This window comes from Cervus canadensis, chromosome 23 (assembly GCF_019320065.1).
Source record: "Cervus canadensis isolate Bull #8, Minnesota chromosome 23, ASM1932006v1, whole genome shotgun sequence".
NCBI lineage: Eukaryota > Metazoa > Chordata > Mammalia > Artiodactyla > Cervidae > Cervus > Cervus canadensis.
This window is the reverse complement of record NC_057408.1, coordinates 3231908-3353803: the sequence shown is the minus strand read 5'-3', so window position 1 is coordinate 3353803 and position 121896 is coordinate 3231908. Positions and strand designations below refer to the sequence as shown.

Below are 121896 nucleotides of genomic sequence, written 5' to 3'. Positions count from 1 at the left end.
AGGAGGTGGGGAGAGGTAGCGGCCCGCGCCTCTCAGAGCCCACAGCTCGCGCCCTGGCCCTAACCCGGGCGCTCGGGCCTAACCCCTTCCCTTTCTTCGCTCCCCAGGTCTCCCGCGCGCGCGCGCGCGCGCCCAAGGCCGCGCGCTCGGCCAACGTGCCTCGCGCCCCTAACGGGCGTCCGGGGGCACCAATCAGCGGGCGGCAGGGTGCCGGCCCCCCGGGGCTGCGCCGGCGAATCGGCGGGGCTCGCGGCCCGGTGGTGGGAGGCGGGGCTACCGCGCGGCCGCGGCGGCGGCGGCGGCGGCGGCGGAGGAGCAGCTCCCAGCCACCAGCCAGCGAGCGCCGAGCGAGCCGCCCGGAGGTGGGTGCGCCGCGCCGCTGCGGCCGGCGGCGGAGGGCGCAGGGCGGAAGCGGAGGTGGGGCCGGCGGGCGCGGCGGGGGAGGACGGCTCGGCCGTCGGGGGCCGCCCGGGGTGGGGGCGAGACGGGCGGGCGCGCGCCCGAGGGGAGGAGGGGCGGCGGCGGCGTCCCCACCCCCTCCTCCCCGCGGGCGGCGGCCGGGCCCGCGCCGCCCCCTCTCCCGTCCCCTCCCCGCGCGCCGGGGCCGCCGGCCGGGCTCCGGCTGGGGGGGCGGGGCGGCCGCCAGAGTGTTTTCAGTTCCGCCTCCAGTCGGCCCATTCCCCTCTCTCCTCCCGGTCCCTCCATCCCCTTCGGAAGAGGAAGGAACAAAGGTCCCGGACCCCCCCGGGTTCTTGACGGGGCGGGACCCGGAGCCCCGGTCCAGGTAACGCCACGGCGCCCGGCGGGGCCTCGGGGCCGGGGTGTGTCTCTGTGGGGCTCGGGGTCGGTGAGGCGGGCCGGCCGTGTCACCTGGCCCGGCCGGGGGCCCGGGGGGCCGGGGTGTGGCGAGGCGCCGGGCCTCTTGGTGGGTGCCGGAGCGCGGGGCGGGGCGGCCGGGGGGACGGGGTCGGCGCTGGGAGCCACCCGCCCGCGCGCGCGGCCCGGGGCGGGGGCCGGCTGTGTGGCCCGGCCCGTCCCCTCCTCCTCCGTGGCGGACACCCTCGGTAGTTTGTGGTGGTGATTTTCAAATCCCGCAGGGACAGAGCTTTGGTTTCGGGGACTTGTTGGGAAGCCCGAGTTAGGAGCATGCGAGACTTTGCTTCTACTTTTTTTTTTTCTCCTCCCTCCCCTGGTGCTGTAACCTTTGTTAACTATTCTCGTTTCGGGGTTCAGAATCGCGAGCGTGTGCTCTCACACAAACACGCACACGGCTGGTAGTCCGTCCACATAACTTCTCCACTCGCTTGTGAAAGTTGCTCGTGAGCGGAGCCTATTAGTTTTTTTTTTTTTTTTTTAATCACACGCCTTTAGAGAGCACGCTAATTGATTTCACGTATTTCAAACTTGGTTTTCAAATCCTGCAGCTTTAATTGTTTTCTTCTCTCTTGGGGAATACTGCCCTTGGATTGAGTACTTTTGTCTTCTACTTACTTAATCTTTTCGTGGTTAATGGTTTCCTTTTGATCCTGAACAAAAGAAAAAACAGTAGTTAGGTTGGTTTTGTTATTCCTTCCTCTGGACCCTTGAAAAAGCTAAATACTACCGGTTTGTTGTCAACTAACCCTTTATTTAAAAAGAAACATTTCCAGGTAAAACGAAAATCAGGTAGCATTTTTCCATCAATCTTGTCGTGTTTGTTACAGTTTGGGGTATCCTAAATTGTGGTGTTTTAAAGTTTCAACACGACACAGCTAAATTTGTTGTGAATAAATAAGTGATCTCGCAAACTTGTTTGGAGTAATTCCATCTTTTCAAAAATTCCATCTTCTGATTTCATATGAATTGAACCTTCACCACTGATTGTTAAGGGTGCCTTCTTGAGACTAATAGATAATACACTTTCTATTATTTTCATATAGATTAGCTGTTCTAGTTTTGATCCCTTAAAAAAGTTAGGGTTAGGGGATGTCTAAGCTGAATAGTTAAATTTGGGAAGTTGTGAGCAAGTAAATGAAGCAAATATTCACAGAGATAAAAGAAGTAATGTAAAATGGGCTTCATAAATGTGTCATAGTTTGAAGATGTTTTTCATTTGCCTGAAAAAAAAAAAAAAAACAACATACAGGATATTGAGAGAATTTTCTCTACCAAAAGTTCATTTAGCAAACATTTATATCAAAGTCAGAGACCAACACTGATTTTATTTTTTTAAAGTTTATGTTTTTTTATGCTGTAAAATTAGTTGCTGTAGTAAAGAAGAATAGTTCAAATCTATGGGCATTTTCTAAGATGAGTGCACACTTAAGCCCTTAATGTTAAAATTGAGTTTGAAGTAGTTCATTGGTCTATTTTAATTAAGGTGTTTGGAAACATCCATTCTGGGCTTTTTTTTTTTTTTTTTTAAGTATGAAATTGCTGTTAGAACTTGGTTTTTATAGTTTGTAGCTATACCTTCTAAAGTGATTTCACATTGTAAGTGTTCAGCAAAGTTTGGCTTTTTAAAGTTGTAACTAACCTGTACCTAGTAATAAATGGTCAAATCTCTACCCACACATCTGTAAGGTTCATGAAATAATAGTTTGTAAGAAACTGTGCAGAGTAATTTCCTGTTGTTTGTGGCTTGTCAGGCTTGGTATGTGCTTTAACTCTTTAAGTAGGAATTTGGGGATAGTTTTGTATATTTCAGCAGAAATTCTCTTTAGTAAGAACAAAGGTTGTTTCTACTTCAAGATGGCAAACTGTCCCCTTTTCATTTTCATACTTTAAATACTTCAAACGTGTTGCTGAAATCTTGTTACTTCACATTGAGGGAAAATCTGAGTGACAGAATAGTTCAGCTGCATGACCTACTGATCAAAGACCTATTGAATAGTTATATTGCAGATATTTTCAACTTCGGGTTTTTTAAAAGGTCCGAAAGCACTTCTTACTCTTGTTTGGTTTTGTACTTTAGGACTTCTAAGGCCTCGTTTTTTGTAGCAGCTTTTTTATACAGGTGTTTCTGTAATGCATATAAAATCTGTATTTAGTGCAGTCTGGCAGATGGAGCCTTATTCATATTCTTGGGACAAGAGTCATTTTTAGAGGCTGGAGAGGGGCATGTCTTTTGATGGGAGTAGAGGAGCCATTTTTATCTGTAGGAGGAAAGATGTTTTCCACTAAGTATCACAAAGGTATGCCAGAAAATGTGAAATAAAAAGATTTCAAAACCAGCCCAGGCAGGGTTATGCATTTATTCAACAAGTAACTTGTATTTAATGAAAAGGTAACATTTACTCATTTATTAAACAGTAAAATGTTTTGTTGTGTGTCAAGCCCTGAGCTAGGCAGTAAAGTAACAGGGAACAAGTATACGCTGTTCCTTTATGGAATTGGAAAAGTGGGAAGTCTTCCTGTCTCCTTGCCCTGTCCTCCAGTGTTTAGAAAATCATGTTAATGTATTGATACAAATTGAGGGAGATGGTAGCACGGGACTGAGCCACTTCCTGAAGTATGCTTGTGCCGCTTTTCAGCACAGCACTGGGGAAGGGGTCACGTGTTCAGTATCGTCGTCTCTGGGAACAGGTCATGTATTTTTTTTGGAAAGAGGGAACTTGTCACCAGTTTTGCACAGTCTCTACAAATTGAAGGTATGACCAGTCTTTCAGTAATTAGTATTTGTTGCTGAGCAGGTGAACACTTGAAGAGCTAAGCCTAAGTTGGCCTTGGTTTGATTATGCACTGCCTTTTATATCTTCCCTGATAGCACAGTTGGTAAAGAATCCACCTGCAATGCTGGAGACCTCAGTTTGATTCCTGCTTCGGGAAGATCTCCTGGAGAAGGAAAGGCTTCCCACTCCAACGTTCTGACCGGGAGAATTCCATGGACTGTATAGTCCGTGGGGTATCAAAGAGTCGGACACAACTGAGCGACTTTGGCTTCACTTGATAGAAAATGGTTAGGGAAAGAAAGCAAACCTGAACTGGTCAGGTTCGCGTGAAAGAACCAGAAATAAAGTATAAAAACAATTAGCTAAACCAAGAATGAGGACTGGGCTGTAACCTTGTGTAGTGGAAAGGCCCTGGGTTTTGGGGTCAGAGAGACCAAAGTTTACAGTCAGTTTCTGTTTTTTTGGACAAATTAGTTTAACTCCTGAGCCTTGGTTTTCTGACTGAAAATGGAGCTGATAGCACCTACTTCTTAAGGTTATTAGAAAGAGTAAATGATTGTGATGAGGGTATGAAGGTATCTAAAACAGTGCCTGAGAAGACATAAGGGTCTTCTCAGATATCTCCTTTGTTCTCTTCTGGTTGTAGTTTTCACTTGTTTTCTTTCTAATTCAGACGACTCTCCTACGTTCTTCTCCTTGACCTATTATAACATACATATGAGAAACAGACATTAAGCAGAAAGGCCAAGGGTAGCCAAATTGTCCCAAGTCCAAACCTTATAGCCCTAGTCATGGGAGAGTCATTGCTACCCTTAATTAGATCCTGTTGGCATTTATTTCCTATGTTTTTAACAAGTGAAGTTATCTTACTTCTAACCCACAGTAGATTAGAGACAAATAGATTGTGGGTAATGTGGGAGTCTGAGGCCAGTCTAGTGGGGAGTGAGTGGACTAGGAGGATGGGGAACTGTTAGCCTACTGTCCATTGTAAGGTGAAACAGATAGCAGCTTGGTGAGGATAATGGAGATAATCTACAAGACACAGAAACAAATACTCGGAGCCTAACTAGCCTGTCTGGAACCATTCAGTGCAGGACCAGACCTGAAAGCACAGCAATGAATGTTCATCAATTAGCTTAAATCATATTTGGGAAAATCTATTTAAAGAGCGTGGTAATCGACATAATACACTTTAGATCGTCATTCAGGATGATTAACACATGTTCTTAAAGGAGCAGAACGTGATTCTAATGATTTATTTCATGAAAGATCCACAGTACCTACTGTGACCAAGCTGCTTTTCTTTTGTTTTGCCATCCTGGGGGCCTTCATTCCAGACTGAAAAAATCTTTCATGCTAGGCCAGTAGTAAAGAAGGGTGATCTGAATGGTATAGCACCCACACCTGTTCTTCAGAGGAAGTCATTCTGTCAGTCTGCAGGGATGTCATGTACAATTGCTCACTTGGGTTTTAAGATTAAGTATGCTAGTGATTTCTAGAACCAGTGTGGACAGTTGGCTAGTCTGTCTATTGAGGTCTTCATGCCTCTTATAAGTGATTTCTGTTCAATATTAGCCTTGATGACTTTTTTGGATCTTCCTCGTTCCTATCTCTGAGTTATACTTTCTAAACCATCTATTCCATCGAATGTTAATATTAATTGGTGACCTTGTAATTATAGCCTTAGCTATTTGGAAAAAAAAAAAAAAAAAAGAGGACTTTTAAAAAAACTAGTAGTACAAGAGTAAACCAGTCCTTTTTGTTTAAAAATGCACAGTTTGAGGCTTATTGCTTTTATCTCTGATTTAATTTTGATCATTTCTTCAGATTGGTATAATTGTGATCTGTTCAATTAGGACATACTTCAATACTGATTATAGGTAGACATCTCAAGGATAGCTCTGAGTTTCAATTTCAGTAGTTTCACGTAGGAAGAATGTAATTTTGCCAAGGCAGATGGGTTTGGACCCTGCTTTTGGTTTGGCTAGTTAGCCAGAAATATTAAGGTAGTTGAGGTCATTGTGGCTTACACACTTGCCATACATTCTAGAGTGTATGGGTTTCTTTTGGATATTAAGTGAGCCACACTGATAGAGAACAGATACCTGGTCATTTAGATCTGTCTTTAGGTTTGTGCTTTTAAGAAAACAAATCCTAAAGTGATTCATTCTCATTAAAATTTTACTAAGAAATTGTCAGTAACTCTTTTAGGTAGTTCTGTAATTTTTCAAAATCTTGGGATTGTAATTTTTCAAAATCTTTGGAACAGTGAAATGTAAATGCAGACTTTAGTTTTGATCTTTTCAGTACCCATGTCCAGTTTGCATCTGAAAACCTGCATTTCCTTAACCAATCTGTAGTGCCTTTCCCACCACCTCCCTTCTCTTGGAGGGCGTAGGCATAGCTTCAGGTTTAAAGTATTCAGCTAGTAAGGAAGAATAACTGGGAGGAGCCACTGCAAGTTCATCAAATTTACTACCTTGAGTCTTTTAATTCAAAAACTGTGAGGATACACTGTAGTAAATCTGTGATCTTGTAGTTTGCCTGTTTAAGATAAAGTACATTTGCATATGTTACTTCAACTTTTTCCAAAATTTCTGTAAAGAGATAATGGTTAAGGATTTGTAAATATTAAAGAAATGCTCTGTTTTAATCACACCCTTCATTACAAAATGTGTGGTGGTGAATCGGGTGTTCAGAGTTCACAGAATAAACTCCTGATAAATGGTGCAGTGGAAGCTGGGCATATGGGCTTTCTCCCTTGATTTGAATGAACTATGGAAACTTTTTTGTTGACTAGAGATTCTCTATCTATGGCAGTGAATGCAAATCTTCCTTGTTTAGACCATGTTTTTTTAATTTATAGACAGGTGGTTAGGCTGTAGTTCAGGTAAGCTGGCCAATTAAACTTTTTGTGTAATGTTTTAAGTATCAGGAGGGTCCTGCTTTGGCCTGAGGTTTGTGCATTGGTCATTTTTGCTCTAAACAGTTTTTAAACGTCACACAGACCTGTGCACACAACAGCAACCAGAAGGAAGGCTCCTGCCAGCAACAGCAACATTATACAGAGTCTCAGAATATAAGCAAAGTGGCAGTTACTAAAGTCCCGCCTGTACAGTTTTCCTGTCATTCTTTTACCCCCAGGAAGCCTTTGAGGCTCTAGAGGAATAATACATTGTAGAGAAGAATCTTTGCTGTAGACCCACACCATTCAGTGTAGTAGACACCAGCTACATGTGACTATTTAGCACTTAAAATATGGCTACTGTAACTGAGGAAATGAATATTGAATTTAATTTTAGTTAATTTTAAAGAAAATTCTGTTGGATATTCTCTAGTCTTTGTTTTAATTGGACTTTTACACCTGAGGACTTGCACCCAGTTGATGTGGGCGTTAAGTTGTTGCTTCAGCAGAAGGTCAATACAGACTCTGGGAATTTGAAGAGAAGTTGGAGTAATGAATATTTGTGCTGATTTGAGTCTGGGCTTGTGTAGTCTCTTAATAATTGCATCCTTTTTTACAATTTGGGGATGATAAAGGAGTATGTAATTTTATGTTTATAAGCTGAATATAGACCTGTGGATTCCACACAGCTCATTAAAAGTGAAAGGAATGTAGCTGAACTGAAGAACAGACAGACTCTGCACAGCAGTCCTCCTTTAATGTGGACTTTCTCTGAACTAATGACCTGCTTTTTAGGGTTAAATTCAAGCTCTGACATTAGGTCTTAACAGTCCATAAAATTGAACACATGCATGTTTCTCTTTGCTTTTGTTTAAAAGGCACATTACCCATTGCTTTCCATGGGGCCAACTTGGGTTTCCGGTTGGCAGTGCCTTTCCTTACTAATGTATAACTTTGGGAATAAGACAGTTACAGTGAGGATTGAGAAATATGTTTTTTTAAACTGGTTTTTATGTGTGTGTGTGTGTTCATTAATGCTTTCTATTGTCCTGGTTTCTTTGACTAAAACAGTTGTAGAAATCCAGGTCATTAATATATCTTGCTTTTTTCCCATCTTGTGTGATACATGTTTGAATGTGGATTGTCAAAAATCTAATAGCAATTTTATATTATTTCAGCAGGAACTTAGGTGTTCTTTTTGAGGCAGCACCATCACTTTTCACGTATTTTATGTTGAAATGTCTAACTTGATTTTCTTTTGAAATAAATATATGGATATTTGGGAAATGTTTCATACTTTTAATTTGAAGATGTTTGACATCTACGTTTACTTTCAACACTGAATGACTTTCTTTGTTCTAGGCTTGAACTTCGTGTTTTTTGTCACCCATTTCCATATTTGCCTTCCTGCTGCCCTTAGAAAAGTCATCACTGAATTCTGAACTGCCAAGTTTAGCAGTCTTTATCCATTATCATACTACGTCAGTGTTTGCCATCATTGTACTTCCTTTATCTAGATTTCTTAAAATCATACAAAGAGACATTAGATAAGGCCCTTTTCTCCTCCTTCAAATATTAAATAATATGCACAGCTTTATACACACACACACACACATTATATATATATATATATATATAGCTGATTTAGAGTGGGAGGCAAGGGAGAAAAAAGTCTCCAGGTATCAGAAGCTTAGAAAATCAATTAGTATCAAGGAAAAACCTTGGGGAATTTATTAGATAAATAATCCAGTAGCTGGGGCTGGGATGTTATGGCCATTTGGGAAAAGGAGATAAAATTCTGTATACTAAAATGTATACTAAAATGCACACATATATGTATGTATCTGTTCCGTTATCATTGAAACTTCTGTGGACTCTGAGAAAAACAAGCTTGTCTATGGAAAAAGTAGAAAAACACTAATCTTTGTAGATGGGCTTAAGTATCCCATGAATGCCAAGCATGGTAAATAAAAAGCAGACACTAGTTAGATGTAGAATAGTCGGTTTTTTGTTTTTGTCTTTTGAATAGTGGGTTTTTAAAGTAGGTAATACATTATTGTATTCAAACTTGAAATTCAAAAGATACATTGAAGTCTTTTTGCTATGCCTGTCCTTTGCCACTCAGTTGCCTTTCCAAAGGCAAGTAGCATTAGGAGGTTTTCTTGTACTGTTCTGAAAGCATTATGCATATATGAGCAACTTTGTGCATGTGTTACCTTTTATTGCAAAAAGTGGTCCTGTATTTGGCTTAATAATGCAGCCTGTAGGTTATTCCTTGTCAGTATATAATTACTTTTTAGCTTTCTTTTGGTTGCACAGTATTTTTTTGTATGTGTGTCTATAATATATTTCATCAGTCCTCTGTTGATGGACGTTTATTTCCAGTCTTCTGTTAAAAATAGTGCTGCAACAAATAACTTTGTTTCTGCATCATTATATACATCCATAGAAGAGATTTCTAGAAGTAGGTCAGAGGATATCTACATTTATAATATATTTTAGGAAATGCACTTTATTCATTTTTTGAATAATAAGAGCACATGATGCCAGATTCGAAAGGAACAAAATAGTAAATGATGAAAAGTAACTCTCCCTCAGATCTCTTACCTCCTGCTATCCAGTTCTGTATCCTTCTAGAGCTGCTCTGTTCAGTAGATAGCCACCAGCTGTATGTGGCCCTTGAGCACCTGAAATGTAGCTAGTCTAGACTGAGATGGGCTGCATGTGTAAAACACACTGGATTTGTAAAACTTAAGGTAAAAAAAAAAAACACTGTAAATAAAGTATTTTGATCTTTAATACTGATTACACAGTGAAATAGTATTTTAGATGTTTGTGTGTGTGCTGAGTCGTGTCCAGCTGTTTGTGACCCGGTGGATTGCAGCCCGCCTGGCCCCTCTGTCCATGGAATTCTCCAGGCAAGCATATTGGAGTGGGTTGCCACTTCCTACTACAAGGGATCTTCCCAACCCAGGGATGGAACCCTTGTCTCTGTTTCCGGCATTGGCAGGTGGGTTCTTTACCACTGAACCGCCTGGGAAAACCCTTTTTAGATATGGTAGGATAAGTTCATACGTGCTGCAGTCTATGGGGTCGCAAAGAGTCGGACACAACTGAGTGACTGGACTGAACTGATTGCATTATTAAAATGATTCATTTCAGTTCAGTCACTCAGTCATGGCTGACTGTTGGCGGATTACTTTTAACTGATTACTTTCAACTATTTTTACTTTTTTTTTTTAAATGTAGCTAGTAGAAAGTTTACAATTAACATGTGTGGTTTGCATCCTATTTTTGTTGAATGGCACTGGGTCTAAAATTCCATATGTATATAAACTTGTCTGAACATATGAGAATTCCTCTTAACAGGCAGGTTTTTTTCCTTTGCATTCTAATCTATAGGATCAGAAATCTGGATGTTGGTTAACGCAGACCAGGTGGTTATTTATTGTCACATTCATTCTCAACATTTAGTGGGTCTCATCAGTGACAGTCATGCTTCCATTGACTTTCACGATGTTTGTCCACTTTGGAGAGAAGCCCGGTATCATTCTTGGTGCATGTTGTTTGAACCCGTTCCCATCTGCACTGGTTTCTGACACTTGTACACAGCAGTCGTCCTGGGGTCCCCCTCCACCCTCATGGGGTTCCTTAGCCTTTCTCCTTTGTTAGATCTCTTATTCTTTTGCTTTCCCTTCTTTTCATAAAACATATCCTTCCCTTCAGGACTTTCCTTAAGAGAGAGTGTATGTGGAAAATATTTGGAGATATTGTATGTCTGAAAATAGCCTTATTCAATCCTGGGTGGCTAATAGAATTCTTGGTTGAAAATAATTGTGTTTCAGAATTATGAGAGCATTGCTCTGTTGGCTTCACTTAGTGTTACTGTTCCAAAAATCAAATCCATTCTGATTCTTTTCTATATGACCTTTTAAAAAATTTATATCTGGGAACTTTTGGCTCTTCCTTTGTCTCCTCAGCATTCAGAAGTTTTACAGCCACCAGCCTTTATGTGGGCATGTTTGATCCATTGGCCTGGGGTCTTGATGGACCTTTTCGATCAGGAAGCTACCATCTTTCAGTTCAGGGGATATTTCTTGATTTCTTTGATAATTCCCCCTCCCTCCATTGTCATCTCTGATGTTTGGACATTGGGCAATCCAAGAGCTCTTCTTTTAGTGTTTGAATGGTTCCCTTTGTAAAGGTTGTTTCCTCTGTAAAACATGCTACTCTTGGTCAGAGTTGCTATATTTTCTCTCGTTTCTCTGGGTGTAGTGATGATTTTGACAGTGTTTTCTTTCTCTATATAAACTTCTTAAAGCTGTTTTTCTGTTTTTGCTTCATTTTTCCTCAGATAATCCAAGTAATTCTTAATTAAGAAAGTAGGGGTCTAAAAAGCTGATTGGAAACTCAACATATGGGTGAGGCATGTCTCCTTTCAGTTTCATTGAAGAATAATCTGAGTGGACTGTTTGTTGGTAAAGTCTTGATTTCAGTGTCTGTCTGTTTTTCCTCCTAGGTTGGTCAGGTACCCCAGAGAGGAGTCTTGTTCTGGCTAAATGAGTAAAGGTCTGGCTTCTAGTATTTTGGGAACCAGAACTCAATGAAGGAAAGGGCTGGGGAGTGTCTGCATTTAGCATGGAGTCCATTTACTCCATCTCTTCTCCTAACAGGACCCAGACCGTTCCCCAGTCCAGGTAGACTGATTTCCTCTCTGCCAAGAATAAACGTTTAGTCTTCTGCAGAGGGAAAGGGGCAGTTACCCATTGGGGGAGCAGATCTAAGTAGGTGATTGCTTCTCAGATATCTCCCACTCAATCCTGTCTCTCTTATCGCCTTCCCCCTCCAGTCTTCAGCTCCTGTTATGCCTGCTGGTGTCCACGACTTAACCTTTTGAGAATTCTGCTGTGTAAACAGAATGGTTCTCTACAGGTAGCTTAGAGTTAGTAGTAGTTTCTGAAATCTGTTCACAGTTACTATTCATCCGTCCATTTTCCAGTTATCAGAATTTTGCCTTCTTACTCTTCACCCTATCCTCATGAGATTGTCTTTTCTTTTTAAATTCCTTTATTTGTGTGTGATTTTGGTTTTTTGCTGTCTTCACCTACAACCACTGATTAAAGTTTTACATTAAAAATTTCAGGAGTGCCTCCTGAAAGAATTGGAATATAATGTGTAACTCCAAATCAGTGGGGATGAAGGGGTTGAAATGATGAATATGTGATCATTCAAGCAGAAGCCAGGAAAGGAGAAAAAAGAATTGAAGAAATTGCTTAGGAAGTAGAAAACAAAATAAGATGATAGAAAGTTAGCTTTGATATCTCCATAAACCAGTACATAATTTCAGATTAAGTTTACTGGTTAAAGGAGAATGAAAATTTAAAAAAAATTTAATTAAATGCCTCTTATTAGTAGATACACTTAAAACTAGGATGACGTAGTTTTAAAGTAAAGAAATGCAAAAAGTTGTGTTAGGCATAATCCCCATTCGGGCTACTGTAATGAATTCTGTAGACTGGGTACGTTATTAAACAGTGAAAATCTATTTCTTACAATTCTGGAGGCTGGGAATTCCAAGTTCAAGGTGCCATCAGATTTGGTGTCTGGTATGGGCCCGCTTCTTAGTTGATAGACAGCTGTCTTTTTGCTGTAACCTCATACAGCAGAAGGGGGCAAGGGAATTCCCTGGGGTCTCTCTTAAAAGGGCATTAATCCCATTCAGGAGGCCTCCACTCATGATCCTAATCACTTCCCAAAGGCCCCATCCCCAGATAACATCACATTGGGAATTAGATTTCTGCATAAGAATTTGGGTGCAGGGCAAGGTGGGTGTGATAGGGACAGTCTGTAGCGATCTATACAGTAACACTGGCAGAATTACAAGGATAAATCAACAAATGTGTAATAATTGTACTAGGAGATTCTAATATATGTCACAATAATTTAAGAAAAGATAGATAAAAAATAAGGTTATACAGGATTGGAAATGTGCAGTTAGCAAGCATGCAACAATTACAGATGATATATTCTTTTCAGATGCCTATGGAATTTTATAAAACTTGGTTATGTATCAAACCTCAAAGCAAATGTTGACAAATTCTTAAGAATTTGTACCCTGCAAGTCATGTTCTGGGACCCTAGTGCAGTTAAGTTAGAAATGTAACAGGAGGATAGCATCAGCTCCCGAATCCATAGTGGTATGCTGGAAAACATCTCTAAATTTAAGAACGAATCGTAAACATGAGAAATGTTTAGGATGATGAAAATGCTGCTTATCAAAACTGGGATACAACAAAAACTCATTTGCCTGCCTGGGAAATTTAGAACTTTAAATGTTTATTAAAGAATTAAGAATGAAAAAAAAAAAGAATTAAGAATGTTTAGTAAAGAAAAATAAATGCATTAACTATACAATATAATGAGTTAGAAAAAGGAAGGAAATAAAGTTGAGAAATATTAATTGGGGAAAAATATAATTGAAGTGACTGGACCTAAGGCGCTAAGTTGAAAAGACTTAAGTTAGCCAAGATTGATAGAGGAGAAAAAGAAGGCACAAATATATTAGAAATGAAAAAGGGATAGGACTGTGGACAAGCTGAAATTTCAAAACTGAGAACACTGAACAGCTTTTTGCCTTTAGATTGGAAAACAGGTTAAATGGAAATCTCTGGCAAAATAAATGACCAAAAGTGGCTTAAGGATGTGAAACTTGATTAGATTATAATTTTAAAATCTTAATTCATGGTTAGAAAATACAAAGAAATGAAATTAAATAAAAATTTCAAAAAATCGAAACCCCAAGTGAAAATCCCAGATGCGCAAGTCCTGTAAAACTTAGGAAGAACCAGTAATTCCAGTGTCACGTAAAATGTTACGTGGTCTGGGTCCTGTTAGAAGAGATGCAGTGAATGAACGTATGAGAAAAAATCATTTTGCTGGGCTACTGTAATCTTAGTACCACCAGCTGTCAGGACAGATGTAGTATCGGAAGGGAAACACACAGGCTACACCTCACTAATAAGCGCAGCAATGAAATTTTGGATAAAATGTTAGTATTTGCTCATAACAGAAAAGCCACTGTGATTAATTAGGGTTTGTCTCAAAACGTAAAAATGGTTAAACATTAGAAAACCTGTAAATGAAATTCATCACAGTAACACGTCAAAAGAGGAAGCTCTATGATAATCTCAATGGGTGAAGGAAAACATATGATAAAATTCAGTACTTATTCTTGACAGAACTTCTTAGAAAATTAGGAATATAAGGGAACTTGGTTAATTTGAGTAAATGGTCTTTGTTAAAAAAAAAAGAAGTGTACCTGTGGCATGATTACAACTTTGTGAATTTCTGTAACAGGTAAAAATTACTTTGATATAAATCAGGAATATGAAGGGTATATTGACTCAGAAGGGATCCAAGGAAACTTTCTGAGACAGAATATTCTGTATCTTGACAAGGATGGTGGTTATATGCAGGTATGTATTTATCAGGACTCACTGAATTACATTTTTAACATCTCATGCATTTTATTGTATGTGAGCTATGCCTCAATAAAGTTGATTTTTTTAAAAGTTAATATGGTTGACACTTGAACTGTGCCTGTCCACTTCTGTGTGTGTGTGTGTTTCAGTAACTATGTACTACCCCATTCATGATTGAATCTTCAAATGTAGAACTGTGATACAGAAGGCTAACTGTAAAGTTATATGCGAATTTTCAAATGCATGGAGGGTCAGCATCTCTAATCTTCTCGTTCAAGGCTCAATTGTATATAAAAACCAATGCATTACTATATGCCAACAACAAGCAAAATCTGAATTTAAAAAAGACACCCTTTAAAATGGCAACACAAACTACAAAATACCTAGGAAAAAATAAAAACATGTGGGACCTTAATGGAAAAAATTATAAGACCCATATAATATTCAATTATAAGAAGATATACTTGTGTTTATGAATAGAAGACGCAGTATCATACATATCAGTTTTCCTCTACTTATTTATAAAGTCAGTATCATTCCAAGTAAAATTGCAGAAAGGTGAAAGAGAATTCATTTTGTCCGATACCAAGACATAATTCTGTAGCTTTAATGGTTAAGATGTGATGGTATTTGTTTCAGATATAGGCTAATGGAAGGAAAGGAAAAAAAAGCCTAGAAACACAAGTAGCATTTGTAATCACTAGGGAAATGATTCAATATATGGTACTGGTGTACTTGATTGTTTCTGTTGGGGAGGAGAAGCTACCTACCCTACATCACACACCAAAGTAGATTGCAACGGTGAACAGCAAAACTTTGCAATTTGACTTTTAAAAGGTGACATCATATGGAAGGACACATAATTTAAAATATGTATACATATTTTAAAATACTGATAAATTTGAGCTCTTTAAAGTGAAATACTTTATTTAAAAAAGGCCATTAAAAGTCACTTGCTAGGTGAAGATATATGTGGCTTGTGTAATTAACAAAAGATGATTATATAAAGAATTCCCAGGTAGCTCAGCTGATCAAGAATTCGCCTGCAATGCAGGAGACCCGGATTCAACTCCTGGGTTAGGAAGTTCCCCTGGAGAAGGAAATGACAACCCACTCTAGGATTCTTGCCTGGAGAACTCCATGGACAGAGGAGCCTGGTGGGCTACAGTCCACGGGGTTGCAGAGGGTCGGACACGATGAGGGACTAAGCACGGACAAGGAAAAGATGGTGAATGTGAACAAACGATTCAAAGGAACAGGATCCTGAAGAATCAGTAAACATGAAAATGTTCTCAAATTTCTTAGTAATTGGGGAAATGCTAAGTGTTGACAGCCCTCCTCTCTGTTGCAGTCATGCTTTTGACGAAAGTTTGAGAGACCAAGTAATGTGTTGATGATCGTGGGTAAAATAGGAACTCACTTTTCCCTGGTAAGAATGACAATTAGTGTAATCATGTTGTTAGTACTTGGTAAAGATGTACATGTGCATGTCCTGCCAGGCAGCGTTTCCACTTTTCAGTATGTTGTCCTAAGGCATTGTTTTTCATACGTTTTTTACAGACCCGTGGTGGGTAGTATATTGATACTATATGAGACAGAGGCCGAATTAAAATTTTTGAAATTGAGTGTGATCTGTTTTCTACTGTATTCCGTTTTTGTTTTTTTCTTTTTTGTTCTTTTAAAAAAGATACTGCTCAGGATCAACTAAGTTGATTTCATAGTCATCAGTAGTTCACAACCCTCAATTTAAGAGAGATGGCAGAGGATAACATATAATAAAATGCCTGTTTTAAGTGTCTTTGTGAGGCTGCAGTGAAAAATCGTTTTTCCTGCTGTGGGGTTTCTTTTTTGATCAAGAAGTTGAGAAGTTTCTGCCCTTAAAGAGCTCTCATATATGAATGAGAAGTTGTATACCAAACTACAGATGGGAGCTTGTAAGAGTGGGTAATTGGAAACAACCTACTCTTTAGAAGGAGACTAGACACTGAACTGTGTTGGAGTCATACAGTGGAATGCTGTATGACAGCTAAAGTGAATGCCCTAGAGCTGCAGATTATTTGTATGTATTGGCATGAATAGTTCTAATAGTGAAAAGAATGAAGCGACATGAGCAGTGAAGTGTGCAAAACTTTATTGTTACGGATACCATGTGTATCAAAACCTTTTAATGACCATTGGGGAAAGTAAAAATCATGGCTATCTCTTGAGAAGCAAGAGGAAGGACAGTGGGATAATAAAGGAGTTCTTAGGGGACTTTTAGCTAAATCTGTCTGTCATGTCTTGTATCTAATCATATACTGCAAAATGCTGAGTTGACAGAGCTGGATGGGAGATCCAAGGGTATTTCAATATATGTTTTTGTATGACTGAAATACTTATTTTTTAAAAAAATAAACAGTAACCACAATAAAATTCACGATAACTGGAGGAAAAAGTAAATTTAATGAGATATGTAACACCTTTATGCAGAAAATTAGACCACTTACTGATGGGTTATAAGTCCAAAATAAATGGAAATATCTCATTTTCATAAATAAGAATACATAGTGTCATAAATTAATACAAATTCATTGCCCTTCCAAAGTTCCATAGGGTTTTGGTGGAATTTGACAACATCAAATTAAAAGTCATTGTTTAGTCACTAAAGTGAAATTGAAAGTCGCTCAGTCGTGTCCGACTCTTTGCGACCCCATGGACTATATACAGTCCGTGGAATTCTCCAGGCCAGAATACGGAGTGGGTAGCTGTTCCCTACTCCAGGGGATCCTCCCAACCCAGGGATCAAACCCAGGTCTCCCACATTACAGGCAGATTCTTTACCAGCTGAGCCACTAGGGAAGCCCAGTCACTGAGTTGCATCCAACTCTTTTGCACCCTCATGGGTGTAGCCTGCTAGGCTCCTCTGGATTTCCCAGGGAAGAACACTGCAGCAGGTAGTCATTTTCTTCTCCAGATCTTCCCAACCCAGGGATTGAACCCGAGTGTCCTTCATTGGCAGGCCAATTCTTCACCACTGAGCCACCAGGGAGGTCCATCAAATTAAAAGTAACATCCAAATTAAAAAAAAAAGTGAGGGAGGACTCACTTTTCAAATGTCAAAACTTGCTCGAAATCAGTAGTAGTAAATAAGCACACCAATGAGCAGAATATGAAGTCCCCAATGAGACACTTATTTACAGGGATTTGATATGTGACAGGAGTGGCATTTTGAATTAGTAAAGAGAAGATAAACTATTTAATAAATGGTGCTTATAAAATAGGCTTCCCAGGTGGCTCAGTGGTGATGAATCCGCCTGCAGTACAGGAGATGCAGTTTCCATCCCTGGGTCAGTAAGATCCCCTGGAGGAGGAAATGGCAACCCACTCCAGTACTCTTACCTGGGAAATCCCTTGGACAGAGGAACCTGGTGGGCTAACGGTCCATGGGGTCGAAAAGAGCTGGACACGACTGAGAGGCTGAGGATGCACACGCACATGCTGGTAAAATAGGCATCCTTAAAGGAGACACTTAGACTGCCATCTCACCCCTTAAATGGAAAGTCCTGGTAAGTTAAAAAGCAAATGTGAAAAGCATATGTAGACTTCTACAAGAATGTCAGAGCAATATCTTTATAAAATCAAGGTATCTGTGTCTCAGATTCCTCATTTGTAAATAATAGTACCCACCCCACTGAATTCTTAAGAGAATCAAATGAGTTAATGCTTAGCTGACTGTTAGACTAATGTGTCATTGAGTAAACACTTAGTACATGTTTGCTATTATATTTGAATGCAGAAAGATTTCTTTAAGAAATTAACAAAATTGTATCATAAAATACTTTGATTAAAGTATAAATTTGTATGCTAGAAAGACAGTGTAAGAAAATGAAAAAACATTCTGAGGATTTGGAGAGTTTTTTTGTAGTACACATTCAGTTGATAGGGCTTTTTATCAGAATAAAAAGCAGTATATGAAGAATAGCAAATTGAAGACTGAAGAAGTGAAATGTAGGGAATGCCATTTGGAAAACTGTTTTACAGTTATTAATAACTTGAGGGCTTTATTTGCCAGTTTGGGATAATCAGACCTCTTACTTAACTGAAACTTTCCAGTGAGTAATCTTGGAATCCCAATTTTACTAAAATATCACTTGATAAGCTTTCTTCTTTGTGAAGTTTTCCTGTTCTGTTGAAATTTGCACTATGTAAGTATCACAGCTGGAATTAGGAGCAGGGTTAGTATATGAACTTTTCAGTTCTTGCAGATGTTGAGAAAAACATTTCTGACTTTAGTACAGAGCTTGCTACCACACTACTGAAGGAAATCTGTATTATGTAAAAGATTCATTCATATTTTGATAACTTGATCATAAATCTAATTTTCTTACTTTCTTACTCTGTTTTGTCCTCAAGTTGGAACATGCAGAAATTGATACCTTATAAAAACCTAAACTCAGTCTGTTTACATTTCAGAACTTTTGGCTGCATATATGATACTGTAGCTGTTTAAAATGCTCAACTAATTAAAGTGTATTAGCATTACTGAAAAAATTGTTTTATTGCATAATTGAAAAAGTCTCCAGAGATAATTAGCCAGGAGTTAACCAGCCATGATTACTAAGACATGACAAGTTAAGACTGGTAACTTTAAGTGATCACATAGTTCCAAAGTGATCATAACTGCTCTTTTCAAGACATGGGACCCTGATATCGAGGCAGTAGCAGGTCATGAGGCCATTCAGATGACCCAGAATAGGCTTAAACTTTGCATGTTTTCATTTCCATGAAGAAAAAAGTTTTTATAGAAGATTTTATAGAAAGTTTTCAGATCCCTAAGAATACATCTTAACTCACAAGAAACATTTTTCCTAAAAAAAGTGAAACAGAGACCCTGTTTATTCAGGTTCTTCCAGACACTGGGAATCCCTTTCATTTTGCTGGTAATATAAAAGTTTAATTTTTATTCATTTTCTTAGCTGTAATTCTCATGGCTGAATTAATTGAACTAAAGGTATAGAGGCACTTTTAGATAGCATCTTGTTGTATTTGCTTGTTCTGGCAGTTTTTCGCAAGGAACAGGGCTCTTTCCTCTAACTTAGGAACAAGAGTTTTATTCTAAGGATAAAATGGGTGTGGAGCTTAGGCGGTGCCTGGCGCGTCCTCTGACCCGAGCCTTCTCCACAGGACTGCTGGCTCTGCCCTCCTCGGGTGCGCGCGCTCCTCCGCTGCCTACCCGCTGCGGCCGTCCCCTGGTCACGTGATGAACACGAGTAAAGCCATGTATTAATACTGACCCTGTAACCTTAGTTTTCAGATTGGCTTCTGTTTCTGTGTCCTGAATAGTGATTAATGCACCATTCCGTGCTGCTTAGTTACCCTGGTTAGTAACCATTATCTTCAAACCCTCCTTTTCCCTAAACTGTCAATATCCAGTTGGCCAGTAACACATGTGAATTGTTTTCTGCAGTCACTAAAGTAATGCTCTTAATATTAGCGGTAACTTCTGTCTTCGGTTTTTTAAACTGGACTGGCCTCGCTCTTCCCTCTCTTCTCCCTCTTCTCCCTTGTTGCTTCCTTGTATTCGGTTCTAGCAATACCTGCATTTTTTTTTTTTTTCTTTTTTTGTAACTTCTAAACCGTTTCCTGTCTCTCAGACATACTGAACTTTCTGCCTGCTGTTCATTTTCTCTCTCTCTCTCGTCACACTTCTGCTCTGTCGTTGCTTTTGTGATGCGTCTCCCTTCCAGAAGCTGAGTTAAGGAGCCGGTTCTGGGCGCTCGGATGAGACTGTCACGTGGTCCTGAGGCTCAGGCAGCTGGCTGCGCCAGAGCGTGCCCGTGGCGCACAGTAGGGGCTCAGCAGAGTTTAAACGTGGCCAAATGCACTTTTTGCTGCCTGTTAGTTGCAAATGTCTGCTTTGGTTTGCAAACATCTACATGTGTTCGGTGAAGTTTTATGTGTCTGCTTTGTTTTGTCAGGTTGTAGTTTTATATGCTATAGTATTTTTCAATTATAACATTTACTCTAGTATACTATAATATACAGCACTTTTATGTATGCTTATTTATGTGCATTTTTACAGCATCTCCCACTCTAGACAGCTTAATGGTGCTATCTACTGTCCAGTTCTCATTGTTCTTTACTTACCTCACAGTGGGAAAACTTTAAAGGAAGTCACATAATCTAATTTTTTGACTCCTTTCAGATTTTTAGCATCTAAATCACAGTTGGGCTATCAAGGATGTCAGGGCAGTGTTGCTATGTGGAATTCCAGAGGTGTTCCCATAAAATAGTTACTATGGCCAAGTAAATTTATGAAATTTGGGACCCTTGGGACAGTCTCCTGAATTAGGTTGGGGACCTGTTAATTGTTTTTTCCTTTTGAGGGGCGTGAATATGATAATGATTATTGATAATTAGGTTGTGACCATTATTTTCTAGCAAACTATACCAAGGCCTCAGTATCTTTAGCTGGAAGATCACTTTTGAGAATGACCTTTTGAGAATTCAGAGTCCTTTTCTGAGAGTTATACTTAATTATTTTTTAAACAGTAAACATATTCCCCCTGTACTGCAGCCTTGCCATCACTGCCCCAATTAAGTCTGTGATTGGATGTCATTTGGGCTCTCGGTTTTTGTTCTTAATAACTCCCTCCCCCCACCACACCTGTCCCTGCTCCCCAGCACACACCTAGATGTACCTGTAGAGGCCCACCTCCAGGTTGTGGCAGACACGTGGAGGCTTACTTACGTTGTTGGTCAGCTGCTGCCTCCTCCCTTCTGCAACTTACAGTATGAGTTGGCATATTGAAGGTTTGATAAGTTTTTTAGTTAAGAAATCCTTTTAACTTTGCTTATTTGGAACTTCTTAGTGTATTTGTTTAGGTGCTTTTTAATTTTTCTGAGTTGTGATTTACATGTGATAAACGCCCAAACCTTAAATTTTCAGTTCTATGAGTTTTGCTAATTGTTTACTCACATGTAATTATTTCTCAAAGGAATATAGAAAATAGTTTTATCACCCCAGAAAGGTACTTGTGCCTCTGGCCAAGCATTCCTCTGTGTGTTCCTCCCTTTTCCTGAGACAGTTTATTTTGACTTTTGTCACTACATTAGTTTCCCCACTTGTTAGAAGTCATAAGTGGAATCAGTGTATATTTTGTTCTTAAATAATAACTTTATTATTTTTTTCCCAGCATGAGAGTTTTGAGATTCATCTGTGTTGTGAAGTGTATACGTAGTTCACTCATTTTTGTCCCTGAACAGTATTCCATTGTGCGAATATACGGCAATTTAGTTTTTTTTTTTTTCCCAGTTTTCTTGATATTTGGGCCATTTCCAGTTTAGGGCATTGTGAATATGGCTGCTGTGAACATTTCTTGTACAAGTCTCTTTTTGTGAACCTGAGTTTCCATTTTTCTTGAATATAGGTCTAGGAGTGGAATTATTTTGATATAGGGTAGATGTATGTTGAACTTTTTAGGAGCTTGCCAGTCTTCCAAAGGCCCAGAACCATTTTACACTCACATCAATAGGGTGTGAGCATTCCGGTTGCTACACGTGTCAGGCCGAGTAATGGTCCCCAAAGACACCCAGGTTCTAATCCCCAGAACCAGTGAATATTATGTAATACAGCAAAAGGGACTTGCCAGGTGTAGTTCAGGATCTTGAGATGTGGAGGTTTTTGTGAAATATCTGGATGAGCCCTAAATGTAATCACAAGTGTCCTTACAGGAGGGTAGAAGGAGGTTTGATTACAGAAAGAGAAGGCAGTATGACCGTGGAAGCAGAGACTGAAGTGATGTGCTTTGAAGATGGAGGAACGGGGCAAAGCCAAGGGATACAGGAGGCCAACAGACGCTGAGAAGGGAAGGAAGCAAAGTCTCCTCTTAGACTCTTCGGAAGGAACCAATCCTGACGATACTTTGACTTCCTTTTATTTGTTAAAACTCATTTTGGTAAATCTGTATTGTTTTAAGGCACTGAGTTTGTGATAATTTGCTACAGCAGCAATAGCAAACTAATACATTCTACGTCTTCACCAGCATTTGGTGGTGTCAGAATATTTTTAAACCATTTTAGATGTGTAATGCATTGTGAGTTTAACTTGCATTTTTCTGAAGGTGGTTGATATTCAGTTCAGTTCAGTCGCTCAGTCGTGTCCGACTCTTTGCGACCCCAGGAACCACAGCATGCCAGGCCTCCCTGTCCATCACCAACTCCAGGAGTCCACCCAAACCCATGTCCATTGAGTCGGTGATGCCATCTATGCATCTCATCCTCTGTCATTCCCTTCTCCTCCTGCCCTCAATCTTTCCCAGCATCAGGGTTTTTTCCCAGTGAGTCAGCTCTTTGCATCAGGTGGCCAAAGTATTGGAGTTTCAGCTTCAAAATCAGTCCTACCAATCAACACCCAGGACTGATCTCCTTTAGGATGGACTGGTTGGATTAAACATTTCCTAATGTGCTTATTGCACTCCTGTATCTTCTTCATGAAATAGCTGTAATTTGTCTTTTGCCTATTTTTTTTAAAAAACAGAGTTCATGTTTTTATTTGACTTGCAGTTCTTTACATATTCTGAATAGTAGTCCTTTGCCATATATAACATTTTTTCTCTAATCTGTGACTTGTTTTTTTAAAGGTGTCTTTAGGTAAGCAAGCATTGTAAGTTTTGATGAGGTTTGTGTTACTTATACTTCTTATTATGGTTAGTGCTCTTTATATCTTAAGGACATAAAAGTATTTTTTGTTTCCCTCTAGAGATAAGATTTTCCTTTCCCATTGAGGATGGTATGAGATAGTGATTGAGGCTTACTATTTTCCATGTTGTTGAAAAAATGTTGAAAATAGATTGACTTGGTGCCTTGGTAACCTTGATAGCAAGGGCTTCCCTGATAGCTCAGTTGGTAAAGAATCCGCCTGCAATTCAGGAGACCCTGGTTCGATTCCTAGGTGGGGAAGAACTGCTGGAGAAGGGATTGGCTACCCACTCCAGTATTGGGCTTCCCTTGTGGCTCAGCTGGTGAAGAATCTGCCTGCAATGCTGAAGACATGGGTTCAATCCCTGAGTTGGGAAGATCCCCTGGAGAAGGGAAAGGTTACCCACTGCAGTATTCTGGCCTGGAGAATTCCACAGACTGTACAGTCCATGGGGTTGCAAAGAGTCAGACACGACTGAGCGGCTTTCACTTCACTTGGGTTGCAAATGAGTTGACTGTATATGTGTGTGTCTATTTCTGAACTCTTGTATTTCACTCTTTTTATTTTTCTTATGCATACTCTATGATCTTGATTACGAAGTCTTGAAATAAGTTGGTATAAGTCCTCCAAAATCATCCTTTTTTCAGGATTGGTTTTACTGTTCTAGATCTCCTGTTTCCATGGGAATTTTAGCATATCAATTTCTTTAAAAAAAATCCTGCTGAAATTTCAACAGGGCTTGCATTTATATGTCAAACTGGGAAGAATAAACATTTACACAATATTGAGTCTTCCAGTCTGTAAACATGGTCTGTATTCATTTCAGTCTTCTTTCATTTACCTTAGTAATATTTTGCATTTCTTAGTATAAAGGCCCTGAGTATCTTTATTTAGATTGACCTATAGGTTTTTTGTTGTTGCAGTTATGCATTTAAATTTCCTTTTCTGTTCTTGTATGTAGAGATATAGTTAGTTTTAAATGTTGACCTTCTATCTTAAAACCTTACTGGTTCACTTACTAATTGTACTAGTGTTTTTATAGATTTTTATGCAGTTTCCAATAGAGACAGTCATATCACCAGAGAATATACTTCTTTCTTGCCAGTCTCTGTGTGTTTTACTTCTTTCTTGCCTTATTGCAGTGGCTGGAACACCCAGTGCATTACTCAATAGAAATGGTGACAGTGGGCATCCTTGTCTTATCCTCAGTCATAACGGAAAGGGACTTAATGTTTTTGATCATTAGATATGTTGCCAGCTGTAGTTTTTCAGTTATCCTTTCTTCCTTGTTTCAGTTTCTAATTCTCTTTAGAGTTTTTAATCGTGAATAGATATTAAATTGCTTCTGTGGTAGCTCAGCGGTAAAGAACCGGCCTGCCAATGCGGCAGATTCAAGTTTGATCCCTGAATCAGGAAGATTGCTGAGAAGGAAATGGCAACCCACTCCAGTATTCTCTCCTGGGAAATCCCATGGATAGAGGAGCCCGGTGGGCTATAATCCATGGGTTCACAAAAGAGTCACACATGACTTAGTAAACAACAATAGATGTTAAATTAGCATTTTCATATGCTTTTCTTTTCCTGCATCCGTTAAGAGAATCATACGGATTTTTCTTGTATACTGTAAATGAAGTGCTTGTTTTTTTGTTTTTTTTTTTTAAACTGGTAAGCCAGTTTTGCTCCTTGGGATAAACCTCACTTGGTGATGATGTATCACATTTTCTATATATGGTACTGGGAATGATTTGCTAATATTTTGTTAAGGATTTTTCCTTCTAGTAGTAGCAGACCCTTGCTTTGTATTAGTGCAGAATTTGGCCAAAGGCAATTGCTTGCTTCTGGCCCATTTTCAGATTATTGTATTGTCCATCACTAAGTCCTGTCTGGCTTTTGTGACCCCGTAGACTGCAGCATGCTAGGCTTCCAGAGTTTGCTTAAACTCCTATCCATTGAGTAGTGATGTTGTCTAGGCATCTCTTCCTCTGCCACCCCCTTCTCCTGCCCTCAGTCTTTCCAGCATCAGGGTCTTTTCCAGTGAGTCTATTCTTCACATCACGTGGTCAGAGTATTGGAGCTTTAGCTTCAGCATTAGTCCTTTCAGTGAATATTCAGCGTTGATTTCCTTTAGTAATGACTGGTTTGATCTCCTTGGAGTCCAAAGGACTCTCAAGAGTCTTCTGCAGCACCACAATTCAAAAGCATCAATTCTTTCGCCGCTCAGCCTTCTTTATGGTTCAGTTCTCACATCCATACATGACTGCTGGAAAAACCATAGCTTTGACTATCCAGACCTTTGTCAGCAAAGTGATGTCTCTGCTTTTTAATACGCTGTCTAGGTTTGTCATAGCTTTCCTTCCAGGGACCAAGCGTCTTTTAAGTTTATGGCTACAGTCACCATCTCTAGTGATTTTGGAGCAAAGAAAATAAAATCTGCCACTGTTTCCACTTTTTCCCCATTTATTCACCATGAAGTGATGGGACCGGATCTCATGATCTTAGTTTTCTGAATGTTGAGTTTTAAGCCAGCTTTTCCACTCTCTTCTTTCACCTTCATCAAGAGGCTCTTTAGTTCCTCTTCACTTTATGCCATTAGAGTGGTATCACCTACATATCTGAGGTTGTTGGTATTTCTCCCAGCAGTCTTGATTCCAGCTTGTGATTCTTCCAGCCCAGCATTTCACATAATGTACTCTGCATAGAACTTAAATAAGCAGGGTGACAATAGACAGCCTTGTCAAACTCCTTTTCGAATTTTGACCAGTCTGTTCCTTGTCCAGTTCTAACCGTTGCTACTTGACATGTATTTAGGTTTCTCAGGAGACAGGTAAGGTGGTCTGGTATTCCCATCTCTTTAAGAATTTTCCACAGTTTGTTGTGATCCACACAATCAAAGGCTTTAGTGTCAGTGAAGCAGAAGTAGATGTTTTCCTGAAATTCCCTTGATTTCACTATGTTCTAGTGTATGTTGGCAATTTGATCTCTGACTTCTCATCCTTTTCTAAATCCAGCTTGTACATCTCGAAGTCCTCGGTTCACATACTGTTGAAGCCTAGCTATGAAGGATTTTGAGCATAACCTTGCTAGCATGTGAAATGAGCACAACTGTATGGTAGTTTGAACATTGTTTGGCATTGCCCTTCTTTGGGATTGGAATGAAAACTGACCTTTTCCAGTCCTGTGACCACTGCTGAGTTTTCCAAATTTGCTGACATGAGTGCGGCACTCTAACAGCATCGTCTTTTAAGATTTTAAATAGCTCAGCTGGAATTCCATCACTTCCACTAGCTTTGTTTGTAGTAATGCTTCCTAATGCCCAGTGATTTTACCCTCCAGGATGTCTGGCTCTAGGTGAGTGACCACAGCATCATTCGGGTATGAGCGGCATCAGATCCCTTATGGTTATACAGTGGAGGTGACAAATAGGTACAAGGAATTAGATCTGGTAAACAGTGACTGAAGAACTACAGTGTTACGGAGGTTTGTAACATTGTACAGGACGTGATGACCAGAGCCATTCCAAAGGAAAAGAACTGCAAGAAGGCAAAGTGGTTGTCTGAAGTTGTTGTTTGGTCGCTCAGTTGTGTCCGACTCTCTACAACCCCATGGACTGCAGCACGCCTGGCTTCCCTGTTCTCACCATCTCCCAGAGCTTGCTCAGACTCATGTCCATTGAGTCGGTGATGCCATTCAACCATCTCATCCTCTTTCATCCCCTTCTCCTCCTACCTTCAGTCTTTACCAGCATCAGGGTCTTTTCTAATGAGTAGACTCTTTACATCAGCTGGTCCAAAGTATTGGAGCTTCAACTTCAGCATCAGTCCTTCAGTGAATATTCAGGGTTGATTTCCTTTAGGATTGACTGGTTCGATCTCCTTGCAGTCCAAGTAACTCTCAGGAGTCTTCTCCAACACTACAGTTCAAAAGCATCAGTTCTTTGGTGTTCAGCGGCCTTTATGGTCCTAGTCTCACATCCATACACGACTACTGGAAAAACCACAACTTTGATTATCTGGACCTTTGTTGGCAAAGTGACGTCTCTGCTTTTTAATATGCTGTCTAGGTTTTTCATAGCTTTTCTTCCAAGGAGCAAGTGTCTTAATTTCATGGCTGCAGTCACCATCTGCAGTGATTTTGGAGCCCAAGAAAGTGAAGTCTGTCACTATTTCCTTTGTTTTCCCATCTATTTGCCATGAAGTGATGTCTGAGGAGGCTTTCTAAATAGCTTAGGAAAGAAGAGAAGCAAAAGGCAAGGGAGAAAGGGAAAGATATACTAATTGAATGTAGAGTTCAGAGAATAGTAAGGAGAGATAAGAAAGCCTTAGTGAACAGTGCGAAGAAATACAGGAAAGCAATAGAATGGGAAGCACTAGAAATCTCTTAAAGAAAATTGGAGATATCAAGGGAACATTTCATGCAAGAATGGGCGTGATAAAGGATAGAAATGTTAAGAACCTAGCAGAAGAGGTGGCAAGGATACACAGAAAAACTATATTAAAAAAGTCTTAATGACCTGGATAACTACGACGGTGTGGTCACTCACCTAGAGCCAGGCATGCTGAGTGTGAAGTCAGATAGCTTTTCTTCATACTCATTCCTCAGCCTCAGGGCACGTTTGCTGCTGGGGGTGGTGCTATTTCCTGCCTTCCTCTAAGAGTGGACCAACGTGATGTTACACGTGAATGGCTTGTCACGTGGCAGGTGCACAAGTCGGTTTTGCTCCCCCCACCCTCCCAGATCGGTCTCTGCTCCTCCCTCTGAGGCAGGGGGATCTTCCTTTGGGCCTGGGGTGTGGGAGGCTTTCTGCATCTCCTCTCCTGGCTGAAGGCTTTGTTTCATGTGAGATGCCACTTAATGGGGAGGAGCTCTCCATTATCTTTACTTTTATCTTTAATATTCAGTAGGTTGAAATATTCAGCAGATTGACTGTTAGCTGTTTCCTTTGCATCTGTGGGTTGATGTCTGATATCATTTTTGCAGTGTTCTTGGCCATTATCTCTTCTTATGCTTTTTCTGCCCCATTTGTTTCCTGGGACCCCAGTTATACTCCCCTTAAACCCAAGTTCACATTTGATGTTGGATGTTCTGGGATTTCTTTCCACACTTCTTTTTTCTCTTCGTGTTTAAATCTGAGCACTTTAATTTGGCCTGTCTTCAAATTCACTGCTTATTTCTGTCTGTTTCTAAATCCATCTAAAGAGATCTTTAATTTCTGATATTGTATTTTTCATTTCTCACATTTCCCTGTGATCTTTTTTTATAGCTTCAGTGTCTGTGATGAAAATCTCTGTTTTGTTATTCATGCTCTCTCTCCCATCAGTGTTCATCATAGTTAAAAGTATGTCTGATAATCTCCAAATCTAGGCCCTCTGATCTGATTATATTAATACTGTCCTCTTTTGACTATGGTTTGCTACTCTCTCTGTCTTGTAGTTTTTGATTGAATGCTGAAAGTTTCTGTAAAATCAATGCAATGGCCCATCATTTCTTGTGAGGCTAAGTGATAAGATGTGTGTGTGGTTGACCTAGTTCTCGGCTTGTTTGCAACTTCAGCTTGATTAGCTCAAGTGTTTTGAGAGTAGGCTTAAGACTTCACATTCTACAAGATTTGTTGTCTTATTGTAATTTTAGTTCTCTCCCTATGCTTTATATCTGAGCCATCAGCTTTCTGAACTCTGGGTGATTTCTCTGCTTTTCTCTGGGTTCTTGTGATTTTGGAGTGCTACCCCAGGCTCTTGTATCTTCCAGTGCTTTCTGTCAGCAATCCTTTCCTACCCTAGCCTTGGTAGTTCAATTTACAGAGTATCTCTGTAGAAGTTCTTGTCTCAGCTGTCCTGTCCCACATCAGCCTAGGCAGCTCAGTGTCTGGAGTCTCTTGGATTAATTTCTCTTACCTCTCCTCTGCAGGGCATTTGAGGAAGACCTTTAGCTTCTTGGGTTATCTCAGCTTTCAAGCCTTGTCCTCTACCCTTTGGCACATTTTGGCCAACACTTGGCGCAGGTCTGTGGGATTGAGTGGTTGAGTAGTGCAGACTTGTTCTGTGGAATCCTTGGAATTCTAATATATCTTGTCAGCTTACATGTTGCTGTTAAAATGTATTAAAATTTAGGTTGATTTCTCCTTATTCTCACTGTGGTGGGATTATTCCTCCATAGCCACTCCACCAGGAAAGAGACCATCTGTGGGTTCCTTTTTCTATCAAGACTCAACACTTTTTGAAATTTAGTTCCACTCAGGTTACTTTGAATCTTAAACTTCCTGATGGGTTCAGAAAAACCATGATTTTATATCTTTCCTGTCTTGTATTGATTGTTAGGGTGAAAGTGATGATCTATTGTGATCTTTTACATCCTGATTAGAAGTGGAACTCCTTTGTGGAATACTTTGTGGTATATAATCTAGCAAATACCTGATCAAGTTTGTTATTTCACTTTGCTGTAGTTGGATTTTCTACTGAATTTCTCAGAGCTAGATTTTGAAATATTTTCCATTCTTCTCAAATCTGAACTCTCCAGTTCTGTCCTCAAGTGGCAAATTATCTTATCTCTTACTTTGAGATTACAGCCATTGACATTAAATTGTAATGGAGGGGCTTGTGGAGAGTGTGGGAAGAATTTGCAGTGGCTGCTGAGGAAACTGGGCGGATGAGAAACTGACATAGCTGCAGGGAGAGAGTTGTACAGAAAGGAGCACAGGATTGTATAATAGTTTACTACTAATGTCATCAGGTAGAAAACTGCAGTTGGGAGATAGTTATTTTTAAAGTTGGAGGAAAGCAAGTGGCTGTGGTGTAAATCCTGATTTTCCTGTAGAAAAGTCGATAAGTATATCTAAACTTGATGGTTTCAAGGGCTATCATTACTGAGGTATAAATAGCAAGAATAAATTTAAAAGATTTTAAGGAATTTGTACCTTGGTGTAAGATTTGTACCTTGGTGTAAGAAGAGCTGTATTTGACTTTATTCCCTATACATGTTGTTACTTAGATAAAAATGAACATTTTTTAAAAAGAAGCTTAATTAACAGACTTCTCAGGGGATGGTAAAAGTGAACCAAGTCTTTTCTTTACAGACTCTTTTTACTTTTATTTTTTCCTCCTTGTTTACTTCACACTTGATGCCTTTTCCTTTGTTACAACTTTAGATTTTCCTTTATGATACTTAGCTATGAAAGTTGAAAAAACTCTGGGGTGGTTTGGCTTGTAAATTAAAAAGTATCTTTTGTTAACATGTTTTGAGAATAGATTGAAATGCCAAAAAGTGAGGAAAACTTTCTTTTGGTGAAAATACTTTATTGATACTATTAAAAATTAAAAATAAAGTAGTATGGGTAATGAGAAACTTGTCCAGTGTTGATAAAGATGAGATTTTACTTGCAAAAGTATTATATTTATCCACTTATAACATTGTCTTGTTTTTAGAAGAATTTGTTTTTTTCACAGTTCATTTAAATTGGTAAAGATATTTTCAAGAGTGAAAAAGATAACTCTGAACGTCTTTTGTGAAAGTAATAATTTGAATTTGTTTCATCTTGTAATTGGCTTTTGGTACTGTGCTAAAACTAGTGGTTGATCGTAAAGTTAGGCTCTAAACTATTCTTTTGGTGTCTCTTCTAGGTTAGATTAAAGAGGATATTTTCTTAGAGTGGACCACCGCTTTCGGTAAGACCATGTCGTCCATCTTGCCATTCACTCCACCAGTTGTGAAGAGACTGTTGGGATGGAAGAAGTCAGCTGGTGGATCTGGAGGAGCGGGTGGAGGAGAGCAGAATGGACAGGAAGAAAAGTGGTGTGAGAAAGCAGTTAAAAGTTTGGTGAAGAAGCTGAAGAAAACAGGACGATTAGATGAGCTTGAGAAAGCCATCACCACTCAGAATTGTAATACTAAATGTGTTACCATACCAAGGTAAGTGTTGTTAGGTAAGAAATTTGAGGGCCTTACTGTTGAAAGTTGCTTGAAGGAATCTAAGGGAACGTTACTGAAATTTTGTTACTTTCAAGTCACCCATCAGTAGTGATTATTAAAATAAGATAGCTGTTCTTAAACCTGTCACATTAATTTTGTTTGACTCATTAAGACTTATTTTAGAAATCATTTTCTTGAACAGTGAGAAGGTTAATCAAGCCAAATAAAATACTTAGATTTTATTTTTATCTCCACTGTCTTCATTTACCTTCATTGCCTAAATGCTTCATTGTATGCTTTTGTAATTTCTGTGATCAAATTTGAATAAAGAGTCAAAAGATTTTCTATCACTAGCGCAGTAGTGACTGACTGTTTTCTCCTCCTTTGGTCAAAACTTCAGTAAGGAGTTAACAGAGGCAGCTCACATTGTGATGAATTTTGTATAGTTTTTATTTGAGTTACAACATTACTTTTAACAAAGAACCGTACATAAGACAGCTTCCTGTGTGTCATAGTTGGTCAGAACCTGTCTTGAAGACCTGCCTCTTGTATTAGAAGGATGTGTTACCTGAGAGGTTGAAGTTTTATTAGTGTAAGTTTAATCATTTTCAGAGTAGTACCACTCTCAGAAATAGTGTTTTTTGAAATAAAGTAGCAAGTGGTTTTAATTTGTACTGCTGTAATTGTGCACATTATAGAGTTTGAGGGAGTGTCAGTTTTTGCATTTTGTAAAATGATTGTTTGCAGTGTCATACACATAGGCTAGCATATGGCATGTGAAACCATTCTACTTGACATGTTTCTAATGAGTTTTGGGAAATACACTGTGGATGCTTGTTGATAATAGAGCCTAGTAACACCAGCCTATCTACTTGCAAATACTAACAGAATGTTTCCTGCCTTGTTTGGTAGATTAATTATCCATTTCTTTTACCTTGCTTGTTTCATGTATTTCTTAAGTAAGAGTCGCTTTTCTTGGTTTACTCTTTCATTTTAGAAATGTTTATAGATGCCTGACATTTCAGTTCACTGAACAGTTGTTAATATCAACATATAGTCTTTGCTGTTGAGTTGTTTACTTCCTAGTAAGGGAGGTAAACTTGAAAAAATAAGAAAGATAGTTTTATAACATACAATAGGCATTCTGAAAGACGTATACTCAGGGAGTAGTGTCCAAAGTGGGAAGCCTTCCCTATCCGCAGCTTGTGAAAATTTTCCTCCTGAAGAAAGATTGGTGGCCGAGTTAGGTGGATGTCAAGGAGGAATTTAGTTAGGAGAAGCTTGATTCACCCAGAGTGACGCTGTAGTATGGACAGTGGCGGTGGGGAGGCTGGTGACCGGGGTCCTGGGGTGTAGGGGAGGAGACGGGAGCTGGCAGGCCTCAGGCTGCGTGGTAGTGAGGAAGCCCTGCATCCCGTGCTGGGGCTTCACACTGGACCTGAGCGTGAGTGGGTGAGGGGGGAGACATCAGAGAGTCTTAGGTAAAGAAGTGAGGAAAAGGGCCATGAGACTGTCAAGGGTGGAGCTGGAGACTGGTCAGTATGTTTCCTCCTCATCCAAGGGAGCGGCGCGGTCCAGGAAGACATGGGGCCGTGGTTTGGCACAGCTCCATTTAAGGCCCTGCTGCCCGTGCGGTGACGTGTTGGCGGAGCGGAGCTGTCAGGAGAGTCGTGCAGTCTGTCTCTTAAGGAGATTCAGTAGGTAGCAGCCTCTTGATTAAAATGTATAGACTTTGTATTTAAACTATGGAAGTCCCCTTAGTCAGATTTCTTTTCCTTCTTGTCCATTTTTCATTTTACGCTCTGGTTTCAGAGGTTTTTTTTTTTTTTTCTTCTTCATTTAAAGATTTTTTTTTTCTGCAACACTTTCACCTGATTAATGAAAGTGAAGTGTTGCTTGTCCAGTATCTTGTTTTTCACTCTTTAATAAAAGTTCCTTGAAGCTTAGAAACTTGCTTGTCTAATTTGGTGGGTTTTTTTTTTTTAATACCACAAGAAATGTAGATTTAATATTGGCTGTTGTCTATTGAAAAATGTAAGTTTCTTATACTGTTTGGAACCATATATTTTTTGAAGTTTGCTTTCTTGTTCATAGTTGAAAATTGTATCAGATTATTAGTCATTTCTTAACTACTAATATCCTTAAACATTTGGTCAACTCGTCATGGTGTCAACTGTAAAACAGGGAGAGTGGGTGCAGAAAGGGCCTGTTGTGGAGGAATCCAAACCTCAGCTTAAGCAAAATTATTTAAGATGTAATGCAAAATGGATTTACTTTATGTCTGTTAGCTTAAAATTGCAAGTGAGTTGTTAATAAAATACCTTTAGGTATTGATGTCTTGATGTTTTCATCATGTATTGATGAACATGAAGCATAAATTACTTAAATTTTTAAAACGGCAAATATTCTTAAATGGTCAGTGTCTCATTGACTCTCAACAGTTTCTTTCCCTCCACCTCCGTCTGCTGATGTTAGAGTGGGACTAAACTGTGGGTAGAAACATAGGCCTGACTTTATATCCCTCCCACCCCCCTCACATAATTAGCTCTGCCTTCGTCACTTTGTCTCTGAAGAAAGGGTAGCTGTGGCTGCACATGTGTCGCGGCTTCCTTCCCACTGTTGTCTGTGGTGACACAAAGTCATTCATGAGTAGAACTTAACCTACTAAGCTGCAGTGAGCTGAATAGTATAAATAAAGTCTCATGAAGCTTTTCCATCTCAAGACAACTCAGTCAGAAATCAGAACGGCAACTGATGTTTAACGAATCAGTCAAAAGAAGAAAAATTGGCTTTCATTGCATATTATCTACAGAAAAACAAAATCGAAACAGCAGTGGAGATAGAGAGCTTGTAAAGTTAAAAACGAGGCTGTGAGGTCTGAATGCTAATTTGATAATGTTTGTTTTACACAAATAAGCGGGAATGCAGAATTTTTTTTCGTAAATATACATTATAAGGAATTTCCTAAGGTGTTACTTTGTGTTTGACTATCTATGACATTTTGATGGTTCATCCTAAAGAAACAGTGAGGAATATGGTCAAAGATTTCTGGTGTTCATTTCAGCAATGTTTTTAATAGCAAAGAATTAGATAAATCCAATCATAACCCATAGTTTCCTTGACTGTAAAGGAAACTTCCATAACTCATTTTATACCAGGGTTGAACGGTAAAGTAAAATTGAATAGCAAAAGTAAAGTTTATACCAATTTTACTCGTAAAAATAGATGCAAAAATTATAAATAAAACTTAAATTATAAAAACAAAACCACCAAATCATGAGTAGGTAAGGTTTACTGCAGGAATGCTAGTATAATTCACCTGTAGGAGGTTAGTTAATAGGAGACACTGCATATTCATATTTATGAAAGCTCTGATCTTAATGGATCTAGAAAAAGCTTTTTATAAAATACAGTGCTCATGTTAACAAATTAGGAATAGGAATTTTCTTAAGTTGATAAAACATAAAAGTGTTAATGCTTAATCTTGAAACTTTAGAAGAAATAATGCCACATTGTTAATAGTGATTACTTATGGATTACCTAAAAAGAGAAATGTCCTATAATTTTTCCCTAGTATTTATCTATGAAAGTATGTTTTACTTTTGTAGTCAGCACAATTAGATGTTTAAAAAAAACTTTTTTGGCAATACTTGGACTATTCTTCTATATTTTTTAAAACCCTTTAAGTCAATTTTCCTGTTACAGGGAAACAATATTTTCATTTTCTTAACATTCTGATACATGTGTTTACATTTTTTCCTTTAAAAAGTTTGTTCCTCAAAAAGATAAAAGTAGTATGTGTTGTACGATTCCACATTTGAACACACATTTGAACACACATTATCCAGCGGGAAAACAACTCTCTCCCCTCCTGTCATCACCCATCTCCTCACCCAGTTGTATTACTAATGTCTTACATATCCTTCTAGGATATTGAGTATCTTATTAATGCTGTCACTGACATTTGGATTTTGTTTTTCATCTTCCAAATTTTTAAACATCAGAGTAATTGAAGTAAACTTTATGCAGATTGTCAGCTTTTATTTTTAGTTTCATATTCCTACTCTTGCTTCTCTGGATAACCCAGGAAGAATTAAAGAAAAGTCTTTAAAAACCAAACTGTAGTATCCTTCAGTTCTTAAATTAGTGCTTTTTTATTTCAGAAGAAAATAAGAATGATTCTTTCTCCCTCATATGTAGATGTGTGTGTGTGTATGAGATAATATATATGGAGTACTATGACAGAAAGAAGTCTGAATTTGAAGTTTGATGACTTGTAAGCTTCTTCAGTACTGATGTATGTGAATCCTAAGGCATGTAACTATTTTTGACTATTTCTTCATCTGTGAAAGGGGTCAGAACTATCTTGGGTTCTTTCACAGTACTCTTCTGGGGTCTTCTGAAATACTATAACTGTTGGTTTATTTGCTGTAAAGCGCTATAGTCATGAATATGATTTATTTGAAATGTTCTCAGGTATGCCATGTCTTCATTTTCCTTCCAGATTTTCTAAGAAACTCATATTATAATTGTCTATCTTTGCTTAGTAAACGCTTCTGCCAGATAACTATCATGATTTAGTATAACTATTATTTATAAAATCAATTAGTCAAAACAGTGAAGCAGTGTATAAATGCAAACTAGAACTTTGAGACTATCAGCCTCAGCATCCAACTTGTCATTTTCTGTCTGTATGATCTGTGTATAAGTTGTGAAAGCACTTCTGATGAACACTTCATTAGGCTCCTGTGAAACACAGTTTGAAAGACACATTGCTAAGACCCTTAACCTTTATCTGATGCCTACATTTGCATTGTGATTTTTTCTGAGGTAGTGCATGCTGTAGGATCCTGGTATTCAAATATAATACATTCTTTGTGTATATAATACATTCTTCCATGGGGCATTTTTATCATTTACCTTATCAGAGTAGAACCTAGGTTCCTTTATAAAATTACGGAATTATTACCCAGGTGTACTATTATCTATTTAATTTTAAATTTTAACACTCATTACAGTAAACATCATCCCCACTTTTCTTGTCCAATTCACATAATGTATTTGCTTTGAAGAATTCACTTAACAGCCTAGAATCAGCCTAGTTAAAATAATAAACATTTAAAAAATTGTAGCCATGTTTATAGATGCTACAAGTGATGCTTTCCCCAAAGAGTCATTAACTTTTTCTTATGTCGGGTAGACAGGCTGATCACTTTAATCTCAGTGGCTGATCTGGGCTGAGGCTTGGTTGCCATTTTAATTTGTTTTAGTCTGCACTGGCACATACCTTTTATTTATTTATTTCTGTCGTTAGATAGAAAAGTATCTTCATTTATTTATTTAACTTTTTATTTCATATTGGAATATAGCTGATTAACAGTGATAGTTTCAGGTGGACAGCAAAGACACTCAGCCATATATGACACGTTCCTTTTTCTGCAAATAAGATTCCCCTGGGATTTTGATTGAAATCCAGGCAGGTCTCTATCACCCAGTCCCTCAAGCATTGTGGGAGATTCATATCAACTCTTCTTCCATAATTTGAGTTTGGTGCTTGATCCTCCTGATGGCTGCATTTTTAAAATCAGGCAGACATCTTTGAGGGAGGAGAATCTTGTGATTGTCAGAGTTTGACCGTGTTTATTTTCTTCATTAGAATTTCTTTTCCCAGACTGAACCTGGTGCTCAGCTTGTACCTGGAATGTACAAGTGACTCCAGGGAAGGAAATGGCACAGACAGTTTTCTATTCACCAGAAAGTGTCTTCTCTTCTCACAGTCTTTGTTCGTTTGAATCTCATTGCTTTAATTGCTCACTGTTGTCTTTGAATAAATATTTTTTGTTACCTTTTTTCCTCCAGTTTTTGCAACAGGGAACATTAGCTTGCTGTGTATGACCTGCTTACATCTTACCTTGAAGTAAAATTGTAACAGCTGCTTAAAGTGAGACTCTTATGATATTTATTCAGAGACCCCCAAATCTGAGAACTGGTTGCATGTAACCTACAATCAGGATTGAGGTGCTGTACTATTCATGCAGGAATTGTAGGAAAGACCAGCTGAGACAAGTATTGTTAGGTTTAACCTATCACTGACCTCCGCGCCATGATAAAGAGTTTGTGAGAGGGATCCCATATGAAAACTTGTAGAAAGTAGGTTTTTGCTGTGACATTTCCCTTCTTTTATCCAATTGAGGGGCATCAGGGAACTCCTCGGTACTTGACTGTCACCTGAAAAAGCCTAGAAGAAAAGGAAGAGAGCAGCTGAGCTGCTCTTGTATCAGTGGAAGTTTCCCACGGGCCAGGTGGACTTTCCTAAGGTAGTTGAAGTTGACTTGTCTTGAAAAGATCAGGAGGCTCAACTGGAAGAGTCAAAGTGACCCGAGCCGAACAGCCAGAGAAACTCTTGCAGCAGGAACCAACTGCAGGAAAAGGGTAGCATTTGGGCTTCTGACCTTATAGGGCTCTTCCTTCCTCCTCTAAAATCTTCTCTTCTTGCTATCCCAGAACCTACAGAGCCCTTAAGAGTAACAGCTGGAGAGTTCTGGAAGAGTTGAAGTTAGCAAAATTGAATGACAGAGTAAGTTTTGATTTAGATCAGAGTAGTAAAATATAAATTTTTTCAAGGAGGTTTTTGTTATATATAATTTATATGCTTTATATATTTATATATATTGTGTACTAGAACAACCATGTGACCTTTTTGAGATTTTATGCAGAAATGAGGAAAACAGTTTGAAAAGGAGTTTGTTTGAGGGCAATGATATGGGAATAGTCAACAGCTTTTCAAAAAACTGTCTATATTCTCCTTTTGAAAACTAGGGAATCCAGATTTAGTGACACTGGGGACAAGCAGACTGAATGGGGAGAATGGAGGAATGTTACATACCTCTACATGAAGTGCATAGCTTTTTAACAAAATATTTTTTTTTCTAACAAAAAATCTGACTGTATACCTGCTAAGTTATCCAGTGATGCTTTCTCTCCAGGGATGATTTTATTACAACTAGAGTTTTTTTTATTACCATCACATTTTTTTTTCCCCTTGAACTGTTCAATCTCTGTTCTCAGAATCCAGTATTATTTTAGCTTTGCTTTTGGGTTATTATAAACAATGTGAATTGGTTGTCCTGAGACTCGTATGAAACTTACCATGAATGATGCTTAAATTAGAACTAAAGTATGTAAGGTTCTTGATTATCTCCCTCCCAGACTTTTTTCTTTTATGATCCTTGCTTATGTTTATGGCTTTTTATGTATTAAGAGGATATAATTTTTCCGTAACTTGGTTTACCCCAAGTTTGCTAGGCCAGTGTGGGAGAGGAAGTTAAGGGAGGCTGTATTTTTCTTAAGGGTGAGGCAAAAGCTCAGAGTTAGGTAATGAATAGAAGTTTATAATGAAAAGTAGTTAACTTACAGTAATTTTCCCATAATTTTTATGTGATTGCTTATATAATTTGCATTAACTATGTAAAACATCTTAACCTCTATGTAAAATCCCATTCATTGTCAACTTCAAAGTGCTATACAAATGTGAGTTAGTTTTTATTTTGTAGGATGCTAATATTAGAATTGTCAAATTAAAAAATCATTTCTTTACAGCCACATACAGCATCACAAAAATGTGTGATTAATAAGTTGAGTTTTTTACAGAACTCTATTCTGTAGTGCAATTCTTATTTTAAGTTTTACGCATTTAATAGATTGAAATGACCATGTTAGTTATATTTTGTTAGGATTTCTTGTCTTTTAGGATACTATTTTTTTAAACTGTTAAAAGCAGAATATGTATTAAAATAAATTTAAAGAATCCATCAGTTGTATTATTAAAATAAATGTCCTTGAGCCTATTTTGGTGCTGGCTTATTTTTTTAAGTAAAAGTTTTTTTTTTTTTTTTCTTTTGGAAGAACTTGAAATATTTTGAGCAACTATTTTTAGAATTGATATTTAAATCTTTTTAATGGTAGGGACTATTTTATTTGTGTGGGGAATATTTTGCTTTTTTTCAAAAGCGTAGAAGCACCTAGCAAGATTTCAAAGTAGTATTTTCAAGATAACATTTAAAGAGAAAGGTCAGTAACTTTTTCAATTATTACTTGGTCCTTCCTTCTGTTTTGAAGAAGAGCTGTTCCAAACCAAGAAGAATAAAAGTATCCCTTTTATCTTATTGGACTCTATGGAAATTCTATTGTCTCCTCCTGTTTTAATTTGGGAGTGAATCTACTGATTTCATTGTCCAAAGAATTATTTTTTTTCCTGAGAAATTAACTTTCATAGTGACTGCTCTAGTTTTTATTGTTAAGCACATTCTGTAATGCTTTACTTCTCTAAAATGCTGTACCAAAGTTATTGGTTTAATTTTATCTTGCCACGTTTTTATTTTTATTGAACTACGTAAGAGGCAGAATAGAGTTGGTAATTAAGAATGCAGCCTCTGTCCCCACCACTTGCTAGCTGTACAACCTTCGACATGTCACTTTATCTCTGTGCTTTGATGATCTCATTTGTCAAGTGGGTAACTGCCTTATTTGTGGGTTGTTGGGAGATTAAGTGATCTAGTATGTGTAACAACTTAGTACTGTGCCCGATATTATAGTAAGTGCTTGATCTGTGTGAATTGCATGTGGGATGGATCCCTCCCCAAATTTGATTTTGATGTGAGACTGGTGAAGCCAAACATATATTAAAAGGGAATGAAAAAGATTATTGTTCATATGATAAATCTTTTGGGAAAAGCAGGACAAGCTTCCAGACTGGTCCAAAAATTACTTGAGAAGGAAGTAATGGGAGTGGTGGGGCTGGGTTGATAATTCCTGCGTTCCTGTGTGTACCCAAACTTTCTTGGTTTAAAATTCCCACCAGCCACAAGGATTTCCTTCCCAGTTTGCTCACATTTGAGGCAGAGGGTTGAAGACATGGTGGAACTTGCTGATACTCTCCACAGTTGAACATCAAAATAGAGTCAGATTCCTCATGAAACTCAATAGGGGTAAATGCAAGTAAACTACACTACGTGCATCATAGTCAACCCATGAAAGAGAATATCGTGAAAGCGGCCAGTGAACAGTGTGACATGTTACATACCAGGAAATAATGATGTGAAGGACATGTGACCTTTTGTAGAAACAGCGGAGCCAGAAGATGATAAAATGACACCTGAGAAGCCATAACCATAAACGTGTATCTAGTTAATAAAAGTTTCAAAATATATGAGTAAAACTTGATAGAATTAATGTATCAGAATCACAAATTGGTGGTTATAGAGAGTTAAATAAGACTAAAAAAGTGAGTAAAGACATAGAAGATCTAAATTACACTATTATTTTGATATTTATAGAAAAGTAGATCCAAAATCAGTGTATTAAGTCTTTCCAAGTACTCATGGTACCGTCACCAGGAAAGACTATTTGCAGGGTTCAGTAAATTTTGAAAGATTAAAAGTCAACAGAATATGTTCTCTGCCAAGAACAGAACAAAAGTAGAAATCAATACCAATAAGACATGTGTTAAAAAATGGAAATTATCATAATTCTTTGACCCATGGGTTATTTAGAAGAAAACTGTGAGCAAAATTAGAATATATATCAAAACTAAAGGATAAAATAAGTGGGATGTAGCTAAAACAGTGCTTACAGGGAAATTTATAGCTTTAGATAATTATATTAGAAAATATCTAAGATGTCACCTAGGAAATGAGAAAAGGTCAAAGAAAATAGAAAGTAAGTAGAAGGAAGATAAAAAATAGCAGAAAATCAGTGATTGGAAAAGAGACAATAGAGATAATAAATCCAAAAGCTGATTCTTTAGAAAGATCAGTAGAATTGATAAATTCTCCTATAACACTGATGGACATAAGAGTGAAAGAGCCCATAACCATGCATTAGCTATGTATGAAAGGATAGAGATAATATTATGCTAGATCCTACAGGCATTAAAAGCATACTATGAATATATTTTCAACAAATTATGCCAGTAATTTGTAATGGTCAAAGTTAAGAACATGTTACTATGGCTGGTGCAGAAGTGGAAAATTTGGATAGCCCTATTATCAATGAAAAAGAATTGAACTCATAATCAAAATCTCTCTCACAAAGAAAACTCCAGGTCCAGATGGTTTTACTGGTAAATTCAAAACATTTGCACAAGAAATAACATCAATCTCACAGAAACTCAGAAAAACATTTTATGAGGTCATTGTAACCCCGATAACAAAACCTGACAAAGATGGCACAAAAAGGAGAAAATTTACAGATTAATGTTAGTCATGAGCAAAGGTATAAAAAATTAACAAAACACATATCCTCCAGCAATATACAAAAAGCACATCATGACCGAGTGAGATTTAGCTCAACAGTGAGAGGGTAGTTTATAATATTCAAAAATTAATCAGTGTAATTCAGAGCAATAACAAAGGGGAAAAGCAATGTGATCACTGTACTTGGTTAGAAGCATTTGATAAAAATTCATCATCCATTCATGACAAACACTCCCAGCTTATGAGAAATGTAAAGACATTTCCTCATTCTGATAAAGCACATTTAAGAAAAACTGACAGCTTAAGATTATACTTACAAAATAACATGTTTTCCCTAAGAGCAGAAATAGGACAAGGATATCCATTCTTATGTCTTCTTCAGTTCATTATTTTATCAATAGTTGAGGACCTAGGCAGTGCAGTGGGGCAGGCAAATGAAATATAAGAGGCATAAAGAGCTCAAAGAATGGGTCAAAGCACTTACATTTTGTAGATGATGTGATTATGTAAGAAACAAGGGAGCTGCGAAAACAGTCACTAAAGCAAATGAGTAAATTTAGCAAGGTTGTATTTTACAAGATGAGTTGTATTTTCATACTCAATACATTAACAGCAAACAAGTGGAATTAATATTAAGAAAATTCTGTAAACAGCATCAATACAATTAAAACATCTAAGAATACATTTTTTTAAAGACGATCTGTATATTAAAATTTCAAAATCTTAAAAATTAAGGACTAAATAAATAGAGAATTCTTCTCACATAGATAATTCTTTTTATCAGACTCACACTCCCTCAGATAAACGTTATCAACTCTGCACAGAATACAAAGAAAAATAAGTCACTACAGGGTAAACAAAATAGACATTTTGAAGGAGATTTGACCCTTGGAAGGAAGTGACAGGCAAATTTTCTGTTTTTATTGCTGTTATCCATGCAGAATGGATAGAGTAGCTAAAATTTCAATATGAATTTCACCTTTTCTGGCCTGAAAAACCAGAGATCAGGGTTGAGGACCACCAGAACCAGAGTTGCTGATGAGTGACGGGAGAATTCTAGCATGGAGCCAGCCACTGAAGAGGAGTCCAGATTTTCCTTTAAAACTCTGCCAAAATCCCTAGGCCGACCCCTAAAGCCATGTATGTGTAGGGGAGAGCTAGTGCAGTCTGGCTGAAGGTGAAAACTGATTGAAATTGTTTGAAGACGAACAGTTTGCAGCTTGAGCACAAACAAGTTAATTACCTGCCCAAACAAAACCAGTTAACTCTTGGAGGAATCTGACATCCCCAGCATGTAATGTTCCATGTCCAGCATACAGTCTTTGAAGTTACTCAACCTCTGAGGAACAAAGAAAATGGGACCTTTTGTCAGGAGGAGACCGATGGAGACACCTCTGAGACAACCTTCCTGCTGTAACTATCATGCAGTAAACTGACATGTATTTGTGAATTGATGCACTCAGTAGTAATAAGTTCTCTTCCAGTTTAATCTGAATCAAATCAATCTCCATCAAACCCTAAAAATATATGTATTTGTTTTTCATAGAATGTACACATTTATCCTAAAATTTACATGGAAATACATAGGAAGGACCTAGAATGTCCAAAGCAATTTTGAAAAAGATCAACAGTGTTCAAGGACTTAAATTATCTGACTTTGTGTGAAGGTACAGTAATAATGTGATTCTGTCATAAAAACATAAATAGGATAAAATAGAGAACCTTAAAACAGATGGTTCTATAAAACCATAAGAGATGTGGGTTCTTGGTTATTGGGGCCACCTGATGGGAAGAGCCAGACCCAATGCTCTGGAAGATTGAAGGCAAAAGGAGAAGGGGGAAGCAGAGAATGAGATGTAGAGAGCATCACTGACTCAATGGACATGAATTTGAGCAAACTCCAGGAGATAGTGGAGGACAGAGGGGCCTGGTGTGTTGCAGTTGGTGGGGTCACAAGGAGTCAGTCAGAGCTTAGCAACTGAACAACCAACAAATAGTTATTTGATTTTTGACAGGTTTGCCAAAGCAATCCAATAGAGACAGGAAAGTCTTTTTCAGCAAATAATGGGAGAACTGGACTGTCCATCTGGATGAGGGAACCTTGGTCCCACCTTACACCATTCAAAAAAATTAATTCTAAATGAATCAGAGTTCTCATCTAAAAGCTAAAACTATCAAACTTGTATAGGAAAATACATTTGTGACCAATTTGTTGTGAACAAATTGAATTACATTTGTTCAGTTGTTAAGTCATGTCTGACTCTTTGCGACCTCATGGAATGCAGCACACCAGCCTTCCCTGTCTTTCACTATTGCCTGGAGCTTGCTCAAACTCATGTCTATTGTGTCAGTGATGCCATCCAACCATCTCGTCCTCTCTCACCCCCTTCTCTTGCCTTCAATCTTCCCCAGCATCAGGGTCTTTTATAGTGAGTCGGCTCTTCCCATCAAGTGGCCAAGTCAGCCTCAGTAACAATCCTGGCAATGAATATTCAGGGTTGATTTCCTTTAGGATTGACTGGTTTGATCTCCTTGCTGTCTAACGAACTCTGAAGAGCCTTTTCCAGCACCACAGTTCAAAAGCATCAATTTTTTCACTGTCAGCCTTCTTTATGATCCAACTCTCACATCTGTACATGACTACTGGAAAAACCATAGCTTTGACTGTCCGGACCTTTGTCAGCAAAGTGATGTCTCTGGTTCTTAATACACTGTCTAGGTTTGTCTAGGGCTTCTCGGAACCTTCTGGTGGTAAAGAACCCGCCTGCCAGTGCGAGAGACATAAGAGAGGTGGGTTCAGTTCCTGGGTCAGGAAGATACCCTGGAGGAGGAAATGGCAGCCCACTCCAGTATTCTTGCCTGGAGAATCCCATGGACTGAGGAGCCTGGTGGGCTGCAGTGTAGAGGGTCGCAGAGTCAGACAGGACTGAAGCGACTAAACACACCAGGGTTTGTTACAGCTTTCCTTCCAAGGAGCGAGCATCTTTTAAATTTCAGTGCTGCAGGCAGTCACCATCTGCAGTGATTTTGGAGCCCAAGAAAATAAAATGTTACTGTTTCCACTTTCTCCCCTTCTCTTTGCCATGAAGTGATGGGACCAGATGCCATGATCTTAGTATTTTAAATGTTGAGTTTTAAGCCCACTTTTTCACTCTGTTCTTGCACCTTCATCAAGAGGCTCTTTAATTCCTCTTCACTTTTCTGCCAATAGAATGGTTATCATCTGCATATCTGAGGTTGTTGATATTTCTCTCCCCACAGTCTTGATTCCAGCTTGTGATTCATCCAGCCCAGCATTTTGCATGGTGTACTCTGCGTAAGTTAAATACGAGTGACAGTATACAACACTGACAAACTCCTTTCTCAATTTTGAACCAGTTGTTCCATGTCTAGTTCTGTTGCTTCCTGATTTGGATGTAGGCTTCTCAGGAGACAGGTAAGGTGGTCTGGTATTCCCATCTCTTTAAGAATTTTCCAGTTTGTTGTGATCCACACAAAGGTTTTAGCTTAGTCAGTGAAGCAGAAGTAAATACTTTTCTGGAATTCCCTTGCTTTTTCTGTGATCCAGTGGATACTGGCAGTTTAATCTCTAGTTTCTCTGTGTTTTCTAAACCCAGCTTGTGCATCTTGGAAGTGTTCTCAGTTAACTTACTGTTGAAGCCTAGCTTGAAGAATTTTGAGCATTACTGTGCTAGCATGTGAAATGAGCACAATCGTATGGTAGTTTGAACATTCTTTGGCATTGCCCTTATTTGGGATTGGAATGAAAGCTGACCTTTTCCAGTCCTGTGGCCACTGCTGAGTTTTCCAAATTTGCTGACATACTGAATGCAGCTTTTTAACAACATCATCTTTTAGGATTTGAAATAGCTCAGCTGGAATTCCCTCACCTCCACTAGCTTTGTTTCTAGTAATGCTTCCTAAAACCCGGTGACTTCACACTCCAGGATGTCTGGCTCAGTGAGTGACCACACCATCATGGTTATCGAGGTCCTTAAGACCTTTTTTGTATAGTTCTGTGTATTCTTGCCACCTCTTTTTAATATCTTCTGCTTTTGTTAAGTGCTTGCCATTTCTCTCCTTTATTGTATCTATCCTTGCATGAAGTGTTTCCTTGATACTGCCAATTTTCTTGAGATCGCTAGTCCTTCCCTTTCTATTGTTTTCCTCTGTTTCTTTGCATTGTTCACATAAGAAGGCTTTCTTATGTCTCCTTGCTGTTTTCTGGAGCTCTGATTCAGTTGGTGTATCTTTCCCTTTCTCCTTTGCCTTTCTCTTCTCTTCTTTTCTCAGCTGTTTGTGACCTGGACGTAGGCAGTGGTTTTTTTTTTTTTTCTTAAAGGAAATGGAAAGCAATAAGAGGACATTGAGTTAGACTTCCATCAATATTAAAAAGCATTTCAACAAAAACCATTAAATGAATAAACAAGTTATAGAGTGGAAGAAAATATTTGCAGAACATATTTCCAACAAGAGGATGGTATCCGCACTTTATAAAGTATTTCTTAACTCGGCAGTGAGAAGGAAATTGCCTATTTTAAAAATGGACAAAGGATTTGGATGCATCACAGAAGAAGATATGGAAAGGACTGCTAAGCAAATAGAAAGTGTGTGGCATTGTTAGTCACTGGGAAAACGCACATTGTGAAACCACAATGAAATACCACTGCACATCCACCATCACAGGGGAAGAAAGATTGCCTTTGGGGGTGGGGGGGTGAGAGGGATTGACTGAGAAAGGGGTAGGAGGGGACTTCTTGTCAGGATACAGTTACCCAATTTATGTATTTGATAAAATTTAAACTTAACAAAATGGTACCATTAAGATCTGTTTGACTCTGTGTAAATGTTACCTCTAAGAAGGAGTAAACAGTGAACTCTAGTTAACAGTATACGCATGCTTTCAGTGTCTAGATTTAAAGTACCTACAACTTAATTTTGAATACATCAAAAATAAGATGGATTGATAAATAGATACTGGGGCAAGGACAGCATGGCTCCGAGCTTTCATTGGAGTTTTCCAGGGAAGGAATGACAGTGCTGGGTGGATATGCTGAGTTAAGTTTAGGACTAGGTAGTTTTAGTAATTTTGGTCAGCCTGTGGGCTATAGAGGTGGTTCCTAGTTGTCTAGTACATACCCGTAGGTTGATTTAGAGCAGGAAGAATATTAGCTTGGTGTGTCAGAGTTTGATTAAATAGTAGAGGTGTGAGCTCTGAATCTGTTGGTTTGTGTTTGAAAGATGAGCTCTCAAGGGAGTCCCTTGCTGTCTCTAGACCTGGGAGGGGGGTAGTCTCTCTGAAATCAAAGCTCCAGATGCCAGCGTGTCAAGGATACAGAAATGAGAAAATATAGTTAATACATGTTCATATAAAAGCTTAAACCTACAGATTTTAAACCACCATTCTGCAAAGGTATACCTTGAAAAATTTAGACTCTTAAGCCAGCCAGAAGTTGATACAAATCCTGGCTGTTACCTCAGTAGCTTTGTGACCTTTTGAATTATTTAACTGCTCACATTTATTTTTTTATATGAAAATAATATTCATGTTAATTCACTTTATAGGGTTGAGTATAAATTATGTAATACATATGAAGAATAGTGCCAGGTACAAAGCAAATGCTTAAAATAAATGTTGGCAGTTTTTTCTTAAGTTTTCTGTAGCCAATGAAAGTTTCTTAGTTGTTCCTTTATATCCTTTGCTAATTTGTTAAGAACAAGGTTGTTCCTAAAGCTCCTTTCTTGGTGATAGAGGCAAGGTTAAAAACTATCTGGAGATAGGCATTTTCTTGTTTTTTGTTCCCATGCCTCAGCTGTATAATGGTGATAAAGTGAAGTATACAGACACATTTAGTATATAGAATTATAGAGACTATAATTTTTTTTTATTACAGTTATCAGCTCTTGATTCCTGAGCTGATATAAACTTTTAGCCTTGCTAGTCACATACAAAATGGAAGGACTCCTCTGTTGTAAGTAGAGTTTTAGACTGGTCGATACAAATTATTTCATACAAGTTCATATATCATGCATGCATGCTGAGAGTCGCGTCAGACCCTTTGCGACCCTATGGACTGTGCCCACTAGTTCCTCTGTCCATGGAATTTTCCAAGCACGAATACTGGAGTGGATTGCGATTTCCTTCTCTGGGGGATCTTCCCAAGCCAGGGATCGAACCAGCGTCTCCTGTGTCTCCTGTATTTTAAGGTGGATTCTTTACCACTGTGCCACCTGGGAAACCCCTCGTTTCTCTTGAGTACATCAGTAATCGAACTAGAGCCTCAGGTAAAGTTTCTTTTGTTGATGCCATTCTGTTAATTTTATTCAGTATTCAGTGTTGTATATGTGGGTTTCCTCATGCCGGTCTAGATCCTTACTCCTTTTGATTTGTAGAAGAAATATAATCTTTAGACAAGAAAGTCATGAAAAATAATGAATTAGTAAAACATAATAGGTTTATTGTGGAGAAATCTCCAGTACAAGGTCTGCAGGACTTTGCATGAGATTCTGATATGGACGTGCTTGCTCATCTGACTGAATCTAGGCGAAGACAGCTTTGTAGATGACTTATTATGTTTGGTCTGTTATATCTTATTTCAGCATATTATTGTATGTTAATTGCATTGGTGAACTATATCAAATTTTGACCAGGCTGAATTTATCTGAGACCAGTTTTTGTCTTTAACCAGTTAGCATGCAAATTTTTTTAAACTTTTGAGTATTTAGACTGTCCTGAAGTCAGATAGTCAAATTTAGGAGATGTTGAGCTAATGTGTATGGGACAGTGCTATTATTACAGTTTATTTTGTAATTAGTAATGTAATACTTTCTTTGGAACATATGAATTACTCCTATCAAGTATTTTTATCCGTTTAATGTTTTCAGACCCATCTTTCTCTTCCTTACTACTTATTTACAGTGAAGCATTGATATGTTTCACTTTCAAGTGATAGGTAGACATTTCTTGTGGACTTCTTAATGTTGTTTAAATGTGTAGAAACATAATTTAGTGAAGGTTTATGATTATCAAAAGGCTAATTTATACTGAGTTCTGTAACTGAGAAAATTCTAGCATCAAGTTAATGATTCGTTAATATTGATTTTTTGTTTGCATTGTGATTGTGGTGCTGAATGACTAAGGTTCTTTTAAGGTCAGCATATTATCATCTGCCCTGTATTGCTAAATTCTGTACCTCTTTTCTCTAAGACTACTAGGAAGCATAGTTTATTTAGCACATCCTAATACCACTTGGCCTTTTTGGTGTGGTCTCGTCACTCACATGTTAAGTCAGTCTCTCTACTTACCCTTGGTGCTGAGGTGATTGTCAAACCCTGATCCAAACTGAGATGCTGAGATGATGCAGCAGAGTGAGACTGGTGTTTACCAGGTTATCCAGAACACGTGTCCAGAAGGTTTATGTTACTATTTACTTGGGATGAAAATACAACTTAAAAAAAAACTATTGCAGACTCTCGACAGTACTGTATTTGAGGTGCCCAGGGATCCCCAGGTTTTAGTCACAGAAATGCTGACAGAGGTGCTGTGAAAACAAAAGCTCAGAAAGCTCTTGGTGAAGCGGAAAGTGTTGTTGGACAAGAGTGGGCTGGAATCTTGGCCCTGCCACTTGTTAGGAGATTGTTTTACTGTCCCTCTGAGGCTCAGTTTCCTTAAATTTAAAGCGAGATAGTAAGTAGCTTGCAGGTTCTCATGAGGTCCATAATATATTAAGTCTTAATGATGCCTGGCATATGGCCTGGCTAACTTATGAAAGTAATTGTTATTACTTATTTCACTGGTTTTCAGATGTACATTTCTTCACTTTGGGACGCATCATATAAATAAAATTGAAAGTTTTTCCTTATTTAGTATAAGATAATGTTGCATTTTGGATTTATTGAAATAGAGAATGTACAGAAGAGTTTTATAAAGTAGTTGTAATCAGTGCTGTTTTTCTGACATTTTTCCTGCATTTACTTCTTTTAATATCTTTTGGGAACTGTCCATATTTGCAGTTATAACTTGCCACTCCTTGTTAACAAACTGAAAACCTGAGAGAGCCATTTTCCTCACTGTTATGTAAAGTATTATGATTTAGTGTGCCTGGGAATATTACGATTCAGATTTTATGCTATAAAAATACTAATTTAGTCACCAGCTACCTCGCTTGCTATGTGGTAGGTATACAAAGACCTTTAGAAGCTCAAGGTCTTATGGCGTTTATTTTGTTCATAAATAAAAACTTTGGGTAGAAAGACTCTTTAAAGAAGAGGGAGTAATTAAAACTGCCTGATTTAAATCCCCTAGACTACTAGGTCTTAAAAATTGACCTGTTTTGCTAGGCATACCTAAAGAATTAGTAGTCAAGTTAAAACGGGGCTAGGTGCAGGCCATTGATATAAATGCATGTGGAAGAAAATGGGTACCAAAGGCTCATGTTAGAGAGGACATTTTGCTGGCAGAATAAACAGGCCTCCGACTGGCATTTGTTATCTTCTAAACTAATGCCCTAAGTGAGATGAAATGGCGCAGAATAGAAAATAACAATCTGTACTTCTTATTCTTAGTTATCTAAGGTTAGAAGCATATCTTTTAATAGAAATGTCAAGACAGCTTGACTTAACGTTTAATTCTTTGGCAGTATTCTTTTGTTTGATTTGTTTAATTTTGGTAAAAGGCAATACATTGTCATAGTTTAAAACTCTGTATATATTTTATGTGTACACATATATATGCATACATATGTAAAAACAGAACGAACAAACATTGAAAAATTTTCTCTTTCCTCCCTCTCCCCACCTCAAGTAACTCCGGTTCGTGTGTGTGTGTGTGTGTGTGTGTGTGTGTGTGTGTGTGTGTGTGTGTGTGTGTGTGTGTGTGTGTGTGTGTGTGTGTGTGTGTGTGTGTGCGTGTGTGTGTGTGGTTCGGGGTGTGTGTGTGTGTGCGCGCTCTATGCTTACACAGATATTGGAAGATATTTTTACTGTCCTTTTTTTGTTTTTTACACAGAGTAGCTTACTAAAATACTGTACTTTTTTTCCACTTAATATTTTATTTGAGAGATCTTTCCTTGTCAATTCATAGGGAACTTTATTATATACTAAATTAATATATAATTTTTTTTGTTGGCTACTTTCCATTTTTATTATTTCATTGTCTGAATTTTTACCCCCTTTGCTTGTATTTTTCGGTAAAATTGTCAAATCATAAAGAGCACAAATCACGGTGCTCAGTAGTTTTTGATTTGACAGATGCACAGTCAGTCAGTCAGTTCAGTTGCTCAGCCGAGTCCGACTCTTTGCGACCCTGTGGACTGCAGCACGTCAGGCCTCCCTGTCCATCACTACAGTATTATCAAGATAAAGAAGGTTTCATTCAGTCACCCAGGAAGTTCTTCGTTCTCTTTCCCTCTAGAGGCAACTACTGTTGGAATTTTTTGCGCTTTAAGTTTGTTTTGTCCCTTCTCGAACTTTATGTAAATGGAATCATTCAGAATCTAGTCTTTCATGTTCAGCTTCTCTGAGTCAAATATTTCTGAGATTCATTCATGTTGTATCAGTAATTCGTCTTTTTCCAGATGTTTTGCTTTGAAGATCTTTTCCCTCGGGCTTCCCATGTGGCTCCAACGGTAAAGAACCTGCTTGCCAATGCAGGAGACTTAAGAGATGAGAGTTCCCCTGGGTTGGGAAGATTTCCTGGAGGAGGGCATGGCAATCCACTCCAGTATTCTTGCCTAGAAAATCCCATGGACAGAGGAGCCTGGCAGGCTGCAGTCCATGGGGTCACAAAAGAGTCGGACATGACTTAGTGACTAAACAACAACATACCATAGGATCTGTGGATAACTTCTCATTACATGCCATCCTTTTTAAAATACATGATGATGAAAACTGATGGAGTCCTCTTGGGAGGTCTTGAACTACATGTCTCCATACACAAAGACTGGAAGGAAGGAGAAAATTGTCCTAAGTTTGGTCTGGTTTTTTTTAGTGATGTAAATTGAAAGCCATTTCTGGGAAGAAATTAGCATTTCTAGAAAAATTTAGGCAATTTTCTAACCTCTTCTAAACAACCAGGCACTTACCACCCACCCCCTGACTCTCAGGCACTGTTTTGCTCTCTTTGTTAAATATTCTGTGTGTACTTGAAGCAGATTCTATAAATGTCAGTTAGATGGTGGTTGATAGTACTGTACAGCTCTTACTATGATATATAGATTTTTTTTTTATAGTCTGACTGTCCTAAGAGTTCGTGAGATAACTCTGATGACTGATTTGTTCATTTCTTTCTTTAGATCTATCGGTTTTTACTTCGTGTATTTTGAACTTTATTTTTAAATGCATACAGGTCTTCTGATGAATTGGCCCTCTCAATGAAATATGTATATTTATCTCTGGTAGTATTTTTAGACATGAGTCTTACTATTTCTGGTACTATGCTTTATTAAACTCACTGCTTATATGAACTATATTTCCACTCTTGTATTTTCAGCCCATCTATATATTATATTTAAAGTACACCCTTTTTGGTAGACATTTTGCATACTGTATTCATTCTGACAAGTCTTTCTTAATTGGAGTATATGGTGTATTTATGTATAATGTTAACGCTGATAGGGTTGGACCTACTCTTTGTTTTACTCTTTACACTTTGTTTTCAGTTATCATCTGTTATTTGTTCTTTCTTTCCTTTGGACTTATTTTTTAGTATTTCATTTTATTAATAGTTTTCTACATACTCTTTAGTTATAGCTCTTGGCTGTTTGAGGAGGGGGTTGCTTTCCCAGTGATAGTCTGTGTTTTTAGTTTTGCAATAGTGTAGTGATTCTAAAACGCCTGCTGTTTCTTCTGCTGCCGTTGTCATTTAAATTACACTCGAATACTTTTAGTTATAGGTTTTTTCTGTAGTTGGTCATCATCTTTCTGTAGAAATGAAAAGCTGAAATGAATACTATCTTTTTATATTTACTTACATACCTATACTTTTTAGTTCTTTAAAAATTTCCCCCGTGATTTAACTTACATCTGTTATTTCTCTTTATCCTGAATTTTCTTGATTATGGTTTTAGGTTGAGGGGTTTTTTCCCCTTGGTGCTCTTTAAAGCTGCTGTTCCATTACCTGCAGGCTTCTGTTGTTTCTAATGAGAAATTGTTGTTATGCCTCTCTGCATATGAATTGTTGTGGTTTGGTTGCTGTCAAAGCTGCGTGTCATTGGTTAAAGGTGATAAAAAGCAAATTTTATTCAGTAACTATTACCATCAGGGTGGTAAGATGTGAGCCCAATTCCAATTTGCACAGAAGTGACTGGAATAATGAGTAGCACGGGGGTCAAGAGTGGGGTCTGCAACAGAGTCAGGGAAGTGAAAAATTATATACAGCAAGTGGGCGAGAGGTTTGGTTAGTGTCACTGATTGAGGCCATCTGTGTTTGCCGAAAGGCATTTATCAGAAGTTAGGCTTCTGCCTTTCCTTAGAGGGCAGACTGGGAGGCAGATAGAGGCCCTTTTTTCCTGATGATCAGTTACATTTCAAAGGAATGGTTTTCAGGTCCTCCCCTCCTGAGTTGTAGGAGTCATATATACATTTCAAAGAGACAGGAAGGATTTACAATTGTAAGCTTTTTAAAATAGATGCTCCTCAGGAAAAGGAGGCCAGAAGACTATGTATCAGTATTGGCTGGGACAAATGGTAAATTCTTTTGGCAGTCTTGAGCATTTCCAGGCAGGAACTCCAGAGGGTCTGTGTCACACCACAGACGAGGCCTTAGGTTTCTAGAAGCCATGTTAGAGTTTGGTCAAGTCTTCTACTGCAAAGGTTTGGGTGGATTCCTTTCTGGAAAGAGTTTTCATACTTCTCACGAGCTTAAAGATTTTCTTTTCAACGTTTGTTTTTAGCAGTTTGACAGTGATATGCCCTAGTGTGTTTTTGGTTGTTTCATGGGTGTTATTTTTAAACTGCTTATTATTCACTGAGTTTCTGGGAAGTATAAGTTTAGTTTTTCACTGAAGTTGAAGAGTTTCAGCTATTATTATTGCAAATATTTTTGTCTGTTCTTAATTGCCCTCTTTTGGGGACTCCATGTGCCACTGAAACTTTTATTTTGTTATTCAGTCTTTTATTTCAGTTCTAATTAGATAACGTCTTTGATCCATCTTTAAATTCACTGACTCTTATGTCTTCTCCCACCATCAGGTTAATTTTTAATTTCTGATTTTGTAGTTTTCAGTTATAGAGTTTTCATTTGTTTTTATAGTTTCCCTGAGATTCCTATTGGTTCATTAAGTCCATGAACATGCTCATAGTAAGTAGTTACTTCAAGATTTTTGTCTGTTAATTCATTTTAATGGTCTGTTTCTAACAGCTGTTTTTTCTTTTAACCAGGGGGTAACAGTTTCTTATCTCTTCACCTGTTTAGTATTTTGTGATTTTTGTATTGGCTATTTGGGACAAAATATCATAGAGACTAAATTCTCTTATCTTTCTCTGAAGAATGTTGATTTTTGTTCTTACAAACAGTTTTGGGTCACCTGAAAGTGCAAACTGCTTCTGAGCAAAGGAGTAGCTGAAATCTGAGCTTAGTTCTTTCAGACTTTCAAGTGCTGGTTTTGAACAGGCCTCCACAGCCTCTCCCACAGGGACAGTTTAGGGTCTGGCCAGAATTCACACTCCTGTTTTGATGTGTTTTTTTTTTTTTTTTCTTCCCCTTTGTGGTTTCTTTCCTTCATTATGGGATTTCCCTCTTCTTTTTCCAGCCTTTCCGATAACCCCAAATCCACCCTCTGATTCTGCAGGTCGTTAAAACTGCCGTTTTTTCGCTTAAGGTCTAGTTCCCCTGGGTAGCTTCCACTGAGGGTCGCCTTACAGAGCCGCGCAAATGCATCTCACCTGGTCCTGCTGCACCCCCTATAGAGGTTGGCTTTCCTTCAGTTTCTGTCTGCTTTGTGTCTCTCCACTGTTACCAAATAGTTGATTTTATTTTGTTTTCAAATAGTTAATTTTAATATATTTTGTTTAAAGGCTATCATTTTTATCCAAAGGAAGGTTTGCCGGATTGAGGCTGCCCTACTGGCAGGACCTCTATTCTGTTTTGTATTCCTTTATTAATTTCATACAGTTGCCACTATTGAAGATTATAATGTGTTTCAGGATCTAGTAGAGGCAGTTGCTTCTTCGTGGGAGTTTTCTTGGTCATTCTTGTAATTTTTTTTTATATATGTTGAGTAATTTTGTTTGAGTCTTAAAAATTTTTTTTAATCTTTGTTGAGAGTTCATCAAATATGTAAATTTGGCAGAACTGATATTGCTATGATGTTAGCTTGCTATTTAGGAAGATGTATGTTTTTCTCTTTGGTTGATTTTTGTGTTCTTTAAGTAATAATTAAAACGTTTATTTTTGTAGTTTTGACACATTTATAATTACATTTATCCTAGATATTTTGTATATTTTGATATAGATTGATTCTTTAAGAAAATTTTCATATATAAATGAGGAAAAATTTTACTTGATAGAAGCAAATTTATTATTTTTAAATAAACCTTCCAGTTTGCATGAGAGAGATTGCAATGGTCAATAGAACTGAGGCTTAAATACCCTGTGATGGCAGTGGAAAAGTAGCTGAGTTGAGTTGGGAGGTAGTTCTGTCTGCCTCTAGATTGATTGCATGCTTTTAACAGCTACTGTTTATTGCTCTCTCATATATTTCAGGGCTTGAATAAAACACAGCTTAAGCTCTTCATGCCCTGTTACATTTCTGCTTCTCATGTCAGTTCCAGAGTTTCTTGAATGAAATATTTTTTAGCCTCATAAGAGCAGAATAGCCACATTATGTACTCTTCTCAGTCATTTAAAGATCTTTTGGCTGTTTTTAAAGAGAGAAGAGGAAGATGTATACTGTTCCTTCGGAGGTTTGAATTCAGATTCATGAAACTCCAGAACTGGGTTGGTTTTATTGTTTTAAACCACTTGGTGCTATATGTTTCCAGTAGATAGTTGATAAATATCTTAAAGAACCATTCATGTTATGGTTTTTTAGTCAGTACACCTTTGGGAGAAAAGAAAAGGTCTGAATTAGCCTCCAGTTTGGCCTTTTCTGACTTGTAGTCTGAGAAGTGGAAGTTAGACTTCTGAAGCCTAAAAAAACCAAGAGAATCAGTAAAATGTCTCAACAAGGTGCTCCAAAGTGTCTGAAAATGCATTTTGCAAAGCCATCCTGCATTACACTTACGCTAGCCTCCAATGCAGCTCAGTGACCCTGCGGGAGACTGGACGAGTTGCCCAGCCTCAGGAAGGCAGCGCTTTTCACCAGTGCCCTTTGAAATGCTGAGTGAGTGAGCCGGTTAGCAAAGGATGCTCAAAAGTTGTTTTGAGATGTTTCTTTCTCTTCCTTTAAGTTTTGATCATTTCATAACATGTAAGAAGTTGGAATGGAGTTTCAGAAATTGTCTTTTGACCCTCATTTTTAAAAAAGTATAACCTGCTATCTTTGGCAAGGCCCCTTTGGCAGAGAGTAGTTCGATTCCAGACTGTTTATTAAGCTCTTCTTTTCTCCTCTTAGAATTCTCATTCAGAGGAAGTGGTGGCAGGGAAAATAGGCGGACTTACATCTGGGCTGTCCTTATTCTGGAAAGAAATGTGGAAGAAAAATTATGATTTTTGAATTTTCAAATCAGACTTTTTCAAAAAATCTTTCTGGTGTATGTCTTTCAGGTGAATTGATGAAGAAAAACTAGATACAGCAACTTTGCATAGTCATAGTATCTTTTACAAATTTTGTGCTTTCACATATCTTTAATCCTTGTAGCAGTTTCTTAAAAATTTTCAGGTAGTGTGCTATGCTAGGATGACTTCAAAATCCATTTCCTTGTCCTTTGTAGTAATAAGAGCAATAATAATTTTCAGTAAAACTGAATATGTATGTATCTTAAACAAATAAGCTGGAAATTTTAACTGGATATATGTCTGTTTTAATTGAAATTTTGTCTATGTTAAAAATACCAGTTGATATCCATTTTTAGATTTTTTTTTTTAAAACTGGATTATAAAATGAAGCACTGTTAGTAAGACTTAATGGCATAGGATCCTTTGTTGTGAGTAGAGGAAATTGGAAAAGGCACAGTTATGATTTCATTAAGCTAGAGAGCATTGGTGTTCACATTTTAAAAACATAATCATAACTTATCTGGAGTCACATGTTCCATTTTATTGGCTTCCTTCATATAGAAAATATAGAAATCAGCACTAAATGCCGGTGAAAAAGTGAAGTGGCATATATTTTCTGGGTGAAGGAAGTGTTCTGCACATTCTCCATGTTTTGCATCATGGTAATTTGAATAACCATGCTTCCATGTTCACGTCAACTTTTTGTTTTTCAATTTATGCACAGCACTTGCTCTGAAATTTGGGGACTGAGTACACCAAATACGATAGATCAGTGGGATACAACAGGCCTTTACAGCTTCTCTGAACAAACCAGGTGAATATTCTGCCCTCTATGGAATCCTAGAGATCTTGTGGGAGGGAGGGTGTTTTGGAAGACCTAAAGTGGGTTGCTTAGTATAATTTTGCCTAGGATGTTTCCTTAATGTAAAATAAGGCATGGCATTTAAGATAACTGCTTGCCAGTATTAAAAATATATTAAATGTTTCCGCTGACGTGTTGATCAATGAAATTCTAGTTTTAAATCTTTAAATTACTGCATCCCCTAAAGAATAGGAGCTTCGATAACTATATTCTCATTTTAGTGTGAGGGTAGATTATAATCTGTTGTTGGCCTAATTTTTCAGTAGATACATAACCAGTTTTTGCTAAATTTCTTGCTGTCATCTAAATCTCATCTTTATACTAATAAGTACATGGTTATTTACTGAACCCCTTATGTCACAAATAATGCTAGGCTGACTCGTTTTGGTTATTTATTTTTTTTTAATCACCTTATTCTCTTTTTGAGCATATTGGTATTTGTCCATTTCATCGCATCATTTTCATCACCATCTGCATTTATGTGTGAGCTATAGAAAATATACCTCAGTACTCAAAACAGTCACAACTGGGTAATGAGTTATGTTAGTTTTAGTAAGTTACTTTTACATCATTGTTGGTATTTGCCATTCTTCACACTAGTTCCTTTTTTGATAATTCAGTCACCTACAGAAGTAATGCCCTTAAGCCTCCCTAAGTAAGAGTTTGAGTCACTAAAGATAGATGTTGATAACATTTTTCACGTGTAGCTGTATGAGACTTTACAAAAAAAAAAAACAACAAAACATTTTTTCCCCAAACGGCTACCTGTTCATTGATTGACATTTGAGTCATTTATGTAGCATGTTTATAAGAAAAATACCCTAGTGCTGCTGCTTACCTTTATATCAGATCCATTAGATAGTACATTTTTCTTCCTTGTATTCACTAAAACTAACTAAATGTCTGTCATTCCTTTCTTTATGCTCTTAATGTACTAGTTTAGCCCAATTGAGTATGTTTATTGTTTTTAAAAGTTCCCATCTTTCTTTTCCCCTTGCTTCCCAACAGGTCTCTAGATGGTCGTCTTCAGGTGTCCCATCGAAAAGGACTGCCTCATGTAATATATTGCCGATTATGGCGCTGGCCTGATCTTCACAGTCATCATGAACTCAAAGCAATTGAAAACTGCGAATATGCTTTTAATCTTAAAAAGGATGAAGTATGTGTAAACCCTTACCACTACCAGAGAGTTGAGACACCAGGTAGGAAAATTAGATTTTTTCCCCTTGTTTTGGTTAAATGCTTGAATTTAAGTATATTAGGTACTCTTACACCTAATTGACCCAGGGAAACTTTGGCATAAAACTCTTTAATAGTGAAAAGTGAAAGTGTTAGTTGCTCAGTTGTGCCTGACTCTTTGCTTCCCCATGGACTGTAGCCCACCAAGCTCCTCTGTTGGTGGAATTCTCCAGGCAAGAATACTGGAGTGGATTGCCATTCCCTTTTCTTCCTGACCCAGGGATCAAACCCAGGTCCCCCGCATTGCAGGTGGATTCTTTACCATCTGAGCCACCAGGGGAGCATAAAGCTCTAATAAGTTGCCTTGAATTCAGTAAATTTTTTGGCGGTAATTAAAAATACTAAGAAAATGTTGATATATGTTATGGAAAAATATAGCTTAGAGGGAAAGATACGTTAGTTTCTTGAAATAACATTTCACATCAAAGTGCATATCTAGGAAATTCTAATCCTATAGATACACAATCTGATTGGAACTGAATAAGTCTCATTACCTGTCTGCTGCATTAACTGTTTTAAGTCATTTCGCTCTTTGGTTTTTTGATGTACTTTAATGATATCATTTGTAACTAAGCAGTTTAGTAAAACTCACAGCAGGACTTCCAGTCAGTTTACTTACTCAATTTACTTAGTACTTGAAACTTAATAGAATGCTGCTATGTTTAGGGGAAAAAAGCTTGATTTTACAAATCTTACTGCAACGTTTTCAATGAGGATTTATGAACTTCTGCGGAGTCCCTTGCACTGCAAGGAGATCCAACCAGTCCATCCTAAAGGAGATCAGTCCTGGGTGTTCATTGGAAGGACTGATGCTGAAGCTGAAACTCCAATACTTTGGCCACCTCATGCGAAGAGTTGACTCGTTGGAAAAGACCCTGATGCTGGGAGGGATTGGGGGCAGGAGGAGAAGGGGACGACAGAGGATGAGATGGCTGGATGGCATCACCGACTCGATGGGCATGAGTTTGAGTAAACTCCGGGAGTTTGTGATGGACAGGGAGGCCTGGCATGCTGCGATTCATGGGGTTGCAAAGAGTCGGAGATGACTGAGCGACTGAACTGACTGACTGACTGATGGTCATATAATATGATCAGGATCACTCTTTCCCCAAAAGTACAAGATAAATCAGAACTTGGAGATTTAGATTGTGGACTTCGTGGTAAATTAAAATCATAATCAGGTTTGTCAGTTTCTCAATAGCTGAATAATACCAAATAAGTCAATCCTAAACTTCAGAAATTAATCGGGCTAATTCTTTTCTGTGTGTGAAGACTTTTGATAAAAGGGCTGCTCCCATCTGCTCTGCCGTTAACTGGGTTTCTTCCGCTCTTTCAGTTTTGCCCCCGGTGTTGGTGCCCCGGCACACAGAGATCTTAACAGAGCTGCCCCCTCTGGACGACTACACCCACTCCATTCCAGAAAACACTAACTTCCCAGCAGGAATCGAGCCGCAGAGTAATTATATCCCAGGTATTTTTGCCTTCTGAGTCTCCTAAACTGTGACATAGATACAGATTTTGTTCATAAACATTCATCTATTAATAAATAAGTTATGGTTTGGCTTTTTAAAAATTTTAGTTCTACAGACATAGCAACATGTATGTTGTACTGAAAAATCAGGAAACTTCTATTTTAGTTCTTTTTCATCTGGGACTCAGTAATGCTGAAAAATAAATGAACCACATAATTCTCAAATTCTGCTCTATAACATTATGTGTCCAGTACAAACTAAAGGGATAAGCATGAGCATATAGCTGTATGTTGGATTTTTTAGTGTTTTAACTTTTTTCTCCGTGTGCAGTATTAATCTATTCCACTTTTATGTTTTATTTATACCACTGAAAATGTGTAAGGAACTTCGAGTTTCAGCTATAGTAAAAAAAAAATTGCCTTAATGTGTCTCATCATGGAAATAATGCTTGTTCTTTGGAGGTAATTTTGAAAACATAAGGTAAAAGAAGACTTTTTAAAAACAGCTATTTTTAAGGTTAAAAAGTGTTTTCTGACTATCTTAATGCCTTTTTCTTTTACTACTATTTATTCCAAAAGGAGATTTAAAGAATAAAAGCTGCTTTTATTGGGAAACATAAACATTTTGAGGAGTTAGTACAGGGCAAAGAGTTTATTGTGGAAAATGGGGGCTAGGACAAGGGGAAGCAGGGTGAACACTAGGCATTTTGTAGGGAGAGGAATTTGACTGGAAGTAGTTACATGTGAGTAGTGTGTTGGATTGAGGGAGTCCTTAAGTCTGAAGTGGGAATCAGTATAATTCAGCAATCCTTAGGAAACTGAGGTGTAAGCATTCGCTCTTGTAAGATACCTACCCAGTGATTATGTAGAAGGATGTTAATCAAAATGTTTGATTTTTACCTGTGGATATATTTGGGCTGATTTTCCATCATCTTTGTTTAGATTTGGGTCTTTTACAAAGTGGAAAATCACATCTGGATTATACTTAACCTGCTTTTCTGGACAGTGGGTCTTTACCCAGCTCCAACTGACAGCAAAACCTTGGTGTTCACTTTTTATTCCACTGTGAAAGAAATTGTAACATTTCCTCCAAGACACTAGTATTATACCTTTGTTGTTTACTATTTTATGTATAAATAATAATGGAGAAAAATGAAAAAGAATAGCATATTTATCAGTTCAGTATTTTTTCCTATTTACACCTTTGAGACATGGGTGGTTAAACTGGCAAAGCTTAGCTCTTCTTAAATTTATTTGATTTAACTTTTAAAATAGCATATAAATGTATATATTCTTATTTTTATATTCTTTGTTGTTCACGTATTACTATGAAGGAGTTTATTTTCTTCTCATATTAAAAATTTGGGGGACTGACATTTAAAATGAAAAGTTTGATACTTAAGTTAAAACTTAAAATTAACTTATTGAAGAGAGATTGTCAACAAGAGTTCATGGAGGAGACCTTTAACCTGCATCACCTACACTTCTTTTTCTTGCTTGGAATTATGATTGGTAAAATTGTATAAATTTTTTATTTTACATGAAGCTTAGATATTCAAGTACTGTCTGAATATAAACATTTTGTTCATAAACCATTTTGGAAATGACACATTAGAATCTTATGTATTTTCAGAAAGTAATTGACCTCGGTTTTGTGTAGCAGTCTCATTTGAATTTAATTTTCTACCTCAAGCATTCAGGACTTAACTGTTTAGAAATCACTCAAGCAATCCACTATTTAGGTAGAATTCAGGCTAGACCGTTCCTGAACTATATTACCATATTTTGCCCTATAGAACCTAGCGTAGTTTGTCAGCCTGTATTACTTCGTAATTCAGAATCTTGTGTGCCTATGTTGTGTGTCTAAGTACCCATTTACGATGGCCATTGGTTAAAAAAATTTTTTTTGGTTACTAATTTATTTTAAACATACTGATTAAGAACTGAGGCATCTTTGAAGTTATATTTTTGGCTCTTGCCCCAGAAAATATACAAATGAGAACGAGCCAGATATGTAAATAATAGCTAAGAAAATATGCACAGAGAGCTCAATTGTATTACAAGTGGGTTTTAAGGATTCACCTGTAAGGTTTGGATCGGAACCTGAATCATAAGCCCTCAGTATCCAATACTGCTTTTTATAGTGATGTTATGTAACATTCATATGTTATTTGGAGTGATTTGTTGGTTATCTTTGGTAGCTGGGAGAAAAGGCATTGAGATTAAATTGAAGCTGTACTTGAATTTGTTCTAAACTTTTGTAGAAACGCCACCTCCTGGATATATCAGTGAAGATGGAGAAACAAGTGATCAACAGTTGAACCAAAGTATGGATACAGGTAAAAAATATTTTCAAAATTACTCAGTAGTTAAATACACAATTTTGTCGTGTTTGAAATTCACTAAAATTATTACTAACCCTTATGTTTAGAAAAGTTGGGATACCTATCAAAAAAATGAAATCTTTTATTTTGATTTAATCATATTTGAGCAATCAGAGAGAGGACCCTCTTTGTCAGTGAAAGATTAACACGTACTACTCTGCAGAATAATTGTTAGGATTTTCTCTTATTAGAGTTAAATAAAAATCGGGGAACACTCAGATATTTTTCAAGTGTTTTATGCTTCTGTTTACAGTTTTAGGGACTTTATGAATAAATGTCTTTGTGATAAAAGATTCTAATTAATTAACCCAATAACAGGTTTTCAGAGGAACTTGGAAGTAAGATATGGGGATCAGCTTTTTAGTGCTCTTTTAACTTAATAGTTCTGAATTATAGTAGATTGTTTACATAAAGTACCCTGTATATTGTACTTGACCTGCTTCAATTTCTAATACTCAGCTATCAACTTTAAACACAATGAAGAAAAAATTTTGACATGTAATAAATATTACACACATCAAAACTTTAGAAAAGTTGTTATATAATAGAGTGCATGTAACGCATAATAACTGATAGGTTACCAGTGAAGTAGCTGTGATGTCCCTGTAATTGTAGATCTTGATTTATTCCATCCTGGTTGTATCTTAAGGATTGGACAGCTTAATATCACAACCTGCCAAGTTACAGCATAGCTTTTTCTACACAGTTTATACTGAAGCATTCTATATTTATGATAATCTAAGTGATTTTCTAAATAGCAGGGGCTTGGGTGGTTCTCTTTACAATAATTCTGTTGCTTAAATTCTTTCATTATTTCGATTTCCAAATGAAGAAGCTTCTGCTATAGCTAATCATACTTTATAGCTTTTCAGAATAGTAAATAACCAGGAAAAGTAGATGATGATCATTGGATATAGCATGTTGTAAATCTTTTTCTTTCTTTTTTAATTTTGGCTAAATGACTTGTGGGGTTCTTCATTCCCTACCCTCAGCACAGAGTCCTAACCACTGGACCTCATAGAATTGTATTCCTAAATCAGCCATGTTCCTTTTTGCCCTATGATGGACAGTTGCTTCTGTGACACTTAGACGTGAATACCATAAAAATATACTCTGATGACATCATTAGTCATCAGGGAAAATGCAAATAAAATCATGACATATCACTTCATACCCTCTAGAATGGCTGTAATAAAAAAGTCTGATTCTTTGTGAACCCATGGACTATAGCTGCCAGGCACCTGTGTCCGTGGACTTTCCCAGGCAAGAATCCTGGAGTGGGTCGCCATTTTCTTCTCCAGGGAATCTTCCTGAGCCCGGGATCGAACCCAGGTCTCCTGCATTGCAGGCACATTCTTTACCACTGCACCTCCCGGGAAGCTCTGTAGTCAAAAAAGAAGAATAAGAAGTCTTGATGAAGATAGGAGAAGTTAAGAGTCTTCATATGTTGCTAGTGGGAATGTAAAATGGCTCAGTTACTTTGGAAAGATTTGCTGTTCTTCAAAGTTAAATAAAGAATAGCAATAAGACCCAGCAGTTTGACCCAAGAAAATTGAGAACATGTCCAAACTAAACTTGCACACAAATGTAAGCATTATTCATAGTAATCTGAAAGTAGAAATGACCTAGATTGTCTATGAGATGATTAATGGATAAATTAAATGAGTTATATCCATACTTGGGAATATTATCCAACCACATAAAAGAATGAAATACTGGTGCATGCTACAATGTGGATGAACTTTGAAAGCATTATATTAGGTGAAAGAAGCCAGGCACAAAAGGCCATAAGGATTCCAATTAGTGCCTGTTGGATAATATAGTTGAAACGTGAGGAGCAATAAGATGAGTATAATCACTGGTTATTCGCTTCCCTGGTGGCTGAGTCAGTAATGAATCCACTTGCAGTGCAGGAGACCCGGGTTCCACCCCTGGGTCTAGAAGATCCCTTAGAGAAGAAATGGCACCCCATACTAGTTTTCTTGTCGGGAAAATCCCATTGACAGAGGAGCCTGGTGGGCCACAGTCCAGGGACCTCTCTGGAATGGTGGAAGGTTCTAGGTGTGTGCTTGTCCACGTGGGCACATGCTACTAGGAGTACTTGACATAACTGGTGCGGCCAAGAACCTGAATTTTATCTTTATTTGATTTAAACAGTGACGTGTGGCTAGAGGCTGATGGTAACCCAGCTGATGGCTGTCGTACAGGTGGTGTTTGGGGTCAGAGATCAGCTATCTGCAGGGCTGCGTCTCCGTAGCCAACCCAGTCCTGAGCAAGTGCTCAGGCTTAGAGGACCATGGCCATGCCCATGGGTGACCCCACGTGAGAGCACCTCTGGGTGTGCACAGCTCATCCTGGGGCTGTGGGGAGAGGGTGCAGCAGTAACATCTCTCACTCACTGCCTGACTCTGGACCTGTCTTCCTGGCTGCATGGAAATCCACGGTCACCATGTAGGCCAGATCTGGGAGGATGGGGCGGCCGCAGGCCAGCCCCTTTCCCGGTGTCCCAAGGGCTGCCAATGCCTGGCTGACCGTGCGCCCAGCTGCCCGCAGCTGCCCCTGTGCTTCTGAATGAATGTGATCAAGAACACACACTTCGTGTTTGACATCCGCAAGACCAGGTTCACGGATAGCCATTGTGATGGTGGTAGCCGCTGCCTGGTGGTGGTGGCCCAGACCTCCATGAACTTTTGCTCCGTATCGAACACAAGTTGGGCAAGGACTTGCCCTCCAACGAGTTGCTCTATGCCGAGGACATCCCTAACTGCAAGACTGTAAGAAAGCCTTTGACTGTGTGGATCAGAACAGACTCTGATCTCTTAAAGACTGGAATATCAGACCACCTTACCTGTCTCCTGAGAAACCTGTATGCAGGTCAAGAAGCAACAGTTAGAAACAGATCAGTTCAGAATTGGGAAAGGACTGTGTCAAGGCTGTATATTGTCACTGTTTATTTAACTTACACATCATGTGAAAAGCCAGGCTGGATGAATCATAGACTGGAATCAAGATTGCTGGGAGAAATATCAACAGCCTCAGATATGCAGGTGATACCACTCTAATGGCAGAAAGTGAGGAAGAACTAAAGAGCCTCTTGATAAAGGTGAAAGAGGAGAGTGAAAAAACTCGGTTAAAACTCAGCTTTCAGAAAACTCAGATCATGGCATGCGGTCCCATCACTTCATGTCAAGTAGATGGGAAAACAAGGGAAACAGTGACAAACTTTATTTTCTTGGGCTCCAGAATCACTGTGGATGGTGACTGCAGCCATGTGATTAAAAGATGATTGCCTTGGAAGGAAAGCTGTGACAAACCTAGACAGTGTGTACAAAGATAGCAGAGACATCTGTAGTCATGACTATACAACAAAGGTCTATATAGTCAAAGCTATGGTTTTTCTAGTAGTCATGAACAGACGTGAGAGTTGGACCGTAAAGAAGGCTGACCGAAAAAACTGATACTTTCGAACTGTGGTGCTGGAGAAGACGCTTGAGAGTCTCTTGAATAGCAAGGAGATCAAGCCAGTCAGTCCTAAAGGCTATCAACCTTGAATATTGATTGGAAGGACTGCTGCTGAAGCTCCAGTACTTTGGCCACCTGATGGGAAGAGCCAACTCATTGGAAAAGACCCTAATGCTGAGAAAAATTTAAGGCAAATGGAGAAGGGGGTGGCAGAGGGATGGGATGGTTAGATGTCACCACCAACTCAATGGACATGCCTTTAAGTAAACTCTGGGTGACTGTGAAGGACAGGGAAGCCTGGCATGCTGCAGTCCATGGGAGCCTAAAGAGTCGGACATGAGTTGGCAACTGAACAACGACAGTAATCACTAGTTATGGTAATGGGTCAAAACCCAGTGGAGGGGAATAAGCTGAAAAATGAATTCATTGTTTTGGGGCTAGCTTTGAACATAACTTGATATTTCTAATTCTGTTTCAGTGGAGGAAATGTTGCTATCTTTTTCAAAATAACACATTTAAAAGTATTTACTGTAATGACAGTGACTGAATATTTGATTCATGAGATGCTAAAAAGTTGCTTTAATACTATTCTTCTGCCTGCTGTCTGTTGTTCTCTTGGTGCAATGGCAAGAATTTTCTGAGTGCTGCAGGATCCCAGTTTAGAACAAAATTGACCTCTCTTTAAACTCTGGTCCATACTTTTCCTGAAGGAAGACATGATTAAATTAGTCTTTGAAACCCTTCTGGGATAGAAGGAGTTAATAGTTTTTAAAAGGGTAATCAGAGGGGGCATTCCCTGGTGGTCCAGTGGTTAGGACTCTGTGCTTGCACTTCAGAGGGCACGGGTTTAATCTCTGTTGGGAGAACTATGATCCCGCAAGCTTCGGGGCCAAAATAAAATAAATGAAGCCAGAGGACAAATAAAGTAAAATACAGAACTGTATGAGCAGGCACATGTTACTTTTTCTTTGCTTTGTGTTTTTAATTTCTCTGGTCAAGCCTTCATTCTTTAAAACCTGTGGACATTAGGGATTAGGCTGAATGAACATAATAAGAAATACAGATTTGGTTTAGTTCTAACTTTTTCTTCTTACAATCTGGTCATTCTGTGTATCCCTAGATAAGGTTAACATGCTATACTCAGAAGACAGCATCTCTAACCGGATGCATGGCTGCTGGATAGCATGATTGGCCTCTGAACTAGACTACCGGGACTTGAATTGTCCCTCTTCTCTATGCTAGCTTGACGATGTAGGCATGCAGTTTGCTTATCTGTAAACTAGGGATAATTATAGTACCTACCTCATAGGGTTGTTAACAGTAGCTACATGTACCTAACTCATAGTAAATATTGTATGAGTGTGTTTAGAGAAAATATAAAGAAGATGAATTAACCATCAAGAAAAAGAAAAAAGTTGACTGCATGAAGATTAGAAGTAAATTGAGAGAATTGAGATCTCAGAGCAGGAGCAGTTCATTGTCATGATTAGGATCGTCTCAAAATAGGAAAGTAATTTGCCAGGAAAAAAGGGTCAGGTTTGTGAACTTTAGAGTAATGGTCTTACTGGGTTTGCCATCTCTGCAGTGTTTTATAGTTTTTAGCATAGATGTATAGCTGTTATGAGATGCATGCTTTACTGTTTTAACTTTTAGTGCTATTATATGTTTATTTTTCAATTTTATTTTTTAATTGTTTATTCCTAGAATATAGAGTAAAATTTGATTATTGTCTGTTGGTTTTTTTTCCCTGAACTTGGCTAAAGTCACTTTTTGTATTTAGTATTCTGTAGAATCCTAAGATTTTCTGAAAACAGTTTTACTTCTTGCTTTCTCATTTTTATGCTTTCTTCTTTTTCTGTCCTGGCTAAGATCTACAGTAAACTGTTGAATAAAAATACTAAGAATGGATATTTTTACATTGTTCTTGATCATAGGGCGAATACATTTACTAATTCCCGAATAAGTGAGATGTTAATTATGGATTTTTAATAGATTATCAGATTGAGGATGTTTCTTTCTGTTCCTGGTGGTTTGAATAGTTTGTAATGAATGGCCGTGGAACTTTGTCCATACTTTTTCTGTGTCTCCTGAAAGGATCATACAGTTTTATTCCTTTTTGAAGTGAATTTCACAAAGTGATTTTTCTGATAACAAACCAATTTTGACCTTATTTGGTTATGATAAGTTGCACTTCAATAAAAATCTTTATGGGTTTGATTTGATAATTTTTTTAAAGGATTTTCAAATCTATGTTTATAAGAGATTTTGGTCTTCAGTTTTCATATGTTTTTCTGTAGCTTCAGTATTGCGTGTATCAGGGACCCAGACGGGACGTCCATATTCTGACCTCATAAACTGTGAACACCTTCCCTCATTTCTAGTCTGATAGGAGGTGAAGTTTACAGAATATTCACTTGCCTTCAACAAGTCAGATATGGGAGTTAGAATTGGCTAACGAAGAGGACCGTATCTGTGCTTGAGCTTCTCAGATTCCAGTTGCCTGTGTGTGGCCATTAAATTTTTAGCTGGTTTGTCCTTTGGCAAGACTAGTCCTGTGTGTGCTAACTTGGCAGATACTCCCAGCAATGAAAATGGTTACCACTCCCTACTTACTGTAGGAAGAGCTCATCCCTTTCTGTAAATGACTTACAATTTAAATGAATCTATAGTTTTGGGGTCACTTTTGGTAAAAAATATAATTTTTTAGTGTTTCTGATACTTTCTTATTGTAGGAGTAAGGGTTTTTCCAACAGTCTTCTATATTCTAACCATAAGGGGAACCCTGTACAAGTTACTAATAAAAACAAAAGAAGAGCAACTGTATTCTCATTTTGAACACAATTCATGCTTATAGAAAACTTGGAATTACATAGAACATAATAAAGAAACATGAAGGAAGTATGTATTTTTTTAACTGGATTTGACATAGTTCCTTTATCTTATTTTTGCTTAATCTGAAATTTCTACCATTCTGTGTCGAAAGTTTGACAGTATTTTACAGATTAAAATTATGATGCAACATTTTGAATTATTAAAGCAGGTATTTAATTCATAAAAAGCAGTACCGCAATGAATGCCATAGGAGGATAGGTAGAAAGAGACAGGAATTTGCACCTAGGATCTCAGATTCTCGAAATTCTGTTCCTGACTACTATACTACTGCACTAGGCTCCTCTGGCTTGTTTCAGAAGAGATGGAGAGAGATGCCTGCTTTTGCAGTATTTCCTGAGGGTAGGACTTGGTTGGTGATCAGGTAGGGATATGGTGGAAGGAATAAACCAGCATGATGATCAGTTTTTTGAAAGGTTTGTGAATGTGATTGGTCTCTGTATTCAGTAAATGAGGTTTTTTAAAAGCATATGTTTAAGCCTTTTTTTGGTATAAAAACAAAATCGTAGATAATTTTAGTTCTTTGGGACTGTTTTTTGTAATTTGAATTTAAAGATTATAAAATGAAATTATTTTAAGGCCTTTAACTTTTCTGTCCTCCCATATATGCCTTTTGAAAGAATGTCTATTTTTTTATTTGAATGATAATAATTTATGGTTAGTTTACATACTGAAACTTAAAAAAAGTAAAAGATACATTTCTTTGCCATTAATTTTGCTCAAGAAATTCAAACTAATTTTAGTATTTCTCAAAAAGTTATAGATACTAAATATGTAAGTCATATCAAAATGAATCCCATTTAGAGAGAACTTGAAGTTTTAAAATAATCTGAGCAAGAATTATGCAAGATATAAAACCACAGAAGAAAGGGTTGATAAACTTAAGTAAATGACATTTAAAACATTACTGCTCCATACCTTTAGAATGACCAGAATCTGAATTCTGGCAAGGAAGTGGAGCAGTAGGAACTCTGATTCACTGCTGATGGGAATGCAGAATGAATGGGATAGCCACTTTGGAAGACAGATTGGCGGCGGCTTACAAAGCTGCACATTCTCACCATACAATCAGCAGTCATGCCCCTTGGTATTCACCTAAAGTTGAAAATTTACCTTACGGACACACAGAAACCAGCACTTGGATGTTTATAGTGGCTTTATTCATGAATTGCCAACTGAGATATCCTTCAGTAAGTGAATGAATAAATGAACTATGGCACATCCAGACAATGGGATGTTATTCAGCGCTAAAAAGAAGTCTGCCAAATAAAGGCATGAAAATACATGGAACCTTAAATGCATATTATAAGTGAAACCTATCTGAAAAGGTGACATACCTGTATGATTCCAACTATATGACGTTCTGGAAAAGACACAGACAGCTATAGAAACAGTAAAAAGGTCAGTGATGCTAGGGGTTCAGGGGAGGGAGGGATTAATAAGCACAGAAGATTTTTAGGACAGTGTAAGTATTCAGTATGCTACTGTAATGGTGAATACATGTCATCGTACATTTGTCAAAATTTATAGAATATACAGCAACCAAAGATGAACCCTAATATAAATTACGGGCTTTGAGTGATAATGTCTATGTAGGTCCCTCAGTTGTAGTAAATGTACATTGTGATGTGAGACACTGATGGCAGGCGAGGTTGTAGATTTGAGGGTAAATGGGAACCCTTGTACATTATTAATGCTCAATTTTACTGTAAAGCTAAAACTACTCCATAAATAATTTTATTAAAATTTTTTTATTTTGAAAGATAAACCAAAAAACGGGGGGAAATATTTTTAAATGTACAAGAAGTCTCATAATTGATTTCTAGATTTAAAACCTCCTACAAGTCAAGAGGTTAAAGACAGTGCTTAATGGATAAATGGATGTAAAGAACATGAGTGCACTATTTATAACAAAATAAAAATAAATAAAAATTTTAAATGTTGGAGTTGCCTCATTAAATCTTTTAAATTGTCATATGTCAAAAGGTAGTGATATAGTGTGAAGAAATGCTCATAAATTGTTGGTGGGATTAAACATCCAGGGAGGGTACTTATAAAAATTTAACCTCACATTCCTTTTGCTCAACATTTTCTTGTTGAAAAATGTATCCTACAAATACTTGCAAACTTGTGTACAGGGTTGTGTGCATAAGGATTTCTCTAGATGTTTTAGCTGCAAGTAATAGAAACTAGCTTTAAATAGTGAGATTATTACAAGTTTCTAAAGACTTCTGGTACCTAATACATTTTTATCTTAATTTAACTTCTAAACATTTTGTATGTGATTGTAATCAACTTTTCGTAATCTTCAGTGCTAACTTTTATTACATACGACTGGACTCAGTCAAAATTAATAAACCATGACTCTACTGGTCACTTCTAATAAGTATTTAATAGAGTAAGCAGTTAAAAGATATGAAAAATTGGGCCGTTTCCTCCATTTCTAATAGTGGCTCTGTTTATTTTATCTTAGCTTCAGGAAACAGCAGTGGGTTTTAGTTCATTGTTCTAAATATGTTTTGACCTTTCATAGCTGTACCTGTTAGACTTGCCAGCAGATTTTTCGAAGTGAGGAACAAAAAAAGAACATAAGAACTTTGTTATAGAGGCTGTTCTGGCTTCTCAAGAATCATCACCTGTTCTTTATTTTTTGGTGCGTTTGTTTACGGGGAGGTTGCTGTTTGACCTGTGTTGCCTGGTGGTTTCGTTCATGGTTGTCGTGTGGAGAGGGAGAGATGGACCCGGGGGCTTCTGGCCTTGTTCTACATCTGTGCCATTGCTGTAATTTTAACACTTGGGAGCTGTAGGTCTTGCTTTTTTGGGTAACATTCTCAAAATATGTAGAGGATAATGATGCGAAAACAAAGTGTATCGTACAATTATGATTATTTAGCAACAGTTTACAGTAAACATGTTTCAAAATTTGCCTGAAATTGAGTGAAGTAAGGTCTGACTCTTTTTCTTCTGTCTGTGGTGTTCCTTCTTTTTCTTAACTTTTTGTGTTTGTGCCCCTTCCTTATTTTCTTGATTAGATTTAACCAGTTTACCTCAAACTGGAAGAAACAAATACTTTTCTGAGAAAACATAGCTTACCAAAACTGACTCCAGAGTGTAGAACTGTCTTAACAGTCATCTTTCATAGAAGAAATAATGTCTTAGAATATACCCTAGAAAATTATTGATTTCACACAGGAATTCTACCAAACTATTAAAGCATTTGTTGTTCCAATTCTATTTAAACTGTTACAGAGCATAGAAAAGACATAAAGCTTCTAGCTTGACTTTTGAGGCAGCATAACATTTATGCTTATAAATCTACAGATCTTTACTGCTTATGATTTTTTATATAAAATTTCTAAATAAAGAATTTTATCTCTCATCCTCAAAGCCAGCATCATACTTAACGGGCAGATACTAGAAGTATTTCTTTAAAGTTAAGAGTAAGAAAAGAATTTCCCCATCACCACTTTTATCAAAATGTAACATACCCCAAAATGATTGGTTAATTATGTCACATAGAAGTTTTTTAGTACTGTTTAATCAAAATTGGACTGAAAAATAAGACATAAATATTTGCATCCTGTACCATGAAAGGACTAATATTGCTAAAGTATAAAGAGCCTTCTGTAAATCAGTGAGTAAAGTGATCAACACCACAATAGAAAATTGAGCAAAAGAAAAGAACAGACTATTTACAGGAAGGAAATAAAATATAAACAAATAGCAAGCTGCTGAGTGTCATTTATAAGAGAAATGCAGATTAAAACTATACTTGTTAAGACCTTGTTCTCAGCATTGTTTATCAGCAATAACACATGAGCCTCCCCTCACTATTTTGTGACTGGGAGTGTAAACTGATACAACCTTTGATGATGACAATTTTGGCAAAATTTATCCAAGTTTTGATTTGGCAGTTTGAGAGTCCTTTGATTTGGCAGTTTCCCTTTTAGAGTCTGTCCTTCAGATACAATTCAGAGTATGCAAAATGTGCAAGATTAGTTACTCATTGGAATCTTGGTTCTTAAAAGCAAAAGACTGAAAATAACCTGAACATGCATCAACATGGGATCATAATATACCATAATGTAATGTTATGGATAGATGTGTAAGTAAATAGTAAGGAAATGTACCAGCATCTCTAGATGTTGATATAGAATATGTAATACAAAAGCAAAGTTCAGAATTGTGTTTACCATTTGTACATAAAAAGCAGGAGGCACAGAAATATATTTGCTCATATGGTTTGTAGAATATTTCTGGAAAGGTGCACCAAGAACTGGCAACATTGGATGCCTTTGGAAGAAGGTAACTTGAAACCAGGACTTTTTTCTATCTTTTATATATTGAAGCTCCTGAAATTAAATGTCCCATTAAGCATTTGAAATCTTGGCAAATTATCTGTGTTATGATAATACAGCTAGATACAATAAATTTTATTATTGGGTCAGAGGTTTTAAAAATACTTTCTTTCTTAAGCTGTTTTAAAATTGAATCCTTTTGTTTCAGGATCTCCAGCAGAATTATCTCCTACTACTCTTTCCCCTGTTAATCATAGTTTGGGTAAGTTGCAAATACTTTCCCCCTACTGTTTTTATACTGTTCCACCTTTTTATTTAAATGTACTTTCTGGTAGTTATTTTCTGTATAAAGGAGAAAGAGATCTCAAGAATAACAGATGATTGTTCAAATTAGTGCTTTTTTAAAAATGATACTGATAATGTGCCTCGATATTACTAAAACACTTTTCTCCTGGCACATAATGAATATAAGAAGTTAATTTTTTATTCATAGAAATCATATGCATTATTCATGAGGAATTTTATGTCTTATATGGCTAGATTTTATGGGTATATTTAGTTTCTATTATATTTTGTAATAGCAATTATTAATATGAGACTAATAAATATATAGAGACATATTGCTCACATATACATATGATATGGGAGATATATATATGTGTGATTGCTAATACATATGTATTTGTATTGATACATGTGCATATGTATGTTTGTGTGTGTAATATGCACCTTGGTCTTCATTTTATACACTGTTTCACAATTTCTCTTCAGTTTCTACACATTGGAATTTATTCTACAAAATTGTCATTTTTTTCTGTGATATTCCTTATGCATTATAATCAAAATTACAGCACTTAAATATATATCTGGTCCTTGTTTTCCCATGAAATATGTTGTGTTCCCATGATATTTATATTGTTTCCTCTTGCATACTTTGTGCTGTATTACTTTTTGTTTCTTGTATATATGCAGGCTTTCTCTTTTTGTAATTGGGGTAACTCAGTAAGAATCTCATGTTAAAATGTCAGATGTCAAAAATATGTCATGTTTTATATCCTGTCGTGACAGGTTTTTTTTTTTTTTTTTTTAATCTTTGGCTGTTGATGCATTAATCCTTGCTTTAGCTTTGTTCTACTCGATCCTACCCAAAATTAACTTTATAATGCAAATTGACTTATTTTACATGTGGTGCAACTGGGGTAAAATTACTAGCAGAACAAGTAATCCACCATAAAATCTAAAAAAGATGTTTGAAGATTTGGATGACTTAAGGAGATAGGGGGAATTTGAGAAATTGAAAATCTGCTGTGATCTTTAGAATCTGGGTTTCGTGATGTAGATGTTAAGTCTGTTTCCTGGGCTATTGCCAGTGTAGGCTGGCATAGGACACGTAAAGATAATGATATTCAATCTATTCTTGGCTTGACATGGCTTGAATTGTTCACACAACATTTCTTTTACGGGTTTGTTTTTCCCCCCGCCAGACTTGCAGCCAGTTACTTACTCAGAGCCTGCATTTTGGTGTTCAATAGCATATTATGAATTAAACCAGAGGGTTGGAGAGACCTTCCATGCCTCACAGCCCTCACTCACCGTAGACGGCTTCACAGATCCATCAAATTCTGAGAGGTTCTGCCTAGGTTTACTCTCCAATGTAAACAGAAATGCTACGGTAGAAATGACAAGAAGACATATAGGTATGTTTATTTTCCTTGTGTGAAAAACCAATGCCTTATACTCATAACGTGAGCACTGTGTGGTTTACCACATCAAGAGACTGTGTGCAAGAAAGCCTGCCTTCTCTCAGCTTAAGTGCAGTCAGGTTGCACAGCTTCACCACCTTGAATAGTGATCCTGGTGATCCTTCCTCCGTCTGCGAACTTTTATCTTGAGTTTCTCTTTATTTGGCACCCTCGACACTGGGAAGTCCGTCAGTAAATATGTGTTGAAATTCCTTTGCTAAGCCTCTACCAGTCATAAAATTGTCATGTTCAGATTTTAGGATTGTAATTTTAGCAAATCATGATTTTTTTTCAGTTTGTTTACATCTCCTAGTTTTTTCTGTGCTTCAGTGAATTCATATATCAGATCTGCATGCTGTTAATCTGAAGCAAGATATCTAAAACAAAAACCACCATGAACTTGTTCAGGAATGGTTCAGAGAAACTTAGACTGTGGCGGCCCCAGTGCCCTCTCTGAACGTGTATGAGGGGAGAGCTGCTCTCATAACGGCACTAAGGTGCCGCTTGCCATTCACTCTCACTCTCGTGATTCCACAGTGAAGTATCTAGAGCCTACAAGGCTTGTGATTTTGCAAGAAGTTAAACACAGACTCTGATGAGAATTCTACTGTCTTAAGCCAGACATTAAGGAGGTTTGCAAAGATATAAAACTCTTCTCACTAATTTTTTACTTACTTTGGGAAATAGTTACTTTTCATAAACTTGTTTATGTTAATATGTAGTAAGCTTACTATTTTGATTTTCAAATGAATTAATGAATTTTTTTTGAATCTTTAGTTTTAACACACAGTATGGTAAGTTTGCATATATTTAAGACATATGAACAGCAACATTTTGGGACATTGGGATTTTTTTGTATGTTTGTTTTTGTTTTTTGACAATGAGGGAAAAAATAGTTTGAGTGCTACTAAAATAACTGAACATAATTCTCATCACCTTAAAGAAACTTCTTTTAATAATAGTGTGCTTCTGTTTTCATTTAATTAACCATTACCTCCTATGAGAAGTAATGCTGATCCCTAAAGAGTCAGTGTGATATTGCAAAGTGCTTGTGACTTCAGAGATGTTAGTTGGCTCCATGTGAAATTTCTCAAATCTTGCTTGATGTATAAATTTTACATAATCTCACTGAGGTACTCAGATGTCTTGTAGGTGACAAAGGCCTCTGAATATCCACCCTTCTTTAATGAAAATAGTTCTGATTTTTCTGTGTTCTTATTAGGGCTCTGTATAGAAATTAAACAGGTTAACCCTACCGTATTTACTCCTAAATAAGTAAGTTTACCCTGCTTTTTTACCCTACCTCATCTGAAGCTTGAGGTCCCCTTCCAAGCTCACAGGTGATTACTACAGAGTTCACTGCCTTGAAGTTGTAGCACTGAGATCCTCATTTCCTACAGACTGTCCACTAGAGGCTACTCTCAGCCACTAGAGGCCACCTGCATGCCCGCTCCATCTTCACAGTCAGCAGTGAAGACTCTGTTAAGTTCTTCTCCCTCACACTTTGAGTCACTCTCGCCAGGACCAGCCCAGTCCCTTTAAGGCTTGTCACCTGATTAAGTCAGGCCCACCAAAGGTAGTCTTCGTTTCTTGGGGTCACTTGATTTAAGAACTATACATCTGAAAGATTCCTTTAAGCACTAGTTAGTGTTTGACTGAATAATTGAGAAGATAAACACACCAGGGCTGAGACTGTTAAGTGCTGTCTTAGAATTCTGCTTAAAAAAAAAAAAAAAGAGTTCTGCTTTTCCCGGTTTTTTTTTTTTTAATCCTTGTATTTCTTATATTTTATGTATATTTGATCTGTCAGATTCTGAAAGAGGTATATTAAAATCTCCCAATATAATTTTTACTTACCTCATTCTGCTTTTGTAAATAGAGATCTGGTTACCACCATAATATATAGTTTGAGAAGGGGCAGATGGTAATTTTTATTATTTTTTTTTCTTAAGCATAGTGGATTCTTTAAAGAAAAGCTGTGTATTATAATGAAGGCATATTAATCTAGACATTAGTTAATTCCTTCAAATGAATTAAATTGCTTTATTCAAAAATATGATTTGTTTGAAATTATTTTGCTTATCTACTTTTCTACATTAAGTACTTTTAATGAGCACATATTATCTTTACGAATCAATAAAATCATTGTTGAAAAAATACTTGGAAAAATATACAGTAGTATGTTTCAAAGTTAGATTTCAGAAAAGCATAGCTATGGGAGAGATCATCAAGATACTTTATACCATTTTACTTTTCCTCTAAGAATCCTTCAGAAGTGACATTGAAGTAGTAAATGTTGTGAAACTAATTCCATATATATTTCCTTTTAGGAAGAGGAGTGCGCTTATATTACATAGGTGGGGAAGTTTTTGCTGAGTGCCTAAGTGATAGTGCAATCTTTGTGCAGAGCCCCAACTGTAACCAGAGATACGGCTGGCACCCTGCAACCGTGTGTAAAATTCCACCAGGTATGGATGCAACAATATAAATAAGCCTATCATGTCAACTTGCTGAGTTTTTCTTTGCTATTAATTTTCGGAATCAGGAGATGATTTGCATGCTCATACTCAAATGTCTGTTGGAGAAGGAAATGGCAGCCCACCCCAGTATTCTTGCCTGGAAAATCCTATGGACAGAAGAGCGTGGCTGGCGAGGGTCCAAGGGGTTTCGTGACTCAGTAACTGCATCACCACCACCATCCTAATATCTGTAGCTCTTTTAAAATGATTCTCTTATACTATCTTCTTCATACATAATGTTTTTATATATTTTTTCAATCATAGGCTGTAATCTGAAGATCTTCAACAACCAGGAATTTGCTGCTCTGCTGGCTCAGTCCGTTAATCAGGGTTTTGAAGCCGTGTATCAGCTAACTAGAATGTGCACCATAAGAATGAGTTTTGTGAAAGGGTGGGGAGCAGAATACCGGTATGAAATACATATTCAGTTCTTAAATTTCTAGAATGTAATTCTTTTTCTTGCACTCTTTGAATCTTCTGAAGTTTATCCATATTTTCATTGAAGTTTATAGAGAGCAAATCTTTATGTAAAATAAAAGAAAGTTGGAGGCCTCTAGATTCAAAACTATTGCAAATTCCTATGCTGGCACTATAGAACATAGAATTAAAACGTGTATGGACAGGCACTGTAACAGAATGCAGAGTGTTAAATACCGTAAATGGCATATTGGAAGGGTTATTATTCAGTAATAGAAGGGGGTATTTGGGTACCAGGCACTGTGCTGTGTTTTAAATGCAGCATGTCACGCCTCTCAGCATGGCTAAGAGTTACTGTTGCTGTTTTTATTCTTTCTTTATAAGGTTGCAGTCTTTGTAAAGTTTAAAAAAAAAAGGTCTACACTAAATGTTTATTTGGAAATAGGCTTAGGTGAGATTTAATAGTTTGCTCAAGGACACGTTCTCAGTGGTAGAGATGGGACCTGAGGACTAAGCTCTCCTAGACTCTTCTGTAAGGATAGTAGTAGCAGTTACATAATTGAGTTTTACCAGAACCAATCTGTCGTCAGGGAGTAAGATCAATTAGGCTGTTGCTAGGTTATACAGTTGATTGGATTCCGCATCAAAGAAAGGGAATAGTTCATCAACATAATAATGAATAAAACTATAAATAAAATACCTAGTCTTTCTCCAGTTCACATTACTTACTGTCTGAATGTCTGCTTAAGAAGATATTCATATGGTATAGTAATAATACTCCTGTTTCATTCAGCAGTTTGGGCCCTTCTTAGAATTTGTTTCATTTGAACTTGATCCCTTGTCTTAAATTTTGAGGTGTATGACTTTTGTGATGATGAGATTTGAGATCTACTGGTTTGACAACTTCTATAAAAATATACAATGTGTTACATATATATTTGTATCTAAAGTGAGACTTGTCACTATTTTGTCCAAGTTATGTTAGTGCAAGAATTCATTTTTTGACTTCTCTGTAGCTCTCTTTTAATCATTTCCCCTTTGAGATGGGATAACTTTAAACAATGCTTAGTTTCTTTTTTCCTTTGAACTTGGATTGAGTTGGTATTAAATTTAGATTCAGATAGTACTATCTGATATCAATTTATTAGGTCACACTTTTTTTTTCTCCTTCGAAAGATTATAATGTTGTGGAACATGGTAGAAATGGAGTGGCATTAAACATGAATCATATAGGTCAGGGAGAATTCCATGTATATCTATGGGTCTCCTGTTAAGATCAATTTTGATTGGTGGAAAGAGATACTGTCTTTGATTCACTGTGGTCTCTGCTGTTCTTTAACCCAGAGATAATATAAAATCTCTACAAGAAGCAGTAATATGCAGTATGTATTCATGGACAGTGGAGGTCAGGTACATCTACTTTGGATAATAAAGTAGTTTCCTTTAACATTTGCAGATCAAAATAACTTAGATACCCATATATCTGTGAACTGTGGAACCTTTTATCCTAATGATACAGGTGCTGAGGAATAGATTTGATGTTTGTATTTCTAAACTATTTTTCAGTTTCTTTAAGTGCCAGCTTGATTCCCAGCATAAAAATCAGGAGACATAGTAAGGGGGAAATACAGATGTGTAAAGAATTCATGTTTCAGTTAAGTGAGTTAGTAGTGAAGTAAATAATCCGGCAGGGGCACTGATAATGTGAGGCTCAGACCCTGAGACAAGGGTTTGCCTGCTAGAAGTATACTCAGGAAATGGAGGGAACACTGCCAAGGAAGGAGGAAGTAGGGAAGAGAGGTAGGGGAGGGAACACTAACACCGTTCTTAAGCCACCTCCTCTAGAGGGTGGGTCACTAGAGCTGTCCCCTTAGGAAAACTTTGGGAAAAGAGTCAAGAACGCTCAGAATTTCCCCACTTGGAGGGAAAGGAAACTGGGCATTTAAATGCCAATTCCCATGTCGTTGGTTGAGGTCTGTTCCATCTCTGGACAGCGCAGGCATCTCAGGCAGAGATGCAGATTCCTACAGTTGGAAGTGGGCTGGAGAACACTGAGAATCTGCAGGGAGCGGCGGGGAACCAGCACCACCTGCTGCGGGAAACCACACCCTCTGAAATACAGTAGTAGTTCTAAATTACATTGAGGATGTGTCACTTGGAGGCGAAGAGTTGATAATGGCCTTTTCTCATGTTTGCAGGATTGTCATGTTGAAGCAAACAGACTGACTGACTGTGTATAATAAATAAGAAACTAAAATCAGTATGTGGAAGTGATAGGATATCCTTGAACAGTTTGTGATTTTCAGAGGAGAGCTCATTTAGTTGAAGTACTAGAGATGTTTCTTATTAAAAGCCTGCATGATTTTGCTAAAAGGGAGGTTGGTTGTTGGTTTTGTCAGGGGACGTTGAACCCCAGCTTTGAACATTCTGTGATAAGCTTGGGTCAGAATTTTTGTTTTGATATACTTTAAGTTTGAACTCTGTTCCATGTGGACTTCATTTTCTATTTGAGTATTTTCTATTCTTCGGATGATTAATAAGTGACTTTATATATTCTGGTTTGCTTGGGACAGTGCTGGTTTGTGTCTCTTGCCCTGGCAGTGATTATTTATAGCATTATAAATACTTTGTTAGACTTTAAGGATTAAACAGTTTTCAAAATAATAGATGTCCAAACTTAATACTAGTTCAAAAAAGAATCTAGGTTTTAGTATATACAACCTGTTGGTTTATCTTAGTTCTTCCATATCCCTGTTATTCTTTTGATTTTGTAATTATTTTCTTTCATTCTTTTGAACAGAAGGCAGACGGTAACAAGCACTCCTTGCTGGATTGAACTTCATCTGAATGGACCTCTGCAGTGGTTGGACAAAGTATTAACTCAGATGGGATCCCCTTCAGTACGTTGCTCAAGCATGTCATAAAGCTTCATCAACCAATCAAGTCCCATCAAAAGACTTAATATACCAACTCTTCTGTCATAGTATTTGTGTGTGGTCCCCGTGGACTGTTTACTATCCAAAAATTCAAGAGAAAACAGCACTTGAGGTCTCATCAATTAAAGCACCTTGTGGAATTGGTTTCCTATGTTCGAATATTAGATGGGAAAATTAATGTCTAGAAATACTCTCCCGTAAAGGAGGAAGAGAAGATTTTAAAGACTTACTGATGTCTTGTTGGGCATAACACTGAGTGTCCCAAAGGTTTATTAATAGCAGTAGTAGTTACGTGTGCAGGTAATGTATCATGACCCAGTATCACAGTATGTGCTGTTTATATGCATTTTTAGTTTGCATAAATTAGGTGTGTGTGTGCTGCTTCTTGATTTAGGCAAGCCTTTATAAAGTTACAGTACCTAATCTGTTATTCCCACTTCTTTGTTATTTTTGTGTGTCTTTTTTAATATATAATATATATCAAGATTTTCAAATTATCATTTAGAAGCAGATTTCCCTTGTAGAAAAACTAATTTTTCTGCCTTTTACCAAAAATAAACTCTTGGGGGAAGAAAAGTGGATTAACTTTTGAAATCCTTGACCTTAATGTGTTCAGTGGGTCTTAAATATTCATTCTTTCTGTGTTTGTTTACTTACTGCTAAATCTTATTATAAGGAAACTTTATGGAAATCTTTCTAAACCTCTCCTCCGTTTCTACTTTTCCACCAAAACAGTGTAGCATGGCATCCATCACCATCAGTGATTGCACTGATACCGCCAGCACCAGTTAATTCTGGGTACAATGAGAATTCATGTGGAGTAAGTCCCTTTGTCTTACACCAAATTTCAGTTTCAACAGGTAATAATAGACTTATGTAACCTGGCAGTCTTTTGATTTATCTTTACACCTCATAAAAAATGCACAGGTGGCAGTATAATTATTTTCAGGGATATGCTGCAATTATTTCGATATATTTATCCTTTCTGAAAATTCAATCTATAAATATAAACACTCTTTTTTAAAAGATACTTTCAAATATTTCAGTAGCAAACCTAGTGCTCTTTTGAGTTGAATTTCATTGGATTTAATTACCAGATTGTCTTATGAAATGGACCTTTTGTAAATGTAATTGCTTCGGCAGAATACCTAGAAAAGTAATGCTGAGGTCTGATCAGCAGATAGGGGCCATCTGTTTTTAAGGTATGTTGTATTAAATTTATAAAATCTTATGTTATTTTACATAATTATGAATTCTGAATTGTAAAATTTGGGGGAGAAGCCATTTAGCAAGTTTTTTATCTTATGAATACCTGTGGTCTGAGCTGTTCTTAACTAATCCTGAATATGTGGTGACTATTAGAAGCCACCATACTTCATGCTCTGCAGGGACAGGCATGACCAGAGGTGTCAAAAGCTCTGTTGAAAGTCATTCTACAGCAGATAATCCTTATTTTATTTAGTTTATTGTTAACTCATTCCAGTTTAAACTTTTCTTGTTTGCATCTCAATAGGAACAGCCAGTAACCACTCCTGGTCCCCTTCTAGTAAGTTTTCATATTTTTAAAGACAGATTATCTTTGGTTGGTACTTGTGTTTTAAAACCATATTCACCTGTATGTACAGGTGTTATTTTCAATACTTTCAGCATTTGATTGTTTTCTGTCAGATATTGCCCATTTTCCTATGTTTGTGTATGCATGTATATGTTCATGTAAACTTGGTAGAGTGATTTTTCGTTCTACAGATATTTATTGTTCACCTGTTACGTGTGCCAGGAACTTTCTTAGCCTTTGGGTAAAGGTGAACAAGACAGCCATGGCCCTTGCCTTTGCGGAGATAGCAGTTACTCTAACACTTGACTAGTGTATTGTCTATGAAGGAGATAAACAGGGTACTGTGATAGAGCAAGGCAGAGGGAAAGCTTCTGTCAAGAAGTGATGCGTGAGGAAGGAGCCAGCCATGTGGAGAGCCAGGGAAAAATAGGCTTTCTCGGCAAAGAAAATGGCATCAAATGCAAAGGCATACTTTAAAGGAAACTCATCATTTATTAGGTGTTTATGCTTTATACAAAAACCTCTTCACAGATCCAAACTTGAGGATCAGATGGTTCTACAATTTATAATAGTTGAAGGTGGCCTTATTTTGTAATGGACTGCTTCATGTGTCATTCTTGTTAGTATTTCCTCTTCCTCAAGTCCTTACTATAAAGAGTTTGCACCAGGTCACTGCCATTTAATGGAACAACCCTTTCTTTAATTCTGCCTTGGGCAAATTTCACCATTGTAGCAACTGGCTGCTTGCTTCCAGACGTCCTGCTGCCCACTGATTACTGCTTGTCCAGCCTGTCTTGTGGATGGTATAAATGTCCCAGGTATCACCACCGTCAGACCTGTTGAAAGTGTGGAGGTTCTGCCCTTTGCACTTGAGAAGTTGTGTGATGTTAGGGAATACTGTTCTTTGTCTGGGGTCAAAGAACAACTCAAAATGGAAGAAACTCCTGGCTGTTACTCTTGCATTGATATGTTAAGCAAAGCAGTACCATCTGTAGCATTTCAGTAATGGATCACATCTCTACAGTTACGGTGGGATTCTTCTGTACAGTATGAAGCTGGGACTCAGCTCTTTGGAAGCACCTATTGTTTTCAGTAGTTAGACCAGTCACGCAGTTGACTTGGTGGTGGTGGTGGTGGTTACATTTGTATGAATATGTTCAATGGTCTTAATTTGTTTTTTAATGAGATGTTGGGTTTGCATTTTATTTTGTCCACTGTGGCCTAATTTTTGCTGATAATTTTTTTCCTTTATAGGGTTTGTTTTCGTTCTTCTAAGTGATAAGATCTCCGCTCTGTATAATTTTATCTTTATTTAAATTAGCAACCTCATTAAGAATTTCTTCTACACAGGGCTGGTAATGTCCTCAGTTTAACAGCATGAGAACTGAAGGATCATGCTTTCTATCACATTTCCAAAATAAATGGTGGTTCTCACACTGGATTACATATACCTTAGGGCTGATTTAGGGAATTGGAGGCTGGGATATTTCCACTGACTTTGGCCTGGCTGGCCAGTGGCAGCTTCATTTTTATTCTGTATTGGAGTTCTACATAGATTTCTTTTTTTTTAAGTTTCACTGCTTAAAAAAAGTTTGCTTTCCTGACTGGGTTTGAACTACACCATACTAACTAATTGTAATTGTACATTATGATATACATTTATTCAGTGAACACTTACTGATGCCTGTTCTTCACCCAGCCTGTGTGATGGATGTTGAGCGGTAAGATGACTGGGATTTGGTACTGAGTCTTAGTCTTGTGGGGGTTACTTTCTCCCTCAGGACCTGTCACTTTGTCAGAAGAAAACCTGCCTAATTTTTCTTGAAAGCTAAATATTCTTGTTCTGTACTCTTACTCTGTATTCTGAATATATACTTGCAAGTTGTTAATATCTAAAGGTTTTTTAAAACCTTAAATCATATTTAAGGTTTTTACTTATTACTTCATCTGTTCTTTAGACATTGCCAGATTTTCTCCTTTGTTAAAATTATTTTAATTTCACTTTATTTGTGCCTTTATTGTCAGTTTCATCAAGACTAAGATTTTGAAGGTGAAAAACAATCAGTCTAGTCTCTTGCTAGTTCAAATCAAATAAAAGAGAATATGTACCCAGTTGGTTTCTCTACCTCTTCCAAAAACTGTCCAAATATATCTTTAACATCCTTTTTAAAAAAAATAATTAAATACTTTGAGCATTTATTCAGTAATCAGCACCTCCCAGGTCTGGTTGATGGTGGTATGTAATATAACGCAAGACAATCCTCACTGTTCTTAACATCTGTCTTTATGTACAGTCCTGACTTTCATAGCTGGATGGTTCTGAATCACAGATTGCTGCCCCTCCACCATTCCCCCAGTATCTCTTTAGATAATTAGTCTGTGGACGTAAGCAACCCATGATCTTGTCTCTTACTCTGGTGCAGCGCATTGAGGTTTAGACATAACAAATTACTGCCTATTTTCTTTCCTTCATGAACTCTGTTTTACTGAGCCCTTTTTATTCATCAGCTGAATTTCTTTCTTTCTTCCTTCTCTTGACAGCACGTATCCCTAGTGGTTTTGCTGATTGCCCCCTTCCTTTCCAACCATGTTTTATCTGCATACATCAGAGTGTTTCTCTCCTTTGAACTTTACTAAAGACCAAAAAGGATGGTGCTGTTCATACCCAGGGTCCTAACTTTTTTCACCACAAAGGTTGATGTTCAGATTAGCTAAGTCACTTATAAATGGTTCAGAAATTCTATCCAGTTTAAACATGTGTGTGTGTGTGAGATGATCAAATAGCATGAATCATCACATTCTGTTTAAATTGTGTTTAGGATTATGAACTTTTCCAGCAGTTGCAGCCAATAATTTCCCCATAATAGCAGCCCAGTTTCCACCTTGGAGCATATTGAGTTGTTGTATGTAGTACAATCAAGTGTAATGATGATAGTGTGTGGTGTCCAGAGGTTGTCAGAATTCTGTTGAGTTCTTTTTACTATCTTCCATTTCAAAGTTTTTATAAATATTTTGTCTGTTCAGACTACCTTTTGTGGGGATCGAGGGACAAATTTTCTCTGGGGAGTGGAATTCCTGTGTTGGGAGCCTCGACCAGGAAATGTGAGCTATACTGGATACAGATAGCCTCATGATCGCTTTTATGATAAGTTGTCTGATGTGTTCACATAATTTTTTGGGTAGGAACTGTTTTCTCTTGGATATAATAGCTAACTTTATATATAGCATAAACTGCCTTAAGTCTTTTTAGTAGGGAATACATTATATAATGTGTATGTATGGATTTATATATACATATACACTCATAAAAATCTTAACGGTAGGGCTGGTTTGCACACATTTGAACAGTATTCAATGATTTTATTGTTTAGATCTCAGTAAAAAATTCCTAAGTTGCTTGCAGACTTCCTTTCATGGACAGACCATCAGGGTAAATTTTTTATTCTGCTAGCGTCCTAATTTCGTGGTTCTGTTAGTATGCCATTTTTAGGCAGCTTGACAATTAAGAATTAGAACTGAAACTGACATCAAAAAGAAGCTCTGCGTGGTCTCTGTGGAAGGTACTGACTTAAAATTACATTAAAAAACTTTCTTAATAATAATGTTAGGTTGTGTGCCCCCCGCCCCTACGCTTTTTTCCCCCTGGCATAAGACTGCTGCTTTAGATAACCTGGGAAGTACCACTACCAAGTCCAGTTTTCCTGTACTTAAGGATAGCCTAAAGATGACTTTCTTAGCTGTGCTCAACAGAAATGAATTTTCCAAAATTCTTTGGGTCATTTCTGATTTACAGAGGATCTGACCAGAGTGTATTATTAGCCTGAGTTAACTTCAGTGTCAGTTGGTTCGCTGCCATGAGATCCATAAGAGACCCAGATTTTCACCGTTGGTTGAGATGTAAGGGCCCTTTGAAAGAATAATGCCGCTGAAGAGGAAGTGAGTATTCATTAACTGCACACAAAGAACTTTTAGATTTTTCTCCCCCCACTCCTGATTATATTCTTCTACCCTCTTTTAAAAAAACAAAACAAAAAACCTCTTAACTGTCCCCAGAATTTCCAGTCTGCTCTTTTACAAGGTTGGGGGTGGGTGGGTGGGGTGGTGGGAAGGGTGTTACTTTCTCTTCTGATTAAAGATGCTTATTTATTGAACCGTGAAATTCATAATATATTGATTTAAGGACAGAAGTGAAGTTTTAGAATTGTAAAAATACTTAACTATTATATATTTTTCATTTCACACTTGACTGTTTTTTTTTCTCCCTGTGGCTTTAAAGTTTTTGGCTGTTTTTCAGTGTTAGTCTCTAGGTAATTTGCTGTATTTCTGGTTCTGTATTAAGTCCTACCGTTTACACGGCTGTGGCATAAAGTTGGTTCTCAGCATAGAAGTCTTCCTAAAGTCTTTTTCTTCCAAAGAGATTTTCCTTTCTCAATAATTCCTAAGATGATACTTGTTTGTCACTTTCTTTATTCACATTCTTGGATTGTTCAAACAAAAAAAAATTGTTGGTGAAAAAGATTAGGGTCCTTTTCTGATGAATGTATGTACCTGCATTAAGAATGTAGTCATTTGTCAGTTTTATGTAACTAGTATATACACAGATTAAATCAGGAGAAAGAGTTATCTCTTACATAGCATGTAGGTCACATGCATGGATTTTACATTTTTTAAAAATGCCCTATTTTTTTGGCAAACTGTAGAACCCAAAATGGTCATTTCTTAGACCAGCTTTACCTCAGGCTTCATTTTTGCTGTTTTGACCTTGGGCCTTTAAGGCATAAATATTTATATCTTTTTATTACTGATAGTGAAACTGTGACACTAACCATTTCTGTAATACAAGACGGCAAAACAAGAAAAACTATAAAGATTAAGATGAAAGCAATTGTGCAGTTGTTGAGCTTGATCATAGCGTTGTAGGCAAAATAAAAATGTGCATATCTGAGAATATTTTTTTTTGCCGTCTCTCCCCAAGGCCAGACCTTCTGGTAGAGCACAGTTAAAAGTAACATAATTCTGGGCCTTTATAATCTGAGGGAAATGGCTCCAGTTGGCAGTCTTCTTGTTAACATATGAAGCCCGAATGTGGGAAATAGTTGGCAAAGAGTATTTTCACCTAAAAAAAAGAATATGAAAAGATATAAAACTGGATTATTCATTTCACTCTGAAAAATCTCAAAAAGATACAGTAAAGTACTATATAACTGGATAAAACCTGAAGAACCTATAGAGGATTTATGTGAAAACAGGCTTCGAGGATGAACTGTTACATGCTCACCAGTTTCTTTAGGTTTGATCAACCTGTTCTTAAAGTAAGGTATTTGTGGATTTCTAGGAACTAGCGATTAGCAGGTGTCCTAAAAAGATTTTTGAGCTGATTCCCTCATAAGTAGCCCTATATGCTCTTGAAGATTCTTACCCTTCCTCTAGTGATCCTGAGGGAGGAATGAGTAGTGCTGTTAGGGTGGCAACCTGCCCTGGCATGCCTGGGACTGAGGTGATCCCCTTGGACGCAAAACTTCGTGAGTGCTAAGCCCAGGAAAGCCCAGGCCCACACAGCAAGGAGGGGCTGATAGCCCTGGCTGTTGCTGTGACTTAACCTCACCTTAAACACTGTACTAGTTTCAGTTAAGTTCACCTGCCTTATGGCACATGTCCTCCGGTCACTTATTACTGTGGATGGGATGTGAGATTTATGACAAATAATAGCTAATGGCACCAACGTGCTCTTGGTAGTGAGACTAACAGTAATCCAGGGAAGATACCAGTGGTTGAATGAAAGAGAAGAGGCAACTAGACAGTGAAGTTCTTCAGAACCTGTGTGTATATGTAAGTACAGATCATGTCTTTATGGGGTTAAATTATTATATCTGAAATTTAAATTCTCATGGTGAAAGAAAACTGAGGAGCATGGATTTTTTCTCTCGAGGAAAGATAACGGCCTTTGATGCTCTATCTTCTGCATTCCCCAGACTGTCCTGCTCAAGAAGCCAGAATGTGGCATTATTATGTTTATTCTCAGTGAATGTCGTATTGCGATTACTAAATGCATCAGCCAATGGCAGATCAAGGAACTAGTGTCCTGATCCACACTGAGCAGCACCCTCAGTTCTGATAGCCTCCTGGCCCTCAGGTGCTTACCAGCTACGACACCGACCACGGGAGGCAAGACTCCTCTAAGATGGCGTTGGTTTTGTAATGCAATATGAAGGGTGCAGAGTCTGTTCTTGTTCCCCTGTGGCAGTCTGCAGACTGCATCCTCTCTGTGCACTGTGATGTAGACGGTAGATGTGTTCTTTGTAAGCTTTAATCCTATGATTGTCAGAAGTATGATGTTCCATTTTTTTAAAATTAAACAATGAGCTGAGGCTTTATTTCAGCTGGTTTTCAAGTTAAAGTTGTGAAATACTGATTTCCTTCCCTCCACCCACACCAAATACTTTAGTCTATTTAAAGTACAAAAAAAAAAAAAAAATAGTTCTACTTAAGAAAACACTGCTTAAATGTCCTGTGATTTCTGGTCCAATTTTATATATTTGTGTGTGTCTGTATGTGGTTTCACTTTTTATCTTGTTGGCTCTCTACCTGTGTTAACAGTACTGTCACCATTGAAAGGTGAACATTTTTCCTAGCATTAAAAAAAAGCCATTTGAGTTGTTTATCATGTTATTATGGGACTAATTTTTTTATTGTTTTCATTGATCTTGATTTAAACTGATTTTTTTTTAAGAGGGGATTATATTTTGCTGACCACACTCTAAATGATATGGAAACAAAAAGTTTTTTTGTGTGTATTTCACATAATGGAATTATGCTATTGAGTGCCTCTTTTTATTTTTTAAGTTTGGTGTTATATGAAAAGTTTATCCCACTCCCCTGGCAGACAGATATACACTGCTTGGTGTACACGCACACAGCACATACCTCACAGAGCTAGATCATTACGCATTTTAGTTTATTTCAGAGCTTTCCTGTGCCAAGCTAACGATCTGATACACATGATTGTTCAGTGAACAACAGACTAGAAGGTGAAATTCACATTAACTCTCAAAATGTACTCTTAGCAAAAAAACCAATTGGTATTTTTAAAAGACTTCATTGAAAAATAGTATATAATACATACTCACAACTGTATCACTGTTATGAAATAATTGAGAAACAAACTTTTTACATCAACCAGACTTTCTTTGTGCCTTGCAAGAGCTCAGTTCCTAGGATGAATCAATACTTCTGAATCGTTAGCAGGCTGTTTACTTCAGACCATTTAAGACGCTTACTTTAGGATGCATCAAAAAGGACTTCAAAAGCTAAAATGCACTATGCTACTTGGTACTGAACAACCCAGAGACTAGCTTGATTTTGTTAACAATTTTGTATTGGTAGGAAACCTACTTAAATCCTGCCTAAATTAGCTACACCAGACAGCTCTGTTAATCTAAAAGGAGCCATTGATTTTCAGCATGACTTCAGTTGACAGGTGACTAAAACAGATCCTTTTCCCGTCGTCACTTCACCCTGGGAACAATCCTGTGTGTTAACCTACTGATAGTGATGCTGGTTATCTGCACCATGAGATTTTTAGGACAAACCCCCGTGTCCATAATTGCACATATTCAGTGGGCCGAAGAGTACGAGAGAAGTATTGTTTGCAGTTTGGACTTTACCTGCATTTGGCAAATGCTTTTATCCCACTTGCTTCAAAATAGATTGAAAGTCCCAGTGTGGGAAGCACGCCTATTAATGCCAAACAAATGTATTTTGGTGCACTCCTTCTCGGCACCAGATGTGCCCAGGAACTAGAGTGAAGACCATGTTCGTCCACTGCTCAAGAATGTATTTGTACCATGCAGTTGTCCAGCTTCTTTTTAACATACTCTCATCCTTTTCATCAAAGTAATACAAGATAAGCCCAACCTAAAAATTAGAAATTTGCCAATGTAGGAATCCAAAAGAAAACAGCATACATAAAAGCTGTTTGCTGCTGCAGTGAATAGATACCGAGATGCTAGTTGGCATTCTTAAAGTCAGCCACATTAACTGAGGGCAAGAACATTGAATCAGACTTACAGGTAGTAAGTTTGTGATAAGACGGCACGATCTTTGGGAAGGTGCAAGACAATACAGAGTAAATTACGGTGTCCCAGTCTTCAGTCCAAGCTACGTGACTTTGTTTGTTAGAGAATAAATTGAGTTTGGGATACGTATCTGCCATAGATTTTACAATCTTCCAATTGTTTTGTTGGCTGCCTTTGCACCTATTAATACCTAATAAGGTTGCTTTAAAAGTGGTTTAGGAAAGAGAGAATATCACAAAGAGATGGAGAGGACTTTTGGGGCCAGTCAGAATGAGGTCTTGGAACAGAACTTGTGAATCTGAATGTGCATGAAAGCTGGATAACTACTGAGCTCCTATGTGTGGTGAGCAGGAAGCTGACAGCCACAAGCTGAGTAGGAGCTACTGCAAAGCCCACAACTAATAATAGAACCTCGATAGCCAGGAGTAAAAGCCATAGCTAGCTCTACACCTTGGGTCTCGATCTGTATAGAGATTGTGCTACTGAGCTGGCTGGCTTGAGGACATTAGTACACCAGCCATAGCCCCAGCCCAGGGTGGATGGAGTGCTTGTTTGGGGAAGGGGGAACTTAAACATGTACATATACATGTGTGTGAGTGAAATTTAACACTTTCCTCACAGCTGGAGAGGATCATAGAGAGCCCTCTGAGATTTTATGCAAAATTTTGTGTATGTGTTATACGCAGACTTTCATGGTGAGAAGTGGCACTCATCAGAGAGGCCTTACCCACTGCCCAACAGCAATTCCATTGAGACCACCCATCTTGAGCTTAGAATTAACTCTGATTTTAAATCTTGTTTAAGGGTTTTTTTCTTGAGAGATCTTGACTCTTAAGTGATATTAATTTCTTCTTGGCAGTATTTGATCACAGTATTTTAAATATAAATGCTATGTAAATAAGATTTTAATATAATTGATGACTCACTTTGAAATAGTTTTCATTTTTGAAGTATGTTTGGGCTGCAGTGGAAAAAAATAATTTTCACACACCCAGCTTAACATCTGGAATCAAAAGTATTCTAGGTTGCCTTTGTATTGGGTTGGCCCAAAAGTTCATTCAGGTTTTTCTTTAAGATAATGTATTGAAAATAGTTTTACATTGAAAAAAATAGATTAGAGTCTTTGTTTTACACAAGAACCACAAGCTACTTTATTCCAACTTTTAAATCAAGATCTTGAATAATAGCATGTGGTATCACCACATTTTAAAAATGTACTTAGTCAATCACAAACACATTTTCTAAGGAATTGAATTTTATAGAGATAATTGAATGCTTTCATCTGTAACAGAATTAGTGGCCTGCAAACCACTGTGGTTTCTTGCTTTGTTCTGAAGTTGTTAAAGGGGGAATTTTCTGCTCCAAGTTATATGCATAAAGGAAGTACGATGCAAAGTAAAATTCAGTTTTAAATTCCAAAGCAACAACCACTGACAAAATGTCCTCTAAAAGTTTAACTACTTTATTAACTAAGCAGCTGTTTTCTTGTCTTTTATCATCCCAGTATCTAGGTGCTTATCAAATATATTAGTAAAATCAAGCTAAACTAAATTTGAAGTAAAATTTCTAGTAATGTCTGTGACTTTCATTCACCAAAATGTTACTTAATTCTCTGTTCTGCTTCCTCCTATTTCCAGCCCACCCTTAAAAACTTCTGCAATTAAAGTAACCCTAGAAAACTGCCTTATCTTAGAACATTTCATTGGATTAAGAGCCAAAATCACAAAAGGGAGAGATATCTGAGAGTCTGATTTGTTATTACATCTTTCAGAAGATCACCTTTAAAATGGATACATATTTCATATATCCTCTTTTAATTTATATTTTCACTGGTATTTCACTCTATTGCCACCAAGGAGCAACTAATCTTCACATTTACAATTTGCATAATTAGTGATTGGCCGAAGAGGAGTATTGAAGATAAAATCTAAGATATGAGAAATGGTGGGAGATTTATATAATTTAGCCTCTTTTGGTTGTCTGGCTGTTTCTCAACTGTGAATAGCGATGTTTCAAAAGACATTTTAAGCGACAAGGTGCTAAGGGTGGAATGCTTGAAGAAAACAACCCTGTAATGGTCAACTACTTCAGTTATCTTGAATAATGAAATAAAACTCAGTTGCCTTTTTAAACAAACTTTTTCTGTCTTGAATGACTTTGGACAGAATAACATTCTGCTCGTTGTAAGCCTTGGTTATCATTTCTGATGTAATGGAAAATACAGCTGAACTCAATCAGAGGCCTTGGGTTTGGGCCTTGATTCTGCCAGTTTGTGGTAACTTTAGATAATTTCATCAGTTTGCTTCAAGTTCCTCCTTTCCTTCAGTCTTCCAAAATGAGGAAGTTGCTGTTCAGGGTGGTTAGGAGGATCACCCAGAAGAGGAGCTCCGTGCTGGAGGACTGCATCCACAGTCGATGGAGCCTTAGGAGGTGGTGGCAGGGAAGGTCTTTGCCACCAAACCTGTCTCAGAGAAGCTGCGCGAGATCCCGTACCAAGAGATGAGGAGTCGTGGGAGCGCTTCTCTGTTGCCGCAGAGGTAATGCACAGCAGCCCCCAAAGCCCCGTGGCGTGCGATTACACACATGCAGCCTACAAATTAGGTGGGTCAGCGATTTAGGGCATCTCGGTAGTTCCAGGTTTGCCTGGCTCACTTGACTCAGCCTTTCTCTGCGTGTCATCCTGCATCCCAGGCATGTTTTCATGAGGGGGCAGGGGGGCTCAGCCCCACAAGCCACTTTGCGGTCCCCTGCCTCCCTGCTGACTTCCCCAGAAGGGAGCCCCTGGCTCAGCTCAGCATGGAAAGGCACCACAGAGGAGGAGGAAGAGGAGGAGGAGGGTACCAGGAGGTGAGAATCAGGCCTGGAGGCCATCCGTGCAGCATGCCCAGGCTTTGTATTTACTTGCCAGTGAGGAGTAGGAGATGATGGTCCCACGCTGGGATCTGTTCAGCTCACCTGTATTCACTCCATGGAGCATTCAGTAGAAACCTGTTCTAACACACACCGTGAAGGGGAGTTAAAACCAAAGCCATGTAATTTCTGTCTACTCTAGGTTCTTAATTGCGGTTGTCCCTGGCCATCATCACATGGCAGAATGTTACGTGATTCACGCCACTTTCAAAACCTTTCTGGGACTTCTTATGTGCAAAGGAGCAGTTTGCCTCTTGTACCTCACACTGGCCCTTTCTGGAGACCTGGTATGCTTTAGGAAAGCTTCACCAGTAAGAACGAAGGATCACAGTATGTCGTAACTCTGACACACATTTTAAAAAAAGGAAACACTAATTATCTGTGTCCTCTTGATCACAAATATTGCAATTGTCTGGAGAGTCTGAGTCTTTGCTGTTGAGGAGGTTGGGAAGTGAGCGTTTCTCTGTGATACGGCCCAGCTTGGTAGCCCCTGAAAAGGAGTTGACGTTTTAGCCTTCAACTTTGTGTGCCCCTGTTTCCTTACCGTATGTCTCAGGAGACTGGGTGTTTCTCCTCGAGCACAGATTTGAACGAACTCCCCACACTCCCCTTTAATGGTCACTACTACTGTTGATGATCACGTTCATGAAAATACACGAAAATATTTTGTGGATCTTTATTGGAAGCATAGAGATGGAGCTCCTTTCATTTAACTTTATAATAAATACCCATTATTTTTGTAAAATACAAAAACACCAGCAAAAAAAAAAAGTCACCCACCCAGATAAAAACCAGAGAAAACCACTGCATGGTGTCATTTTTTCCCTCTCCTCCTTACTTTGGATATATGTATTTTTAACAGGAAATGTTTGAAGCATCTCCAGCAACACATTTAGTTGAGGAAGCTATTACAAATCATAAGAAAAATCTCTAAAGTGCATTAAGCAAGCCATAATTGACATGTATTTTTTTAACTTGCGTTGAGCAACACAAAAATTTGCTATTTGACAGATTTTAGACAATTCATCCATGATTTTTTTTATGTGCCTCACCTTGACTATTTACTTTGGCTGGTGTATTTGGAACCAAATGTTTCTTTGTCATGTCTGTTGCAAGCATCCTAAAATATAAGTGTGCAGTGGAACCAAGGAATTTTATTCATCAACTAGCATTGTGTTTAGATATAATGAACATAGGAAATGTATTGGACATACGTATTAAACATGCCACGCTAATCTATTAGTAATATTACCGTAAACCATTTGTGATTACTTTCTTGTTCATGTTTTGGTAAATCATTTAGGCAGTTATTAGGTGAAGTTCTGTGTTTTCTTATTTTCCAACTTAAAAATGTATTATCCAAAAGTATATATTTTACATACAATCCAAAACTCTCATGCTTTGGTATTTTTTTTAAAACTACACACTTAAATAAGGATTTTTTTTTTCATGAAAAAAATCAAAACTTCTGAACAATACGTAGATATGGTTAAAAAAAAAAAAAGAATTTCCTTCCATTCCAATCCACTTCCACAGCCCACCCTGAAAAAAGCCTTTGGTATTTTTGTCTTTGCTAAACATGGACTAAAGCTAAAATTTGCAAGGAAAGTTGATCTTATCTCCGGGTTCTAAGAGGCCCCGAGCTGAGAGGTGCCTTTACTGTCCCTTGGGTGTCCCCCCTGCTAGTACCACGTGATGCTCCAGAATTTTCCTTCTCACCACCAGTTCCTTCACCTCCCCTCCTCAGTCCAATGGCAGAGGAATACTTGTCTTATGTCAAAACTAAGCCATGGGCTCCGAGCCCAGCTGGTTCTGTGTGGCTTCTCTAGAGGGCGTCCAATCAGTTATTCCTTCTCAGATTTTCAATTCTCAGTCACCATTTGCCCCTTCCTAGAGCCTGTACATACTCAGTAACTCCCACTCTAAAAGACAACAGGAAAATGCAGACAAATGTCTTTGCAACCCTTTTAGGACTCTGTCCCGCTGTTCCCAGCCACGTGTGTTGAGATCCATTTGTACCAGCCACCCTTGATCTTCCATCCTACCCTCTTACCAAAGTCACCTTTCTGTTCCACTTGCCCCAGATTCTGCACTTGTCTTTTCCCTTTGACTGGGAGGAAGCTGTGTCCTGTCCAAGACTAATTCTTGAATTAATATCAGGGTTTCGATGACCAGTTTCCCAAATGGAGTCACAAGGAGAGCTTTTTTTTTTTTTTTTTAAATGCAGCTTCCCTGGCCTCCCCTGAGGAATCTTGACTTAGCAGGTCTGGAAAGGAGCGTGGGAGCTGCATTTTAGAAAGCCCGAAGTGATGGTCAGTGAGCAAACCCCGGCTTTAGACCCTGTTCCCTGTGGGCTTTCAGACTTGCCCTGTCCATGCCATTCTCTTTTCCCACCTCCCGTACATTGCATCTCAGACCGTGCAAAAGAAAGTTGCACTTTCTTCATTTCATATCATTAATTTAAAATTCCTCGTGAGCCCCATCTAGCTTTATTTAGGAGGGTGTGGGAAGTGGGAAATGACCTTACACTTGCCAATCAAAGATAACTCATTCTCTTATTCTTGAGCATCTAATTGCCTCTTTGGAATAAATGCTCAGCTTTTCGAGGCATCTTCCAATTTTCCTCCTTGAGGTGGCTTTAGCAGGTAGGGGAGTAGAAGTCATCTCTGGGTGACAGGGGAAGCGGTTCCCCAGTGCATGTGCTCAGTTCCTTGCCGCTGGTGAGCCCTCCTGCTGTCTCTATTCAGTGGCTGTTGCCCTCACTGAATCTGCCAGTGCCTGTGACTGACTCTGTGGCTTTTGTCCACATGTTGGTATATCCCGTTCATGACCCTAGCCTGCCGTTGCCTTTGGTTTCAAGGTCTCCATTGTTCAACAGCCTTCATTTTCCAGCTTTAGGACTGTTCATCTGGTTGACTCGGGAAAGGAGGAGATTGGAACTTTGGGATGTCCTGAGCATCTTGCTCAAGTTTGGGGAGCCAACAGGCTATTATCAGACTCCCTGGTCTGTTCCCTCTGCCAGTCCCGAGCTGGTGCCTCCAAGCTGTGCTGTGTTGCATATGCCTCTGAGTCATAAGAAGGACTTCTCTGAGTGGCTCGCCAGGTTATGCCTAGGAAAGTGGTCCTCTCACTCATCATGCTATTTCGGTCTCACTCTCCATCCTCATCCTGCCTCCTCCACACACACACACGAGTTTTGACTCTGAGAGGAAGGAAGGTGAAGTTCCGGGCATTATTTCTTTACAACCTACTCTTCCTTTCTGAATCCTCCTCTGTCCCTGCCCTAGGAGTCATTCCACTTTCTCCCTAATGAAATGACTCTCCTTACTTCATATCCCAAGTTCCCCCTATCTCTGTTCTAGAGAAAACTCCGCATTCAGTTGTCCAAGCTTTGCTTTTGGTATGTGAATGGAACTCTTGGAATTAAGATCTCCTTTTTCATTCTCAATAAAACCTGACATTCAAGACTCCTTATCTTCATCTTAGAGATGCCGGAGAACAGTAAAATAATAAAAAAGACTCTAAATGTCACAGTTACGGTACTAATCTAGTATATATCATTTTCTGTCCTGCCATTATTAAGCATCAGGGCCTAGCTTTAGTGGAAGACCGCAGGAGGAAGACTATAGGAGGAAGATGGATTCTTTAGTATCAGCAAAGTGTTGGCTCTACATAGATGTTCTCACCCCAGACATGCTCTTTCTGTTTACCTGTTCTGGTCCTAGTACCTTGAATGTCCTTCCCTTTTCAATCTGATATAACACTACTCATCCCTCAAAGTCTAGTTCACATCTCTTTGGACCTCTCTTTATTCGCTCCAAACTTCCTTGTCCTTCTAAGCATTCCCTTTGTCATTTGCCTCTACTGGTAGGAGAGCATTTATCATGTTATAATTAGGCCTAGGTACACTCAATTTCCTTGCTAAATCGTGAGCTCCTTTCTGCCTTGGAAAGCTCTCCAGCCTTCGCTCTGCACTTCCAAATTTATCCGTTCTTCTTGACCCAGTTTAAATTCGCTCTCCTGTGTGAAGTCTTCCCTAACCACCGCGACTGAAAATTCCCTCCCACCATGGCAACAACTGGCAGCAGCGCTTGGAACCTCATGAGGATGTAGATACACAAGAACTCACATGGGAGCACATGGGGTGACATGGGTGCACGTGAATGGAAACTTGACAGGCAGTTTAACAGGATCAGGGCCTTTGGGAGGAACGGTTTAGATTCGTTCAGCACCACTTAGGTTATAAGCTCCTTGAGGTCAGAGGCTAAAATCAGTTTTTCCTAAACATTTAAAAAAAATCCATCCTACATCATCGTGTCCACTTCAACATTCCCAGCAGTGCCTTTACGTCTAGCGGGCATGCAATAAAGGTTTCTTGATCAACTGACAGGGGCTCAGAAAAACTCTCCTGATTGATCCTCTTATGATGCCTTTCTTTCTTGAGAGCTCATTAATTTTTAAGTTGTTTCCCTCAAAATGCTTAGTATGCTTCTTTCTTCCTTCCACCACTCCTTTTTTTTTTTCTTTTGCCTTCCACAGGGTTCCCTCTTGATCAGCTGCTCTCGTTTTCTCCTTGGCGACTCCAGGTTCTGGCAAGCCCTGAAATGAGAGTGAGTTTGGGGTAGGAGCAGGGGGAGAGGTGGGATTGAGGATCAGTCCAACCCAGTTCATGGAAGTAAATGGTACCTGCAGGTGCTAAGGCACTTCTCTGGGTTCCAGGGCAGCGTTTTTACAAAGCGACAGGGGCCACGAGCCTTGTGGTTCTCATCCTTTCCCTGGAAACCAAGTGAACTTGGCTTAGTCCTTACCTTCTGTTCAGGGCTGGGGGATAGGAGTTAGATTGGTCTCAGTGGAAGCTGCAGATACTGCAGTGTGGTCCTAAGGAACATCCCGTGGCATTCCAAACCTTGGGGGACAGTGGTGCTCACTCCCACAGGAAAACCTCCAGGTCAATAACTGTGTCTTTGGAGAACAAGGAACCTGTTTTGACATGAGAAAACCAGGAGCAGCGCCCCTCAAATCAAGAGAAGGAGGAGGATGCGGAATCTAGAAGATGGTGCCAGAGGGAGGGTTCAGCCACAGTTAGTTGCGCCTGAGGATGCCTGGGGCTATTTTTATTTACATTTCTACATCAAATATGGTGCTTGATCAACTAGTCTTTTGAAACGCTGGTCACTGTGGATACTGCAGGAGAAAGACTCTACCTGTTTGGGAGAACTTGAGATGCTGTCATGGATGGCCAGTTCCGATCATAAAGCAGTGTGGAATCAGATCAAAAGCACAGTCTGCGGCACAAAATGCCTCAGGATCCTAGAAGGAGCACTGAGGCTGGACCAAAGTGGGGAGGGGCGGGTGGGCAGCACTGACTTTGAGAACAAAGCCTGAGCAGAGGCCCCATGGGGATGGTGAGCGTGGAGGAAGGAGGTGCAGTGGATGGTGGTAGAGAGCAGGAGTGGGCAAAGAGAAAACCCAGGAGGTTCTGGAACTGGGAAATGACTTGAATGGTGGCTGTTTAGTTTCTTTTCATATGTGAACAATTTGGAATTTGCTTGGTTCCTCGAACTCCGGCATCAAGTTACTTCTTCCTAGGGTGAGAAGCCATTCCAAGGCCCTGCAATATCTGGCTGTGTTGTTTGGCAGTGGCTCCTCAGTGACTGTGCTCTGATGAACTGGTCTAGGCAGCCAGGATGGTAGGAGCCCTCTGACTTCATGTCTGCAAGGGTACGTGTTTCCACTACATAATTACCAGCATTTAGCAGACTTTTATCAGCCCTCTTTAGGATGGCTTTTGGCAAATGGGGTAGAAATCTATCATGCATTTAAATCATTAGACTCACAGACAGAGAGAGCAGACTTGTGGTTTCCAAGGGGAGGAGTAGGGAGAGAGTGGGCTGAGAGTTTGGGGTTAGTAGATGCAAACGATTACATATAGAATGGATGAGTAACAAGGTCCTACTGTATAGCACGGGGAATTATATTCAGTATCCTGGGATAAATGATAATGGAAAAGAATGACAAAGAATGTATATATGTGTATAACTGAGTCACTCTGCTGTACCATGGAAATTAACACAATACTGTAAATCAACTATACTTCGATTGAAAAAGAATTAAATAAAAACATTATGCCTAAAAAAAAAAACCCCAAAAATTGTACCTAGTCTCCTCTTAAAATGTTTTCTGTAGAAGTCCACTGCACTCCATATCCAAGTATGTCTCAGACCAGGAAGCGAAAGGAAGTAGGTAGCTTGTTCTTCAGGGTTGAGAATGAAGAACTCTCTACCCAAATAACAGGTATGTGGTAGGAACATGACATCTCCCTCACTACTTAGTCATCAGGTGAGGAGGGGGTGGGGGAGTGCTCTGTGTGGGGAAGCCTCAGAAGATTTAAAGGGAGTTGCAGACAGACAAGGCTGAACCTTGGATGTCATCCAACAAAGCTCTTAAAAGACTGGAGTCACGGCCCCATGTTTGAGCTCTGACCTGGACCTGGGAGACCTGGCGCACAGTCAAAAGAGTGCTTAATTGTCTTTCTGGTTCTGGCTCCTCAGCCCCAAGGAAGGGGGGCGACTGGTGGGCTGTTCATGACAGCACATATCTAGACTGACTCACCTACTTTAAAACCCCCTGCGGGTTTCTTGAACCTCCTCCCTGGTTCAGTTTCCAGAATGAAGGGTGTCGTCCCCCCACCCCTATCCCCTGACCCTGCCTGCTTCTAACCTGGATAACTGACTTCCCTTTACCACCCACTGACATCCACCACGTGTTTTAGGGAACTGAATAAAAGGAAGGGGGTGGGGGTGACTAGAGGATCTGCAGGCCTGACCTGCAGTGTAGAGACTGCCTGTTTCCATGGCAACACAGAGCTTCTCCCTCCCCGCTGGCCACCGACGAGGACAAAGATGCAGAGGACAGACTGACTCCTGTGATGCTGTTGTGGGAGACTTGACTGAGAATCCTCCCTTGAGCTCTGCCTGTGACACCTTCAGTATTTCTTGACTAGGAGAGGGCACATCGTGGGAAACAGCCCAAGTGACCCAGTGGATGACCATGTAAGGGGCTGTTCGTTGTTAGCAATAAAGGTAGAACTAAAGCCTTGGGACTTCTTTTCTCTGTCATTTGTAAATTACCTCTGATATAAATTATTTTTTTAATTTATTTATTTACATTTATTTATTTTTTTCTGAGCTGGATCTTCGTCGCCGAGCAGGCTCTTCTCTGCCTGCGATGAGTGGAGTTTCCTCTCTAGTTGTGGAGGGCAGTCTTCTCATCACAGTGGCTTCTCTTGTTGTGGAAACATGGGCCCTAGAGCACAACCTCAGTAGTTATGGTCCACGGGCTCTACTGCTCTGTGGCACGTGGGATCCTCCTGGACCAGAGATCAAAGCCATGTCTCCTGCACTGGCAGGTGGATTCTTTACCACTGAGCCACCACGGAAGCCCTCATTTAAATTTTTAAAGTCCAGAAATATTTCCAGCAAAGCAAGGCTCACAGAGGCATATTGTCTTAGGCTACACACCTACACACTTAGCCAGTGTGCTAAGGGCTCTGTGTACATTATCTCCCTGAATCCTTACGATACTCCTGGTAACATCCTCACTTCAAAGGTGGGGAAACTGAAAACCACACAGGTTGGAATCTTACCCAAGCCCTTGATGAGTGGTAGGGTGGGATTTGAGTCCAGGGCTCGAGGAGCAGAGCTTGAGCTCTAATCCCTGACACTGCCTTGCCCCTCTTGACTTTGAAGGGCATCTCTCATCAGAACATAACAGATCCACTGATTTAAGAATACTTGTGGTACAGTCATCCTCCCTTTTCTGAAGTCTCGCTTACTATGATTTCAGCTAACCATATCAACCGTGGTCCAAAAATATTAAATGGAAAATCTGGAAATAAGCAATTCAGAAGTTTTAAATTGCACATGTTCTGAATAGCTTGATGAAATCTCGAACCATCCTGCTCCATCCTACCTGGGATATGCAATCTCTCCTTTGTCTAATGTTCAGTTCAGTCACTCAGCCATGTCTGACTCTTTGTGACCCCATGGACTGTAGCACCCCAGGCTTCCCTGTCCATAACCAACTCCTGGAGCTTGCTCAAACTTATGTCCATCTAGTCAGTGATGCCATCCAACCATCTCATCTTCTGTCATCCTCTTCTCCTCCTGCCTTGAATCTTTCCCAGCATCAGGGTCTTTTCCAATGAGTCAGTTCTTCGCATCAGGTGGCCAAAGCGTTGGAGCTTCAGCTTTAGCATCAGTCCTTCCAGTGAATATTCAGGACTGATTTCCTTTGGGATTGACTGGTTTGCTGCTCTCCTTGCAGTTCAAGGGACTCTCAAGAGTCTTCTCCAACACCACAGTTCAAAAACATCAGTTCTTCGGTGCTCAGCTTTCTTTATGGTCCAACTCTCACATCCATACATGACTACAGGAAAAACCATAGCTTTGACTATACAGACCTTCGTTGGTAAAATAATGTCTCTGCTTTTTAATATGCTGTCTAGGTTTACATAACTTTTCTTCCAAGGATCAAGCATCTTTTAATTTCATGGCAGCAGTCACCATCTGCAGTGAGTTTTGAGCCCAAGAAAATACAGCGTGTCACTTTCCATTGTTTCCCCATCTATTTGCCATGAAATGATGGGACCGGATGCCATGATCTGATTTTTTTTGAATGTTGAATTTTAAGCCAGTTTTTTCACTCTTTTCTTTCACTTTCATAAAGAGGCTCTTTAGTTTAGTTTTTGTCCAGTGTACCCCGTTGTTTATTGACTTGGTGGCCAGTTAGATTATCAGGTGAACTGTTTCAATATAGCAAGGCTATATAGCAGTTCAAGTAATACTTATTTTACTTAACGGCCCCAAGGCACAAGAGTAGTGATGCTAGCAATTGTCTTACTGTACCTAATTCATAAATCAAACTTCATCATGGGTTTGTTTGTGTGTAAGATTCGGCCCTATTCATTGTTCCAGGCATCCAGTAGGATTCTTAGAAAGAATCTCCCATGATTAAGGGCGGACTACTATATTTTATAGTCACATTCCCAGTGCTCCATGAGGGCAGGGGCTCTGTCTTCTAATTTGTGTCTCTATAGAGCTGTGCCCTCAAATGTAAAAGGGGAGTGTAGCACATACCCTCATGGTTTCTAGTCTTTTCGGACAGTAGAGCCCTTTGGGGGACTTCTCTGATGATCCAGTGGCTAAGACTCTGCACTCCCAATGCAGGGGGCTTGGGTTCAATCCCTGGGCAGGGAACTAGATCCCTCATGCCACAACTAGGACCTAGTGCAGCCAAATAAATAAGAAGAAGAGCCCCTTGGGGTCCCTGATGCTCTTTGATGTCTTCAGGGCCCTGTCTGTGTGGATCTTAGGTCCTCTTGCCGGGCTGTAACTGACAGGAGAGGATTGCCAGGGGTAACCAACTGCAAAAGTGCTCGGCAAACTAGGGAGCGGCTGTAAAGTTTTAAAATGTAGATAAATTCATTCATTCATTTATTCACTTTTCCTGATTGAGCCCTCTTGAGATGACCTCTTCTGCACGTGCTGCAGGCACATACTGACTCAGTGAAAATCAGAGAGACAAGCTGTGAGCCAACTTACCCCAGCTGCATGGTGACGGCTGGATGGAAATGTCACATTAATGCCCCGAGCTGGTTGTGAATTTGCACAGCACCCTGAGCCACACGTTGCTAATGAAGGACAGTGCATTAGACAGGTCAGGGGATGGCACTGAGCACAGTGTGTATTGAATTGTCCATAAAGCATTTGTTAACATCGCTCTGTGGCTGCGCTGCATAAACACACCAGACAAGAGAGGCTGGCATTCGCGCCCAGAGCAGGGTCCCTCTGAGCCCATGGGAAACTTATTTCCACCGTGAGGTTTGTGGCTTTTACTTGCTTTTTACTTGCCTACACCGGGGCCTGTCTGCTCCATTTTCTTCATGGTTGCATGTGGTGTCATGGGGCCAAAGTGTCGCCATGTACGAGCAAGACAGAGTCTGTACAGGAAGGCTTCCGGAGTACAAAACTGTACCCAAGCCATAGACCCCTCAAGCCCAACCACATTCCAGGAAAAGAATGAAGAGACGTTGTGTTTAATATCTTTGGAATTAGGTGAAAGCCTATTGCGGAAAAACACCCCAGTCTGCTGCCAAGTGACTGTCATTCCCTAACTGAAGAATTAGTTATTCTCCTTAGTGGCTCCCAGAGTCTCTAGTTCACATGCAGATATTTATGAACCATGGTAGGATTAATCCATTGACTTCTTACTTTAAGTATTAGACTAAATGAGTAGAAGGAGGAATATAAAGCCAGCACAGGGTTTAGGGGCCTGGGTCCCATTCTGACATGTAGTGGGGTATGGTGGTGTGATAGGGAACGCCCTAGCTCTGTGGTTGGTGGATTTGAATGCAAGCTGCCTGAAATGTCTGCCCCTTATGCCTCAGACTCAGGGCACTGATAGGAGAAACACTCTATTGAGAGTGGCAAGTAGAAATGAAATTAATTACACCGGTTAGCCAAAAGGACTCAAAGAGGTGGGAATATCGGATGGGCAAGTTTGGAGCCTCATGGGAGGAAGAGGATGCTGGTGGGCGCCTGGGAGAGAAGCCAGGGGTCTGATGGCTCATCCTGGGAGGTCGTTTGGGTGGAGAAACTTCGGTGGTGGTCTTTGAAAGAGTTCAGCCCTGTGTGCAGGTGCACGTGTGTAGTGGAGGACCTCAGGGAGAGGAGGAGGGGAGGATAACTGAGGTCCGAGGCAGGGGTGGGCAGCAGGCAAGAAGGAAGTCTAGAGAGAGGAAAGACCGTAGAAGCCATAGGAGCTGTGATGCCTGTGGGTTTGCAGGGAGGGTGTGGAAAAGGCGGAGGCTTGGAAAGTGGGACAGGAGGCAAGTGGGCTTTGGTTTCAAGACTCTAGTAATTAGAAATGAGTCAGCACTGGGTTGGGACTCAAAAGACCTAAGATCTCCTATCGACTCATCACCAACTAGCTCTGTGGTCTAGGCAAGGCTCTTCTCTTCTCTGGGCCTAACAAGGATAGTCTATTGGGATTATTCCTTTTTTCAGAAACAGTCTCTGAGAGACAATAACACCCAGAGTTTCTAGAGAAGAAGGGGCTCTAATGGCTGTGAAAGATATACCAGTTCACCCACGACCAGCTGGGCCCAGGTACCATCAGTTCTCTATGAAGGACCACATGGCCCCCAGCCCCAGCTGGTCTCTCAGTTTCTGCTCATTTCCACATAGAAGCCAGAGTGGTCTTCTTAGTTTTATCTTCTCTTTGAACAGGAAGCAGAACTGATAAAGTATAGAATTGAAAAAGCCTAACAGGGTGGACGTCGAAGTTACTTTCTTCTTCCTAAGAGGTAATCAATGTTATCAGCTTCTTTTATATGCTTCCAAGATGTAGTTCATGACATCTAGAGTTTACATTTTAAATGTTTTGTAAGTTAATCTTGTCAGTTATAATTTTTTGGAAATATTCCATGCTAGTCATCAAAGTACACTCTCATTTCTGTTTTTGCATCCACTATTATGGATACTGTACCATATTTAATGGCCGCTGGTGATTCTTAGATTGTTTGAAAAACAGTGTTTTACTGTTATATACTGTTACAAGGAGTAACATTGGACCTATGTCATTTTACACACCCACAAGTATATCTGTAGGACACATTCTCGGTGGTAGACTTGCTGAATCAAATTCCACTTATAATTTTGAGTTATTGCACTTACCTTCCATGAAATTTCTATAAGTATGTACTACCACAAGTTATGAATGAGAATATTTCTTTTGCCACATGCCCTTATCAGCCCAATGTATTAATCGAACTTGTTCAACCTTTTCCATCTGAAAGGTGAAAAAAATGGTAAGAGGACTTGATCTTCTAAAAAAGTCAATCAGATTATGGCCCTCCTATGCTCAAGATCATCACTGTTTTTCCTTTGTTCTTAGAATCCCAACTCCTGGACCATGGCCCAGTAGGTGCTCAAGATTTGGCCCTGACTTAATCTCCCACCTCTCTCCTCCCATCCTCTCTGCTCTAGTCTCCCAGACCCTCTCACTCTGTCTCAGGTGCCCCAGGCTTGGCGCACCTCCAGGGGTTTACTTTTGTCTGTTCCTTTGCTGACCATGTTCTTATCCTTGGAGCCACTAGTTCACTTTTCTTAAATTGTTTCAGTCTCTGACCAAAACTTACCACCTCAGACTTCATGGAAGCCAGCACTAAACGCAGCAGCTAGAAAATACCCACCCTGAGAGGGGAGAGCACTTACTTACAGAGAATAGCAGCCAGTAAATGCAGGAAATCACCATTATGTAGCCATCAGAGCAATGACTAAATCATAAGGACCATCAGTGGGCACTAAAACCATTGAGTGAAAGTTAATCAGGGGTTGGCATATTTGCGCATATCATTTATCAGTTACAAGAGGGAAAATGGTATCTTTACAGTGGAGAATCTTGGTGGAACCCTTCTTTAAAAAGTGATCTGTGGGGACTTCCCTCGTGGTCTAGCGGTTAAGAATTTGCCTTCCAGTGGAGGGGATGCAGGTTCAATCCCTGGATGGGGAACTAAGATCCCACATGCTGCAGGGCAACTAGCTTGAATACTATAACAAGAGAAGCCTGCTAGCTATAATGAAAAAACCCAGCACAGCCAAAACTGTTAAAAATTTAAAAAAAGATTTAAAAAAGTGATCAGTGGTTTGAGTGGGTTTTCTACCAAATATATAACCTGAATCAAATCGTGATGAAGCTTCAGAAAAAGCAAAATTGAGGACATTCTGCAAAGTAATTATGATCAAATGGTAGAGAATTGAGTAAGATGAAGACAGGGATGTAACAATGAGCCTTGTTGACTATCATGAGGTCTTAGGGTTTTAAGCTGGTCTTTGGTAAATATACTGGAAAGCAATTAATGGGTTAATAGGTTTTGAGGTGAGAGTATTTGAGTAGTATACCTGTACAGAGGTAAGGAATAGAAACCATGTGCAATAATCCAGGTAGTGGTGATGATTTGGAACAGGATGGTAATAATGGAAGTGGTGAGAAGTGGTTTGATTTTGTGTCTGTGTATATTCTTTTCAAATATTTATAAAAACAGAACAGGATAACAAATAATCATTACCTGTCACCCAGCTGCTACAATTATCATCTCATGGCTGATCTTGTTTCATTACACTCCTATCATTTTATTTTTATGCAAATATCAGAGGTATTACTTCATTCTGAATATGTGTAAGAATTTGCTGATGGATTAGATGTGAGATGTAAGGGAAAAGGAGAGCCAAGGATGTGTTCAAAGTTTGCATGAAGGACAGAGGTACCATTTACTGAGATGGGGATGACTGCACGGGGCGAAATCTTGCGGGGGAAATTATCAAGGGATTACTTCAGCTTATGTATGGTTTGAAATGCCTGCTTGACAATTCAGAAGATATTGGATATACAAGTCTGGATACCAGGGAGAGACTGAGCCTATAGATATAAATTCAGGAGTTGTATGATGATAGAGTGTCTAAAACCAAAAGAATAAAGCTTCAGCCTCTGGTAACCACAGAGTAGCTTGCATCAGACTAACTCTTTTGCTGACAGTAATTATAAACTCTGGAGGCATGGGAGAGTGACCTACAACAGAAAGATACTAGAGGAGATTCAACCCTTGAGAGAAGGGAACCACACTGCATGAGAGCCATGTTTATACAGGTTATTTTCCTGAGGGTACTCCCTGGCCCATGCACTATATAGTGAATCGAACTAAAGCAGAAATTAGCAGTCATACTGGGCTGAAGTTTCTAGAGAAGCTGACAATTGAGGTGGAAAGAAGTCACAGAGCAGGGAGTCCCATAATCTGTGTACGAGTTCTTCTCAAATCCCTGCCTGACTCCTTAGGTAAGCATGTGGGGGTCAAAACTCCAAGGTGCCCAGAGGAAAACGATGACTGGAAAACTGATAGAACTCAGCAGAGGTGCTTTGAGGAAGGGTCAGACCACCACGTACTGCTGATGCTGAGAGGTTAGGCTGGAGGAGGAACCAAGAAGTCATCCCCAGGTTTGCATCCTGGAGGTCACTGGTGACGGTGACAGGAGCCAATTGATGAAGTGATGGGAGTGAAAGCCTAATCAGGGTGAGTTGAAGAGAAGTTCAACAATAGAAAAAAAATAGGGGTAGGCGTTAGGAGACAACCAGCACGCTATGGCAGACTCCTTTCTAGGTAAAATGCGCATAGCATGCTTGGCTCATAGCAGTGGCCTGCTACTGCCTGGTTCTTCCATCTTTCTCCAGGGGAGGCTGGCACTGACCTGGTCCCTGTAATAGAATGGGCAAGGGCTGAGGAGGCTGTTCTTAGGTGTGCAGGGGAAAGTACCAGAGTTCTATTTTAACCTTTCCCCTATCTGCAAGCTTCTTACCCAGGGACCCAGAACGCTGGGTGGCTATAGGTTTTGTGGTGCACAGCCAGCTTGGTGGCGTGTTCTGAGACATTGTCCCAGCACATTAGATGAGAAGCTAGGGCAGAGGCCCAGGAAGTGTGTTAGAAGGGGCAGCTCCCTGACCCCATGCTGCCGCAGAGGACGGCTGGCAGGAGTCTCCTGCTGGGGCCCGTGCACGCTTGCTCCCTGCCAATTGGCCTGAATGGCAGTGATTCATCTAGGATACCCTTGGCTGAAAAGAACAGAAACTCAATTGAAACTAGACTAAATAGTGAAGAAGCTCAATGTCTCACAAAATAGACGCCTAAAATAGCGTTTACCCTGTGTTGCAAGGGAGTAAGTTACTTCCTGTCACTGTACTCTGCTCTCTCCCCCATTAATTCATTCACACATTCATCCATTTAACAAATACTAATATTTATTAGGTGCCTGCTTCATGCCAGGCACTGCTCTGGGGGCTGGAGCTAAACCAATGAGCAAAACAAATAAAATCACTTCTCTTTGGTATTTACGTTCTATTTTGGGGAGAGAGACAGAAAAGGGCCATGATGACAAATAATATGAAAATCAATCAAGCTGGACAGGGGAATATAAAGTGTCTGAAACTGTGAGGATCCTATTATGTATAGAAGGTTAGGGAAGACCTCCCTAATAAAGTCACATTTGAGCAGAAACCCCTGGAAGCAAGCCATGTGGGTCTCTGGGAGAAGAACATTCCAGGAGGGGGGAAGAGCCAGTCCAAAGTGATGTGGAAGTTGCTTGGTGAGTCTGGGGACACAGGCATGGTGTGAGTGAGAACACAGAGGTAGCTGCAATGGGCTGGGTCACACAGGTCTTCGTAGGCTGTGGTGAGTACACTGGATTTCACTCTGCAACGGACGCCCTTGGAGGATTTTTCAGAAGGGCAGTGCCTTGATTTAACTTAAAGAATCACTCTCTCCTGAAGAAGGGCAGGGGCAGAGAACTCAGTTAAAGGGCTTTTGCAGTAATAGTCCAGGAGAGAGAGGTTGGTCGTTTTGAATCAGGGTGGTAGCAGAAGTGATGAGAAAATTTCAGATTCTGTGTGTATTTTGATGATAGCACAAACAGAGTTTGCTGATGAGTTGGATGTGGAGTCAAGACATCCTGGAGGTTTTTGACTTGAATGACTTGAAGAATGGAACTGCCAATAACTAGGATGGGAAACTAGGGGTCAGGGGTAGTAGGTTTGGGGCTTAAAATCAAGAGTTTAGTTTTGAATATCTTTCACTTGTCCAAGTGGAACTGTTGATTTGGCAGTTGGATGTACAAATCTGAAATTTAGTGGTGATGACTGGGCAAAGATGTAAGTGGAGGAGATATTGGCAAAGATGATGCTCAATGCTTATGCCTGACGAGCCCACTGAGGAAGTGGGTGTGAGCAGTAAGGCGTATGAGGATTAATCCTTGGATTCTCCAAAGTCTAAGGGTTGGAAAGATAAGTTAAAGACACCGACAGCAAAGCTCCTAGTAAGGAGATTCAACTCATCTCAAACTTCTGGTTAGTGGTAAAGAACCCACCTGCCAATGCAGGAGACATAAGAGACATGGGTTTGATCCCTGGGTCGGGAAGATCCCTTGGAGGAGGGAATGACAACCCACTCTGGTATTCTTGCCTGGAGAATCCCAGGGGCAGAGGAGTCTGGTGGGCTACAGTCCGCAGGGTTGCAAAGAGTCGGACACGACTGAGGCAGCTTAGCACAGAACAGCACAAGGAGATTAACAGGAGACGACCAGAGAAGTAGAGGAGAACAAAGGGAAAGTGTTGTCCTCGAGAACAAATCTCAGGGAACACGAATGATGGGGCCACACGCTGCTGGCGATCAGAGCCACATCGACGAGGAGCGAAGCTGCTCTCTGTCGGCCTGAGACCTGGGGTTGTTTGTTATTGCCGCATAACTTACACTGAGGGCGAGAGGAGAAGGGGGCGACAGAGGAGGAGATGGTTGGGTGGCATTACTGACTCAGCGGACATGAATTAGAGCCAGCTCTGGGAGATAGTGAAGGACAGGGAAGCCTGGCGTGCTGCAGTCCATGGGGTCGCCAAGAGTCAGATACGACTTAGCAACTGAACAACAAACGACCTGTGCTGACTGATACTGCTTGCTTTTCTCCAGCTATATTATCTTACCTGAGTGCAGGCCCAGAGAGGACAGACTCTTGGTGTAACCAGCCTTGGGGTTTTGCAAGGGAGGCCTGACAGTGGGAAGGGAGGACGTTGAGGGTGTGTTTAATGAAGCCTGAGCTGGGTGATGAGGGAGATAAGGGAGATGCTAGATTCTCCCCAAGGCTCCTCCCTGATATTTATGAGAGGGCGGCCAGAGCCAGTCAGGACGAAGCGCTTCTCCTGACATCCCTGAGGAGAAGATGCCCCCGTGTCCAGGTGCAGCTCCGGCAACAGTGAGGGCCCTGAGCTTTCTCTCCGCGAGGGCTCCGTTTAATTTTTCATTCCAGCGGGGCCTCTGCCACAGCTATTCTAGGTACCGACTTTTGTTTTGTCCTTTTCAGATTGAAGGAGGGAGAGAGCGAGCGAATGAGAACACAGGTTCCTTTCCCATTTTGCCCTTTGGGAGGGGAGGACTTCTGCTTGCTGTAGATTCTCCACGGGCGCGGGTGAGGACGGTCCCGTGTGGCCTGCCCACAGCCTGCAGTTCCGGATGATCACCGCCTGCCCATTCCAGGCGGGAGCAGGGTCCAAACCACACAGTTTGGAGCCTGGGCAGGCTGAAGGCCGGTCCTTCGACTCTAAGCCCCCCTCTCCTCGTACTTTACTGCGAGGGGCGAGAAGGGTCCCCATTCCTACAACCTCCTTCCCCTTCTCAGAGAAGCCAGATGGGCCCCAGCCCGCGCCCAGCTCAGGGGACAGCGGCAGTTGCATCTCCCAGCTACCCATCCTGCCTCCAGCCACGACATTGGACAAGAGTCCACGTGCTCTTTGCTTCTCAGCCTCTGCTCAGCCTCGGGCACTTGAAAGAAGCTCCAGGATGAAGGGCAGGAGTGTCCAGACAGGCCTTGTTTCCCAAGCCTGCAGGGTGCAGACCGTGACTGGTTCAAGCCGCTCCCCTCGCCAGACACTTCATCTATGGGACTCTGGCCTCTCTCCAGCCCACAGGGGCTCTGTGGGCCTAACTGGCACCCCCACCCGCCCTCAACAAAGAGCCCACTGAAGGCAGGGCTGTGGAGATGCCCCCACAGCCAGAGGTTGTTGAGGGGAGGGCAAGCCAGGCGTGGCTGGATTTCACAGAGGGAGTTCACGTTCAAGGTCACATGGCTCACAGCACCAAGTCCACAGTCCTGTCTGAGATCTCCCTCACTCCCAGGGGAGGGCTACTATGCATTCAGGGTAGTGTCAACTAAACTGCCTGGCCTCCCTGGGACACCTGCTTGGCCAACTGGTAAACCTCGCCGAAGGCTCCAGAGTGAGCTCACTCAGGGAGCGCAGAGATTGGGGGAGGCAGGGCCCTGAACACAGGCTGCTGAGGACAGAAGACCAGGAGACTCGGGGGGCAGGTGTGGGGGAGTGGCCATGGCCAGATTTCTGTAGGATTTCCCAAACTTTCTTATTTTATAGGAGGCAAGCATGTTATTTGTTCAAGGACTGAAACTTGATCTCAGGTCCCTTTGAACAAGCCTTGGGCTCTTGGGTGAATCACTCATCCCTGCCCCAGTTTCCCCATGGAGCATGGTGACTCTGAGAGGCCAGGGCTCCAGCCTGTTCACAGGGGCCCTGTTCCGTCACAGGGGAGGAGCTGGCATGGGCGGGCTGTCTGGGTGGGGAGGGTCAGTGGTGGGAGCTGGTGACAGAGCCAGACCAGAGAGGCCCTGACTCACCACCCTGGGGCTCTGGGACAGTAGGGCGGGCCAGTCTCAGTTTTCCCAGCTGTAAAATGGGTGTTGGGCCATTTACTTCTAAGGGGAGGGCCTGAAGGGCTGTAATTATGCAGGGGTGTGTAAAACCCTGGGAGCCCAAGGATGGGGCAGCCTGAGGAAGCTGGCAGAATGGCCAAGGGTTTTAACTGGCTGGGGAATTAGGAATTCCTTTTTAGAAGAAAGAACTGTGGGGGAGGGTGAAATAGTGACCCAGGGAGAAAGTGGCGCCCTTGGGAAGCCATCTTAGCGCAGAGCAAAGCCCTCTCTCACAAGGCAATCAAGTTGTTGCTTCTGTTCATACCAAAAGGGCCTTTTTAAAATACAATTAGGCTCTGTTTTATTATGTGTGACAGACGAGGCCATTAACCATTCCGACTATTAAATCAGACTTCATTAAAAAAAATGGAAGTAACTGTAAATTGCCTTGGGTCACGATCGTTTAGAGCCGAGATACTGCAACGAAAAACATTAGGGAGCTCACTACCATGATGAAGTTAATCAATTTGACATCCCTGGTGGGGCCACACACCCAGGAAGAGCTAGCTGCATGCTCCCCTCTCCCAGGGGTGGGCTCCCGGGTTGTGGGGGGGCGGATGGTGGTGTCTCCAACTCCTTCCCTCCCCAGAGCAGAGCCAGGAAGGCACAAAAATAACCTGAAAGTTTGGTGGTGGTGGTGGCGGCGGGCGGGGGGGAGAAATGGGGATTTCTTTTCCCAGAGAGGTTTTGCTAGTTTTCATTTCTGAAAAATTATCTAAATATATCAAATGTGATACCAAGTCATACATAATGCATTTTTTTATGTTTTTGCACCAAAAAGTGACTTTGGAGCTATAAGGAGCAGTGCTGTGTAAGTATGATGTGTCTCCCCCGGCCCCGAGCGAGGTGGGTGGTATCTCTGGACGTGCTAATTTTCAGACTTTGTCTTCCTCCTCAAGGCCTGGTGTGGGCTTGTTGGTAGGTCACCAGGAGGTCCTGTGTGCAGGTGGAAGGAACGGCAGAGAGGCCAGTGGAGCCAAGGGGGGCCTTTGAAGGACAGAAGCAGGAGGAGCCCAGCCCTGCATCCCTTCTCGCTCAGGCCCTGCTGGTCCCAGAGAGACTGAAACCCCAAACCTCCTCTGAGGGTGGGGAGGGTCAGTAATGGGGAGGGGGCCGGGGTTGTGGAGGGTCAGGGTGGAGCTAAGAAGGTCCAGAGCGGGGTGAGGGCCGAGTTGTGTCTGGGGCGAGTCCCCGGCCTTGGGATGGCACCAGACGAGGAGAGCAGGCAGGGAAGACTCAAGGCCGCCCGGGCGGGGCCGGGGCTGTTGGGAGACGTGACCTTGTCCACGCAGGCATTTCCTGGCTGGATAATTAGCCTCAGTCCACACTGACTGTTTGGAGTGAACATGCTGGTGATCACGGGGAGGCAGAGGTGGGAGGAGTGGGCATGTCAGCTGTGGGGAGCTGGCCTGGTGCCCTGCCCTGCTCTCTTCCCCCTTCCGGCCACCCTACCATCTGGTGTGGGCAACAGAGCCCTGCACCGGGCTTACCTCCTCCATGAAGCCCTCCAGGCCCCACCTGGGCCGTACTTGGGGACCCCCTGTCCCCAGAACTAGCCTCCCTGCTGGTGCCATCTGAAAACTGCGAAATCAAGTGCTTCCTGGCCAACAGCCCTCCTTCCATCTCTCCCCACCCCAGCACACCCGTCCCTTTATTGTCCTCTGCTTAATCACTCTGGATCATTCCCGACAGCTCAGGGACGAGGCTGTGACCCCTTTTTGGCCTCAAGGGCCTTCAGCCATATTCTCACCTGCCCCCAGCCTTGCCTCCTTCCAACCTCCTTAATCCTGTAGGTACCACTTCCTTTGCTTGGCTGTCTGGTCCTCTCTTTTCCACCCCAGGCAAATCCTACTGTAAGTCCCGGCCCTAGGACACCTCCACCTGGAAGCCCTCTCACATGTGAGTCACAGCAGTGTCCATTCCTCCTGCTCTTTCTTTTCACAACATTTACTTTTCAGTGTTGGTGAGAAGCCCTGTATAGGAGCTGAGAACTCGAAAGGGAGCAGGACAAGGTCTCTGCCTCCATGAAGCTGACACTCTGGGCAAGACCATCAATACATGCGAGATCAGGAGGAGTAAGTGCCATGATAAGGCCGGGTCAGGAGACAGGGAGTGATGGCGTGTGATGGGGGAAGACCTCCGGGACAGAAGAGTGTGAGCAGAGACCCAAAGGAAGTGAGGGAGCAGGTGTCCTGGCAGAGGGGCCGGAGGCCAGGAGCCCGAGATGCGCGTGTCCCCACAGCTCAGCTCGGTGGCCTGTTTTGCATCACGTTGCAGTTACTCAAGGCGGAGACCATCTCTTTGCTCTGTGAATCCACCCAGGAGCCCAACCCCGTATCAGACACAAAACGGCCATTGGCACATGCTCGTAGGACAGCAGGTGAATGAATGCACAGACCAAGGGAGCAATGAGTGAATTTCTGGACCTGTGCTAAACACTGTAGAGAGTGGGTCTCCAGGTGCCAAGGTGGTCCAGTAAAAGCAGACGAGCCTAAAGTTTCAGTCAAGTGCCCTGCATCCCAAGAACTCCATCTCTGGACTCCCCTCTCTCAAGCCAGAAGCTGACCACCTGGGAGGCTCTAGGGAGCCTGGCCTGCCAGCATGGTCATTCTCCTTTCCTAACTGTGCCAACACCGGGGAGCAAAAGCGTGTGTTTAGGTAACATTCTGGGCATCAGGGGTTGAAGCTCGGTGGGCTCCGGCAATAAGAGAGCATGGGTTTGAATATCCTCATTGTTTCCTTGTTTGATTCATTATCTTTTTTTGTTATTGTTATTTGCTGCAAAGATGGCGTTTCATACAGAAGAGAATCAGGCCTCAGACTCTTCTTTTGGTAAGAAGTTCAAAATGACAGTCCTTAAAAACGTTAGCCTGGGGCAGGCAAAATCTAAACGATTCTATCCATAGCATCTTAATCACTCCTGGCCCTGTGGTGGCTGACGGTCCACGATCCCGGGCTTGTCGCAGCAGACCCTTTGTCCAGCTGTGGCCGGGAAGCTGACTCCTGGGTGTGGCTGAGCCCGTGCCCCCCTCTCTCGCTGTCCTTCCTGCACGCCACTCACCAGACACCCCGGGACCCTGGAGAGCAGCACTGTTGCCAACCGTGGTGATTTCAGTGGTGTTTTTCCTTCCTGGAGACCAGGACCTGCTTGACGTCCATCCATACAGAGTTTCTCCCATGCCTCCTGCACTGTTTCCTCCCAGGCCGCTCCCTGGGGAGGAGTGAGTCACTAGAGCTGTCTGCAGAGGGGCTGGGGGCAGGGGGCTGGCTTCTAGGGGCTGTGGGTCCCCTCATTGTTTTCTTTGGCTCTTTGCTCATGGCTCAGTGAAAGCCAAGTTCTGTTCTGGCCTGGTGCCCTCTAAGCAGAGGCCGAGCTTGGCAGGCCTCTGGTTTTCTCTGGCATCAGAGGTGCTTTCCACAGCTTTCTGCCCTGAGAGGGCCGCCCTCTTTGGAGAAGATATCCTGCTCCTACACCGACCACCAGGAGAGGGCACCCAAGGAGTCGCCAGGGCATCCTGGAGATGTCTCTCATCCTGGTGTCCCTTCTGCCAGCGCTAGAACTCCCAGCCCCTGATCACTTGGACCCCAACCCTGTGAGCCAGAGATGATAGCCTTTAGTTGAAACCCTGCCTTTCACAAGCTGGGTAGTCTTTGCAAATCACATCTCCTGAGGGTCCCCAGCTTCTTTGTCTGTTCAATGGGGATGAAAAGGAAAAAAATTTAAAACTGCTGCTCCGTCTCGCCAGACAGTCAGTGAGGGGATGAGAAACCTTTAAAAGGAGAGGGAGTGAAAAATATTTAAGTCAATATTAATTTTTTAATAAAGAGAAATCAGGAGATAAGTATTAGTAACTAACCAAAAAATATCAGCCACCTTTTTTTCTTCTGCCATACTATATACTCAGTTGATGGAAAAAAGAACACAGTAAAAGTGTTTACTTGTGGAATCAAGAGAAAGCAAACCACTGAACTATTGAATCAAGCCTGTCATCGTTGGTCCTTGACCTTTCCATGTCTTCCCTATGGCATGAAGGCATCTTCACGCAGAAACACTGGCCACTCCTGGGTCTTTGCTTCGAGTCCTGGCCCCGCCTCTTATTCAGAGATGGCTTGCAGCTCCGAGGGAGATAGTTCCCCTCTCTTCGGTGTCTCAGGGACTTCCAACTTGAGCACAGGGTTGCCTTACTTCACGGCTTCCTCATCAGGAGCCTCCTGAGCATCCAAGCAGAGTCAGAACAGCAGAATTAGAACAGGCGTTCGCAAAGTGGCGGTGGGGAGGCGGCAGTCTTTAACAAGCTCACCCGTCTGTTCTCCAGGACTGTTTCAAGCTGGCTTCAGTCTCAACTTTCCTGTGGGACCCCCCTACCTGAGCGTCTGATGACCAAGCATCCTGCCCCAAGAAGACGGCAGAACAGCCGTCAGATGAGCACTGGCCTCCGAGCCTTCCAGCCTCACCTACACGTCCTCCCCCACCTCCTGTGACGGTGGGTGGTGGGTCGCCCGAAGCCTCGCTCCAGGGGTTCACAGCCCCGTCCTTGCATCTCTGTCTCCCTTGAATCTACATGCTTTGTCTCTCTCTTTGTGAAAGAACACCTTCCCTCGACTCCTTGCCCTTCTGCTCTCATTTGCAGCTGAGCTTGTCAAGAGCGGCGTCTGCACACCCTTCGACTCCCTCAGCTCACTCTGGGCGGGTTTCCGACCCTGAATCTGAACACGCTCTCTTGGCACTGCCTTGTGGAGCTCTCCAAGGACCTGTGTGTTGCCAAATCTATGGGACAAAATTAAACATCCATCGGCCTTGGGATCAGCTACCCACTCTAGCATTCTGGCCTGGAGAATTCCATGGACCGAGGAGCCTGGCGGGCTACAGTCCATGGGGTCGCCAAGAGTCAGACTTGACTGAGCGGCTTTCATTCATTTCAGCCTCGCCCTCTGAGTCCTTTTGTCATGAGCTTTTCCATTATGGTTTGTCACAGAATATTCAGCACAGCTCCCTGCGCTGTACAATATGACCTTGTGGTTTATGAGGGCATTTGTCTCTTGATCTTACCTTTTCCTTTGCTCACATCCTCCCCAGAAGGCTTCTGTAGAGAAGAGAGCACCTGCCATCCTGACTGCAGTCATGCAATAGGTCAGCGCCTGGGGTGCTGTGCAGGACTCCAGTTGTTTAGTAGACGGATAGGGCAAAACAGGCCACTTCTCCCCTGTTACTCTCCCCCTTCACCCTTCACAAGGCCCTCCAGGCTATTCAGGCAACAGTGAATTTCTTACCCAGGAGTTAGGAGAACTTCTAGAGTTAACAAGCACCAGGCCCAAGATCTAAGTTCTGGCTACTCTGCACTTCCCCTTGAAGCTCACTCGGGAGACACCCGAAGACTCATGCCCATAAAATAAAGCCATGAAAAGATGCTCCATCTCACTGCTAGTAAAAGAAAATGCAAATTAAAATCTCAGGGAGACACCATTTCATTTTGCTTGCCAAGAAATTTTAAAGGCTGATGATACCAAGTGTAGGCAACTATGTGGAGAGTTCAGAGTTCTACAGGTGGGAGGATACATCGGTAGAACCACTCTGGAGGGAAGTCTAGTGACTGTCTGAAGACTTGAAGATGCTCCTCACCCCATGACTCAGGCATCCTACTTCTAGGTTTCTGCTTCAGAACAGCGTGGGAGCCTCATTGGTACAAGAATACAAGGTCATTTCTAGCATTAAAAAAAATGCAAACTAACCAGAAAACAAATGTTTAAAACTGTGGCCTACCTTTATAGAAGTTAAAATGAGTGAACTGCAGCCACAGGGATCAACACGAGACAAGCAAAGGCAAAATGTTGAGTGGAAAGAAGTGACTGAGGAATGTCCAGTATGATTCCACTGGGAAAAAGTTTTAGGACCTGCACATCATTACTGTAAGATATTTATGGGTGCATACATGGGGATTGAGAGTATACAATGCTCATGGGAATGATAACACAAGCTTATGATGGTGGTTTCTTCCGAAGAAAGGGGAACAATGTGCGGGAAACTTCAACTCATCTCTTGTTTTATTTCTTAAAAGTAAAACATCTGAAGCAAAAATGGCTTGGTGTTAAATTTGATAAAGCTAAATAGTATGTACATTTTAATAGTCTACCCTTGTCTGTACGCTTGATATGTTTTCCAATAGGTTTAGGCCTCCCTGAGGGAAGGGGACATGAAAGCTCCCTCTTGCTCCAGATGGTCCAGCCTTTGCACCCACCACTGGCCTCCCTTCTTCAAGACACTTAGGTGAAAAACTCTAAAGCACAATGTGGAAAATTCTACCCATCCCCCAGGCCAAGCTTGTCTCCAGAGTCAATACCACATCATGCATCTGAGCCTTTGGTCTGGGTAGTGGTCCAGCTTCAGTCTGATGGAAGGAATTATGGTGTTTCAGAGCCAGACCGGCTGGGTCTGAATGCTGTTTCTGCCATTTACCTGAGGGGCCTTGGATGAATTACTCCAATTCTTTGTGCCATAGGATGGAGGGAGCACGGGTGGAGGAGAGGGTGGCCCAGGCAGCTGGCAAGGTGAGCAGGGGCAGCTCAGGGGGGCTGGCGACCCTCATCTTGTGTGGAAATGGGCTGCTTCCTACAGAGTGATCAGTGCTTATTTATACACGGCAATAGGAAATGGCAACCCGCTGTCCACTCACCCCAAACCATGTGGGTGATTGAGTTATTTTAGCCTCAGTTCTTTCTGTTTCAGTTCTAACATGAGTGGGATAGAGGAGAGGTGGGGCATCAAATCAGTCCCACTTAAAGCAAATTTGCTGTTGATGGCAGCAGACCCTCGGATGGAGCAGAAAAGAAACCAAATGTTCCTCAGTCACAGACAAACCAAGAGGCCCTGCCTCTGTGAAAACCGTTGCCTGAGGGTGCCTTTTTATACCAAGCATTTATGGAAACATGGCCACCAGGCTGTCTGCCGAGTTGTCCAGAGAAGCCATGAAACCACTGTGCTTCCAGGTTTCTGCTTCTCAGAGTTACAGCCACATCTCAGTGGCCCCCACAGCCTGAAGGAACCACACAGACTTTTCCATCCTGTTGGCCTTATCTGCCTCTAGGTACCTTCACACGTGAGACCTTCTGTGACCCTTACAGTTGGTGCCGAGATGGAGGGCTGGGAGTGGTTCTGGGTTGGGTCGGGTCCTCCCCTAATTCATATGTTGAAGTCTTACTCCCTGGCACCACAGAATATGACCTCCTTTGGAAATGGGGTCATTGCAGATGTCATGAATTAGGTTGAGGCCACTAGGGTGGACTCCTCATCCAATATGACTGATGCTCTTACAAAAAAAGGAAACTGGAGACAGATTCACATACATACAACACCAAGAATGCCATGTGACGATGAAGGCAGAGATCAGAGTGATGCATTTACAAGGGGAGAAACATCAAAATTTGCCAGCAAACCTCCAGAAGCTAGGGGAGAGGCAAGGAACAGAAACTGTCTCACAGCCCTTAAAATGAACCGACTCTGTCGATACCTTGACCTTGGACTTTCAGCCTCCAGAACAGAGAATACATTTCTGTTGTTTAAATCCCCATCTGTGGTTACTTTGTCTTGGCAGTCCTAGCAAACCATTACAGGGACAAATCTTCCCACTTATGATTGAGGCACTGAGGACCCCCGAGAGCCTGCTCAAGGTCACATGGCTACTAAGAAAGCTGAGCTAATGCACTGGTTTCTCAGATGGTGTCACCGGCTGGTTTGACACTTTTTCTGAGAGACACAGTGACTTCATCAGGCCCTGGGAATAAAAACATATCGCAATTTATTCTCCTATTAAGCATGACAGGCTACAACTACTTTCTGGGTGATCTGTTCCTGAGTTATATCTGGATAGTGTTTGGGGAAACAATGCTTTCACTTATCACTGGCATAAGATCACCTAAGAAGCCAGGTGAGTGTCCTGGGACCCGTCACAGACTGCAGCCTTCAGACACACCATCACGGTAATCACAACGGGTCTGGCATGTTTGGCTGCTTTGTTTATGGCACCCATGGCATTCTGGCTCAGACTTGGCTTCCTGATCCAGGCATCCCTGCTACTTGGTGCACTTGGGTGTGGATGATTCACCTTTCTTTGGGAGCAACCCCTGTCTTCCCCATGACTCTGCTAAGCTGGTTCCCACACCATGCTCTGAGACTGTTGGCTGGAGTTTTGGGATTGAGCAACTGGGAGGGTGTAGAAGTGGGCAGGACAGTGGTCATGAGTCAGGAGGCGTGTGACATGGCTCACCATCCGTAACTGGGTGACTTTGGCTGAGCCATTTCCCCTCCTGGACTGTTTTCCTACCAGTAAATTGAGGAGATTGACTGTGAAGTTTAGCTCTTTCCAACCTGGTAGGAGCCTGGAGACCAGCAAAGATGCCAAGCGTGGGGTTGGCTTACCATTTCTTTCCTGGTGTTTTTCAACCTCCCACCTAAAGCGATGGGTTTCCTCCAGCCTGATCTGGAAGCTCAGCTTGGTCTTATCATTTTGCCCAGGCTCACCAGGCCCTCTCACCAGCAGATATGGGTCTTAGGTACAAAATACAGGAAACGTGATTTAATTATTAATTTGTACAACTTAATTGTCATGGAACTATTAAAACAAAAGTCTGTTGGGTTGATGATTTTTTTAAAATGTCTTTGATTTTGAAAATGTGGAGACTTATGGGGCCAGGGGGGTCTTCAGATGGCCTCCTGCTCTAAAACCTTATGATCTCCACCCTGGCTGGGGTGGTGGTCCCAGTCTCAGTGGTCCAGGTGGGTGGTAACCCCAGCACCTGTGACTCATCTCTGAGGCTGTCAACGGCCCATAACTTCCCTCCTGTCCCTGATCAAGTCACATCTCTCCTCTGCAGACTATAATTCAAGGTCATTTGATATAAGAGGATTTCCATCTCCAACTTGCTTATGGTTGCCAACACCATCCTTGGCAAATTTTGTCTCTGTCTTCATGTTGAGAAGGCCTCTTGTGTATGTCTTTGTGTTGGATGTGGTGTAACTTTCCTATAAGGTGTGAAACTCCTCAAGTTTCAGGGCAGAGTTATCAGAGCCCACAACTCAGTCTGGAGCCATGGATTCTTCCAGGCCACGGCCAGGACCTCTGCCTCTGGCTCTTCAGTGTCACGGTCAGTGATGAAGAGTTTCTGAGAGTAAATCAAGGATGGCAGCATGGTCAGAGAGGGGCAGTCAGAAAGCACCCCAGGTCTGATGACTCCCTGAGCAGTGCCCATCCCACAGCCCACCTAGCACAGGGAGCCCTGTAAGAGATGGGCTCTGAGGCAGGGTAGGTTTAAGGGGCCTAATAACAAAGTGTAACCTTAGTGGGGGGAGAAGTACTTTCCTTAGATCAGATGGGCAGAGGAGCAGCAGGGTTAAGGCCAACCTCAGCAGCAAGTGGAAGGGTCAGCTGAAGGCCTGGGCTTGGAATCACTTAGGTGATTCTCCTAAGACGAGTCGGAAGAAGATGGGTGGGGCATGGAGAATCATAAAATCACAGACAAAATTGCTACTGTCCATCCATTTCCCCCTTTTCCTCTAATAATAGATTTCCCCCTTCCTTTTTTGAAGTTAGATACTTCAGTTCAGTCGCTCAGTTGTGTCTGACTCTTCACGACCCCATGAATCGCAGCACGCCAGGCCTCCCTGTCCATCACCAACTCCCGGAGTTCACCCAAACCCATGTCCGTTGAATCGGTGATGCCATCCAACCATCTCATCCTCTGTCGTCCCCTTCTCCTCCTGCACTCCATCTTTCCCAGCATCAGGGTCTTTTCAAATGAGTCAGCTCTTCGCATCAGGTGGCCAAAGTATTGGAGTTTCAGCTTCAACATCCCCCTTCCTTTTTGAAGTTAGATACTTGGCTGCCCAAAATAAAATCAACATTTCCCTGTCTCCCAATCTATGTAAATAAGTTCTAGCCAATGAGATGCAAGCGAAAGTGGAGCGGTATTCTCAAACAGCAGAGGTATTCCCTTTTCCTTCTTTTTTCCTCTTGTTGTTCCCTGAAGAGCAGAAGTGATGGCTGGCATTGGAGCAGCAATCTTGGTCCTTGAAGTGATCGTGTGGGCTGTCCTGATGGGACCACAAGATAGAGTGTGCCTCTTCTCAGCACTGTTGGGTGTCACGCTAGCCATTCCTCCTACCTGTGGGCTTTTGTGTGAGACAGAAATAGTTTCTACTTTGTTTAAGTTTCTGTGGGGTTTCTGTCACTGAATTCCAAAATGACAAAGAAGACTTTAGTTTTTTGGACAATTCTGCTAACCTTTTGGTGCTGGTCTGCCACGGACAGGTCTCCAACATTCGTTAAATCTTCCTTGTTTTAGCAAAGAGAGAACACAGCTCATTCAGGCTCAGGCCCTTGGCAAGCACCAGTATCTAACTGTAATCTATCGACATTGTTTTGTTTCTATGGTATTTATTTTTAGGTTACCATTTACTTAAGGTAAATGATACTGCTTTTCCATTTACAATAGTGACATGAGGTCACTTTCCTTTTTGAATAATTTACTTAAGCAAAAACAATTGAGTCGATTTAAAAGATATTAAGTGACTAAGAACACAGGTTATGTCAGCCATGGCAGAAACCGGGGAGCTGGCTGGAGGAAGACTAAAGCTTGGAAAACAAGGGTATAGATTTTGCTGCTTCAGAAAGAATCATATAAACATTTCTTCCTCTTGTATTTTATGGTTCTTATTTTGGATGATTCAAAGTATCCCTGTAATGGAGTTTCCTAATTCCTCAAGGCAATAATTTAGTAAATACTCCCACAGACCAAGGATAGTAGTTAAAGCGTCTGAGGGCTGAAGCCAAACTCCTTGAGTTCACGTCTTGGTTCCTACAATTACTAGCTATGTGACCTTGGGCAAATTACTATACTGCTTTGAGCTCCACGTCTCACCTGTAAAACAGAGTTGATGATGTTGTTGATGATGTTGTTTGGAGGATTAAATGGCACAGTGTATGTGAAATCCTGAGCTGAGTATCTGGCTTCCATTAACATGCAATAAATGGCGCTATTATTGTTATGTCTGACTTGAGCACATCAAGAAGTCAGTGTTGAAAGCTTTACATTAAGGCCTTGGGAGTTGAATAACTCTGTCCTGATGCTCAAGAAGTTATACATTTTAAAGGGAAGGTTTATCTCAATTTTTCTACTAAAGCTCCTTTTCTCTTCTAGGATCCAGTTCAAGACACTACATTGCATTAATCTTCACATTTGTCTTAGTTACCTCCAATCTGTG

At 40.1% G+C, this 121896-nt stretch overlaps 1 protein-coding gene across 2 annotated transcripts; it reads left to right on the top strand.

Annotated features, from left to right (window-relative positions):
- Positions 1-235: 235 nt before the first annotated feature.
- Positions 236-80322, top strand: SMAD2 (SMAD family member 2). 2 transcript variants are annotated; one of them, XM_043444515.1, is made up of 11 exons: positions 236-362; positions 30330-30618; positions 56252-56341; positions 57398-57591; positions 58965-59099; positions 61364-61438; positions 72341-72394; positions 73617-73829; positions 76205-76342; positions 76658-76802; positions 79611-80322. In XM_043444515.1, the coding sequence occupies exons 2-11, from the start codon at positions 30383-30385 to the stop codon at positions 79732-79734; spliced, it is 1404 nt and encodes a 467-aa protein (XP_043300450.1). In that variant the 5' UTR covers positions 236-362; positions 30330-30382; the 3' UTR covers positions 79735-80322. The 2 variants fall into 2 exon arrangements, with proteins under 2 accessions (XP_043300450.1, XP_043300449.1); XM_043444514.1 differs by lacking the exon at positions 236-362 and adding an exon at positions 572-784.
- The last annotated feature ends 41574 nt before the right edge of the window (positions 80323-121896 follow it).

Excerpts from the sequence above, each read along its gene's own strand:
- SMAD2 (XM_043444515.1), top strand. The coding sequence starts at position 30,383 with ATGTCGTCCATCTTGCCATTCACTCCACCAGTTGTGAAGAGACTGTTG. Across the intron at positions 61,439-72,340 it reads GAACCAAAGTATGGATACAG|GATCTCCAGCAGAATTATCT; the intron begins GTAAAAAATATT and ends CTTTTGTTTCAG. Across the intron at positions 76,803-79,610 it reads GGGTGGGGAGCAGAATACCG|AAGGCAGACGGTAACAAGCA; the intron begins GTATGAAATACA and ends TCTTTTGAACAG.